Source organism: Rattus norvegicus, chromosome 1 (assembly GCF_021556685.1).
Source record: "Rattus norvegicus strain SHRSP/BbbUtx chromosome 1, alternate assembly SHRSP_T2T, whole genome shotgun sequence".
In the NCBI taxonomy this organism is placed as follows: domain Eukaryota; kingdom Metazoa; phylum Chordata; class Mammalia; order Rodentia; family Muridae; genus Rattus; species Rattus norvegicus.
Genome location: NC_141534.1, coordinates 41,033,499 through 41,177,677, shown reverse-complemented (window position 1 = coordinate 41,177,677; position 144,179 = coordinate 41,033,499). Strand labels below are relative to the sequence as shown.

At 40.4% G+C, this 144,179-nt stretch overlaps 1 long non-coding RNA gene across 1 annotated transcript; it reads left to right on the top strand.

Annotated features, from left to right (window-relative positions):
* The first annotated feature begins 27,260 nt into the window (after nucleotides 1-27,260).
* Nucleotides 27,261-114,536, top strand: LOC148006922 (uncharacterized). The gene is made up of 7 exons (XR_015645049.1): nucleotides 27,261-27,368; nucleotides 38,894-39,185; nucleotides 69,014-69,192; nucleotides 107,264-107,397; nucleotides 107,692-107,778; nucleotides 109,700-109,765; nucleotides 113,925-114,536. It is a non-coding gene; the product is annotated as an uncharacterized LOC148006922 (long non-coding RNA).
* Nucleotides 114,537-144,179: the final 29,643 nt, after the last annotated feature.

The window sequence follows — 144,179 nt, the reverse complement described above, 5'->3', positions numbered from 1 at the left end:
ACTGGCCCTCCAGAGGCATGATTAAATAAGACATGTGAGTGTATGAGTATGTGAAGGGGTTGCTGCTTGGTATATAGGGGCGGTGCTAATTAGGAGACACCACTAATTTTCTGTGCTTATTCATGATATTTTTACAAAGAGAAGTTTCCTTCAAAATTTTCATTTAGCTCATTTTGACTTTGACCTTAGAAATTACATCTTCTTTTTATCTGTCCTTTGCTGTACAGAAAGTGTAAAACAGCTCATTTTAGACATCACTTAAAAAGCATATTGAAAATAAATGCTCATTAGAGTTTGGTATCTCTGTGTTCATTTTAACTAGCTCTAATTACCTCCAAATAGACAGATATTAAAGAAAGGAAATGAGTATTATAAAGTGTCAACCAGTGCTTTCTAAAGGCTCAGCACTCTTCCTCTGTGGTGTCCTTTGTAATTACTAGCATTCAGAGAATTTGTTTAAAGTAGATGATGGAACTTGAAGCACAAACTCATTTAAAAACTCCATTAACTTCACATTTTTGTGGATTTTCTTCTAAAACAAATATCACTTCACATACATATTTTCCCTGCACTCCACCTTTCCTACAAAGAACTGTTGAAGATTCTTCAATGTTTATTCAGTTTTGAAAATGCTACAGTTAGAAAATCACCTTCTATTCTCCTACTGAAGGTGATGGAGAGCCCTTACACCTGTAGAACAGCTGTCCATATACTATGTGCTCACTTGTTGATGGTCCTGAGTATTTGGCTGTACTTGGAAAACTTAAATGTCCCCTCAAATACTGTGTTCTGTTTCAAATTGAACCTCAGCCTAGGGTTATCAGTTGAGATACTAAAAGTTTATTGATAAAAATTAGCTGAAATCATTAAACAGTTAAAACAACAGCAAGTTCCATGAGGCCCTAAGGTCAAATTTAGCAACACACACCCGCGCACACAAACACACACACACACACACACACACACACACACACATTCAGTCATACATACACATGTCTACTTTCACAGCTTCTTAGATGGAGAAGAATCTCTAATGCCTTCACATTTTTCCAGGAAAGACCTCTGGAATCTGCAGCAGGACCTCCTGCCAGAGAACCTGCAGGGGACCTATCGCAGGTCATATCTGGTTTGAGATTTCTGTGAACAGACAATGAGAAAAATTCTAGTATATTCATCTTCTAGAAATGTTCAGCGTCTAATTCTGTTTAGGTAGGTTATAACATCTGGAGAAGACTCATGGTCTTGTCTGTACTATTGACCTATCATCCCCATGTATTCAATGAGACATGCTATAGCAGAATCCCCAATATTTTTCGTGACACTAAATCATGTTGATTTCTGTCCTGCCATCTTTCAAGTGCATCTCCTATCTTAGCTATATTGTATTTATTGGTTGACATCATTACGATGTACATGTGATCATGAGGGACAAATAAGAGTTTGCCTACTGTAGATCACCCTCCAGTTTTGTGTAAGAAGCTTGATGTGATATTGGTGCTACTACTTGCCTTACTCAGCCCACTTTCTGTTCACACTTGTGAATTTGGTTTCCAGTGACGGCCATGTAAGGCCTTGCTTGGAGACATCTTGTGCTTTGTTATACTTCAGTATCTGTTGAGTAAACTATGTATATTCCATTCTCATTTGTGTGTTAACTGAAAGACTGCCTTGACTTCCGTGAGTGTTGATGACACAAGTATGGACAAACCAGTAAAGTGAGAGTCTTTTCTGAAATCCAGCCTGTAAAGTATCTTCATGATTGTAAGTACATAGCAAATAACCTACATGCTAATGTCAAGTTGATGGATAAACCTACAGAAAAAGTGTAATGGAGATGATAAGAAAATGTCTGCCAACTTGAGAGAGGATGTTCCACTTTTGTACTCTGGAGAACCGAAGATGCAAGGGTACACAGAGGGAACTGAACTGGACACAATGATAAAAGTCGAGCAATGTTTTAAGAGCACAGTAGCAAGATTCTTCATAATTATTACACATATATCCACTTAATCCAACACATGGTGTTGCAAAGTAGATCAGAGCATTTGACTATGAGACAGTAGGAGGGAACACTTACTTGAGCTGGGACATACAGATATCTGCAGCAGGGAGGATATGTCTAAAGTGTGTTAATAGTATGAAACAAGTCATTTAGGAAATTAAAAAGACAACAAAGAAATGGTTCATTTTGTGTGGCCTTTTGTTTGCTTTGAAATAATTATCAGAGATTAAAAAGTTCACTGGGAAGTGAAAAGGAGTTTGACTTGACAGGATGAGTGGATGAACCACTGAGAGACAGCATTGACAATTGGCAGGGTTGAACTCATAAAGGCCCTATCAGCTCTAGAGATATAGTGGAAAAGGAGCAAACAGGTTGTGTGGTTTAAATGGTAACTCCCTCATAGGCTTACATATTTGAACATATAGACCACAACTACTGATTCTATACGGATGCTTGTGGAATTTCTAGGAGGTGGAGCATTGCTGGAAGTGGGTCACTAGGAAAGGGCCTTGAGGCTTTGTAATCAGGCTTAATTTTCATTTTTTGTTCTTGGATTCCTGAATATAGATACATTGTGACCAACTACTTCTTACTCTTGCTGCATTCTCTTCTATGCCTGCTGCCAGGCAGTTCCCAGTTTGATACATCATATCCTTCTGAAATAATGGACAAAATGAACTTTTTCTCCCCCAAGCTATTTGTTCAGTGTACTTTTATCACATTTATCATAAAGTATCTAGGAAAGGGACAAGGAGAAAGTGCTATGTAGGGAAGAGAAAGAAGTTGATGAGATGTAGAATTAAAGAACCAAAATAAAATTTTAGTAGATTTTGAACATGTCTTCATTTTTTCCCTTAATAGGCTACATGTTAGAGTGTATGACATTACAATTTCTCATGCCTTCATTGGGTACCGTAGTGGTTTGATTAAATCTTTCTTTCTGTGATGTTTAATCTCCAGTGCAAACTTAATGAGTTACAGATCATGGTGGTTGCACACCTTGGTTTGTGAGGGTATTTCAAGGAAGATTTGAGCAAGGAACATCCAACCTGAATTTTGAAAAGACAATTCCTGGACTGACATCTCATGTAAGTGAAAATGAGAAAGTGGGCTAAGGACCAGCATTCATCTCTCTGCTTCCTGACCGTGGATGCAGAGTAATAGCAGGATCATGTGTGGGCAACTGTGACAGACATCCCTGAGGAGATGTACTGAATCATCAAAATGTGAAACAAAACTTTCTTTAGTTGCTTCTGTTATGTGTTTTGTCACAAAAATTGGAAAAATTTACTGGTATCCTTAGTGTTCTCCCAAATTCAGAGTTGCTATATCTGATTCCGCTCTTTTATTATTTTATGTCTGTATCTTGAGCACCTGAAGTTCATTGCTACTCAGTTATTTAATTATAACCTCTTTGTTTCTAATATTTGCAAATATTTTCTTAATGATGCATGTCTTGCTGAATGCAAAATGCTACAAATATTTCTGGTCCTACATAAGTAATAGATCTTAAAATAATCATAAGAATTTTACAACAAGTCCCCTGGGTTATAATATTTCTGACATGGAGTGGCTTCATGTTTAGTTAACTGCTACATCCAGGAGATTAGGCAATAAAAGATATCCATAAACCATGGAAAGTCACACTGTATATTGAATGACATTTCAAGCATGGTCTTACAGACTTTGAGGAAAAATCATGAGCAGAATGCCCCAACACTGGATTTTGCTTTTAGTTACATAGTATATTTTCAGTCTGGGGCAAAGATTCCTAGCATTGTGATTTATAGGGCTATTTAAGTACTTAAATGACTTCATGAAATTCTTAGGCAAATAGATAGAATTAGAAAATGTCATCCTGAGTGAGGTAACCTAATCACAAAATAACACACATGGTATGCACTTACTGATAAGTGGATATTATCCCAAAAGCTCAGAATACCCAGGATATAATCCACAGAACACATGAAGCTCAAGATAAAGGAAGACCAAAGTGTGAATGCTTCTATCCTTCTTAGAAGGGGAAACAAAATACTCACAGGAGGAAATGAGAAGACAAAATGTGGATCAGAGACTGAAGGAAAGGCCATTCAGAGTCTGCCCCACTTGGGGATCCATCCCATATACAGTCACCAAAACCAGACACTATTGTGGATGGCAAGAAGTGCATGCTGACAGGAGCCTGCTATAGCTGTCTCTCTGAGAGGCTCTGATACAAATTAAGATGCTTGCAACTAATCATCAGACTGAGCACTGGGATACCTAGGGAGGAGTTGGAGAAAGGACTGAAGGAGCTCAGGGTGTTTGCAGCCCCATGAGAAGAACAAAAATATCAACTAAGCAGACATCCCAGAGCTCCCATGGACAAAACCACCAATCAAAGATTACCCATGGAGTGACTCCTGGCTCCAGCCACATCTGTAGCAAAGAATGGCCTTGTCAAGCATCAGTGGGAGTAGGTCTTCTGAAGGCTTGATGCCCCAGTATTGGGGGATGCCAGGGAGGGGAGGCAGGAGGGAGCAGATGGGTAGGTGGGGGGCACCCTAATTGAAGGAGGGGGATGGAGGATAAGATAGGGGTTCTTTGGAGGGAAAGAAGAAATTGAAATGTAAATAAAGAAAATATCCAACAAAAGAAAAGAAAAATAGAAAAAAAATCTCTCTTTAAGTGCTGGTGTGTGTGTGTGTATGCACATGTGTCTACCCAATTTATTGTGATATATAATGATATTAATAGAACAAAAGCAGAAGATCTAGTAGCAGTTTTGTGTGTAATTTTGAACATTATCATTTTAATTATCTATACATTTAGGACAAAAACACCCTTACATTTTGTTGGGTTTTTGAGTAAATGAAATTTAATAAAATATATAGTTCTAATCCTTAAGTAACAAAAATACTGCATATATTAATTATTCCTACTTATTTTGTAAAGGTCTTTTCTTGGGGATATGCAATAAGCACACACATACAGAAGAGAGAGGGAGAGAGAGTGAAATGAGAGAAGAGAGAAGAGAGGACTAGATGACTTATGAAAAAAGCTGTGTCAGACCAAAGTGACAACTGTATCAAAGTCCAACTTTGTGATGCAAGGAGTTTTTGGGGGGATCACAAACAAGGGTTTGACTGGAGAGTACTTTAGAGCATTGCTGACACAAAAGCAGCTGCCTTACCAAAACCACGTCAACATAGAAGGTGACTCACAAAAACAACACAAGTTGAATGAAACTCTACAAGTCCAAAGATTTATCTCCTGTCACTGCTTCTTGGTCAAGATTGCCTCCCTCTTAGCTTCACTAAAGCTTATGGGGTGGGGAGAGTATAGACTCAGTCAAGTTTCCACCTTTCAAGATTACTCAGTCAAGTTTCCACCTTTCAGGATATGTGATGTTTCTTCCCTCCTACAGTTCATGTTCATGTTTGGGGAATCTGACATCCTACAACATGAATGTGATCATTTCACAGGAATTGGAAATGGACTGGGAGATGGTTGGGTAAGGTTTTAACGTGAAAACATGAGGACTTGAGTTTGAATGCCCGAAACTTACGTAAATTCAGATGCTCTAATTTGTTTTCTGTTGCTATAATAAAACACTTACCAAAACCATGTTCATGAGGAACGTGTGGATTCCATCTCATACATCCAGGTTATAGTTCATCATCTAGGAAAGCATGGAAGGAACATAGCACGGGAAGGTGGAGGAATATGCTAAAGTGGCACATATAGATACGTGTTGATTTTATGAGGACACACATTACATATTTGTAGTTGATGGAAAAACTACATAATGAGCCAACAAAAAGAGAAAACCGAACAGTTTACCTTGGGAACACACATGAAAAATAAACAATAAAATTTTTGCCAACCAAATGCAAGAATATATCCAAGATATCACTCACTATGAACAGGTAGGCTTCATCCCAGAGATATAAGGATTGTTGAACATAAGAAAAACAGTAAAGTAATGCATTACGTAAAGAAAGCAAAAAAAAAAAAAATCTAAGGATCATTTCATTAGATAGTGAAAAGTCTTTTTTTTTTATTTTATTTTTTTCCATCTTTATTAACTTGAGTATTTCTTATTTACATTTCAATTGTTATTCCCCTGCCCGGTTTCCTGGCCAACATACCCCTAACCCCTCCCCTTCCCCTTCTCTATGGGTGTTCCCCTTCCCATCCTCCCCCCATTACAGCCCTGTCCCCAACAATCACATTCACTGGGGGTTCAGTCTTGGCAGGACCAAGGGCTTCCCCTTCCACTGGTGTTCTTACTAGGCTATTCATTGCTACCTATGCAGTTGAAGCCCAGGGTCAGTCCATGTATAGTCTTTGGGTAGTGGCTTAGTCCCTGGAAGCTCTGGTTGGTTGGCGTTGTTGTTCATATGGGGTCTCAGGCCCCTTCAAGCTCTTCCAGTTCTTTCTCTGATTCCTTCAATGGGGATCCTGTTCTCAGTTCAGTGGTTTGCTGCTGGCATTCGCCTATGTATTTGTGGTATTCTGGCTGTGTCTCTCAGGAGAGATCTACATCCGGTTCCTGTCGGCCTGCATTTCTTTGCTCCATCTATCTTGTCTAATTGTGTGGCTGTATATGTATGGGCCACATGTGGGGCAGGCTCTGAATGGGTGTTCCTTCTGACTCTGTTCTAAACTTTGCTTCCCTATTCCCTCCCAAGTGTATTCTTGTTCCCCTTTTGAAGAAGGAGTGAAGTATTCGCATTTTGGTCATCCTTCTTGAGTTTCATGTGTTCTGTGCATCTAGGGTAAATCAAGCATTTGGGCTAATAACCACTTATCATTGAGTGCATACCATGTTTGTTTTTCTGTGAGTGGGTTTGAAGAGTTAAATTTCAAAGAGTTCGTCACAAACAAAGTTCGGACATGCCTGAGGGAATTTGAGATAGGGCTCACCAGCTGGAACCGCCCCCTCCCCTTCCTTCACTCCCTGAGGATGGGTCATCCCCCTGCCGAGTGAGATGAATCATCCCACCCCACATTGCTGAGCCGCTAGATAGCACGTACTCTTTGCTGATGTAATCCCTCGCCAAAAGTAACTGTGCACCATTTGAATCAGCCAATCATGTGTAACCGCGAGAAATTCCCTGGCTTCCCCTATATAAACCCCTGCCTGAAGAGGCTCGTGGTCGTCGGCTCCTCTATCTCCTGGATGAGATTCGTGGCTTGTCGGCCCGAGACCTCGGTGTCGGCCCGAGATCTCGTTAATAAAGCTGCCTCTTGTTATTACATCAAATCGACTTCTCGAGTTTCCTGGGGCATGCCGCCATCCCGAGACTGGCGCGAGAGTCTCCCCAAGTTTTGGGGTTCTTTCATTTGTTCTTTCAGGTTACCTCACTCAGGATGATATTTTCCATTTCCATCCATTTGCCTATGAATTTCACAAAGTCATTGTTTTTGATAGCTGAGTAATATTCCATTGGGTAGATGTACCATATTTTCTGTATCCATTCCTCATGTGAAGGTCATCTGGGTTCTTTCCAGCTTCTGGCTATTATAAATAAGGATGCTATGAACATAGTGGAGCACATGTCTTTGTTATACGTTGGAGCATCTTTTGGGTATATGCCCAAGAGAGGTATAGCTGGGTCCTCAGGTAGTTCAATGTCTAATTTTCTGAGGAACCTCCAGACTGATTTCCAGAATGGTTGTACCAGTACACAATCCCACCAACAATGAAGGAGTGTTCCTCTTCCTCCACATCCTTGCCAGCATTTGCTGTCACCTGAGTTTTTGATCTTAGCCATTCTCACTGGTGTGAGGTGAAATCTCAGGGTTGTTTTGATTTGCATTTCCCTTATGACTGAAGATGTTGAACATTTCTTTAGGTGTTTCTCAGCCATTCGGCATTCCACAGCTGTGAATTCTTTGTTTAGCTCTGAACCCCATTTTTTAATAGGGTTATTTGTCTCTCTGCAGTCTAACTTCTTGAGTTCTTTGTATACTTTGGATATAAGCCCTCTATCAGTTGTAGGATTGGCAAAGATCTTTTCCCAATCTTTTGGTTTCCGTTTTGTCCTAACAACAGTGTCCTTTGCCTTACAGAAGCTTTGCAGTTTTATAAGATCCCCTTTTTCGATTCTTGATCTTAGAGCATAAGCCATTGGTGTTTTGTTCAGGAAATTTTTTCCAGTGCCCATGTGTTCCAGATGCCTCACCACTTTTTCTTCTATTAGTATGAGTGTATCTGGTTTGATGTGCAGGTCCTTGATCCACTTGGACTTAAGCTTTGTACAGGATGATTCCCATGGATCGATCTGCATTCTTCTACATGCTGACCTCCAGTTGAACCAGCACCAGTTGCTGAAAATGCTATCTTTTTTCCATTGGATGGTTTAGGCTCCTTTTTCAAAAATCAAGTGACCAGAGGTGTGTGGGTACATTTCTGTGTCTTCAATTCTCTTCCACTGGTCTATCTGTCTGTTTCTGTACCAATACCACTCAATTTTTATCCCTATTGCTTTGTAATACTGCTTGAGTTCAGTGATAGCGATTCCCCTAGTAGTCCTTTTATTGTTGAGGATAATTTTAGCTATCCTGGGTCTTTTGTTATTCCAGATGAATTTGCAAATCGTTCTGTCTAACTCTCTGAAGAAATGGATTGGTATTTTAATGGGGATTGCATTGAATCTGTAGATCGCTTTTGGTAAAATGGTCATTTTTAATATATTAATACTGCCAATCCATGAACATGGGAGATCTTTCCATCTTCTGAGATCTTCTTCAAATTCTTCCTTCAGAGGCTTGAAGTTCTTATCATACAGATCTTTCACTTGCTTGGTTAAAGTCACACCGAGGTATTTTATATTATTTGGGACTATTATGAAGGGTGTCGTTTCCCTAATTTCTTTCTAGACTTGTTTCTCTTTTGTGTAGAGGAAGGCTACTGATTTATTTGAGTTAAATTTATACCCAGCCAATTTGCTGAAGGTGTTTATCAGGTTTAGTAGTTCTCTGGTGGAGCTTTTGGGATCACTTAAATATACTATCATATCATCTGCAAATAGTGATATGTGAAAAGTCTTTAATAAATTCCACCACCCCTTCATGGTAAAAGTATTCACAAGATTAGTGGAAAAGGAACATACCTTGATTTACCTCAAGTCGATAGCTAACACCAAATAGAAATGCAAACTAATTCCAATAAAATAAGGATCAAGACATTCCACTCTGTTCATACTATTCAACATAGCACTTGAACTTTTCTCTATAATAATAAGACAGCCAAATGAGATCAAGGGGACACAAATTGGAAAGGAAGAATTGAAAGTATCATTATCTTTGGATGAAGTGAGAGTACATAAGTGACCCTAAAAATTATACTAGGCATCTCCAACAGTTGATAAACACTTTTAGCACAGTAGTTGCATACAAGATTAACTGTAAGTACTCAGTAGCCTTTCTATATAGAAATGACAAACAGACTGAGGAAGAAAATGAGGAAACAATCACTCTTCACATGAGCCTCAAGATGTAGATAATGTCTATCCAAGTCAATGAAAGATTTCTATGCTTATAAGCTTATAATCTTTGAAGGAAAAATTGAAGAAGATACCAGAAAATGGAAAGATCTCGATCCTCAGGGATTGGTAGGATTAACAGTAAAAATGGTCGTTTTTATCAAAAAAGTCTACCGACTGAATGCAATCCCCATCAGAATTCCAACACAATTCTTTACAGATATGACAATTCTCAACTTCAAAGAGAAAACCAAAATCCAAGAACCCAGGATATCTAGAACAATCCTGAATATGAAAAACAAAACAAAAAAGAACAACAACAAAAAGAACAACAAAAAAATGTTGGAGGTATTACTTTCACTGATTTTCAAGTCATACTATAAAGCTACAGTGATAAAACCCACAAGGTATTGGCATTAAAACAGATACAACAATAAACAGAATTGAATTGTAGGCCCAGACATAAACTCACGCCTAAGCCAGAAATTATCATCTGTAAAGAAAATCTTCAAAAAAATAGATTTTGTCAAACTTGGTGTCTCCAGGTAGAAGGATGAAAATGATGCCATATTTATTATCCTGCTCAAATCTCAAGTACAAGTAGATCAACGACCTTAACTTAAACCAGAAACACTGAACTTGATAGAGGAGAAATTAGAAAATAGTGTTTAACACTTTGGCATATGAGACAACATTCTGAACAGAACACCAATACTATATGGTATAAGATCATCAATTAAAAATATAGGGCTATTTCCAGGGTAGCCGGAGCTAGTTATACCCAGTCTTGAAAAAAAAATACAAATAAATAAATAAGTAAATGAGTAAATACCTCAAAACAGGTTTTGCATTTTACATCAGAGTAGAAACAAATGTATTCTTAATTACAAATAGAAATCTTAACTTGCAAGGACTTAATACAGGACAAACAAACTTATTCTGTAAGTATTTCACAGATTTAACATTGTAAAAACTGGAACTTAATCTTCACTACAAACAAAACCCTCAACCTGCAAGGTATATTTTTATTATTTTGTTTTCTCATAAACTTGTAATGTATACTGTTCCTGTTTTAGTCTCACAGGAAGAGAGAGGGTAATCAAACAGCATTATATTAATGTATAAAATTGTCAAAGAATAAGCTTATTAATAATAAGATGCTTTAAAACACATCTCCAAATGAAGAAAAAAATCATTAAAACAAAATATCAAGCAACAAATACTAAAGATGGTTTTATCCATTTTCTAACCACATGATTGTGATTGCTGGCAAGTTTGTATGCTTTGGACACACAGCACCTTTATGTAGTGAAACTGCTTTTCTTTATTGTCTTTAATATCTTCTCCTTCGTGCACTCAGACGTTTTCATGAAATAAACCAGGCTCACAGCACTTAACAAAATGTGGAACTGCACCACTAATGAATCCTGGCAGTCTTTTCTCATTATGTGCCTAATTTTCCTTAGAGAGCACAAACCTTCAGGTGGGGTCTTCTCATTATTAAATCATCTTCAATTGGCAGTGAAAGGAAATATGCTCCTTCTCTGTTGAGTTCAGAGAGTCTAGTCTTGCTAACAGATAGAGAAAAGATGAGCTCTTCACAGACCACACTATCTAAAATTACACTTGTCTTTATAGCCTGGTACTTGGAGTTTTTGCTTTGGTTTCTTTGAGGCTAAAACTCAAACCAAACAAAAGAGAGAGATTAGGGATGGCTCCCTGGTTTTCCTTCTGTTTCTGTTCATCTAAGGAACCCTACTATACTTATAGACATGGCTAGAGACTTGGCTTTTTTCTGAATATGTCAAGTTGGCAACGAATATAAATCAGATGAGTGTTCATGAATTCGCCTCCATCACCCTTTGCCATTCTCTTGTGTCAACCATGAAGTTTTTTTCTTCTTCTTCCCACAACACAAGCACATGAGTGACCATAGCATCCAAGGATATGCTTTGGAAAATTTAGGTTACCTCCTATTTCTACCAGAACTCTGTAAATATTTTAAATTCTCAGTCATCATTATTATTCAGGGCAATGGAGACATTCCTTACTCCATTAGGCCCATTGTGAGGTTGGGCTAAAATTAAAATGTTTTTTTTTTATTTTAAAGGAATTATTCTGATCTGATGTGTTGTGTGTTGAGCAAAGACAAAAGACATGGTTATTTATTTCTGACCTGTGTTGTCTAGTTATATGTTAGGTTAGCTAGGGTCCAGGAATCCACTAGTTGCTATGTTTTTTACCCTATGTATAATAGAATATATATAGAATATATACTAAAAACAAACTCATCACTTGTTTATTCAGCATAAATAAAATTCATTTTTCTAGTCAATTATTCCAGATCAGTGCTACCTCTGGACACAGTACCAGGAAGATCTAACCAATTAAAAAAATCCCTGATGTGTGTGTGTGTGTGTGTGTGTGTGTGTGTGTGTGTGTGTGTATGAAAGTTGAGTGAGATGTTAAAAGTTAAAAGATATATTGATGACATTTGCATTGTAGGGTGTGTTGTACAATATGAGTGTGGTGGAAGATGCTACATGCTACAAAACTTTTCTTAAAAATAATCCTCAAGGGGCTGGAGAGATGGCTCAGCGGTTAAGAGCACCCGACTGTTCTTCCAGAGGTCATGAGTTCAATTCCCAGCAACCACATGGTGGCTCACAACCATCTGTAAGGAGATCTGATGCCCTCTTCTGGTGTATCTGAAGACAGCTATAGTATATATAATAAATAAATTTATAAAAAAAAAATCCTCAAGCCTCTGAATTTTTTTTTTTTGCTTCTGCTTCTCTTCCTTGCAAGTGTTATGATTGAACCATTGTACTGATATGACTGGCTTTCCATAAGCTTTGGGAAGTCAAGCTCAGGTCCTCATGATTGAGCAGGTAACAATTTACACAGAGAGCTATCTCCCTGTCCCTAAATATCTATGCACTGAACAAGAATGTGCATCATAGAAGACAAACTGAAGGGTGACACTGATAATCTCAGAATGTGACTGTCACTTTTACTGAGACTAGGTTTTGATAGTCTAATAATGATTCCCTAAATTCTAATGAGAGTCAATAATAATGATAACAACAACCACAACAACAACAACAACAACAACAAAGAGCAATGTGTATCTGTCATATGTCAGTGTCTACAAAACCCCAGGTAACTATCCTCCAGTTACTCTATTTCATTGCTTGAAGTTCATGTTGATTGTATGCAAGAGTACATAAAGTCTAGGTGGAATGGAGAGACTGAATTATTATATTGTTAATTTTAGTTTGTAGGATAAAGAATAAACAAAACAAAAACAAAAACAAGCAGACCTGTGTGGTATTATTTAGATTAGGACTCACCTTACCTATGAACTCCATCATGCCATTAGTAATGACCTAGACTAAATACTTTAGGGAAAGTGACTGAACACCAGCACTCATCTCTCTCTGCTTCCTGACTGCAGAAGTCATCAAAATGTCAAGATGGCTCACATTCCTGCAGCTATGCCATTCTTATTATAATTAACTGTTTCCCCGGGAACTCTCAGCCTAAATAAACTCTTCTTTAAGTTATTTTTTGAACTTATTCACAAAAAAGTGACTAATACATTGGTTTTAAGTATATCTTAAACTACAAAACTTTTGTTCATATTTTACTGAAAAATAAAACAACTTTCTGTGTCATGACTTACTTAAGGGGTGAGGAATTTAACTATATCCTGAAGTGAAATATCTTGTGGTTCACATGGATATATGATGCTAAGAGGAATATGTGATGCCTTAAAAAAATCCCAATTGTTACAAAAGTGATTGCAACTGTTATCAAGTGAGTAAGGAATAAATACATTCCTCAAAGTCCAACATTGCAAAGGATAACTCTCTACATCAAAGAATTTTCTAGATAAAAATCAGTTTATGATGCTATGAAATTCTTTTAAGTCCTATGGGCAATACAAATTTGAAGTATCTTTGACTGTTTCTGGCAATTGAGAATCAAGAAAGTCATAGATTAATACAGCAGCATGTGAATTTGTCAAGTCCTAAGCAATTAATCTTCACTATGTGTGAGGCCTTGATTAACCCATTCTTGGGGTGAAACAGCTATACTGGCTCATTATTGCTAGGCATGTATACCTGACAAAGCAGTATTAGTGTACAGCTTTGCTTTTTAATTCCATATACTTATGGTCAACCACAGCCTAAAACTATTGAGTAAAAACTTTCAGATATAAACAACTGATACATGGTTTATCAGTTAAATACAGTCCTTCTTTGCCTTTTTTTTTTTTGCAATGAAGAAAAATATCAATTGATCAATCAATCAATTAATCAATAGGACACCTTGTCCAAAAGATAGTTGGAAGAAGAAAGGATTTATGTGTGACACTTCTATGTCAAAATCAGGGCAGGAACTCAAGCAATGAGTATGAATTAATGCTTCTTGTTGGTTGTCTGAAATTCCACATTTAGCTAACTTTTGTATACATTTCAGGCCTACACGTCCAGGGAATGGTACCAATGACAGTGGGCTGGGCCTTTCTGTATCAGTTAACCATTAAGATTATTTTCCAGAGGTCTGTCTGATCTGATCAATCCCTAAAGTAAAACTGCCTACTTCTGTGACTCTAGACTGTGTAAAGTTTATAGTTAAAGCTAAGTAAAGCATAATCCTATAAGCAGTATTTTAATAAAATTTGATACCATCCCATGCTCATTTTTTGAAATGTATATTTTTCCAACATTCCTATTTACAGAAATCAACTATGGGATTTTGGAGCCCATCTCCCACCCGTAATAGAGAAATAGTCTACAGTATCTTCTTTTCAAAGAGCAAAAAATCGTTAACAGTGTCTTCTATTGTGATATGGCTTCTATAAATTGAGGGGATGGACATGCTTCATGAAGCTCCCACACCCACACTAGAGATGAGGTAGAAACTGCAAGCTGGGCCTGTAGTTGTTCTCAAATACTGGGCTGTATCCTTTCTCAATTGCTGTATCCAAGTGTATGTAAGACAAAGCCTCCAGAATCATTGGAGGGTCACAATCACACAACTGTTTCTGCCTAGTGAAGAAAATATTCAAGAGAATTCAGCCTGTCTATGGACTGCAATAACACGCCTCAAATGCATGAAAATAAGATGGAAAGAATGAGCCGTTTGGAAATTCATTTGTCAAACACTGCATACTATTATTCTTCTCTAGTATCCAGTTTGTACCATATTTCTCACCAACGAGGACTAGAGATTATTCACATAATAGCCAATGTCTATGCTTCGGAATAAGTTGTTTTCAGTTTCTTTGATTTAGGCACAGGAATGTAGGATACTCAAAGCAAATGACAAGCAAACAAAGACCACTGAGAGACTTGCAGGAAAGTGTTTCTGCATTCTTTAAACAAGGCTTTGGAAGAAATGCCTTTTAATGCCCTATTGAGTATTTATAAAATTATATGTGAAGTCGTGATGCTCTGCAGCAATTTTGAAACTAATAGAACAATATGAGAGCAAGCAGAACTATTAGTGAAGTGCAGAGAGAAGTCAGGAAATATATTTACTGTGACTTAATGAAACTTGGATACTTCAAATATGATGTTATTTATTATCCAACATTAAAAATTAATTTTCCAGGTTGTAGAGATGTCTAAGTGGGTCATAACCCTTGCTATGCAAACATGATGACCTGAACTCAGATCTAAACTCACAATTTATTTTTAAGTCCCTGGGATTCTTTCCAAGAACAAGAGGTTACATTTCACTAGAAAAAAAATTCCACAGTCCATTGTGTTCTCTTATCTCAATATGCATTCTTTTGAAGAATGCTGACCCATAAAGAAGTTTGGAAATTTATCAAGAAATGAACCTCCAAGGTTATCATAATGATTTGGTCATTTTATTTTATTTATTTATTTATTTTTTATTAACTTGAGTATTTCTTATATACATTTCGAGTGTTATTCCCTTTCCCGGTATCCGGGCAAACATCCCCCTCCCCCCTTCCTTATGGGTGTTCCCCTCCCAACCCTCCCCCCATTGCCGCCCTCCCTCCAACAGTCTAGTTCACTGGGGGTTCAGTCTTAGCAGGACCCAGGGCTTCCCCTTCCACTGGTGCTCTTACTAGGATATTCATTGCTAACTATGAGGTCAGAGACCAGGGTCAGTCCATGTATAGTCTTTAGGTAGTGGCTTAGTCCCTGGAAGCTCTGGTTGCTTGGCATTGTTGTACATATGGGGTCTCGAGCCCCTTCAAGCTCTTCCAGTTCTTTCTCTGATTCCTTCAACGGGGGTCCTATTCTCAGTTCAGTGGTTTGCTGCTGGCATACGCCTCTGTATTTGCTGTATTCTGGCTGTGTCTCTCAGGAGCGATCTACATCCGGCTCCTGTCGGTCTGCACTTCTTTGCTTCATCCATCTTGTCTAATTGGGTGGCTGTATATGTATGGGCCACATGTGGGGCAGGCTCTGAATGGGTGTTCCTTCAGTCTCTGTTTTAATCTTTGCCTCTCTCTTCCCTGCCAAGGGTATTCTTGTTCCCCTTTTAAAGAAGGAGTGAAGCATTCACATTTTGATCATCCGTCTTGAGTTTCATTTGTTCTAGGCATCTAGGGTAATTCAAGCATTTGGGCTAATAGCCACTTATCAATGAGTGCATACCATGTATGTCTTTCTGTGATTGGGTTAGCTCACTCAGGATGATGTTTTCCAGTTCCAACCATTTGCCTACGAATTTCATAAAGTGGTTGTTTTTGATAGCTGAGTAATATTCCATTGTGTAGATGTACCACATTTTCTGTATCCATTCCTCTGTTGAAGGGCATCTGGGTTCTTTCCAGCTTCTGGCTATTATAAATAAGGCTGCAATGAACATAGTGGAGCACGTGTCTTTTTTATATGTTGGGGCATCTTTTGGGTATATGCCCAAGAGAGGTATAGCTGGATCCTCAGGCAGTTCAATGTCCAATTTTCTGAGGATCCTCCAGACTGATTTCCAGAATGGTGGTACCAGTTTGCAATGATTTGGTCATTTTAAACTGGCAGCCACAATAATCTTTCTGTCAGATTTCACATGCATCTTTCAAAGGATTTTTGCATTTGTATTGCCTGTTTTCTTAACCATTTCCTAACTGTTATGGGCATTATGAAGTACCAGAACAGGCATTGAGTCATAGTACTGTCTGTATCTAGCATAACATTCTAGAAGATGATGGACATCTTAAAAATTATTGCTCAATTAAAATACAAATTGAAACATTTCATATTTTACATTATGCTTTAGATATAGCCCTTTGAACTGGATAATATGAGAGGTTAAAAATGCAATAATTTACCCACCATTTGTTGTACTTCAATGTTTCTTTTGTACTTTTTGTTGTACTGATTCTTCCCTAGGGTACTTTAATCTTCACATATGTATTTACCTTCCCAGGTTTGTGACACTGCCTCTCCTCTCTTCATTGTTCTTTAATCTCCTAAGCCAAACATTTCATTATTATGACAAATGTTCTAGGAACTGAAAATTAATTTTGATTGACAGGATGGGCTATTTTTTTTTTTTTGGTTCTTTTTTTCGGAGCTGGGGACCGAGCCCAGGGCCTTGCGCTTGCTAGGCAAGCGCTCTACCACTGAGCCAAATCACCAACCCCAAAAAGACACATTTTATTTTATTTTTTTATTAACATGAGTATTTCTTATATACATTTCGAGTGTTATTCCCTTTCCCGGTTTCTGGGCAAACAAATCCCTCCCCCCTTCCCTTTCTTACCGGTGTTCCCCTCCCCATTCTCCCCCCATTGCCACCCTCCCCCCAACAATCTAGTTCACTGGGGGTTCAGTCTTAGCAGGACCCAGGGCTTCCCCTTCCACTGGTGCTCTTACTAGAATATTCATTGCTATTTATTTTATTTTTAATTCAACATTTAGATCAGCTCTATCATGCCTAAATCACTCTTGAAACAATCCCATCCTTATCAAAGCTTTGATAACTTCTGAAATACCCTTCAGTGACGATCCTGATTAATACATATACATATATGTGCGACTGTCACTTTCTTCTGTGTGTGTGTGTGTGTGTTTGTGTTTTATTCATGTGTATGCCTCCGTGTACAAAGTTCATGTATATATGTATGACAAGTTTGGAGATGACAATCAAGCACAGCACATCTTATTTTCATTATCTATCTATCTATCTATCTATCTATCTATCTATCTATCTATCATCTATCTATTTATCTTTTGAGAATGGTTTTAGAGTTTCCAGACTCAGCTAGACCATAAGTCCAGCAAATTTTAGGGGTATATTTGTCTCTGCTCCCTTTGCACCCATGCATACTGCTAAGGTTACAGACATGCATAATCTGGGTCTTCATAGATGCTCAGTACCAAAAGCCAAGGCATCATGTTTTGATTCTGCCCAATGAACCATGTGTCCAGTCCTGCCTACTACTGTCTCAACATAAATAATTGTTGAACACAGCTCTTTACACTATAAGTCAAATCATTTACAATGAGTCGGACTACTTCTAGAACCTTTCTTGGGCTGCTATTGTTCAGTACATGGAAGAATTGGAGGACTGATAAAATATTTAAAATGCCATTAATAATATAACTCTCTAACAATCTATAGACAAAATGAGAGCAATCTCCCATTTCCCCTAGATACCTGTGTTCTACCCTCCCCATGTATAGAGGGGACGTTAATTTAGGAGAGGGAAAGATGAATGAAGAATATTAAAGATGATTGAAAAAACATAGAAAATATTTATATTTTCTTTGACAGGCCACCCCACCCCACATAAACATTTTAAATTAATTATTTACTTTAGCTAGCCTGTCCAAAAGATACATAATCCCGGTATTTTATTTACAAATAGTAAGACTAGATTTGTCAGGTTTTCTCACTATTCTAAATTGCAAACCAATCTATTTCCCTTGTTACATGCTTCTCTTGGTTACATGCTCATGTCCATTCCCTCTCATGGTGTGCTTCTTCTTTCTTCTCCTTCCATGGTCTCCCGTGAGACCCCTTACTCAATTATCAAATCCCCCTTTTTCTCTCTACTGCCCAGTCATAGGATCTAACCTTTCATTAACCTTTAAATTGGAGAGCAGTGTTTACATAACAAAATTGGTGTACATAAGAATTCACTTGTCTTGGGGAAACCAGAGATACAGAATTTAGCACTGGGAATACATAGTAACCAAAGTAACACCAGACTAACACTGAACACACACACACACATACACACACACACACACACACACACACACAGACACACACACACAGACACACACACACACACAGAGAGAGAGAGAGAGAGAGAGAGAGAGAGAGAGAGAGAGAGAGAATAATTTAAAGGAATAATTATTGCAAATAATTTAAAAGAAACTATGTCTCATGGTGATAATGCTTCACCAAGTGCTATAGACTAAATGTAAAATGCCAGTACGAGGCACAGGATATCCTTCAGTCATTGGTCAGGAAGTTTGAGAGACTCTTTATAGTATAGGATATTGTCATTACCTTTTATTGCTTCCCAGTAAATAAAGATAAGAACTTATTGTTGAAGACACTATGTATTTGGAACACAAGACTTAAGGAATTGAGTGAGAATTGACCTGGAAAAGACTCCCTGAACATTACCTCTCACAATATCTGATGCAATGTAAGCCACAAATGGAGAAAAGCAAGAAATAATCTTACCCAGCATGAATTGAACCAATGGCCAGAAGAGACAGATATCTTCAAAGGCCCAACAGTGGCATTTATATCCTAGAAAAAATTATCTTCATGGATTTTGTCCCAGTCCATGCAAAGTGCCTGATACTATATGTTTAGGCAATGATGTGTGGTTGTGGGTAGCATGGTCATTAGATGAGAACCTACTATAGCCACATTTCTAAATCAGCACAATGTCCAACTCTATTCTGTATGCAAACCCTTATAGCCACAGAAAATTGTAGATCTATTTGCGACAAATAAAGAAAATTAAAAAGTCTAAAACATATGTAAACTAAAAGAACAGCTGACACTGGAGTACTCAACCACCATTGACATACCTGCAACAGAAACTCTATACTTCAGGCTCAGGGAACATCAAAGAAGACGGCATGGAAAAATTGTAAGATCCAAGGACAAGGATATCTGTGATGAGAAAATCTCTTTCATGTGTGACAGGGAGGTAATGAAGCATTAACAATAAGATCATTTAAACAATACCTGTATTATGACAATATCTGCTGATATAAAAACATGATTGGATAAATCTCATTAACTCTTGGTAAACTGTTTTTGTGTATCTATATATAAAAGTATGGTTGTCTTTTACCTCACTAGCTTCAGCACTGTAGTGCCCCAAGATATCTGCTAGATATTTCGGCGGAAACACATGCCAATTCTTCGGCGGTGGCTCAGTGTCTCCAGCCACTTTCCTACACTCAAACTGTCACATAAAAGAAAACACAACACAATAACCTTTGTCCCGATTGATAAGATATAATTGCCCACCTAAACATACAAAGCCCAATACACATCCATCCCTTAAGGACATTAATAACAACCTGTATATACACAGAGCGGAATCTTAACATCAGCCTCCATTGTTGTTCTTTGGCTCCTCTCCCTGTCCATCCTGTCTCTTCCTCCTTTCCGTTCCAGTCTCCTCTTCTTCCTTCATACTTCTCTCCTGCCCATCCTTCCGTCTCATCCAATGCCAGGCCTCCTTGTATCCTGTACCTGCTCCTCACCTGTATTTTACAAATTCAATGGGGAGAAGTTTCTGGTGAAGTCACCTGAGTCCTGATTATGTGACTAGGTAGCTATCCTTGAGGCAGTGAAATTAGCATTAAAATACAGATAACTCCAAGGCAAACCACAAAAATAAATAGCTCTATTCAATTAATTGATAGCAAGAGAGGGAGAATCTGTTTTCTCTTGGTATAAGACTCAAGATACATAAGCTAATTCAAAGTGTTTAGGTCTAAACACATAATCACATAACCACAAAAGCAGCACTAATGGAATTCAGCAAGTTTTATGTATTCATATGTATGAGTGTCTGTGGGTCTTTGTTCTCTCTCACACTGTGTGTGTGTGTGTGTGTGTGTGTGTGTGTGTGTGTGTGTGTGTGTGTGTGTGTGTGTGTGGTCTGTGTTCCACCCTGCCATAGGGGTACTCATCAAGTCAGCTGGAGAGGCATTTAGTGGTGACCTTGACTGCCTTTATCTGCAGTCTGGTGCTGAATTCAGGGAAGTGACACACATGGCACAGAGCAGGAAAGAAAGAAGTATAAGATGGGGATAGGGTGCAAAGCTGAGGTTCCCCTACTTCTAAGCCTGTAGTTGCCACTGGATAACCACACAGAAGTGTGTGTATGTGGGAGTGGGCATTCACAAGCTATATTGAAGCCAGGATAATTGGGGGCTCTTGGGCTGAGGACAACTTCTATCTTAGGTCTGCTGAAATGGGAGCTCCGGCTTAGCTCATTGGTGATTTTAAGTAGTTTGGTGTCAGTTGTCAGTAAGCACAGGGAGGATTTCTATGGGAATCATAGACTATAGATCTTTAGGACAAGGCCTTCTCTATGCTGTCCACAGTGGTTCTTGATGAAAGAGATAGTCTATGTTTATCCATACAATTTATTGACTGTCTATCATGGAAAAATGGATGCATAGCAACTTGTCAGGGTGGCCCAAAGATTAAATACGTTTTGCGATGTGAAATGTTCAGGAAAAGTAGCTTATACAGTAGACATTCAGGGTCTCTAGGTTCCTCATTAGGATTGAGAACCTTGTTTTCAACTATGTGACCATTGTAGAGAATATGGCACGTGTTCCAGGCCAAGAATCTGGCAGGGAGCAGAAAGGAACCTACAGTCTCACATATGTAACCAAGTTTCTGGAGTCTCAGACCCACTCTACCTTACCAAGTTGCCTACAATGGTCAACTGATCAATGTGTGTATCAGGGTATAGGGGTGTGTACGTGTGTATGTATGTATGTATGTATGTGTAACAATAATAACTGAAAAATAAGCCATGAATTTGAGAAGGGGTCATGATAGAGGTTGAAAGTCAAAAAAATATAGTTATTTATGTAGTGGTTCTTATTTTTCAAAGGGAATCTCATGCATCACAGGATAACCTTGTACTCAGAGGGTAGCTTTAATTATTGATCACTATGGTTCTATCTAAGTGTTGGGATTATAGGTGAAAACTATACTCCTGATTTATATGATCTGGGGTACAATCTAACTCTTTATGCAAGTGAGGTAAACATCAAAAGAGCAATCATTCCAGCCTTATTCACTTAGTTTGACTGAAAGTATCATGTAGATCCATATGTAAGACAAATTTTTATTTCCTTGAGGGATATTTACCTCGCTTAAATTTCTGTAAATATCATTTGAGTACAATCATTTTTATACTACAAACTGAGTGACAGATTTTACTAAATGCATTCACTCTTCCCTAGGAACTGTAGATGTATATTGGGTGAGTAATATAGGAAAAAACTTCGTGTACTTGTCTTCATTTTGAAACTGTCTCCTTTGCCATCTTAAAATATGGGTAGACCCCTGTTTACCTACATGTATAGACATGTTAAACATTTAAGGAGTTGTTTTAATTGTTCTTTTCTATTTTTTCTACTTTTATTTGAATATATTTTATTTGTCCATAACTCCCCTATGCCATCCTCACTCTCCCTTCTTCTATGAAGGTGTTCCTGCACACATCCACCCATCGCTTCTTGCTTCCCTGTCCTGACAGTCCCTTACACTGGGGAGTCAAGCCTTGGCAGGACCATGGGCTTCTCCACCCATTGATGCCAAACAATGCCATCCTTTGCTACATATGCAACTGAAGCCATGGCTCTCTCCTCGAGGAGGCTTCGGATGGCAGTTTAGTCCCTGGGAGATCTGGTTGGTTGATATTGTTGTTCTTATGAGGTTACAAACCCATTCAACTCTTCCAATCCTTTCTCTAAGTCCTACAATGGGGGTCCCTTTCTAAGTTCAATGGTTGGATGAGAGCATTTGCCTCTGTATGTGTCATGCTCTGGCAGAGACTTTTAGGAGATAGCTATATCATGCTATTGTCAACATGCACTTCTTGCCATTAGCAATATTTTCTGGGTTTGAAGACTGTATGTGAATGGGCTGTATCCTCAGACAGGGCAGTCTTTGGATGCACTTTCTTTTAGTCTCTGCTCCACCTTTTTCTCTGTATTTTCTCCTATTACTATTTTTGTCCCACCTTCTAATAAGGACTAAAGCACCCACAATTTGGTCATCCTTCTTCTTGAGCTTTAAGTCTTCTGTGGATTGTACTTAGGTAATCTGAGCTTTTGAGGTAATATCCACTTCGGAGTGGGTGCATACCATTTGTGTTTTTCTGTGATTGGGTTACCTCACTGAGAATGATATTTTCTAGTTCAAACCATTTGCCTATGAATTTCAAGAAGTCATGGATTTTTAAAGCTGAGTAGTACTCCATTGTGTAATTAAACCACACATCTGGATTCTTTCCACCTTATATTATAAATAAGGCATCTATCAATGTGGTGAAACATGTTACCATGTTTTATATTGGAGCATCTTTTGGGTATATGCCCAGTAGTGGAATAGCTGGTTCCTCAGGTTGTACTATGTCCAATTTTCTGAGAAGCCTCCAGACATTTCCAGAATGATTGCACCAACTTGCGGTCACAGCCAAAATAGAGGAATGTTCCTCTTTCTCTATACCCACGTCATCATCAGTTGTCACCTGAGTTTTTTTATCTTAATCATTCTTACTGGTGTGAGGTAGAATCTCAGGGTAGTTGTGATTTGCATTTCTCTGATGACTAAGGATTTTGAAGATTTATTTAGGTGCTTCTCAGATATTCTATATTCCTCAGTTCAGAAGTTTTTTTTAGCTCTGTACATGATTTTTTAATAAGGATATTTGATTCTCTGCAGTCTAACTTCATGAGTTCTCTGTATATATTGGATATAAGCCCTTCATTGGATGTAGGATTGGTAAAGATCTTTTCCCAATCTGTTTGTTGCTATTTTATCTTAATTAGAGTGTCCTTTGCCTTACACAAGTTTTGCAAATTTATGAAGTCTCATTTGTCAATTCATGATCTTAGAGCATAAGCCATTGGTGTTCTGTTTAGGAAATTTTCCCCAGAACCCATGTATTTGAAGCTCTTCCCCACTCTATCTTCCATTACTTGGAGTATATCTGGTTTTATGTGGAGGTCCTTGATCTACTTGAACTTAAGCTTTGTACAGGGAAATAAGGGTTGATGGATTTACATTTTTCTACATGCTGTCCACCAGTTGAACCAACACCATCTGTTGAAAATCCTACCTTTTTTCTAGTTTGATTTTAGCAACGTTGTCAAAGATCAAGTGAACATAGGTGTGTAGGTTCATATTTTGTTCTTCAATTCTATTCCATTTGTCTACCGTCCTATCTTTGTACCAGTGCCAAACAGGTTTTGTCACTATTGGTATGTAATATACCCTGTTTGCTAGGATGGTGATTTCCCCACAAGTTCTTTTATCCTTGAGTAAGGTTTTAACTATCCCCTTTTGTTTGTTTGTTTGTTTGTTTTTCTTCCAAATATATTTGCAAATTGCTCTTTCAAACTGTATGAAGAATTGTAATTTTGGTGGGGACTGCATTGAATCTGTAGATTGCTTTTGGAATGAAGGCCATTCTTACAATAGTAATCTAGCCAATTCATGTTCATGGGAGATCTTTCCATCTTCTGAGATCTTCTTCAATTTTTCTTCAGAGACTTGAAATTCTTGTCATACAGATTTTTCACTTACTTGATTAGAGTCTCACCAAGGTATTTTATATTATCTGTGACTCTTGTAAACAGTGTCCTTTCTTTCTCATCCTGTATATCTTTGGAGTAGAGGAAGCCTACTGATTTGTTTGAGTTCATTTATACCCAGCCACTTTGCTGAAGTTATTTTTCAGGCTTAGTTGTTTTCTTCTAGAAGTATTGGAGTCACTTAAATATACTAATATATCTTCTTCAAATAGTGATATTTTGTCTTCTTCTTTTCCAATTTGTATCCCTTTGACATCCTTTTGTTGCCTAATTACTCTGGCTAGGACTTCTAGTACTATATTGAATAGACAGAGAGTGGACAGACTTGTCTACTCAGTGATCTTAGTTGGATTGCTTCAAGTTTCTCTCCATTTAATTTAATGTTGGCTACTGGTTTGCTGAATATTGCTGTTAGTATGTTTAGATATGGGTCTTGCATTCCTCATCTTTCCTAAACTTTTAACATGAAGTAGTGTTTAACTTCTCAAATGAGTGCTCAGCATCCAATGAGATGATCATGTAGTTTTTTTTTAATTGAGTTTGTTTATATATTGGATTACAATGATAGATTTCCGTATATGGAATCATCCCTTCATCCCTGGGATAAAACATACTTGATCATGATGAAGGATCTTTTCGATGTATTCTTGGATTCATTTTGCAAAAATTTTTTGAGTATTTTTGCATCGATATTCACACAGGAAAATGGTCTGATTTCTGTTCTTTATTGAGTCTTTGTGAGGTTTAGGTATAAGTGTAACTGTGACTTCAGAAAATGAATTATGTAGTGTTCCTTCTGTTTCTATATTGGGGAATAGTTTGGGGAGTATTGGTATAAGGTCTCTATGAAGGTCTGATTGAATTCTGCACTAAATCCATCTGGCCTTGGGCACTTCTCAGTTGGGAGACTTTTAATAACTGCTTCTATACTTTTGGTGCTTTCATCTGTCTAGAAAATCATCTATTTCATTCGGATTAACCAAATTTACTGAGTATAGGCATTTGTAGATCTGATGTTTTTTTGAATTTCCTCAGTTTTTGTTGTTATGTTACCTTTTCATTTTTGATTTTGTTATTTTGGCTACTTCTTCTGTACCCGCTGGTTAATCTGGTTAGTCTGGTTAGTCTGGGTTTATATATCTTGTTGATTTTAAAAAAGAACCAGTTCCTTATTTTGTTGATTCTTGGTATAGTTATTTTTGTTTCTATTTGGTTGATTACAGCCCTGAGTTTGATTATTTCCTGCTATCTAATACTGTTCAGTGTATTTGTTTCTATTTCTTCTAGAAATTATAGGTGTGTATTGTTGTTGTTTTGTCTTGTTTTTTATTTGTTTGTTTCTTTGTTTTTTTGTTATTGAAGACCAGCTTTAGCCTGTGGTGATCTGTTAAAATGCATGGGGTTATTTTTAATCTTGTATATGTCAAGGCCTGTTTATTGACAGATTATATGGTCAATTCAGGAGAAGTTACCTTGTGATGCTGAGAAGAAGATATATATAGATAGAGATAGAGATAGAGATATTGAGATATAGATATAGATATCTTTGTTTTAGGATGAAATGTTCTATAGATATTTGTTTGGTTTATAACTTCTGTTACTATAACTTCTGTTACTGTCTCTGTGTCTCTGTTTAGTTTCTGTTTCCATGATCTGTCTACTGATGAGAGTGTATATATAGAGAGACAGACAGTCTATATATATATATATATATATATATATATATATATATATATATATATTAGAGACAGAGAGAGACAGAGAGAGATAGAGAGAGGCAGAGACAGACAGAGACACAGAGACATAGAGACAGAGAGACAGAGAAAGACAGAGACAGAGAGTTTGATAATGGAAAAAAACCAGTTACTTATGCTTTTGTTGCTAAAGAAACATAGTAGCAGGAACAGATGGTTATAGGAGTGATGGTAGTAGTAATGTTGAAGCTGGAGGCTTAAGATAGCCTGTTGTCTGCATCCTGATACACTATCATGCCATGTAATAAATTCCAAAAATAAGATGAAATAGGTCACTATATCGTCATCAGTGGCTACTTCAAACTATTGGATCAAAATGACTGTGGTAACTCTACTTAGTGATATATTTATTTTTGTTCTCAAGCTGATGATTAACCACAAAGTCTCCCCTTTGTATTAGCGAAAACAATCAAACAAAAATGCTATTGAAAAAGTTTAAATCACAAAGCCTCTAGCTCTCGGCCTTTCTCTGTTTTTTAGACATGCCCCCACACATGTGCCATCTTCCTCCCTGGAAAGAGAATTGATAAAGCAGGCTGCAGCCCTGCAGTCTTCCTTTGCCTTTGAAAGACCCCCGAAGGGAGCCCCCCACTCAAGTCTCGGGAAAGACGCGCACCCAGTAGGACACAGACACCGACCTGCTGTAATCACACGAGGAAGATTTATTGTAAGCGAGATGAAACGAGAGCTCAGGCCAGCATGCTGGGGTCGAGACTCATACGCCACACAGGGAGTAGAGGAGTTCGACCCCGACCTGAATTTTCACAGAGCTTATAAAGGAAAAAACCACAAACCAGGGGGGATCAGGAGGGAGGGAGGAGGGAAATTCCAAAACCATAGACTGCCCATACAGTTAGGTCATATGCTAGTCATGTGTAACACTAGGCAACACACCCAGGACTTTGTGACATTGTGATTAGGGGTAGTGACATTTTACAGGGCCATTGGACCATTGTGGCCGGAGGCTATGGGTCATTGTGGCTGTTCCAGGAAACTTTTCATGCAAGAATGTTCCGGGAACCATTGTACAGCAAGGGAGGGGTGAAAAGTTCATGTTCTCACAGACCCTACTTCTTCTTTTTGGGTAGCTAGGCGGCTTATTATTAATTTTTAATCCTTCACCTTTCAGCATGAAGTGCCCTAGTTCTTACAGAAGTGTAAGATCAAGATTAGGCCAAGCACCAGCTTCCTTCCTCAGGTCAAGGCTAGGTCAAGTTCCATTCTCCATCCACAGTTCTTGGGAGGAGCAGGGACATTTTTGAAAGTCTACAGAATGTACTGACGGACAGTCACTTGACCCTCTTTTCCCAGATAGAGCTCAAAGGTATGTCATATCAGTTTAAACTGTAAACTTGCTGATGTAACCTGTACCTCTTAAAGTATAAAATCTGTTTGCTATAGCCATTCAGGGTCACCTTCCAGTCACTAGCCAGGAAAGGCTGATGGAAGGTGGATCCTGATCTCTTGTATTTGCCTAGAACTTCATTCATATGCCTGACTTAGGGGGTGGGGTCTTCAGGTAGTTAAACTCACTTTGAGGCTTACAAGCAAGCCAGCTCAGTCAGTCAACAGGTTCTCCAGGGCAGGAGTGAGGATTGAAAAAAAAAAAAAAGACAGACAAAACTATAACACGACTCCTGCCAGTTCTGAGGCTGAAGCAGATGTTTCATTTTCCAATCTGCTTTTATACCACTCTAATTACAAGCAGAATGATAAGATCTGTCCTGATTTGAGGAAGAAGTAAGGTGATAATCAAAATCCTGTAACCACCTTTCTGGGGGCTGGTCAGGAAGACCAAGACATAAGGACTGGCACACAAGCTGCAGCTGAGCTTGCTCTGAGTTTTGCATTAACTCAAATGTAAATGTTCTTTATCAAGGCCCATTTCCCGATCCAAGCTCAAAGCCAGATTCCTGCCCTGGGCTTCTTTCTTTTGTCCTGATGATATCAAATTCCCACCATGTGTCTAGAACCAAGTAAATGGCCTCAAAAGGCTCTCTACATACCTTGCACCTCTGAGAAAGGAAAAGAAAACTTTGAATTCCAACATTAATCTTATGAAGGTCTTATAACTTCTGGCATTTGGAGGAGCCTACCCTACCCCTGAAAGTCTATACAAATAAGAATTTCCCATTGTTCTATTGATCCAAAAGTTCCAGTTTCCTTCATGATTCCATTGTACTGTCCATTGTACTTTAGTGTGCTAATGCTTCAGAGCCTCAGCATGTTTGCCTGAGACCTGACCCTGCAGCACCCTAATATTGATGATTCGCTAATATTGATGATTCATGATGGTTGTCTCTTGCTGTAAACCTATAACTGTCATAGATAACACTGGACTAGAAGGAAATTTTTTTTTGTCAGCTTCTTCTCTGTGGACCTACTATTATGTTAAGTAACTAATAAAACCATTGTCATTGGTTTATGCATAATTGTTCTCAGTGACCTATGGTAGTAGAAAATTATTATGATTGTGGTAGATTCTGGGAAAGAGGCTTTGTTCTCTTCTAGAATTTCACATTTATTTAAAAATACATGCAGTACTATCAGCTAATGAAGGTACTGGCCACAATACCAACTGGTGAAAGCCTATTTAATGTTTACACAATGATCATCTATTAATATTCTTAGTAGACGTCTTCCATAAAAGGTATTCCATAAAATCCCCAAGGCTGCCATGAGAATAAAAGATGCACCTTAACTGCATTTGAGACTGCTAGCTTTGGAGAGCCCTCATCAAAGATCAGGGATTCTGCATAACCAAAGAATAATTTAGTGACTAATGCAGAACACTTGACATAGATTATCATTTTGTAAGGTTAGCCATCAAATCATGAATAATGTCCAGATTTCCTCTTGGACAAGTTATGTCCCAATCACTTAGGAATGTAAGCTCAGTAGGTGTGCCAAGGCACCCTCCGTTTGATCCAGGTAAAGTTAGGGCAGAATCTCATCTCATTTAAATCACTTTGCAACTTCCAATTAAGGTGAATAGCTAGCAAGTTGGCTGGTGTGAAAAGGGGGAATTTTTATTTCATTATGTTTTCATTTTTCCCCATGTTTTGTGGCATTTGGACATAAGAATAAAGGAGATGTTTACTAAAGCAGCATAATATTGACTGAGCAGCTGCCAAGGAACCATAGCTTGTAATAACTTGTTTGAGATTGAGTCATTACCTCTGGTCATGTTGCAGAGTACAAATCATCTAATAACTAGTGTTCCCAACAGATTAGTTGTCTAGCAGTCAATGTGTGGAAAAAGAAACTCCACTCAATTTCAGATATTGAAAATACTGTTTTTACTCATCCATAAAACATGTGTTTCTCAACAGTATACCAGAGTTATCCTTTTCATATTGTAAGAAAAATATCCTGAAGAATTGCTATTGACTCTTAAATCAATATAGCTGCCAACATGAAAGAGTGCAACAATAATAGGACAGGGAAAGAAAGAGAAGAGGGTGATGGTAGTTTGAGGAAGGAAAGATGAAGAATTGACACAGAGTAAGAAAGTCTGTGAAAGTAAGAAAGAAAGTAAGGAGATGTTTCTAGAACTCTGTCCAACAAAAGTGTATTTATATCAATGCTTATATAAAATAAAAGAGTATTATACAGTAGAATCATGGGTGTAGCTGGAGAGATCACTCAGTGATTAAGAGCACATGCTACATTCTGATGTGAGTTGCATTCTTAACAACTACCTCTGGCACCATGCAAACATCTAGAACTCCAGCTGAAGTATCCTTCTTTGGTATCCATAAACACTGCATTCATGTGTGCACTGACCCATATGCAGACAAGCATTAAATATTAATAAAACAAACTTTAAAAGAATTATGAACATGATGCAGAAGAGTAATAATGGATACTGTTTACCCAGTTTTTCATCGGTTTTACATTCTATATATAACACTTCATACAGACACACACACACATATATACATACACACATTCACACACATACACATATACATACACACATATATATATATATATGTCTATATCTATATCTATGTCTATATCTATATCTATATATATGCTCACAATATTAGGGAAAACTCTCACTGTGGTAGAGAAGGCATTGTATCATGATCATGCAGCAGCTGTTCACATTATGTCAATACTCAGAAAGCAAAAAGTGAATATTATTTCTATGAGTCCCAAAGGGACACTCTCTGCAACAAGAATCTACCTTGAAAAGGTTCCAAAACCTTCAAACCAGCACTACCATCTGAGAGTCAAAGACCCAAACGTATGAGCATTTAGGGGACCATTAATACTCAAATGATAAAGTCAAGCATTATTAATAGAAAGCAAGAACATTTTCATTTTATTGAGAAGGATTACAAATTTATCTGTATCTAGACAAATGAAACTAAACCAGGCAAAAAACAATGTATTGCAAGCCCAAGTCAGGCCTTTCTATCTTAATATGGTTCTTAAAAAGAGCAATTCTAAGCAAAAACACACTGAATTTACAAATCCTTACAGTCTATAGTGAGGAAAAAAAATAGAGAAAAATAATCAAGCTGCAACTTTGGCTTTGACACAAAATAGATATTGTATCATTCTCGGTTGCTTAGGTACTGATTCTGGGTACTGACTACCAAAGTAGGAAATGGCTTAAGAACTATAGAAATTGAATTCATCAGACTAATTAACAAATAAATGCTACAATTTTATTAAATCAGAGTGGCTAACTTTGAAATTGACCAAGGCTGAAATTGGCCAGATAAATATTTCTTAAATAACAAGTACTTACTTAAAGTTTTTCTTTTGTTTGATTTATACCCTTGATTAAGCATAGCTCATATGGACCATGAAAACTCTCAGTAGTAAAGAATGTCATTATATTCCTGATCCTTCTGCCTCCATGTGCCTAGAAATAGAACAGCATCCATGTCCTTCCAAGCTTGGTTAAGGTGATGCTAGAGAGGGAACTCTGGCTTCACAGATACTATGGAAAGAGTCTATCTACTGAATATATACAGAGCCCAATAGAGTTCTTAGGGGTTTTTTTTGTTTGTTTGTTTATGTGTTTGATTGATTGATTTTTGTTTTGTTTTGATATTTTCACAAAAATCATCTACACATTCTGCTAGTGATCTTTGTGGTTTAGATCCTGACATTAAATATGGACTTGAGCAGAAGACCTTAAATATGGACTTGAGCAGAAGCCATGTCCTTTGATGATGGGCATCAGGAGCCCATACTTCCTTCACAGAACTTAGCTTCCACTGAAAAAGGCATCCTTTGAAGAGCTGTGTGTTCGAATAGTCAAACCTTCCTCCTGCTGCACACTCAATCTTCACCTGGCAGGTCCCTCTTCTGCCCAACTACAATGATCCTCCTCCTGCCTACAGAATCCACACCTACCAAAGAAATGTAGGACACTTAGATCCATAAGCACATGACCTTGGTTTCCTTGTATTCCCAATTGTACTGAGAAACAGAAATTGAAGGATATGTATTTATTTATTCTTTAGCAAGCCTGTCAGTGTGCACCTCAGAATTTATAGAAAGTTATAAAATAATGGCAAGGATATTTTTAAGCTTTAGTAGTGAGTCAGGCTAACTGTTTATATATGTACATACATGCATATATATATATGTTTATTATATTTTATATTATATATGTTATGTGATAATGGTATATATATATATATATGTACTGCATCCTGAATCCTGCCTACTACACAGTACATACTACATGATACATACTACATACTATACGATAAATACTATATGATATATAATATTGTATATATGTGTGTCAGTGTGTCTGTGTGTCAGTGTGTCTGTGTGTCTGTGTGTCTGTGTGTGTGTTCTGCCTTCTTTTCTCTCCATGGCAACCTGCATACATATGTTCACATTCACATTTAGGCACATATATGTACACATATTTGAAAATAGCATGATTTATTTTATACCATCTTAGAAATATTGAAAAAGAAATGCAATCTCAGTTTAAATTACATCTGAATCTCAGAGAAACAACATGAAACAAGTATAGAGCTATTCATGAACTAAACACTTGCTACTTATAAACTTCATGACTACTCTGATGAATGACCATTGATGTGCTCCTAAATTTATCCTAGATTTAGTATTCTTGTTGGTAACTAAGTATTCTGTGTTGAAAACTAAGACAATATATACATAGATTTTAATAGCTATGTTGCTTAGATGGAATGTGGTAGGAGAGTATGTGTAGCCTTGATATTGGAGTAGAAAACTGGAGTGTGGAAAATAATACTGAAATATTTAGGTTCTTTGGTTCCAAACAAATAATTAGATCAGCAACACATAAAAATTGATTAAAATTAGAGACTGTGTGTTAAGAAGAGAAAAGGACTCTCAAGAAGAGAAATGGCCAGAGGTGCTGGGAAAGTTTAGAAGCTATAAAACTGTTCAGGCAGGAGGATAGAAAGCATCTAGGGGTCATTTACATAGCACTGGCATTCTTCCCATTAGAGGTTTGGGATTTTCTCATGCAAATTTTGCCAGGTTTGGAGGACTCTCCAATCCTCAGTCACTAGCAACTTTCACATGTTAATCAGATGCTTCTGGTTTCCAGGCCTACTTTTCAGACTTAGCTTGGGTTGAGAATGCACTAGTTCGGGGTTGGGGATTTAGCTCAGCTGTAGAGCACTTGCCTAGCAAGCGCAAGGCCCTGGGTTCTGTCCCCAGCTCCGGAAAAAAAGAAAAAGAAAAAAAAAAGAATGCACTAGTTCTTGAGTCCATCTCCCAGCTACACTGGTCACTACTGGTACTATGGTAGCAGTAATAGATAACTACTCTAGCAGTAACTGCTTCTATGACACGAAGGGTCAGTAATAATTCACTGAAATTGGAGCAGATCAATTTACCATCATTTAGTTTGAAATTTCAACGTGCCTTAATGGCAACTGCAAATAGCCATTTGCAAAAAGACTTGGTTAATTTAGATGGGTTTCAACCAGTTAGACTACACAGAAAAACCTAAAGATAAATTAGCATATTTATCTAAAGTAACATAACACAAAGAATCTGTTAATAGCTATCATTTGGTCAAGATTATATCTTAGTGCACAGAACAAAAGCAAATGTAGAGTATGACTTTAAAAAGATAGGATGAACAAACATGAACAACGGTTAATCAGATCAAAGCTCTAATGAGAAAAACAAAACAAAATAAGGAACCTGCAAGATGAACTAGCAAATAGTGGTTGTTGCTGTGAAAGAATGATGTTGTAAGATGTGGACAACAAACACATAAACAAACTGACAAACCAAAAATCCCCACATAACTGATTTAACAAGAAGAGTGAGCGGACTTGTTAACTCTCTCTAGAAATATAAAAGATTTCACCTGCAGCAAACTCCCTCTTGCATTCATATAACCACCTGTTCATTTGAATTGTAAATCAATCCTAGTTCTTCATTTCTTCTATGTCTTTTTCATCCTGAGAAATGGTTTGGAACAGATTAGGTGTGTTGGTGTGAAAGACAAATGTCCCCTGTTGGCTCACACATCTGAACATTTGTTCCCCAGCTGGTGGTGATGTTTGGGAGGTTATGAAACCTTTAAGAGGTGGAGACTTGTTAATAGGACTGGGGGTCTCATTTCACTTCCAGTTTGCCTTTTTGTAGTTTATGAACTCTTAGCATACTGGTCCAGGTACTTGGGGTCATACCTCTACCAACATTATAGACACCCTGTCTGAAAACATAATTTGAAATGAACTCCACCATGATTAGTTTTAGTAATGGTGCTTTATCCTAATACTAAAAAGTAACTAAGATATGATAATTACATAGACCATAGATGACATATAGAGATAGACAGATAATGAATACACATATGGGTAAATGTGTGGATTAAAGATGAGGGAAACAAATATTAATAGATTTATGAATGATTAATGACCAGTCATCTTTATTCTTAAAGACCAAAGGCTCCTGCAAATTAAATTTCCTTCAACAGGAATGCTGAGCCACCATTAATTTGTATAAACCATGTTAAGATGTGTCTAATCGGGGTTGGGGATCTAGCTCAGTGGTAGAGGACTTGCCTAGCAAGTGCAAGGCCCTGGGTTCGGTCCCCAGCTCCGAAAAAAAGAAAAAAGAAAAAGAAAAAAAAAAGATGTGTCTAATCGGTAATCAGTTGTTCCTTTGAAAATGTTATTTTTCATGTCTAAAATCTTCCAACTATGTATCAGAGCAGCGTGTCTCTAAGTTTGTTAATATTTCATTTGTGGTTCATTTTTATTTTAGTTTATAAATAGAATTATAAGTGTGTTTTTATTTAAATAGTAGACCTTTGAAATTTTTATTTTCCATTCTATTCTTCAAAACATTTTCCTTATTTTTGTTTTGTTTTTAATTAACAAGTATTTGTAAATACATCTGAAAAACATCTAGAATTTTCTGGCCATTGAAGTTGCTTAAATTATATATTTTGTACTATGACTTTCTTAGGATTTATTGGTACAGTAAGTTTTTAAAGGTATTTCATATTTTCAATAAAATGAGTAAAAATGCATAAATCTCTTACAAGATGCTAAGCTTTAACATTAATGAGATTTCTCACATAGTGTTTCATCCATCTTTGAATGTATCTGACTATCATAAGACTGTATCAAGGAATTACCCAAGCGTCTGCCTAGAGGTCCCAATTGTAAAGCTTCACATACTGTTGGTATTCTAAGCTCCAATCCCCCTTTCCCCCACCCCCAGCTACCTGGGAACCGCTAAGTATGTTTTAGCCCACACTTCCTGGCAACAGCCATCTGTACCTGACAGTGTTAAAGGGCTGCTTGCCCTCTCTTACCCTCTCTTACTTCTCTCTTACTCTGTATTCTTCGATGCTCTTTCCCCTACCACCCATGTGTCCATGGCCAGCCAGCTTTCCACTCTTCTACTCTTCTCTCATTAAACCTCTCCATGTAAAACCATGGTGACTGGATGTGTTCTGTCTGGGCACGGGCAAAGATTTAAAACCTAACATTGGTGCCGAAACCTAGGATCGAACCAGGAAACTTTACATTGGTGCTGTGATTCAGATGCCCTGTGTGAGGATTTTGATCTCCCCCTGCCCACATAGCCTGGTGTCCCTGCCACCCCACCGCTGACCACAGGGTGGAGGATAGGCCTTTCCCACTGCATGCCTCTGCTGCCCAGAGCAACCCTCAGCCCATGGGCCTAAGGCACGGAGCCTTGGTGGAGATGGAAGGAACTGTGTGCTCCCACAGCATCCTCGCAGTGCCCGCAGTCCACACTGGGACAGGGATGCAGTTGCGGTTGCTCCTCAACATGGGCTGTGCTGTGCGTTTGCGCTGACTGTGGAGGAGATGAATGCACATGCAGGCCACTTCTGTGCTCATGACCCGAGACTGCCACTGTGCGTCCTGCTGTTGGGGCCTGCCATTACATCTGCTGCTGCTTCCAAGTGCGTCATAGGGATTCGAATGCAGCTGCTGCCACAACATCTACATCATAGGACCACCTCCTACTGGCTGCTGTGGACCTCAGGACTTCCACCACTTCAGCAGGCCTCCCCATCTCTATGATGTCCTGCTTACAGCTGCCCACCAAGGAGAAAGGCCTCTTCAAGCACGTGCTAATGAGCAGTACCTACTCAATCTCTGTGTGTTTTCTTTTCCTCAGAGCTTGACTTTCTATGGTGTACACATGGTTTCAGGGGAGTGTTCTTGAACTTTTGAACCTGTGCTGCCTCTGGGAATGAACTTTTTATTAACTCTCATTCTAGGACCTTTTCCCTTAAGCGAGACTCTCTCTTCTCTCTCTCTCTCTCTCTCTCTCTCTCTCTCTCTCTCTCTCTCTCTCTCTCTGTCTTTCTCTCTCCCTCTCTCTCTCTGAGACAATTTAATGCCAGGGTGGGCCTGGATAGACTGTTCTCTGTCTCAGGAGCACCAGCTCTAAATATAGCCAGAGAACTGGTCAGGGCAATTAATCCCTAGTCACAACCACTGGTCTTTAGGTCTTTGCTGCCTGTCCCCATTTCCTGGGATGTTTTGGTCTAATTTACACTAAGCAAACAACAATAATTCTGTCTGTCCTCATCCCCAGGCCTCCCCCTCCTCCCTTCCTCATTGTTTTAGCTCCTAGTTTGTGTCCATGAAAAAGCAGGCCTGACCCCATTCCTCAGGAAACCTGTCTGTGAGACCTGCTTTCCCACTCACATGCGAACCGTAAGACCCTCATAAAATCTAACTCTCTCTGTGAGCACCAGTGTCCTGGCTGCGCAGGGCTTCACCCATGTGCTCAAGCCTCTTTTTTGCTCTGGAGATCTTTAAAAATGTTCATGTTGTTGACTCATGCTGTTATCTGTTTTGTAAACTTATAAGCTACAGGAAGCCCACTCAGGACTACCTCTCAAGGACCAAATAGACTCCACCCTGACAAATAAATCTGCCTAAAGTTCCCACTTACTACCTATTTTAAAGGGTGGGATTCCTCCGGGTTTCAAATGTACACCTAAGGGAAAAACTTTTCTTTTCTCCTAAACATGTTTAAACTTATTCTCTGCCTATAATAAATATATAGGTGTGTTCCAGCATCTTGCAAGTCCAGGAACTTACTACACCCAGGACAGCTCCAGAGAAGCAACCACCAGATGTTCCAATTTCCTCTCACAGACACATATGCTTCTATTGGACCTGTTCCTTCTGACCTATCCTCCAACAATTCGACAGACCCTGGGCAACAAGAAAATAGCTAACTCTAAGACTGGACAAACATCCCCCCTCATAAATGGCACCAACCTGTCATTCTGCCTTTTTCTCCAGTTCCTGGGCTTTTGAAAACCCTATAGGGAAGTGGATACTCCCTTTCATAACACCCTCTCTAGTCATCTTTCTGGTGTTTCTATTCACTCCCTGCCTCGCTAATCTTGTCTCTGCATTCCTTCAATGACCGATAAAAAAAATTCTCTTCAATTTATTAAATAGTTCCTGTTACAGGATTACCAGCCACTGTCTACTACGGAGCCTAATGCAAACATTTACCAAGTGGGCCCTGATAGTGAAAGTCAGCTGTACCCTGACATTGACAACGCCCCAAGAGAGTAGGAAGTAGCCTAAGAGACAGGGCACCCCATCCCCCTTTCACCATCAGCTTCTCCCTCCCTTTTTTTTCTCCTTCTTTTTATAATAATAAAAAGGGAGATATATTGTTATCAGGAATTGCCTTTAACTCTAACAGAGATAATGTTTGGTCACTGTTGCCATGGCAACAGCCATACATTTCCAGAAGATCTTTTGGGTCATTTCTCAACTCCACCTGGAAGTAGTTATGTCATATTCCAAATAAAAGGAAGACTTCTTCTACCCTCCTCCTCTCTTTTCTCTTCTTTCTCTCAACCCTTCCCCTGTCTTGTTCTCCCATTCAATCTCTACACATGGAACCATGTTGGTTTGGTGTGCTCTATCCCGATGGGTGCAGGCCGATATTTAACAACAATGATATTAATAGCAACACACACAACTCCAACGATTTTGTTGGCTATATATTTTGTTTAACCTATGTTACATATTTTGAGACAAAGTCCCTTATAATCCAGGATGGCCTCAAGTTCACTATGTAGTCAAGAATGACTTTGTACTTGTGATTCTTCTTTCTCAATATCCTGAGTATTGGAGGTAAAATTTAAAGCAAGCATTAACGACTGGGCCTGTTGTTGCATGTCTTTAATAGTACTACTCACAAGGCAGAATCAGACAGATTTGCTTAATTTTTAGACTGGCCAGGTTCTAGGCAGTCAGACCTACACAGGTAAACCTGTCTTTAAAACAGTAAAAAGCATACTTCTGAAGCTTCGGTACTGGTGGTAGTTCATGGAGCTAAAATTGTTGTTTCTGTGCAAAGAACTGGGTTATACCCATAGCAATGCAGAAAGAGACATAAAAGAAATGCAAATGAGATATAACGATATTTCTCAGTGGGTAAAGAGACTTCCACAAGTCTATTATCTAAATTCAAATCCCTGAACACAAAGTGTAAGAAAATAACCAGCTTTCAAAAAGTATCTTCTGACCTTTCCATTCAAGCGTGATCTATGTACTTCTACACACGTGTACATGCACACTGGTGTAAGGACCCACCCCCACACTAATTAGTAAATAAAAGCAAGAAAAAAACATAGGCATTTACAAACATAGATAACAAATTTTTGTGTGTGAAAAATAGTTCTGTCCCTGGCCACACTGATTTATGTGTGTAGGCATGGAACTCCAATGCTCTAAATAAAGCTAAAACCATTTATGGAACCTACAATGCTCAGATTTATTGGAGTATAGTGGGATAGAAACATTGCCAAATTGTTCAAGATGATGAAATATAAAGGTTCCCAAGCAAGAAGATGAAGTTGAGGTAGCTAGTGCGGTTTCCGTTTAGGGGCGGTGGGAGGCTGTGCATGCAGGCATAGTAATCTAATTAAGGACACGGCGCCCAAGGTGTGCAGTGGTGGAGAAAGATGAGCGGGTTCGAGAGCGGCCGCACCTGTGGGTCGCAGTGCACTTGAGGACTGTCGCCAAAGTTGAGTTTGTTACCCTGGAATGGGTGTCAACCTGCAAAGAGGATGGAGTCTTCTTGACTCGAGTAGAACTCGGACCGTAGGTGCGTTCGACTGGTGGTTGCCCTTGGGACTTGAGCGACCACTGTTTTGCCCTTTTAAAAACGTTTATGTGGGGCGGGATTCACGTGCCACCTCATGCATGTGAAGAGCAGAGAACAACCAGGTTTTTTTTATCCCACCTTCTGTCAGGTCCTAAAACTCAAGTCCTCAGGTTTGACTGCAGAGTGCCCTTACCTGCTGAACTGTCTCACCGCCCTGTGGTCTTATTGTAGGTGGGCACCAATGGCATCATCTCCACCCAGGACTTACCTGTTGTTGATGATTTTCCTACTGACTTCCTAGCCATCGCCCCATTCCTGGCTGACATCCACTCGGGTCACAGCAGTGGCTGAATCCTGTATGGAGGACACCTCCTGGGCTGTGCTGAGTCTGGCTGCTTGCTATCTGTGCACAGGCTTCCTACTGACCGGGTCCAGCTTCTCCCCTACCCACTTCTTCCTGGCCACCTGGGAGCAAGTGGGCTCTTAGGAGGAGGACAGTCTTGGGGCTTCGTGGTCTGGAGAGGTAAGTGAGGGGTACTCTGCAGCTGAGTAAACAGAAGGGTTGGGCTTGAACCGGAAACTAAGGCATTGGCTAGGAGATATTCCCTTGATTCCCCTCCTCAACACTAAGAAAATCGATTAGTAAAATGAGATACTAAGGTGCAGATACCCAAGACCCTGAGGGAACTTAAGGCACTTTACAGGTTTTTTTCTTTTTTCTGGAATCACCTATAAGTACACAAATATTTCTAATAATATATTCATCGAAAAAATTAAAGATTTGGGAAATTTAAAAAGGAACACATTTTTTTTTTGTATGAGCTGGGTGTGGTGTCACTCGCCTTCAATCCCAGCAGAGTCAGAGAGGCAAACAGATCTCTGTGAGTTCTAGGCGAGCCTGGTCTACAAAGTGAGTTCCAGGACAGAATACAGAGAAACCCTGTCTGGAGAAACCAAAAATAACATGTAGGTTCCTGTGTACATTTCTAGCTATTTCTTTAGCATATTGTTGCCGTTGACAACAGTGGGTCCACAGTGCCCATATTACTGTTTCACTTGCTTGTTCTGCTGTATAGTATGCTCTGGTCAATGTATTTCTGTAACATTTATTACAACCATATAAAATCTCACCCTTCCTAGTGGTCATTAAGGTTGCTCCCATGACGTTTTTACTATAATCAATACTATAAAATGCTTTATAAGGTTTTGTTTTGTTTTTTTTTTTTTTCTTTTTTTCGGAGCTGGGTACTGAACCCAGGGCCTTGCGCTTGCGCTTGCTAGGCAAGCGCTCTACCACTGAGCTAAATCCCCAACACCATAAGGGTTTTTTTTTAATCGTGTGTGTGTGTGTGTGTGTGTGTGTGTGTGTGTGTGTGTGTGTGTGTGTTTGTCTTTCTCTGTGTCTGCTTGTGTTGGTAGGGCCAGAAGAGGGCTTGGGCCCCCTGAAGCTGGAGTTGTTACATACAGGCAGTTGTGAACTGCTTGACTGAGAATGGATACAGAGATTTGAGTAGCATGCTGAAAGGACTACAAGGTGCTCCTAACTGCTGAGCCACCTCTTCAAAGCTAACACTTTTTAATGTGTCAAAACACTGCACAGCCTTAGCTGACATCACAGGAAGGTGAGCAAGCATGCCATGAACTTCTTAGTAAGTTCCTTGTAGCTTTCTCCACATTGCCTTTGTAACCTTTTACATACTTCTGTCTGCAGGAGCCTGCTTTGCAGTCTCCCTGGAGAAAACACCAACTCTGCTCTGGCTTTGGTCTTGGCAACATGTGAAACGGGTGTGGGTGGGTGAGGGTAAATGGCCTCATTCCTGGTGTAGGTAGAGACAGAGTCCTCTTGTGAAATTCCACCTGGGTGTAAAATGCCATAGATCTGGAACAAATCTGTGCTTGCTTTAACTCCCCTAGAGCCTCTGAGCTACAGAAGTGATGTCTTTCCTAAGAGCTTGCCCATTGTTCCTGTCACTGACAGTGACTGTGTTTGTTCTGTGAACTTAAAGGAAGAGACATGTTTTCCTAAAGCCTGCACCAGCAGAGATGGAGAAATAAACATTGTTTGAAGCTACAGTTTTTTATTTGACAGGTTAACATCCAGTTTTGTTTACTGACTAGCCTTGTAATGCATTGGGTTTGACATCTCAATTACAGTTCAACAGAATACCTTCAACTCAAACACTGCCTCCTTGGGGCAGGCCAGCCAGCTAGAGGGCTAGAGAAGACAGTCCCCACTGTTAAGTTTCATTCTCTCAGTCATTCATTCATACATTCTTTTTGAAAGGTTTATCGAATATCATGTATAACAAGCTTATAGTTGAAAAAAATAAACTTTTCTAATACAAGCAACTAGGTCGCCAATTCTAATATTTCTATTTTCTTACGGTCTTTTTTTTTTTAAATTTTTCATTTATGAGTGAGAGTGTGGGTGTGCATGCACATGTGTGCATATGCATGTGTGAACCAGAGGTCAATTTTAAATGTCTTTGCTTGGGAGCCATCTTGTCTTTCTACTCAGGGTCTCTCTGGGACCTGGGGCTCCCCAATTAGGCTAGGCTGGCTGGCCAGTGAGCCCTAGGGATCTGCTTGTTTTTCTCTCCAGAGCAGGGATTACAAGTGTGCTGCCACGACCTGCTTTTCATCTGGGTGCTGCCATTCAAATCAGGACTTCATGCACGCACAGCAAGCACTTCATAGGGTGTGCTGCCTTCCCAGCTTCTCCTGTAATGTTAAAAAACTTTATGTCACAGGGTTAGGGTTAGGAGTAAGGGGTTAGGGTTAAGGTTATATATGCAGAGAGTCATATATATCATATATAATCTCTATCTAAACATAGTCGATATTTGTTAATTCAGAAACTATTTTTACACATTTTCCTTGTATCGGCACTGAAATAGACATAGACTCTAAGCGGAATGCTCTTACTCTGAAAGGCCTCTCTTACATTTAGTAGGAACACCATTAATAACCTTTTGTTGTGGTAATATGGTAGACTCTCCAGCTAGAGCTTCCTCCTAACCCATGCTGATTCAGGGATTACATTTGGGTAGGTTTCAGTGAGCAAGCAATTTCTCCAGGATAGAAGGCAGAGCATGCATCAGCCTGTGTGCTGAAGGTTAATGTACTAGGGGCATGGCAGGCACAGTGTCTTTCAGAAGAGCAGGGTGTTGGGATCTGATGCAGGAGCACTCAAGGGTAGAGACGTTGTCCCCTCTGAGGACTGCAATTGGTTCCTGGAAGTAGGCAGCCTTGAACGTTTTGAAGTTGGGGGAGTCTGACATTTATGTTGTTCCTTTTGTTTTGCCTTTGATCCCCCCCTCCCGCCATGCATTTCAGGTTGGCCTCAAACCTCATAATGGAGGATGATCTTGAATCTCTGATCCTTTGACCTGACTGACCTGTGCTGAGATAGTGGGTGTGCAGCATTACAACCTACCCATTTGATGGGAACTGAACCCAGAGTGCAGGCTGAGCCACAGTCTTTCTGGTGAACTTAGTAAGGGTCGAAGGGCAAACTACTTAGACAACTGTTAAATAGTCTGTTTGTTCACACCATCAGACTTCTCTTTAAAATTTTAAAATTGTGTTTATGCACATGGGACATATGCCTACACACCGTTGCATGCAGTGCCCGTGGAATACCCTGGACCGGATTACCTACAGTTGTGAGCTGTCATGTGAGTGCTGGGAAATGAACATAGGTCTTCTGGAGGAAGAGCCAATGATCTATCTCAACCAGGGAGCCATCCCTCTGCCCCCCTCTCCTTACCTTCTTGCAGGACCGTTTTATACTGTCTTCTCAACACAGTCCCACAGGATAAGTACAGTAATTACTGTTTATATCACAGAAGAGAAAATAATTTCCAAATCTGCCTTAAGTGAGGCAAAGTCACCTTAGAAGACATACTTTTCCCCTTTCTTACACTTTTCATGCAAGACCCACTTTCTGTACACGAATCATATAAGTAGTTACAGTAACAATAGTTGCGCTTTTTCTGAAGACATCTAATAAATAAGGTTAGCGTTTTAGTGTTCATTGCGGCTTTGGTGCTAGGATAGTTCTTGGAGCCATATTCAAAGGAAGTGTGAACTGGAGTGAAGTTTCTGTGAAGGATGCTTCTGATGATAACCTCACTTTGAAATTACTGCTCTGCTGCTCCCAAGGAAAATTCAGCTGAATTAGCTAGCCTCTTGTAACAGAAAAAACAAACAAATAAAAAAAATTTAGAGCAGGAAGCATTTGCACTGAGGCTCTGGGGTCTTGAGGCTGCAGTGGGTGCCAAGTGTTTTAGTGTTTATTTGACATGAAGGTTACAGCCCCACCCAGAGAGATGAGTTTACTACTTAGGATTCTCATTTCATTAGCAATATTTCATTAGAAACGGTCTTTGACAGTTTCCTTTTGGTATCCGTGCATGCTGTACCTGTGTCTGTGTGTGTGCCTGCGCATGTGTGCGCATGTGTGCGCACGTGCAGGCACACACAGGCATTCATGCATGGCTCACATTTGTGTGGAGATGCATGTGTGTGCAGACCAGAGAAGAACTTTGAGTGTAATTCCTTAGGCACTCTCCACCTTTTAAAAATTATTTATTTGTTCTGCATACATGTGCATGCTTTGACACTGTGGTGTAGTCACAGCACAACTTCAGAGTCAGCTCTCTGCTAATCCTCCTTCATGGGGTCTGGGAATTGAACTCTGGTTTATCAGGCTTCTGAGATAAGCGCCTTTAACCTGCTGAGCACTCTATCCAGCTCCCTTTCAAATCATTTTCAGGCACACCTCCCTCTGACCCAGTACTCAGCAGCTAATCTAGGATTGATTGCTGGGTGACAAGGCTCTCAGAGCTGCCTTCCTTCCTGTGGGACTACAGATCTGGGACTGACAGACACCATGACTGTTTTTGTTCAGTGTGTATTCTAGGGATCAAGCTCAGGTCCTCATGCTTGAATAGCAACTCCTCACACTGAACCACTGAACCATTTTCCCAGCTCTTCCTTCAATTTTGCAGTTCTGGGACTTGAACACAAGTCCTCATGAAGGTTAGCTAAGTAAGTCCTTCATGAATGAGCAACACCCATAGGCACAGTAATTCTTTCATTACACCTTCCAGGTACTTGTGTAGTCAGGCACAAGGCAGAAAACACTTGCAGCAGTGGTCTTGGAAGACACAAGCCCTCAGTCTTCCTTTTCTAAGCTGTAGATTGACATGGTAGTGCTGACTTTTTAGGGTTGTCATGAGAATTAACCAAGCCAATGTGTTGTTCCTGCCATGTAACGATCTTGTGGTAGAACTCCTTTATGTAAGGACTTGTTTTTTTATTTCATTTTATTCTCTGTGTGTGTGTGCATGTATGTGTATGTATATGTTTATGTGCTACATGTGAATATGTATGTCTATGTATTGTGTGTATGTAAATAATCTATGTTTATGCTGTATATGAAATTGTGTGTCTGCATGTTCATGATGTGTATGTATGTCTGCATTTGTGCATTATGTGTGTGTGATTTGTGTGTCTGTGTATGGTTTATGTGTATGATGTGTGTGTGTGCATGATGTGCGTGCTTCTGTGTGTCTGTATGGTGTGTTTATATGCATATGGTGTGTGCAGGTTGTGTGTGAGTGTGAGGTGTTTATACGGTATGTGCATACTACATAGAGGCCACTTGTGTGTGCATGATATATATGTGGTGTGTGTGTATGGTATGGGTGTAGGACATGTATGGTATGTGGTTTTGTATGATTTATGTGTGCACATGCAGAGATTGGGAGGAGATCCTCCCGGTACTAGTTCTCTCCTTTTACATGGGTTCCTGGAACTGAACTCGGATTTCAAGGCAAGGGATTTATTTACCTTTTGAGCCTTCTCTGGCCCTCTCTATAAGTACTTTTTAAATGGAGGGTTTACAAATTACTGTTTTGCGTTTTTTCCCCTTTATTTTTCTTATCTTTTTGTAGGGGAATTTGGTGGGGAAAATTCTGTGGCTCTCTTGTCTTTTAACTTTTCCAAACATCCATATTGTTCTTCAGATATTGCCATAGGCTGAATGGGCTTCAGGACTTGTTCCATTCGATGAGGTTTTGAGCACAGGATGTGTTTTCAATTACTCCTGTGGAAGGCTCTTCTGAATACTTTGAAGGCCCTGGGATTGAACTCTTACTTTGATAGATTTTTTTTTTTTAATTTTTGAGGTAGATTTTGGCACACACCAATCTCCTTTGCCTGGAAGATTCTCTGATCTCTACATAGCTTTCTTTTGGTTCCTTTTTTTGTTTGTTTGTTTGTTTATTTTATTTATTTATTTTTTATTAATTTGAGTATTTCTTATTTACATTTCGAGTATTATTCCCTTTCCCAGTTTACGGGCCAATATCCCCCTAACCTCTCCCCCTCCCCTTCTTTATGGGTGTTCCACTCACCATCCTACCCCCATTGCCGCCCTCCCCCCAACAATCACGTTCACTGGGGGTTCAGTCTTAGCAGGACCCAGGGCTTCCCCTTACACTGGTGATCTTACTAGGATTTCATTGCTACCTATGAGGTCAGAGTCCAGGGTCAGTCCATGTATAGTGTTTAGGTAGTGGCTTCGTCCCTGGAAGCTCTGGTTGCTTGGCATTTTTGTTCATATGAAGTCTCGAGCCCCTTCAAGCTCTTCCAGTTCTTTCTCTGATTCCTTCAACAGGCATCCTGTTCTCAGTTCAGTGGTTTGCTGCTGGCATTCGCCTTTGTATTTGCTGTATTCTGGCTGTGTTTCTCAGGAGAGATCTACATCCGGCTCCTGTCTGCCTGCACTTCTTTGCTTCATCCATCTTGTCTAATTGGGTGGCTGTATATGTATGGGCCACATGTGGGGCAGGCTCTACATAGTTTTCTTACATCTGGTATAGTAATATTAATATTAGGCACTGGAAATGACATCAGAGGAATAATATCTTTACAGTGTGAAATGTTTCTGCTCTCTTCATTCCCTCCAGGATGTTCACATTGGGTATGACAGAGTGTTCTACCTGGCATGCAAGAATGGCATGGTGCAACTGCACTGAAAAAAATTGAACAAATAAAGTGTTTGTTCATTTAGTTAATCTGAGATTTCTTAAACTGTCTCTTCACAGAGCATAGAGGTAATGGCCGGAAGATCTGAGTAATGATGGGTACCGTATTTTTTTGCTTTGTTTTTTGTTGTTTTTTTTTTCTTTGTGTTGTTGTTGTTGTTGTTGTTGTTGTTGTTGTTGTTGTCGTTGTTGCTCTGTGTGTTTTTGGTGTCAGGGGAAGGTTGTGTGTTCTCACTGGGGAGGAGGGTGTTATCTAGAATTGAAGTAGATAGTATGTCGAAGGTTTTTGTTGTTGAGGAATTTCAATTGGGTTGGAAGGACGACAGGAATGGGAACTGAGTATGAGTGGTATGAGAGCTTTCCTTAGTCTGGGCTGCATCCTGGGAGAAGGATGGGAGCATGGAGGTTGCTTCAGAAAAGGATGGAAACATTGTATCTGTGGTCAGGAAGCAGAGAAAGATGGGTGTTGTTTCTAAGCTTCCTTTTTTAATTATATGCAATGCAAGCCTGAGCCCAGGGAATGGTGGTGTCTATATTTAGGGTGGGTCTTCCCTCCTTAATTAATCTAATCAAGATACTTTATCAGACATGCCTGGTGACTATTTCCTGGATGGTTGTAGATACTGTCAGATTGACAGCTAATAGTATGCATCACAGCTGGTCCCTGCACGCTTTAACATGGAATGGTGGGTGTTGAGTTGGTGCAGAGGTGATAGTTGTTGATCAAGAACTTTGGATTTAGCTGGAGTTTTTAATTTATGGAGCTAGAGTCCACAGAAAGTATATGTGTGTAATTTACTACATGTCAGTAAAGACAGAGAAGATAGAGAATAACTAGATATATGAAAATGGGTTGAACAAAACTGCTTAGGTGTCCTTGAAGACTACATATGAAGGAGGATACACTATGCCATCGTGAAAGCATTAGGCATTCTCTTGACTCTGCAGTACCGGGGTGAATTTGGAACACCCCAAGCACATCAGTGTCCCCATGGAAATGGGGAAAAAATAACATACAATGTGGTGGTTGGTGTTCACACCAAACATCAGAGGCCAGAATCAGTGGCCTTACACCTCCAGAGAATGTGTCCTTAAGGAAGACTGAGCATTGAACTTTGTCCCCCAGGAAGGAATCACCTCATTTCTTATTTTGTTATCATTTTGGTAAGGCTGGATAGACAAATCCCTTGTTGTAAAGATGACATTCTGCTGGTTGATGTTTTACCCTTGTTGGATGGTATGTTTGAGAAGCCTTCTGGTTTTCTGTCTGAACAGGAAACTGGAGACCTTGCAGCTGGGCAACTCTGACCTGATCCTCTTTGCACTGCTCCCCACCCTGTGGCGAGCTCCTCTCCTAGCTGGCACTCTCTCTTTCTCTTTGGGGAAGTTGGGAGGCCATGACTCTTGTACAGGTTTTGGCAGTGCAGCTGAGGGGTTACCTTCAGAACCTGTGTGGAGGACTCTTGGAAAACTTGTATCTGGAAATGTGAGGGCCTTTCCCTTTGGAAAAGAGTCACACAGAAGGTATCACTAAGGAGGGGCTCTTCAGGGCCTATGAAGTGGCCTCTTAGCGATTCTGTGTGGAAGTCTGTAGCCCTGACAAGGGATACATGTGTGGCAGATTTCAAGCAGGTCAACTCTTCCGGAATGTACTTTGGGATCATAAAGTGTATTAAAAGGAAGTTTTTGTTGTTTTCTCCTCCGTTATTTGCCTGTTTTAGTGGAGATGAGGAAATGAAAAACTTGCCATCTGAAGTGAGTGCTTCGCCGAAAGGTGACACAGAAATGACATAGAACAAGTAAGGCACTGCATGTGCACATCTCCAGGTTAAAAGTCAGGCTCTCCCATCACAGCCTCCTCACTTCTTCCCAGACCTCCTCCCCACTGCCTTCTGATCTCCACATGTAGACAGCCCTTATCATAGGGAATTTCTCTAAATTTAGAACCTTGTTTCTCCCTTATCTTGTGATATTGATTGTGGCCATCGTATCAGGAGCCTCCACAGTTGGTTATTTAAGGATGGGATTATTAGTTTGGCTTTTCATCTCCTACTTGAACTTTCTTATGACTGAAATAAAGCTTTGGCAGCCTCTGGCCCTACCCTGATTGATGATGGATGACGCATGTTCTGCGTGTACCTGAGTTGGAAACTTAGAGGTTTTGACCTTTCTGGGGAGGATCAATTCCCGCTGATGACATAATTGAGGACTACAGCTGCAATAAATATAGAATGTGGGGACTGAATTCATGAACTTTTTTTTTAAAAACAAGGAAGGTAAGCAGACTCTTCCATTTAGAGAATAGAGAGGAGCTACAGAGTTTTTTTTCTTGAAACCACATTAATATCTGCATTTGTTTGTCTTATTACCCAAACCTCAAAGCTGTACTTTAGCATTATGTGTCAGAAAGGTAAAAGTGACATTTGAGATGTTCTAGAACAAGACAAAAAAGAACAGAAGGACAGATTCATTCCTTGTATTCAGTTTTGAGGTTCTTGCTGTGTCAGTTTGTCTTGTTTAGCAAAATGAAGAGGTAATGATACCAAAAGTGATTTCTTTTCCTTCTTGTCATCCACGTTCTTTATAAAGCGAGTATTTGTAAGAGAAATGTCTCCCCAGTTCCCTATTAAATTATAAAACATATATGATCTAGTGAGAGAAGCCAACTACAGCGTCTAAGACAGTGGAGCATCCCTTAACTAATTCTTTGGTGGAAGAAGGTGGTAATGGCAGAAAAGGTCCCTTTGAAACTCAGTAAACGAAATATCATGGAGTAATTCCACAGTCACCCTGGTGTTAATTCAGACTCCAACTCTCATCTAGGTCTGCTTTGGCTCCCACAGTGTTTATCTTCATTCACTGGCTGCCACTGTGATGCTACCCCACCCCCACTCTGATGTCCTGGACACTCTCCTTTTTCTGTGGCCTCTGCCACCATGCCTGTCCGCAGTCACTCTCCTAAAATTCCACTCCTGGCTGTTTTCCTCTCCTATAATTCAGGCTCTTGGGGCATAGTTTTTTGGCTCTGTCCTGACTGCAGCATGAAACATAATGTGGTTTAGCGGGTACCCAACCCCAATGAATTAATATTCAGATGGTTTAGTGAGTGGAGGCCAAAGCCAAACCAGACAACCAACAGGAGCCAAATACATACTGGAAAACCAACAAAGTGGGTGCTGAAGGATGGAAGGGGTTCCACAGGGAATCACAGTCCTCGACCCCCAGGAGGCAGTGCTTGCTGGTTAGGATTTTCTTGGTGCAGGGAAATGTGAACACAGCATCAAAGCACTTAGTAGGAGTGGGGACCCTTAAACACTGTGTGGAGGGCTTAGTGGAGCTGAGCCAGGGAAGGGAGATTGGGTCAGAGCAGGTGTCCTGGAATGGCTTGTTTGGTAGAGTTCAGGTGACTGTCTATTGCAGGGTATGAGCTGTTGGGTCTGGCTGGCTTCAACCATTAATCATTCCCGACCTTAAGCAAGCCCCTGGGTCTCTTTCTTCATCTGAAATGTGACAAGATAACTCGTGTTGTAAAGAGATTGAAGAGGAAAGGGAGTTTGGCTGTGAGATCAGTAATCATGCCTTTTGATCAGCTGCTTCCTGACTGAGTGTTGCCTGCAGTAGGCAATGGGTGGATGCATAGATGGATGGATGCATGTCTTGCTGGATGCATGGATGTTGGATGCATGGATGGATGGATGGATGCATAGCTGGCTGGCTGGATGCATGCTGGCTGGCTGCATAGATGGATGGATGCATGCATGCATAGATGGATGGATGCATGGCTTGCTGGATGCCTGCTAGATGAATGCATAAATGGATGGATGCGTGGATGTTGGATGCATGGATGGATACATGGATGCATAGATGGATGGATGCATGGATGGTTGGATGCATGGATGGATGGATGCATAGATGAATGGATGCATGGGTAGGTGCATGCATGGATGCTAATATGATATATGGATGTGAAAGCCGTTGAGACACAAAATAAAAACTGAGGGTATAGGAATGAGTAAGTCAATTTTGTTCCTTGTCCAGAACTCTCAAAAGAGTTTGGACTGGAGAAGCTTACAACCTTAACACTTTTAAATACAGTGTTTTAAAGTTATTTGTTGAGAATTTCATACATTGATACAGTATATTTCAGTATATCCACTTCACCCCCTATATTTGTTCTGAGAATCCCTTGAATACAGTGAAGCCTACTCATGGGTGAGGGGCCACCACTGCAGCATGGTCCACTCACTACGGACCACACCCCTAAAGAAAACCCTCCCCTAGCAGTTCTCAACTGTCAGAATCTTCTCAGCTGCAGGCAGGGGCTTCAGTGCCCTACCACATCCGTGCTGGAATCTTGAGTGGTTTGCTCTTCTGCTGGACACCAACTGCACTGAGTTTGGGAGTTCAACGACCATATCATGAGCACATGTCATTGTTTTGACCCAATTCCTTCCGACCTTTGGCTCTTAAACTCTTTCCACCTCTTTTCTTTCCAATATTCCCTGAGCGTTGAGGGAACTTGATATGGTGGGAGCATCTGTGGCTGAACTCTCCACAGAGAGTTCGGACTAGTTATGAATGTGTATTAACTACCATCCACTGTATGAAGATCCTCCCCCAATGACCACCGAGAGCTGTGTTAATCTATGATCTTGTAACTGGTATAGTTTGATACTATATATCCATTTAAGAAAATAGTGGTTATGGTTCACTCCCCGGGTTTATGAGCCTCTCTGCCATGGTTTGTTGACCAGATTTACAACGCCAGGCAAAAGTTTCCTCTTGCAGTGCAGACCTTCAATCCACCCAGAAAGTGATTGGTGATCCTCACAACATTCCTGCCATTCATGGCACACCCATGAGGACATCCTGCCAGGGCTTTTGTTATATAGCCCTGAGTAGTCCCAGTGGAGTGAGAATAGTCTGCATCGCATCTTTTAGCATCATAAAGGGAGGCTAGCAGGGGTGGAAGCTTCCTGCTAAGTACTGTGCAGGCAGGTCTGTGTGATTTCTTCAAGTTCATTGACCTACTTGTGTGGTGTCATCTGCTATAGGATCTTACCATCACATTCTGATGGGTAGCCCTGAGCAATGAGAATTGACAACTCTGGTATCATCTCTATGACATCCTCGACCAACAACTTGAGAGCGAGGTGTCCTACATCTGACTCTGGCCTTTTTGAGAACTTGTAGCCAATGGAAGGAGAATTACCCACCTTATATGTCAATTCCCTTTAAACGTTCATTGTAAGTTGGCAAGTAGCTTTTCATATGGCTTTTGTACTTTAATGTTCATGGATGTTTTACCTACTTGTATGTCTGTGTGAGGCTGTCAGAAGTCCTGGAACTGAAGTTACAAGCAGGGGTGAGTTACCATGGGTGAGTAGGTGCTGAGAATTGAACCCAGGACCTCTGGAAGAGCAGCCTGTGCCCTTAACTGTCCATCTCTCTGGCCCTTCATATGGCTTTTTCAAATATCCTTAGTGTTAGTTAGTTCTTCTTCATCCTCTTCCCTGCAATCCTAAAGATTTTAAACCAGTGTTTCATTTATGCATTATTTAACTATTGTTCTAAATTGGTAGAAAAGATTTTAAAAAATAACATATGGTTTACAAAATTATATTTGTAATATGAAGAGGGGATTCTAAAGGAGATTATGTTCAAAACCAACATGGGGAAATCCTAAAAAGGATCTGGCCTCTGCCCCTTTGTTGGAATACCTTACCTGTGTTCTGATTTTCTTCTTTTGTTTATTTCTTTGTTTAAGGGTGTCTCCAATTCCTTTTTGTCCACAGCTGAACACTCTCCAGGCCATTCTGGCATCCGATGAATGTGATTCCTATGTCCTCTTTCTCTATCCTGCCAATGGTCTTCAGTTTTTGGTACTCACCCCAAAGAATCCTACAGTGTCCAGCTGCAGCTTCCTGCAAAGGTGGCTTCTGCCAAGGGGAAGCAGATGACCTGAAGAGAAAAGCCCTGTATTTCAGCCTGACTAACAGTGAGCAGTCGGTGAAGAATCTCTACCCGTGAGTAATGTGGAGTGTGTGACTGTGCTATGCACTGGAAGGACATTTAGGAGGGACACTATCTCTAGTGGCCAGAAACCATTTGATAATAACCTTTGGTGGCTTCTAAGAAAGGCGCTGGTTCAAAACCAAGAGCTAGAGACACCGCAGGAACCTGAAGGAAACAGACCAGATAAACAGTTCTCTGCACCCAAATCCAGTGGGAGGGAGAGCTAAACCTTTAGAGAGGCAGACACGCCTGGGAAACCAGAAGAGACTGCACTCTGCACACACATCTCGGAAGCCAGAGGAAAACACCAAACGCCATCTGGAACCCTGGTGCACTGAAGCTCCCGGAAACGGCAGCACAGATCTTCCTGGTTGCTGCCGCCGCAGAGAGCTCCTGGGCAGCACCCCGAGAGCGAACTTGAGCCTCGGGACCACAGATAAGACCAATGTTTCTGCTGCAAGTGACCTGCCTGGTGAACTCAAGACACAGGCCCACAGGAACAGCTGAAGACCTGTAGAGAGGAAAAACTACACGCCCGAAAGCAGAACACTCTGTCCCCATAACTGGCTGAAAGAAAACAGGAAAACAGGTCTACAGCACTCCTGACACACAGGCTTATAGGGCAGTCTACCCACCATCAGAAATAGCAGAACAAAGTAACACTAGAGATAATCTGATGGCGAGAGGCAAGCGCAGGAACACAGGCAACAGAAACCAAGACTACATGGCATCATCGGAGCCCAATTCTCCCATCAAAACAAACATGGAATATCCAAACACACCAGAAAAACAAGATCTAGTTTCAAAATCATATTTGATCATGATGCTGGAGGACTTCAAGAAAGACATGAAGAACTCCCTTAGAGAAACACAGGAAAACATTAATAAACAAGTAGAAGCCTACAGAGAGGAATCGCAAAAATCCCTGAAAGAATTCCAGGAAAACATAAATAAACAAGTAGAAGGCCATAGAGAGGAGACACAAAAATCCCTGAAAGAATTCCAGGAAAACACAACCAAGCAGTTGAAGGAATTAAAAATGGAAATAGAAACAATCAAGAAAGAACACATGTAAACAACCCTGGATATAGAAAACCAAAGGAAGAGACAAGGAGCTGTAGATACGAGCTTCACCAACAGAGTACAAGAGATGGAAGAGAGAATCTCAGGAGCAGAAGATTCCATAGAAATCATTAACTTAACTGTCAAAGATAATGTAAAGCGGAAAAAACTACTGGTCCAAAACATACAGGAAATCCAGGACTCAATGAGAAGATCAAACCTAAGGATAATAGGTATAGAAGAGAGTGAAGACTCCCAGCTCAAAGGACCAGTAAATATCTTCAACAAAATCATAGAAGAAAACTTCCCTAACCTAAAAAAAGAGATACCCATAGGCATACAAGAAGCCTACAGAACTCCAAATAGATTGGACCAGAAAAGAAACACCTCCCGTCACATAATAGTCAAAACACCAAACACACAAAATAAAGAAAGAATATTAAAAGCAGTAAGGGAAAAAGGTCAAGTAACATATAAAGGCAGACCTATCAGAATCACACCAGACTTTTCGCCAGAAACTATGAAGGCCAGAAGATCCTGGACTGATGTCATACAGACCCTAAGAGAACACAAATGCCAGCCCAGGTTACTGTATCCTGCAAAACTCTCAATTAACATAGATGGAGAAACCAAGATATTCCATGACAAAACCAAATTTACACAATATCTTTCTACAAATCCAGCACTACAAAGGATAATAAATGGTAAAGCCCAACATAAGGAGGCAAGCTATACCCTAGAAGAAGCAAGAAACTAATCTAGATGCCTAGAACAAATGAAACTCAAGACGGATGGTCAAAATGTGAATGCTTCACTCCTTCTTTAAAAGGGGAACAAGAATACCCTTGGCAGGGAAGAGAGGGGCAAAGATTAAAACAGAGACTGAAGGAACACCTTCAGAGCGTGCCCCACATGTGGCCCATACATATACAGCCACCCAATTAGACAAGATGGATGAAGCAAAGAAGTGCAGACCGACAGGAGCCGGATGTAGATCGCTCCTGAGAGACACAGCCAGAATACAGCAAATACAGAGGCGAATGCCAGCAGCAAACCACTGAACTGAGAACAGGACCCCCGTTGAAGGAATCAGAGAAAGACCTGAAGAGCTTGAAGGGGCTCGAGGCCCCATATGTACAACAATGCCAAGCAACCAGAGCTTCCAGGGACTAAGCCACTACCTAAAGAGTATACATGGACTGACCCTGGACTCTGACCTCATAGGTAGCAAAGAAATCCTAGTAAGAGCACCAGTGGAAGGGGAAGCCCTGGGTCCTGCTAAGACTGAACCCCCAGTGAACTAGACTGTTGGGGGGAGGGCGGCAATGGGGGGAGGGTTGGGAGGGGAACACCCATCAGGAAGGGGAGGGGAGAGGGGGATGTTTGCCCGGAAACCGGGAAAGGGAATAACACTTGAAATGTATATAAGAAATACTCAAGTTAATTAAAAAAAAAAAAAGAAAAAGAAAACAAAAAAAAAAACTCTACCTTTACCAAAAATATAAATGTTGACAAAATCAATGTCCATAGTAACTTTTATATTATACCAGAGTTTTTTCCAAATGAACAGTAAATGATATATGTCAGTGGCTAAAAAATAACCATTTGAAAAAAAAAAAAGAGTGCCTCGTTTTACCTTGAGGCCCTTGATCCTTTTGGACTTTTGTTTTATGTGGGAATATGAATATGGATTTATTTACATTCTTCTACATGTAGACATCTAATTTGACCAACACCATTTGTCAAAACACACTCCTTCTTTAAATGTATGGTTTTGACTTCTTTGTCAAAAATCAAGTGTCTGTATGTTTCTGGGTTTATTTCTCGGTATTCAACTCAATTCAATTGATTTACCTGCCTGTTTCTATACCAATACAATGCAGTTCTAAATACTGTTGCTTTATAGTATAATTTTAGGTCAGAGATTGTGACACCACCCTGTTCAGAATCATTTTGGTTATCCCGTATGATTTTTTTCTTCCATATGAAATTGCAGAGTAAGGAGAGAGAGAGGAGTGTGAGATGACTGGGGGGCAGGGGACTGTATCAGACATGGGGAAAGACAGGAGTGAGATCAAGAGGGCCAGCAGAATAAATGGAAATATTCTACCAGGGTCCCAGGTGCATGTGGGGGGGACTCTAGGAAGACCCAACCCAAGAAGAGGGAAGTTCACAGGAGTAAACAAATGTGACCTTAGCCAAAATGACCAACAGTAGAGATATGGACCCTGAGGAGACCATCTCCAGTAGACAGGCGGTAGGATGTCATACAGGATAAGGCTAAGGCAGGTATAGGATAGAATGAGGCCTCTCATTGGACAAGAAAGAAAGATGGGTGGGAGAAAAGTTTGAGGGAGGAGGAGACTGGAAAGGAAACGACCGGAGACTGGAGGATGGTAGAGTAGCCATGGGAGAACATGGAGACTGACATTAAGATAACACTCTGTGTATTTACAGGTTGTTATGAATATTCTTAAGGGATGGATGTATATAGGGCTTTGTATGTTTAGGTGGGCAATTATATCATATTAATTGGATCAGTGGTAATTGTGTTATGTGTTCTTTCTTGTGGTGAATTAAGTTTTAAGAGTATGTGGCAGCTGGAACACAAAGCCGTCACAGAGTTGGGATGTGTGTTTCTTGCAAGATATCTACCAGATATATTTGGGCACTATGGTGCCGATTCTAGTAGGGATAAAATACAGCCCCCCTTTTTAAATAATTTTACAACAACAGCAGATAGGATCCCCAGTGCCAGAATGGGGACCCAAGCTCACCTACAAAACTACTGACACAAATTTGGTCCTGACTAATAGAAATGTGGGGACAAAGATGGAGCAGAGACTGAAGGAATGGCTGACCATTGACTGGTTCATTCTGAGGCCCATTCCATGACCAGCCACCAACCTCTCACACTGTTAATGATGATACAATGTATTTACAGGCAGGAGTCTAGCCTAGAGGCCTAAAAGAGAGTCTACCCAGGCAACTAACTGAGACAGATGCAAATACCCGTAGACAAACATTGGCCAAAGGTCTAGGAGACCTATGGAAGTTAGGTGAAGAAATGTAGGCTCTCGAGGAAATGGCAACGCTTCAGGAATACCAAGAGTCTCAACTGACCTTGACCACGGGGATCTCCCAAAGACCCAGTCACCAACCTGAGTGCATGCATGGGCTTGTCTGGAGCTCCTGGAAAATAGGACACAAAGGGCTGTCACACCTGGCCTTAATGGGAGAAGATAAGTTTAATCCTTTAGAGACTCGATGCAGGAGGGTAGGAGGAATAACTGGGGTGCCTTCTCGAGGGAAAGAGGAGGTCAGATTGGGCAAGAATCTAGGTGAAGGTGGACTAGGAAGGTGGCATGTTTGGGAGGTAAATAAATCAATAAATTAATAAAAAATAAATACCACGTAAAACGGTGAAATGCATTCGGAACTGTTTAAACACAATTTCATTGTTGCGTATTCAGATTGATTAGTATGCGTTATTTTGGCTAAGAAAAACTATTTAAAGTGGACATTTATGCATTTGCATTTTAATGCATCTACCTAAATTCTCTGAGCAATACTGATGTAGTTAAATATAGACAATAGATTGCCTCCTAGACATATATTTTGACCCACAAGTATATGAACATACCTATGTTCTCTCACTTATTAAAGCCCTAGGGCATTTGTGCATGAGACAGAACAAAAAATAATATCAATATTTGACTATTAAGTTCAGGGGGATATACTTCTGGTCTCTACCTCAGATATTCATTGTACAATAACGAACCTTTGCATAATAATATGATGTAGATTTAGGTCTTTCACCTTTCTCTTCTATACTTTCCTTTTCTCAATTTCTTCTTTATTTCTTTTTATTTATTTTTTACAGGGCTAATTGAGAAACTACCCATGATAAATGTTGATACAAACACAGTTCTCAGGTCAAGGGATGAGATCATTTAATTTATGTGTAATATGAATGGCTGTACTCACATGGATTCAGCCTAACTTGAGTCTAGATTCCAAAGTGGAAATTCATACATGAACTTTTTAGAGATAGAAAAAAACAGTCATAAGTCAAAGCATTTTTAATATCTTGATAGAAATATCTGTAGGCTACTTACAGTAAATTGGGGGAAATTCTAGGTTTTAGATATTATCTGATAATAATCAACTTCAGTGTTGATAAAAACTAATGGTATCTTAACTTAATTACTTCCAGTTTTAGCATAATATTTGAAAATATTTGATGGTTTAAGTGAGAATTATTTCTTGGATATTTGAAAACATGGTCTGCATTTGGTGTGGTTGTTTCAGGCAGTGGTATGACCTCGTGAAAGATGTCATTAGGGGTAGGCTTGAGAATTCATAGCTTTCCCTCACATCCAGTTCATTTTCTGTTTGGTATTGGTTGTCAAAGAGTGGAAGATATGATCTCTCAGCATCCTAGTCTCTACTGAGCTTTCCTTTTGCTACCATGCTTCCCACCTGACATGAAGGATTCATATTTTCAAGCAATAAGTGAAAATAAACTATTTTTGAGTCAAATTTTTGTCATATTTTATTGGAGAATAGAAATTTAACTAATAGATTGGTACACAGATTGTTGTTTTTCTCTGAAGAATCTGTCCATGTTGTTTCAAGAACAGTGTGGAAGAATTTGGACTTTGAGGTAAAAAAGTGGTGGAATATTGTAAACAGAAGACATTGAGATTTTCTAATGAGAGACTGGGTGACTAAGAGAAATGTGTACAGTAGAGACCTAGATCAAGAGGTTTCAGAGGGGAACATATTAGTAACTGAAATATGCCTCTGATACTTTGATAAATAACCTGGCTGTCTTTTCTTCCCTGAGAATTTCCCAGTGGCCAAATCTGAAAGTCTTACCAATTATGTTTGGTGGAGGAATTTTCAAGACTGCATAACATTTAATCTGTTCAATACATCTTACTGATTTCTCTTATGCATGTCCCTAATGACAAAAGCAAGTGAGGCAGAAACAAATACAACGTATATAGTTTGGAGAATAAAAAAAAATTATTATAGCTGAGGTATGTGGTGAAAGAGACTATAATTGTTGAGGAGTTTAGTACCATTAAGCATGGAATCAATGAGAAGGGTACATTCAAGAGAAGACATCACCCACTAAATCTTCCAACTTGTAAAAATAAAAGGCCTAAAAATTTCTTTTTGCTACAAGGAAACCACAACATACAAAAGCTGATGCAAAAATGATTCAAGGGTTCTAGATTTATCCCACCATGGCAATCAAACTTGGCTTTCATATTACAGGTATGACACACTGACCATAAAGACATGAAAGATCAAGGAATTATTGGGTCATACATTTTTTTCTCCATGGTTTCAGAGAGCCACTAAGCTGAGGGAAAATAAAGTAGAGTTTTAGTCAATATGAGAAGACTGCTTGGAGATTCCAGCAGGTTCTGAGAAGGAATACAGGTATCTGAGAAGATGAAGCCTTCAGTGTGTTGGAGATAGCAAACCATGAGATAGCTAGCAAGGTATTATCCTTGCTAATTGGAAATGAGAGTAGACAGGACAAGAAAAATAGCAATGTGTTTCAAATAGGAAATCTAGAAGTCTAAAGCCATGAACTTTGACACTGGACACTAATTTGTCATAGGATTTGTTACCTTTCCTTCTGGGTTTTAATCTTGTTTTGGTCCAGGATTTCCTTATAATATCTTCATCCTCCCTTTTGGAGTGGGAAGATGTACTTTAGCTTTTGTAAGTTGAAAGTATTTAATTTTTTATGGTGGCTATAATTAAGAAATTACTTTGTCTCAAATGAGATTGGACTTACTTTTGGAATTTTAATATGTGTTGAGATAAAAACAATGCAAAACAAAAGGAAGAGGGATATTGAAGTTATATGGCCACAAGCCTAGGGCAGTCAGACAGCAAGATGTAATAGTTTAAGTGAGAAATGGCCCTAGTAGATTTAGGTATTTGAACTTATAATCCACACCATTTTGGCGCACTATTTGGGGAGGTGGTAAAACTTACATGGAAATATTATGTCACCACTAGTAGGTTTTAAAAGTTCATATCCTCACTCCTTTTGGGATTCTGTCTCTGCTTCATGTTTGCAGTTGAATCTGTCAACTCTCAGCTTCCAGTAATTGCTGTATGTTTCTTTTTTTTTTTTTATTAACTTGAGTATTTCTTATATACATTTCAAGTGTTATTCCCTTTCCCGGTTTCCGGGCAAACATCCCCCTCCCCCCTCCCCTTCCTTATGGGTGTTCCCCTCCCAACCCTCCCCCATTGCCGCCCTCCCCCCATAGTCTAGTTCACTGGGGGTTCAGACTTAGCAGGACCCAGGGCTTCCCCTTCCACTGGTGCTCTTACTAGGATATTCATTGCTACCTATGGGGTCCGAGTCCAGGGTCAGTCCATGTATAGTCTTTAGGTAGTGGCTTAGTCCCTGGAAGCTCTGGTTGCTTGACATTGTTGTACTTTTGGGGTCTCGAGCCCCTTCAAGCTCTTCCAGTTCTTTCTCTGATTCCTTCAACGGGGGACTTATTCTCAGTTCAGTGGTTTGCTGCTGGCATTCGCCTCTGTATTTGCTGTATTCTGGCTGTGTCTCTCAGGAGCGATCTACATCGGGCTCCTGTCGGTCTGCACTTCTTTGCTTCATCCATCTTGTCTAATTGGGTGGCTGTATATGTATGGGCCACATGTGGGGCAGGCTCTGAATGGGTGTTCCTTCAGTCTCTGTTTTAATCTTTGCCTCTCCCTTCCCTGCCAAGGGTATTCTTTTTCCTCATTTAAAGAAGGAGTGAAGCATTCACATTTTGATCATCTGTCTTGAGTTTCGTTTGTTCTAGGCATCTAGGGTAATTCAAGCATTTGGGCTAAAAGCCACTTATCAATGAGTGCATACCATGTATGTCTTTCTGTGATTGGGTTAGCTCACTCAGGATGATATTTTCCAGTTCCAACCATTTGTCTACGAATTTCATAAACTCGTTGTTTTTGATAGCTGAGTAATATTCCATTGTGTAGATGTACCACATTTTCTGTATCCATTCCTCTGTTGAAGGGCATCTGGGTTCTTTCCAGTTTCTGGCTATTATAAATAAGGCTGCGATGAACATAGTGGAGCACGTGTCTCTTTTATATGTTGAAGCATCTTTTGGGTATATGCCCAAGAGAGGTATAGCTGGATCCTCAGGCAGTTCAATGTCCAATTTTCTGAGGAACCTCCAGACTGATTTCCAGAATGGTTTTACCAGTCTGCAATCCCACCAACAATGGAGGAGTGTTCCTCTTTCTCCACATCCTCGCCTTGCTGTATGTTTCTATGCATGATGCCCTCTTGTCCTTCTGAAACTCTTAATGTTGCTGTGATATGCCTGCTAGTCATTGATGCAGAAAAATAACTTGACCCAGAGCAGAGTCATGCTGGCCACATACACTGTTATGTTCTGGATGTTATGAGGTTTCTTAATCTTAAGAAAATTATTGCCCAACTAGAAGTGTTACTTAGGACCCATGAAAGTAAAGATGAATATGAACTGCTATGCCTAAAATAGCTTGAGTCAGGGACAACCACCGGGCAGTGCTTCATGTACCCATGTATGAGCTCATTGTGTTTTTCTTTATCTGTTTTTTTTTGTTTGTTTGTCTGTTTGTTTCCAGTTTTAGCCTGTATAAACTGACGCTGACAAATATTTGTGGACTTGGCTTCTAGCTATCAAGTCTGAATCTGCTTCCTTGATGGATCAGTCTCAGGGTGTTTGTTCAATAAAATAACTCTGACTGAGATCAATGTACTTGTGGTTTGTGGGGTGAGTCTTGAAACCCAACAGAAACCATAAACCAAATAAACACTTTTTTCCATAAGGTGCTTTTCTTCATGATGTTTTATCATGGCAACAAAAAATAATGAATACAAAATTAAATATCTTATATTTTTAGACTTTTAATTAGATTGGTTACTGAATAAAGATAAGTCTTTACTAAAAGGCAAGGTGTTTAGGACTTAGGAGATTAGTGAAGATTCTGGACAGGGAGGCTATAATGCAATCAAGTATCCTTGGGCAGGAAGTTAATTATATTGTATAACTCTAACTTGAGGCAGATGATCCACTAAATCATTGTACTGAGCACAGGGTCTCCAATGGAAGAGTTAGAGAATGGACTTTAGGACCCAAAGGGGTTTGAAATCCATAGCAAGAACAACAATGTCAACTAACCATACCCCCATTCCCCGAAGCTCCCAGGGACTAAACCTCTAATCAAAGAGTACACGTGGAGGGACCCAAGGCTCTAGCTACATATGTACTAGAGGATGGCCTTGTCAGACATCAATGGGAGGAGAAGCCTTTGGTCCTGGGAAGGCTCCTTGCTCCTATGTAAGGAAATGGCAGGGTGGAGAGGCTGGAGGTTCTGGGTGGGTGGGGAGGGAAGCACACTCATAGAATCAGGGGCAGGGTGGATGGGATTGGGGATTTCCAAAGGTAAAACCAGGAAAGGGGATAGCATTTGAAATGTAAATAAAGTATCTAAAAGAAAAAGGAATTCTCTAACTTGGAGCTGAGCTGCTTTGAGAGGTAATAGATAAAATATGAGGCTATGAGATTCTCTTTGGCTGAGAGTAGCAGAGAAGCTGCAGAGATAAGGCAAATACTTTGAAATTGATCAAATTGTGATCATAAATTTTAATGAGAAGAGTTTTTGAAATAATTCGTTATTTCTTAAATTTAAATTTTCTTCTCATTAGTTGGATTTTATAGCCACAAAATATGAGAAGCTGTTTCTAATTTTAGAAATGATTGGTCTTTAATTGTTGTTAATTTTGGGATAATTCAATAATTTTTTGTTCACTAAAATGAGTATTTAAAACACAGAACAAGAAGAGATATTATGAGAACAATAGAAAATTTTGATTATTTTCAACACAGGAAATTTAATCGATTGAAAATATTCAGGAGGGTTTACATTGTCATTAAACAGCTGATTCGTCATACAAAATCACAGACACTGACTAGCTACTAAGAGGATGAAAGATAGCCTAAAATCATTTGGCTCTGAGACTTTGATATTCCAACTCTTCACAATCATGAAGTTCTAAGGAGCCAGTGAACCTTCTAGAGTCAATCATATAAGGTGTAAGTTTCTTTCATTTCTGATAACTCATATCCACACAAAATTACTCAAAATAACTTAAAATAAATTTGTAGAGAAAGAAACATAGAAAACTAATAACAGCAAGCCCCTGATATTTCTACTTTAGAGTTTCTAGCATAAAATGTGTTTAGTTTCCCAATTCTATTAAAGAATCAAGAGTCACTATGGTAATTTGAATATGAATTGCTCCCTTAAGTTTATGTATTTGAATTGTTAATCACCAGGTATAGGTACTACTTAAAAGGATTAAGGAAATAAGAAATAGAATCTTGTTGGAGGAAGTAGATCACTGGGGGTAGGCTTGGAAGTTTCAAAAGTCTATGGCAAGTCCAGGATCTTTTTCTCTTTCTGCTATCCTTTGATGAGGATGTAGCTCTCAGCTATTTCTCTGTGGGGTAGTGCAGATCTGCACATCTCCATTACCAAACCTGCCATCCTGCTGCTGTGTTCCTGCACGTGATGATATTGGGATCACCTCTGAAAATGTAAGCAAGCCCACAGATAACCCTTTTCTTTTGAGAGAGATGCCTTGGTCACAGTTTTTCTTCACAGCAATAACACTGATGAAGACATGGACAAGGCCAGATGATGGTGCACAAAGTATTTGTTATTTTAGAGCTCAGAAAACAGTGCCTCAAAGTATGGTGCTTGGACATGCTGAACAGTAGAAATGAATAAATTCATCTTTGTAGCAAGGTCTACAAAGCCCCCACTGCCACTACCACCATCACCACACACACACACACACACACACACAAGGTCTACAAAGCCCCCACTGCCACTACCACCATCACCACACACACACACACACACACACACACACACACACACACACACACACACACACAGAGTTTCTGGTTTTTTCTTCCCAAAAGATAGGAAGGATTTCTCTGAGGCTTCTCTATCTGCAGGAAGGATAACTTTCAGTAAAGATCAAAATGCCTGCCTCACTGGAATGCAGATGACATTCATCTATAACTATTTTCTGTCCCTTGGGTTTACTCATCCTTTCTAAAGTCTGTAGCTGTATAAGTGACTGCACTGATCTCTTGCTAGTCTATTCTTCACAGAGTAGTTTTTTCTCCATGTTTACTTCAAACTCTAGAGCCATAGATCTTACACATATATATTCTACAAAATACTGAAGTAACTTTTACCCAAGTATGGTGGATTTCTTGGCCCCAATGTCTCCCTGTAACTACTTCTCAGGTGATGCTTAATTGTGCAAACCATGTCAAACTGTAGTGTCCTTTGAGTCTGTTATAGTACTCCCTTGATCTATCAGACTATTGAGAAAATGTACCCCAGGATGCTACAGTTTCCTATAGAATCTTTTCTGGAAGGAGGAAAGTGTGCATCACTATGGTTATATACATAGCAAGGAACAGGTCGAACATAGAAAGAATCACAACTTGTCAGATCATGTTACTGGAGAGACTGCAACTGAGACTAGTAATGTAAAGGACTAGACACTTTTGTGGGACAGTACAGCTATGCTTAAACTATACTCTTTATTTAAACCTCAACTTCACTTTATACCTCTGAAGATGGACTGAGATGCTGACTGGACCTATTTGTTCCTCTTCCCAATGTGACAGCTCTCCTTCAACAGCAGTCTTTTTTTTCTGTACTCACAAGGGAAAGACCTCATTTTAGACACAATAAAATCCAAACAATCAGAATTCAGTTAGAACAGAGAGGGAAGAAAAATGACGCATATAGACAAAGAGAGTTTCAAAGTTCTATTTGCCTCTACCCTGTCATGCTCAGTGCTTATATTCTTCTCTTCAACATTCTCTTAACTTTGGTTCACCCATGTTTAACCTTTCTTTCTTTTAAAATATTTTATTAGATATATATTTTAAATTACATTTCAAATGTTATTCCCATTCCTGCTTTCCTGTCCATTAGCCCCCATTCTCTCCCCTTCCCCTCCCCCATATGGGTATTCCCCCTATACCTCCCCATTACAGCCCCACATATTCCCCTGATGTGGGGGTCCAACATTGGCAGGACAAAGGGTTTCCCTTTCTGTTGGTGCTCCAACAAGGCTATTGTCTGCTATATATGAAGTTGGAACCCTGGGTCAGTCCATGTATAGTCTTTTGGTCATTGTTTAGTACCTAGAAGCTCTGGTTGGTTGACACTGTTGTTTTTATGGGGTTGCAAGCTGCTTCAACTCTTTCAAACCTTCCTCTAATTCCTGCCAAGGAGGTCCTGTTCTCAATTCGGTGGTTTGCTGCTAGCATTGACCTATGTACATATTGGACATGTTCTGGATGTATCTCTCAGGAGAGATCTATATCCAGTCCATTTCAGCATGCATTTTTTAGCTTCATCAATCTTATCTAGTTTATGCTTCATGTGGTGCAGTCTCTTAACTTTGATTCCATATCTCCTCCTATGGATATATATTTTCCACTTTCAAGAAGGAATGGGCGCATCCACATTTTGGTCATCCTTCTTCTTGAACTTCCTGTGGTCTGTGGATCGCATCTTGGGTAATTTGAGGTTTTAGGCTAATGTCCACTTATCAATGAGTGCATATCAAGTATATTTTCTGTGATTAAGTTACCTCACTCAGGATGATATTTTCTACTTCATTCCATTTGCCTATGAATTTCATGAAGTCATTGTTTTTGATAGCTGAGTAGTACTCCATTGTGTAGATGTACCATATTTTGTGCATCCATTCCTAAGTTGAAGGGTATCTGGGTTCTTTCCAACTTCTGGCTATTATAAAGAAGGCTGCTATGAACAAAGTGGAGCATGTTTTCTTTGTAACTTGGAGCATGATTTGGGTATAGGCCAAGAGAGGTTTAGCTGGGTCCTTGGGTACTGGAATGTCCAATTTTATGAGGAATCTCCAGACTGATTTCCAGAGTGGTCATACAAGTTTGCAATCCCACCAAAAGTGGAGGATTGTTCCTCTTTCTCCACATCCTTGCCAGCATCTGCTATCACCTGAGGTTTCTTTTTTTTTAATTAACTTGAGTATTTCTTATATACATTTTGAGTGTTATTCCCTTTCCCGGTTTCCGGGCAAACATCGCCCTAACCCCTCCCCGTCCCCTTCCTTATTGGTGTTCCCCTCCCCATCCTCCCCCCATTGCCGCCCTCCCCCCAACAATCTAGATCACTGGGGGTTCAGTCTTAGCAGGACCCAGGGCTTCCCCTTCCACTGGTGCTCTTACTAAGATATTCATTGCTACCTGTGAGGTCAGAGTCCAGGGTCAGTCCATGTATAGTCTTTAGGTAGTGGCTTAGTCCCTGGAAGCTCTGGTTGCTTCGCATTGTTGTACATATGGGGTCTCGAGCCCCTTCAAGCTCTTCCAGTTCTTTCTCTGATTCCTTCAACAGGGGTCCTATTCTCAGTTCAGTGGTTTGTTGCTGGCATTCGCCTCTGTATTTGCTGTATTCTGGCTGTGTCTCTCAGGAGCGATCTACATCTGGCTCCTGTCGGCCTGCACTTCTTTGCTTCATCCATCTTGTCTAATTGGGTGGCTGTATATGTATGGGCCACATGTGGGGCAGGCTCTGAATGGGTGTTCCTTCAGTCTCTGTTTTAATCTTTGCCTCTCTATTCCCTGCCAAGGGTATTCTTGTTCCCCTTTTAAAGAAGGAGTGAAGCATTCACATTTTGATCATCTGTCTTGAGTTTCATTTGTTCTAGGCATCTAGGGTAATTCAAGCATTTGGGCTAAAAGCCACTTATCAATGAGTGCATACCATGTGTGTTTTTCTGTGATTGGGTTACCTCACTCAGGATGATATTTTCCAGTTCCAACCATTTGCCTACGAATTTCATAAAGTCATTGTTTTTGATAGCTGAGTAATATTCCATTGTGTAGATGTACCACATTTTCTGTATCCATTCCTCTGTTGAAGGGCATCTGGGTTCTTTCCAGCTTCTGGCTATTATGAATAAGGCTGTGATGAACATAGTGGAGCACGTGTCTTTTTTATATGTTGGGGCATCTTTTGGGTATATGCCCAAGAGAGGTATAGCTGGATCCTCAGGCAGTTCAATGTGCAATTTTCTGAGGAACCTCCAGACTGATTTCCAGAATGGTTGTAGCAGTCTGCAATCCCACCAACAATGGAGGAGTGTTCCTCTTTCTCCGCATCCTCGCCAGCATCTGTTGTCACCTGAGTTTTTGATCTTAGCCATTCTCACTGGTGTGAGGTGAAATCTCAGGGTTGTTTTGATTTGCATTTCCCTTATGACTAAAGATGTTGAACATTTCTTTAGGTGTTTCTCAGCCATTTGGCATTCCTCAGCTGTGAATTCTTTGTTTAGCTCCGAACCCCATTTTATAATAGGGTTATTTGTCTCCCTGCAGTCTAACTTCTTGAGTTCTTTGTATATTTTGGATATAAGGCCTCTATCTTTTGTAGGATTGGTAAAGATCTTTTCCCAATCTGTTGATTGCCGTTTTGTCCTAACCACAATGTCCTTTGCCTTACAGAAGCTTTGCAATTTTATGAGATCCCATTTGAAATTCTTGATCTTAGAGTATAAGCCATTGGTGTTTTGTTCAGGAAATTTTTTCCAGTGCCCATGTGTTTCAGATGCTGCCCCAGTTTTTCTTCTATTAGTTTGAGTGTATCTGGTTTGATGTGGAGGTCCTTGATCCACTTGGACTTAAGCTTTGTACAGGGTGATAAGCATGGATCAATCTGCATTCTTCTACATGTTGACTTCCAGTTGTACCAGCACCACTTGGTGAAAATGCTATCTTTTTTCCATTTGATGGTTTTGGCTCCTTTGTCAAAAATCAAGTGCCCATAGATGTGTGGGTTCATTTCTGGATCTTCAATTCTGTTCCATTTGTCTATCTGTCTGTTTCTGTACCAATACCATGCAGTTTTTATCACTTTTGCTCTGTAATACTGCTTGAGTTCAGGGATAGTGATTCCCCCTGAAGTCCTTTTATTGTTGAGGATAGTTTTAGCTATCCTGGGTTTTTTGTTATTCCAGATGAATTTGCAAATTGTTCTGTCTAACTCTTTGAAGAATTGGATTGGTATTTTGATGGGGATTGCATTGAATCTGTAGATCGCTTTTGGTAAAATGGCCATTTTTACTATATTAATCCTGCCAATCCATGAGCATGGGAGATCTTTCCATCTTCTGAGGTCTTCTTCAATTTCTTTCTTCAGAGTCTTGAAGTTCTTATTGTACAAATCTTTTACTTGCTTGGTTAAAGTCACACCGAGGTACTTTATATTATTTGGGTCTATTATGAAGGGTGTCGTTTCCCTAATTTCTTTCTCGGCTTGTTTCTCTTTTGTGTAGAGGAAGGCTACTGATTTATTTGAGTTAATTTTATACCCAGCCACTTTGCTGAAGTTGTTTATCAGCTTTAGTAGTTCTCTGGTGGAACTTTTGGGATCACTTAAATATACTATCATATCATCTGCAAATAGTGATATTTTGACTTCTTCTTTTCCGATCTGTATCCCATTGACCTCGTTTTGTTGTCTGATTGCTCTGGCTAGAACTTCAAGAACTATATTGAATAAGTAGGGAGAGAGTGGGCAGCCTTGTCTAGTCCCTGATATTAGTGGGATTGCTTCAAGTTTCTCTCCATTTAGTTTAATGTTAGCAACTGGTTTGCTGTATATGGCTTTTACTATGTTTAGGTATGGGCCTTGAATTCCAAATCTTTCCAGGACTTTTATCATGAAGGGGTGTTGAATTTTGTCAAATGCTTTCTCAGCGTCTAATGAAATGATCATGTGGTTTTGTTCTTTCAGTTTGTTTATATAATGGATCACGTTGATGGTTTTCCGTACATTAAACCATCCCTGCATGCCTGGGATGAAGCCCACTTGATTATGGTGGACGATTGTTTTGATGTGCTCTTGGATTCGGTTTGCCAGAATTTTATTGAGTATTTTTGCATCAATATTCATAAGGGAAATTGGTCTGAAGTTCTCTTTCTTTGTTGTGTCTTTGTGTGGTTTAGGAATAAGACTAATTGTGTCTTCATAGAAGGAATTCGGTAGTGCTCCATCTGTTTCAAATTTGTGGAATAGTTTGGATAATATTGGTATGAGGTCTTCTATGAAGTTCTGATAGAATTCTGCACTAAACCCGTCTGGACCTGGGCTCTTTTTGGTTGGGAGACCTTTAATGACTGCTTCTATTTACTTAGGAGTTATGGGGTTGTTTAACTGGTTTATCTGTTCCTGATTTAACTTCGGTACCTGGTATCTGTCTAGGAAATTGTCCATTTCCTGAAGATTTTCAAGTTTTGTTGAATATAGGCTTTTATAGTAAGATCTGATGATTTTTTGAATTTCCTCTGAATCTGTAGTTATGTCTCCCTTTTCATTTCTGATTTTGTTAATTTGGACACACTCTCTGTGTCCTCTCGTTAGTCTGGCTAAGGGTTTATCTATCTTGTTGATTTTCTCAAAGAACCAACTTTTGGTTCTGTTGATTCTTTCTATGGTCCTTTTTGTTTCTACTTGGTTGATTTCAGCTCTGAGTTTGATTATTTCCTGCCTTCTACTCCTCCTGGGTGTATTTGCTTCTTTTTGTTCTAGAGCTTTTAGGTGTGCTGTCAAGCTGCTGACATATGCTCTCCCCTGTTTCTTTCTGCAGGCACTCAGAGGTATGAGTTTTCCTCTTAGCACAGCTTTTATTGTGTCCCATAAGTTTGAGTATGTTGTACCTTCATTTTCATTAAATTCTAAAAAGTCTTTAATTTCTTTCTTTATTTCTTCTTTGACCAGGTTATCATTGAGTCGAGCATTGTTCAATTTCCACGTATATGTGGGCGTTCTTCCCTTATTGTTATTGAAGACCAACTTTAGGCCGTGGTGGTCTGATAGCACGAATGGGATTATTTCTATCTTTTTGTACCTGTCGAGGCCCGTTTTTTGACCAATTATATGGTCAATTTTGGAAAAAGTACCATGAGGAGCTGAGAAGAAGGTATATCCTTTTGCTTTAGGATAGAATGTTCTATAAATATCTGTTAAGTCCATTTGGCTCATGACTTCTCTTAGTCTGTCTATGTCTCTGTTTAATTTCTGTTTCCATGATCTGTCACATCAGTGGCCGGATCCTGTATGGAGGACACCTTCTGGGCTGTGCTGAGTCTGGCTGCTTGCTACCTGTGCACAGGCTTCCTGCTGACCAGGTCCAGCTTCCCCCCTACCCACTTCTTCCTGGCCACCTGGGAGCAAGTGGGCCCCTAGGAGGAGGACAGTCTTGCGGCTGCATGGTCTGAAGAGGTAAGTGAGGGGTACTCTGCATCTGAATAAACAGAAGGGTTGGGCTTGAACCAGAAACTAAGGCATTGGCTAGGAGACATTCCCTTGATTCTGCTCCTCAACACTAAGAAAATTGCTTAGTAAAATGAGGGACTAAGGTGCAGATACCCAAGACCCTGAGGGAACTTAAGGCACTTTACAGGTTTTTTTTTTCTTTTTTCTGGAATCACCTATAAGTACACAAATATTTCTAATGATATATTCATCGAAAAAATTAAAAATTTGGGAAATTTAAAAAGGAACACCTTTTTTTTTTTTTTTTTTTTTGTATGAGCTGGGTGTGGTGTCACTCGCCTTCAATCCCAGCAGAGTCAGAGAGGCAAACAGATCTCTGTGAGTTCTAGGCAAGCCAGAAGTGAGTTCCAGGACAGAATACAAAGAAACCCTGTCTGGAGAAACCAAAAATAACATGTAGGTTCCTGTGTACATTTCTAGCTATTTCTTTAGCATATTGTTGCCATTGACAACAGTGGGTCCACAGTGCCCATATTACTGTTTCAATTGCTTGTTCTGCTGTATAGTATGCTCTTGTCAATGTATTTCTGTAACATTTATTACAACCGTATAAAATCTCACCCTTCCTAGTGGTCATTAAGGTTGCACCCGTGACGTTTTTACTATAATCAATACTATAAAATGCTTTATAATGTTTTGTTTTGTTTTGTTTTTTCTTTTTTTCGGAGCTGGGTACCGAACCCAGGGCCTTGCACTTGCCAGGCAAGCGCTCTACCACTGAGCTAAATCCCCAACACCATAAGGGTTTTTTTAATCGTGTGTGTGTGTGTGTGTGTGTGTGTGTGTGTGTATGTGTGCGCGTGTGTGTGTTTGTCTTTCTCTGTGTCTGCTTGTGTTGGTAGGGCCAGAAGAGGGCTTGGGCCCCCTGAAGCTGGAGTTGTTACATACAGGCAGTTGTGAACTGCTTGACTGAGAATGGATACAGAGATTTGAGCTAGCATGCTGAAAGGACTACACTGTGCTCCTAACTGCTGAGCCACCTCTTCAAAGCCAACACTTTTAAAGTGTCAAAACACTGCACAGCCTTAGCTGACATCACAGGAAAGTGAGCAAGCATGCCATGAACTTCTTAGTAAGTTCCTTGTAGCTTTCTCCACATTGCCTTTTTAACAGTTTACATACTTCTGTCTTCAGGAGCCTGCTTTGCAGTCTCCCTGGAGAAAACACCAACTCTGCTCTGGCTTTGGTCTTGGCAACATGTGAAGCGGGCGTGGGTGGGTGAGGGTAAATGGCCTCATTCCTGGTGTAGGTAGAGACAGAGTCCTCTTGTGAAATTCCACCTGGGTGTAAAATGCCATAGATCTGGAGCAAATCTGTGCTTGCTTTAACTCCCCTAGAGCCTCTGAGCTACAGAAGTGATGTCTTCCCTAAGAGCTTGCCCATTGTTCCTGTCACTGACAGTGGCTGTGTTTGTTCTGTGAACTTAAAGGAAGAGACATGTTTTCCTAAAGCCTGCACCAGCAGAGATGGAGAAATAAACATTGTTTGAAGCTACAGTTTCTTACTTGACAGGTTAACATCCAGTTTTGTCTACTGACTAGCCTTGTAATGCATTGGGTTTGACATCTCAATTACAGTTCAACAGAATACCTTCAACTCAAACACTGCCTCCTTGGGGCAGGCCAGCCAGCTAGAGGGCTAGAGAGGACAGTCCCCACTGTTAAGTTTCATTCGCTCAGTCATTCATTTATACATTCTTTTTAAAACGTTTATCTAATATCATGTATAACAAGCTTATAGTTGAAAAAAATAAACTTTTCTAATACAAGCAACTAGGTCGCCAATTCTAATATTTCTATTTTCTTACGGTCTTTTTTTTTTAATTTTTCATTTGTGAGTGAGAGTGTGGGTGTGCATGCACATGTGTGCATATGCATGTGTGAACCAGAGGTCAATTTTAAATGTCTTTGCTTGGGAGCCATCTTGTCTTTCTACTCAGGGTCTTTCTGGGACCTGGGTCTCCCCAGTTAGTCTAGGCTTGTTGACAAGTGAGCCCTAGGGATCTGCTTGTTTTTCTCTCCAGAGCAGGGATTACAAGTGTGCTGCCACGACCTGCTTTTCACCTGGGTGCTGCCATTCAAATCAGGACTTCATACACACACAGCAAGCACTTCATAGGGTGTGTTGCCTTCCCAACTTCTCCTGTAATGTTAAAAAACTTTATGTCACAGGGTTAGGGTTAGGAGCTAGGGGTTAGGTTTAGGAGTAAGGGGTTAGGGTTAGGGTTATATATGCAGAGAGTCATATATATCATATATAATCTCTATCTAAACATAGTCGATATTTGTTAATTCAGAAACTATTTTTACACATTTTCCTTATATCGGCACTGAAATAGACATAGACTCTAAGCGGAATGCTCTTACTCTGAAAGGCCTCTCTTACATTTAATAGGAACACCATTGATAACCTTTTGTTGTGGTAATATGGTAGACTCTCCAGCTAGAGCTTCCTCCTAACCCATCCTGATTCAGGGATTCCATTTAGATAGGTTTCAGTGAGTAAGCAATTTCTCCAGGATAGAAGGCAGAGCATGTACCAGCCTGTGTGCTGGAGGTTAATGTACTAGGGGCATGGCAGGCACAGTGTCTTTCAGAAGAGCAGGGTGTTGGGATCTGATGCAGGAGCACTCAAGGGTAGATTCGTCGCTCTGAGGACTGCAATTGGTTCCTGGAAGTAGGCAGCCTTGAACATTTTGAAGTTGGGGGAGTCTGACGTTTATGTTGTTCCTTTTGTTTTGCTTTTGATCCCCCCCCTCCCGCCATGCATTTCAGGTTGGTCTCAAACCTCATAATTGAGGATGATCCCGAATCTCTGATCCTTTGACCTGACTGACCTGTGCTGAGATAGTGGGTGTGCAGTATCACAACCTACCCATTTGATGGGAACTGAACCCAGAGTGCAGACTGAGCCACAGTCTTTCTGGTGAACTTAGTTAGTAAGGGTCGAAGGGCAAACTACTTAGACAACTGTTAAAGAGTCTGTTTGTTCACACCATCAGACTTCTCTTTAAATTTTTAAAATTGTGTTTATGCACATGGGACATATTCCTACGCATGTACTGCCCGTGGAATATCCTGGACCGGATTACCTACAGTTGTGAGCTGTCATGTGAGTGTTGGGAAATGAACATAGGTCTTCTGGAGGAAGAGCCAATGATCTATCTCAACCAGGGAGCCATCCCTCTGCCTCCCTCTCCTTAACATCTTGCAGGACTGTTTTATACTGTCTTCTCAACACAGTCCCACAGGATAAGTACAGTAATTACTGTTTATATCACAGAAGAGAAAATAATTTCCAAATCTGCCTTAAGTGAGGCAGAGTCACCTTAGAAGACATACTTTTCCCCTTTCTTACACTTTTCATGCAAGACCCACTTTCTGTACACGAATCATATAAGGAGTTACAGTAACAATAGTTGCGCTTTTTCTGAAGACATCTAATAAATAAGGTTAGCCTTTTAGTGTTCATTGTGGCTTTGGTGCTAGGACAGTTCTTGGAGCCATATTCAAAGGAAGTGTGAACTGGAGTGAAGTTGCTGTGAAGAATGCTTCTGATGATAACCTCACTTTGAAATTACTGTTCTGCTGCTCCCAAGGAAAATTCAGCTGAATTAGCTAGCCTCTTGTAACAGAAAAACAAACAAATAAAAAAAATTAGAGCAGGAAGCATTTGCACTGAGGCTCCGGGGTCTTGAGGCTGTGGTGGGTCCCAAGTGTTTTAGTGTTTATTTGACATGAAGGTTACAGCCCCAGAGAGATGAGTTTACTACTTAGGATTCTCATTTCATTAGCAATATTTCATTAGAAATGGTCTTTGACAGTTTCCTTTTGGTGTCCGTGCATGCTGTACCTGTGACTGTGTGTGTGCCTGTGCGCACGTGAAGGCACACACAGACATTCATGCATGGCTCACATTTGTGTGGAGATGCATGTGTGTGCAGACCAGAGAAGAACTTTGAGTGTAATTCCTTAGGCACTCTCCACCTTTTAAAAATTATTTATTTGTTCTGCATACATGTGCATGCTTTGACACTGTGGTAGTCACAGCACAACTTCAGAGTCAGCTCTCTGCTAATCCTCCTTCATGGGGTCTGGGAATTGAACTCTGGTTTATCAGGCTTCTGAGGTAAGCGCCTTTAACCTGCTGAGCACTCTATCCAGCTCCCTTTCAAATCATTTTCAGGCACACCTCCCCCTGACCCAGTACTCAGCAGCTAATCTAGGATTGATTGCTGGGTGACAAGGCTCTCAGAGCTGCCTTCCTTCCTGTGGGACTACAGATCTGGGACTGACAGACACCATGACTGTTTTTGTTCAGTGTGTATTCTAGGGATCAAACTCAGGTCCTCATGCTTGAATAGCAACTCCTCACACTGAACCACTGAACCATTTTCTCAGCTCTTCCTTCAATTTTGCAGTTCTGGGACTTGAACACAAGTCCTCATGAAGTAAGTAAGTCCTTCATGAATGAGCAACACCCATAGGCACAGTAATTCTTTCATTACACCTTCCAGGTACTTGTGTAGTCAGGCACAAGGAAGAAAACACTTGCAGCAGTGGTCTTGGAAGACACAGCCATCAGTTTTCATTTTCTAAGCTGTAGATTGACATGGTAGTGCTGACTTTTTAGGGTTGTCATGAGAATTAACCAAGCCAATGTGTTGTTCCTGCCATGTAACAATCTTGTGGTAGAACTCCTTTATGTAAGGACTTGTTTTTTTATTTCACTTTATTCTCTCTGTGTGTGTGCATGTATGTGTATGTATATGTTTATGTGCTACATGTGAATATGTATGTCTATGTATTGTGTGTATGTAAATAATCTATGTTTATGCTGTATATGAAATTGTGTGTCTGCATGTTCATGATGTGTATGTATGTCTGCATTTGTGCATTATGTGTGTGTTTGTGTATGTGTGTGTGATTTGTGTGTCTCTGTATGGTTTATGTGTATGATGTGTGTATGTGCATGATGTGTGTGCTTCTGTGTGTCTGTATGGTGTGTTTATATGCATATGGTGTGTGCGGGTTGTGTGTGAGTGTGAGGTGTTTATACGGTATGTGCATACTGCATTGAGGCCACTTGTGTGTGCATGATATATATGTGGTGTGTGTGTATGGTATGGGTGTAGGACATGTATGGTATGTGGTTTTTGTATGATTTATGTGTGCACATGCAGAGATTGGGAGGAGATCCTCCCGGTACTAGTTCTCTCCTTTTACATGGGTTCCTGGAACTGAACTCGGATTTCAAGGCAAGGGATTTATTTACCTTTTGAGCCTTCTCTGGCCCTCTCTATAAGTACTTTTTAAATGGAGGGTTTACAAATTACTGTTTTGCGTTTTTTCCCCTTTATTTTTCTTATCTTTTTGTAGGGGAATTTGGTGGGGAAAATTCTGTGGCTCTCTTGTCTTTTAACTTTTCCAAACATCCATATTGTTCTTCAGATATTGCCATAGGCTGAATGGGCTTCAGGACTTGTTCCATTCGATGAGGTTTTGAGCACAGGATGTGTTTTCAATTACTCCTGTGGAAGGCTCTTCTGAATACTTTGAAGGCCCTGGGATTAAACTCTTGCTTTGATAGATTTTTTTTTTTTAATTTTTGAGGTAGATTTTGACACACACCAATCTCCTTTACCTGGAAGATTCTGTGATGTCTACATAGTTTTCTATTTCTTTCTTTCTTTTTTTTATTTTATTTTATTTATTTTTTTATTAACTTGAGTATTTCTTATTTACATTTCGAGTGTTATTCCCTTTCCCAGTTTACGGGCCAACATCCTCCTAACCTCTCCCCCTCCCCTTCTTTATGGGTGTTCCACTCACCATCCTCCCCCCATTGCCGCCCTCCCCCCAACAATCACATTCACTGGGGGTTCAGTCTTAGCAGGACCGAGGGCTTCCCCTTACACTGGTGATCTTACTAGGATATTCACTGCTACCTATGAGGTCAGAGTCCAGGGTCAGTCCATGTATAGTCTTTAGGTAGTGGCTTAGTCCCTGGAAGCTCTGGTTGCTTGGCATTTTTGTTCATATGGGGTCTCGAGCCCCTTCAAGCTCTTCCAGTTCTTTCTCTGATTCCTTCAACGGGCATCCTGTTTTCAGTTCAGTGCTTTGCTGCTGGCATTCGCCTTTGTATTTGCTGTATTCTGGCTGTGTCTCTCAGAAGAGATCTACATCCGGCTCCTGTCTGCCTGCACTTCTTTGCTTCATCCATCTTGTCTAATTGGGTGGCTGTATATGTATGGGCCACATGTGGGGCAGGCTCTACATAGTTTTCTTACATCTGGTATAGTAATGTTAATATTAGGCACTGGAAATGACATCAGAGGAATAATATCTTTACAGTGTGAAATGTTTCTGCTCTCTTCATTCCCTCCAGGATGGTCACATTGGGTATGACAGAGTGTTCTACCTGGCATGCAAGAATGGCATGGTGCAACTGCATTGAAAAAAATGAATAAAGTGTTTGTTCATTTAGTTAATCTGAGATTTCTTAAACTGTCACTTCATAGAACAAAGGGGTTATGACCGGAAGATCTGAGTAATGATGGGTACCGTTTTTTTTTTTTTGTTTTGTTTTTTGTTTTTTTGTTTGTGTTGTTGTTGTTGTTGTTTCTTTGTTGCTCTGTGTGTTTTTGGTGTCAGGGGAAGGCTGTTGTGTTCTCACTGGGGAGGAGGGTGTTATCTAGAATTGAAGTAGATAGTATGTTGAAGGTTTTTGTTGATGAGGAATTTCATTTGGGTTGGAAGGACCACAGGAATGAGAACTGAGTATGAGTGGTAGGAGAGCTTTCCTTAGTCTGGGCTGCATCCTGGGAGAAGGATGGGAGCATGGAGGTTGCTTCAGAAAAGGATGGAAACATTGTATCTGTAGTCAGGAAGCAGAGAAAGATGGGTGTTGTTTCTAAGCTTCCTTTTTTCTTTGTATGCAATGCAAGCCTGAGCCCAGGGAATGGTGATGTCTATATTTAGGGTGGGTCTTCCCTTCTTAATTAATCTAATCAAGATACTTTATCAGAGACATGCCTGGTGACTATTTTCTGGATGGTTGTAGATACCGTCAGATTGACAGCTAATAGTATGCATCACAGCTGGTCCCTGCACGCTTTAACATGGAATGGTGGGTGTTGAGTTGGTGCAGAGGTGACAGTTGTTGATCAAGAACTTTGGATTTAGCTGGACTTTTTAATTTATGGAGCTAGAGCCCACAGAAAGTGTATGTGTGTAATTTACCACATGTCAGTGAAGACAGAGAGGATAGAGAATAACTAGATATATGAAAATGGGTTGAACAAAACTGCTTAGGTGTCCTTGAAGACTACATATGAAGGAGGATACACTACGCCATCGTGAAAGCATTAGGCATACTCTTGACTCTGCAGTACCGGGGTGAATTTGGAACATCCCAAGCACATCAGTGTCCCCATGGAAATGGGGAAAAAAATAACATACAATGTGGTGGTTGGTGTTCACACCAAACATCAGAGGCCAGAATCAGTGGCCTTACACCTCCAGAGAATGTGTCCTTAAGGAAGACTGAGCATTGAACTTTGTCCCCCAGGAAGGAATTACCTCATTTCTTATTTTGTTATCATTTTGGTAAGGCTGGATAGACAAATCCCTTGTTGTAAAGATGACATTCTGCTGGTTGATGTTTTACCCTTGTTGGATGGTATGTTTGAGAAGCCTTCTGGTTTTCTGTCTGAACAGGAAACTGGAGACCTTGCAGCTGGGCAACTCTGACCTGATCCTCTTTGCACTGCTCCCCACCCTGTGGCGAGCTCCTCTCCTAGCTGGCACTCTCTCTTTCTCTTTGGGGAAGTTGGGAGGCCATGACTCTTGTACAGATTTTGGCAGTGCAGCTGAGGGGTTACCTTCAGAACCTGTGTGGAGGACACTTGGAAAACTTGAATCTGGGAATGTGAGGGAAAAGAGTTTTGGAAAAGAGTCAGACAGAAGGTGTCTCTATAGAGGGGCTCTTCAGGGCCTATGATGTGGCCTCTTAGCGATTCTGTGTGGAAGTCTGTAGCCCTGACAAGTGGTTCATGTGTGGCAGATTTCAAGCAGGTCAACTCTTCCGGAATGTACTTTGGGATCATAAAGTGTATTAAAAGGAAGTTTTTGTTGTTTTCTCCTCCGTTATTTGCCTGTTTTAGTGGAGATGAGGAAATGAAAAACTTGCCATCTGAAGTGAGTGCTTCGCCGAAAGGTGACACAGAAATGACATAGAACAAGTAAGGCACTGCATGTGCACATCTCCAGGTTAAAAACTCTCCCATCACAGCCTCCTCACTTCTTCCCAGACCTCCTCCCCACTGATTTCTGATCTCCACATGTAGACAGCCCTTATCATAGGGAATTTCTCTAAATTTAGAACCTTGTTTCTCCCTTATCTTGTGATATTGATTGTGGCCATCGTATCAGGAGCCTCCACAGTTGGTTATTTAAGGATGGGATTATTAGTTCGGCTTTTCATCTCCTACTTGAACTTTCTTGTGACTGAAATAAAGCTTTGGCAGCCTCTGGCCCTACCCTGACTGATGATGGATGACGCATGTTCTGCGTGTACCTGAGTTGGAAACTTAGAGGTTTTGACCTTTCTGGGGAGGATCAATTCCCGCTGATGACATAATTGAGGACTACAGCTGCAACAAATGTAGAATGTGGGGACTGAATTCATGAACTTTTTTTTAAAAACAAGGAAGGTAAGCAGACTCTTCCATTTAGAGAATACAGAGGAGCTACAGAGTTTTTTTTTTCTTGAAACCACATTAATATCTGCATTTGTTTGTCTTATTACCCAAACCTCAAAGCTGTACTTTAGCATTATGTGTCAGAAAGGTAAAAGTGACATTTGAGATGTTCTAGAACAAGACAGAAAAGAACAGAAGGACACATTCATTCCTTGTATTCAGTTTTGAGGTTCTTGGTGTGTCAGTTTGTCTTGTTTAGCAAAATGAAGAGGTAATGATACCAATAAGTGATTTCTTTTCCTTCTTGTCATCCACCTTCTTTATAAAGCGAGTATTTGTAAGAGAAATGTCTCCCTAGTTCCCTATTAAATTATAAAACATATATGATCTAGTGAGAGAAGCCAACTACAGCGTCTAAGACAGTGGAGCATCCCTTAACTAATTCTTTGGTGGAAGAAGGTGGTAATGGCAGAAAAGGTCCCTTTGAAACTCAGTAAACAAAATATCATGGAGTAATTCTACAGTCACCCTGGTGTTAATTCAGACTCCAACTCTCATCTAGGTCTGCTTTGGCTCCCACAGTGTTTATCTTCATTCACTGGCTGCCACTGTGATGCTACCCGACCCCCACTCTGATGTCCTGGACACTCTCCTTTTTCTGTGGCCTCTGCCACCATGCCTGTCCCCAGTCACTCTCCCAAAATTCCACTCCTCCTGTTTTCCTCTCCTATAATTCAGGCTCTTGGGGCATAGTTTTTTGGCTCTGTCCTGACTGCAGCATGAAACATAATGTGGTTTAGCGGGTACCCAACCCCAATGAATTAATATTCAGATGGTTTAGTGAGTGGAGGCCAAAGCCAAACCAGACAACCAACAGGAGCCAAATATATACTGGAAAACCAACAAAGTGGGTGCTGAAGGATGGAAGGGTTTCCACAGGGAATCACAGTCCTCGACCCCCAGGAGGCAGTGCTTGCTGGTTAGGATTTTCTTGCTGCAGGGAAATATGAACACAGCATCAAAGCACTTAGTAGGAGTGGGGACCCTTAAACACTGTGTGGAGGGCTTAGTGGAGCTGAGCCAGGGAAGGGAGATTGGGTCAGAGCAGGTGTCCTGGCATGGCTTGTTTGGTAGAGTTCAGGTGACTGTCTATTGCAGGGTATGAGCTGTTGGTTCTGGCTGGCTTCCACCATTAATCATTGCCCGACCTTAAGCAAGCCCCTGGGTCTCTTTCTTCATCTGCAATGTGACAAGATAACTCGTGTTGTAAAGAGATTGTAGAGGAAAGGGTGTTTGGCTGTGAGATCAGTAAGGATGCCTTTTGATCAGCTGCTTCCTGACTGAGTGTTGCCTGCAGTAGGCAATGGGTAGATACATAGATGGATGGATGCATGTCATGCTGGATGCATGGATGTTGGATGCATGGATGGATGGATGGATGCATAGCTGGCTGGCTGTATGCATGCTGGCTGGATGCATAGATGGATGGATGGATGCATAGATGGATGGATGCATTGCTTGCTGGGTGCCTGCTAGATAGATGCATAAATGGATGGATGCATGGATGGTTGAATGCACAGATGGATGGATGCATAGATGGATGGATGCATGGGTGGGTGCATGCATGGATGCTAATATGATATATTGATGTGAAAGCTGTTGAGACACAAAATAAACACTGAGGGTACAGGAATGAGCAAGTCAATTTTGTTCCTTGTCCAGAACTCTCAAAAGAGTTTGGACTGGAGAAGCTTACAACCTTAACACTTTTAAATACAGTGTTTTAATGTTATTTGTTGAGAATTTCATACATTGATACAGTATATTTCAGTATATCCACTTCACCCCCTATATTTGTTCTAAGAATCCCTTGAATACAGTGAAGCCTACTCATGGGTGAGGGGCCACCACTGCAGCATGGTCCACTCACTAGGGACCACACCCCTAAAGAAAACCCTCCCCTAGCAGTTCTCAACTGTCAGAATCTTCTCAGCTGCAGGCAGGGGCTTCAGTGCCCTACCACATCCGTGCTGGAATCTTGAGTGGTTTGCTCTTCTGCTGGACACCAACTGCACTGAGTTTGGGAGTTCAACGACCATATCATGAGCACATGTCATTGTTTTGACCCAATTCCTTCCGACCTTTGGCTCTTAAACTCTTTCCACCTCTTTTCTTTCCAATATTCCCTGAGCGTTGAGGGAACTTGATATGGTGGGAGCATCTGTGGCTGAGCTCTCCACAGAGAGTTCGGACTAGTTATGAATGTGTATTAACTACCATCCACTGTATGAAGATCCTCCCCCAATGACCACCGAGAGCTGTGTTAATCTATGAGCTTGTAACTGATATAGTTTGATATTATATATCCATTTAAGAAAATAGTAGTTATGGTTCACTCCCCGGGTTTATTAGCCTCTCCACCATGGTTTCTTGACCAGATTTACAATGTCAGGCAAAAGTTTCCTCTTGTAGTGCAGACCTTCAATCCACCCAGAAAGTGATTGGTGATCCTCACAACATTCCTGCCATTCATGGCACACCCATGAGGACATCCTGCCAGGGCTTTTGTTATATAGCCCTGAGTAGTCCCAGTAGAGTCAGAATAGTCTGCATCGCATCTTCTAGCATCATAAAGGGTAGATAGCAGGGGTGGAAGCTTCCTGCTAAGTACTGTGCAGGCAGGTCTGTGTGATTTCTTCAAGTTCTTTGACCTACTTGTGTGGTGTCATCAGCTATAGGATCTTACCATCACATTCTGATGGGTAGCCCTGAGCAATGAGAATTGACAACTCTGGTATCATCACTGTGACATCCTCGACAAACAACTTGAGAGTGAGGTGTCCTACATCTGGCTCTGGCCTTTTTGAGAACTTGTAGCCAATGGAAGGAGAATTTCCCACCTTATAAGTCAATTCCCTTTAAACGTTCATTGTAAGTTGGCAAGTAGCTTTTCATATGGCTTTTGTACTTTAATGTTCATGGATGTTTTACCTACTTGTATGTCTGTGTGAGGCTGTCAGAAGTCCTGGAACTGAAGTTACAAGTGGGGTGAGTTACCATGGGTGAGTAGGTGCTGAGAATTGAACCCAGGACCTCTGGAAGAGCAGCCTGTGCCCTTAACTGTCCATCTCTCTGGCCCTTCATATGGCTTTTTCAAATATCCTTAGTGTTAGTTAGTTGTTCTTCATCCTCTTCTCTGCAATCCTAAAGATTTTAAACCAGTGTTTCATTTATGCATTATTTAACTATTGTTCTAAATTGGTAGAAAAGATTTAAAAAAATAACACATGGTTTACAAAATTATATTTGTAATTTGAAGATGGGATTCTAAAGGAGATTATGTTCAAAACCAACATGGGGAAATCCTAAAAAGGATCTGGCCTCTGCCCCCTTGTTGGAATACCTTACCTGTGTTCTGATTTTCTTCTTTTGTTTATTTCTTTGTTTAAGGGTGTCTGCAATTCCTTTTTGTCCACAGCTGAACACTCTCCAGGTCGTTCTGGCATCTACGAATGTGATTCCTATGCCCTCTTTCTCTATTCTGCCAATGGTCTTCAGTTTTTGGAACTCCCCCCAAAGAATCCTACAGTGTCCAGCTGCAGCTTCCTGCTAAGGTGTACTTCTGCCAAGGGGAAGCAGATGACCTGAAGAGAAAAGCCCTGTATTTTAGCCTGACCAACAGTGAGCATCGGTGAAGAATCTCTACCAGAGAGTAATGTGGAGTGTGTGACTGTGCTATGCACTGGAAGGACATTTAGGAGGGACACTATCTCTAGTGGCCAGAAACCATTTGATAATAAGTGGCTTTGGTGGCTTCTAAGAAAGGCGCTGGTTCAAAACCAAGAGCTAAGCTGGACCTCTGGAGCTTCAGGCTCTCCAAGATGTAAAAGATTTTTTCTTTTTCCTGCACTATCTGTCAGGCATAGAAACCAGAACCAGCAGTGATTATATGTTTTTGCAGAACTACTGGGGCTTGCTGTGAAAAACATTGTTCTTGGGGCTACACAAAAATATCCAGTCATAACTAACTGCCTCAGTGGAAGCTTTTCAGGTTAATGATTTCTGGAGAGGAGGCATCATGATTCAGTCTTTCAAACAGGTATTGTTAAGGATTAAATTATGAGTACTATAATGGGGGAGAGGTAGATGAGGCTTTTAGTCGTCTCAGGTTTCTCCTGGCATCATCACCTGAAATCATGCTGATTGGTTTACCCACAGCGTTGCCAGAGACAAATCCATTTCTTAGTCTCCCCAGTGGGTTATTCTGCTAGTGCTCCAGTAGGCTATTCTGCAGGTGTCTGTCCAGTTGGTGCTCCTATGAGACTATTGACTTCAGGTGGGTCTTTTGTCTTTGTATTCTGCAATACCAGCTTAGCCCATAGGAGTTACTTTGTGGCTTCCCATAGTTGCTTCTCAGTCAAACTAAAACTAGATCGTGGGCAGATAGAGTGACAGAGCAAAAATTTGCTGATCACTTTATCTGCAGAGCATTGTGATAAAACACTTGCAGATATTATCTTCATTAAAACTCTCTCAACTTATATGCGGTAAGTATAACTACCTTCCCAGTTTTACAAATAGTCTTCCCGAAATTATGAAAGGTGCTTATGTCAGAGTTAAATGGCCGAGCCATAGTCAATACAGCTCTGAAGTATGGATACAAGGGTGATCTCTTATGCAGAGTAGATAGGGTGTTTCTTACTTGGATTTCATGTTACCTGGTTGTTTGTATTTTGGTTCATTTTAACAGTCACTCAGGGTTAAAGCTCATTCTGCCACTCTCCCGCAATTTTGATATTTCTGGAAAGCATCAAAGGAGACAGTGAAGAACCGAAGTGAACGGATGACAGTGTTTGTGTGTGTTTGTGTGTGTGTGTGTGTGTGTGTGTGTGTATGTGTGTGTGTGTGTGCACGCGCGTGCATGCATGCACATGCATATGTGTGAGCACACGTATGAAGGCCTTTATGGCTCTAGTAGGGAAACACAACTTTCTCCTCACATGCTTTTGGCACACACACACAGGCACAGACATACGGGCACACACATGCACATGCACAGCAGCTTCTTATGGCTATGCAGGTACCAATTCTCATTCTAATACTCTGTGATTCTTGGTCCTTCCCAGATGCTGTTGTTGTCCAGATGATCTGTCTTTAAAAATCATAGTATTTCAAGCACTCAGCCCTATTTCCAAGGGCTCTACATACAAGTGTCCCCTCCTGTTCTGTGATCCGTACAGGGTCTTGGTCTCCATCTCACACGCTGTGTAGTCTAGACTCTAGAACAGACTTAGCAATTGGCCTCTATCCTTTCTCCTCTAACCCCTTACCCTCTAGCTTAAAGACTCTCTCTCCCCAGGTTGTACCTAGAGCCCCTTGGAAGGAGGGCTGAGTGCTTGAAATACTACGATTTTTAAGACACAGGCGTGTGCCAGACAGGAGCAGCATGAGACATGACCAGAGTGATTGACAGATTTGGTGTGCCTCACGCTTAATAAAATGAGACAAACTACAGACAATGGAATAACATAAAATGCAAGTCAGAATTATCCTACCACTACTCTGAGTGACAACTCTGCTACCTCCCCTTTCATCATGGGCTTTGCCTCCCATTCAGTGTTTCCATACTTAACACTGTCTCCTAGGCTTCTTTCCTCCAGATTCTGTCAGTATCGTTGTCTTAAGAGTTGAAACATTGCATCACACATGCCCAGCATTGAGGACAACATTTGTAAACAAAGTAGCTCAGGATCATGGTCCTAGCTCCCTCTGGATGCTTTGCTGTACCCCTTCAAGGAGAAGAACATTTTCCTAGTCCTGGAATTTCTTCCTCCAACAGAGGTCATACATTATTCATGTTTGCAGGCCTCTTCTGAAACATATGCATATTCAGATAGAGAAGAGAGTAGTTCCCGGGAAAGGATTAGTCACAGGCAGGCCAGCATGGTTGTTCTGTTTTGTGATACAGTTTTTCTTTCTAGGAGACAAATTCTATCTGTGAGCATTCAAAATGACCTCAGTGTGGAGGGTAAATTAACTGTTTAGATTCCCACCAGTCACTGTGGCAAACGCCAGGATATTGATTTATGTCTCATTAGAAGGCATTTATTTAGCTCCACGCTTGCATGGTTTGTATTTTCCTACTCTTTGAAGCTTTGAAGCTTTGAAGCTGTCCACTTCCAAACTCAAGAGGTTTCCCAGCTGCAATACCCCTGCTGTGGGATGGGCTGGGGCTCCAGGGTCTCTTCTTACTGATTGGTTTCAGTTTTTAAAATTACATTACTGTGTGGGAGTTGGGTGTTGGAGGCAGCTGGTGGGGAGGTGTCTGGGTCGGAATTCAGTTTGTCAGAGTTTGTGCTCTCCCACTACCACGTGGATTCTGGGTACAGCTTTCAGCTTTTGTAGATAAGTGGCTTTCCCTGCTGAGTCATTTTATCAGCCTGGAGTTTTGTCTTCTGTGTTATGTTTTATTTGCAACCCTAATTTCTATAAGCACCAACTGAGGGCAAGAGTTGAAGCTCTGCTGGCAGAACACTTGCCTTGCGGACACAAAGCCCAGAATTTTGACCTTGGTACCACACAAACAGGGTTTAGTATCACAGCTGGTATCCCAGTGTTTGGGAGGTGCAGGCAGGAGGAATAGAAGCTCAAGGTTATCCTCAGCTACATGCAACTGTGTCTCAAAAAAATGAAAAGAAACCTTAGCAATTGAATATAGCAAATCACAGAAGGGACAAACACTGACCTGACTTGGGGAGGAGAGGGTTTATTTGGTTTACTGTCCTGGGTCACACAGTGCATTAGGGGAGCCAAGGCAGGAACTAAAGCAAGACAGGAACCTAGAAGGAGGCAGGAACTGGAGCAGAAGCCATGGAGGAACATTATTATTGGCTTGGTTCCTCTGTGTTACTCAGCCTGATTTCTTACACAACCAGAGATGGTACCCTAGGGTGGTATCACCCATAGTGAACTGCTCTTCCTCCCACCAATCATTAACCAAGAAAACGCCCCTCCCCCCAGACTTGCCTTCAGGCCTGTGTGATTGAGGCAGTCTCTTCTCAGGTCTGCATCAGGGTGACAAAATCCAGCCAGTACAGCAGAGTATCATGAATACACTTGGGTAGAGGTAGTGGCTAATGGACAGTGCACAGAATGAGAGAGAGAAAGAGAACTTAAGAAAACCTCAACTCTCTTCATTATGGCAGTAGAGACCTAGACTAGAATGATGAATACTTGGCCCAGTGAACAAAGATCTCGTTATATGATTCAGTGGATCTTAATACTTCTTTTTAGCCATTCCCTCTTACTCTTGATTGTTGACTTTTGAGGAAATTATATGGTCTGGGAGAATTTGAGCTTTGGTATTTCATGCAAACACAGGATTGATATCATTGGCTAGGTCCCGCTTTCCAGAGTCTTTTTTTTTTCTCCATCTTTATTAAATTGGTTATTTTTTATTTACATTTCAACTGTTATTCCCTTTCCTGGTTTCCAGGCCAACATCCCCCTAACATCTTTCCCCTCCCATTCTATATGGGTGTTCCCCTCCCCATCCTCCCCAATTACCACCCTCCCCCCAACAATCAATCACGTTCACTGGAGGTTCAGTCTTGGCAGGATGAAGGCATTCCCCTTCCACTGGTGCCCTTACTAGGCTACTCATTGTTACCTATTCAGTTGGAGCCCAGGGTCAGTTTTTGGGTAGTGACTTAGTCACCTGACTCTGGTTGATTGGCATTTTTGTTCATATGGGGTCTCAAGCCCCTTCAAGCTCTTTCAGTCCTTTCTCTGATTCCTTCAATGGGGAGGTCCCGTTCTCGGTTCAGTGGTTTGCTGCTGGCATTCACCTATGTATTTGCCATATTCTGGCTGAGTCTCTCAGGAGAGATCTACATCCAGTTCCTGTCAGCCTGCACTTCTTTGTTTCATCCATCTTATCTAGTTCGGTGGGTGTATATATATGGGCCACATGTGGGGCAGGCTCTGAATGGGCGTTCCTTCAGCCTTCCAGAGCCTTCCTAACCCAGGCTTTCTCTTAGGGTTAGGAGTCATCTTCACAGCAAGCGCACCATTGACACTGAGATAGTAGGTGACTGAGCTGGCAAGAGTAGTGCCACATCCCAGCAGAAGATCTTGAGTTTCAGGATAGCTGGGACTATCTGGTGAGACTCCTCTGAGAAAAGAGATTCTTGGGAACTAAGAGGGGTTCATGGTCTACTCTACAGAGAAAATGAAGATCTGTTCCCAAATACTGAGCCTCATTTTGACTAATACATTTGTATCTCACCCACGTTGAACTTTTGCTCAAAAATTGCTTTAGACTTGGTCATTAAAAAGTACTGATAGATCTATCATCCTCTGTCATTAATACATTAGTCCATGTGAATCACAGTACACAGAGATGTTTGGAAGACAAAGTTTCTTGTTAGCATGAAATTCTTGCCCTGGCTTTGTCAACTTATGGCTGCATGATCTGAAGATTAGCTAACCTCTCAAAACCAACTTTTTCCTCACTAAGATCTAGCACAGCTACCACCCCTATCTTGCAGAGCCCAGTGAAGACTGATAAGCACTGGTATAGGCACGGCTTGTAGAAATCAGTACTATTTAAGTGTTTTAGGAATTGTAAGCTTAAGTAAGCTTGAGTCCGATTTAAGTTTTCATTCACGTAGAGAAAGCATAAAATATTCTTGCATTCCATGTTTGCTCTCAAGACAGCCAGGTTTTAACAGAATATTTGATTTGGGCTTCTGGAGCAGACATATAACCTGATGACTTAGTGTTCTATACACAATGCCAGACAAAAGGCAGCTCATAACAAAGTTCCTGTATGGTATTTATCTCAGTTACTTAGAAGCTTTGCTTCTATTTGACATAGCAGGCAAAGTTTGACTTTGATCGTTAAAGTCTTTTGAATTCTAAATAAATTCTGAAAGAGGATGAAGGGACTGGTTATAATCCCCTCTTTCCTCTGTTCTTAGACTAAGGAACCTGGGGATTCCTGGGGTGTGGGCTTTTCACATCAGCAGCAGGCTGGCCCTGGACAATGTCTGTCCAGCTATGGTCAGAGGTGACCATTCCACAGTCTGCTCCTCAGTGCTGGAGCACTCCTTCAACCATGCTGCAGCCCTGGAGATCTGTACTGAGGACAGTTTCAATTATTACAATGATAATGGAGAGGATGTAGACTACCCACCAATTGAACCAGGGGAGGCCCTGGAAGGCCACAGCAGAATGGATGTATTGATGTGTCTTTCAAATCGAAGGCTAATCTGAGCTGTGTGGATGTTGGCACCATGTCTCCAGATTCTGATCACGCTTCTCCTTTGCCACACCCAGCTCCTGGTAACTGGCCATCCTATCTGGAAACAGAATCGGCTTCTTTGGTCCGTCAAATCAAACAGGGGCCACCTGTGGGAGAGGTAGAGGCCTTGGATTTCAAGGACCCAGTATTGCTTTTGGATCCAATGGGCACCAGAACCCCAGCTCCTCCACAGGCAGATGCATCTTTTTTAACTCCAGGCAGGAAAGACTTAGGAACAGAAACACCCAGTTCTATCCAGTGCCTTCAGAGCCAGATGTTCCCGTCGCTCCTTTGGAAGGAGAAATCCTTCCTAATTACCCCGAGTCTAGTCACATGCCACCCCTGAGTGGAGGGAGGTATGTGGTAGGACTGGAGGACCACGTGAGTTCTAAAGCTCAAGGCAAGTGCATTCAAAAACTGGGCATTTGAGGTTTTGTTTAAAGAAAATATAGCAGAGTTGACAAACTAGACATGGTCATTCCCCTGGGCCCATCTCTGTACCAGGCAGGCTGGGACAGGCTGTGGCAGGCTAGGGAAGGCTAGGGCAGGCTGGGGCAGGCTAGGGCAGGCTAGGGCAGGCTAGCGCTTGCTGGGGCAGGCTGGGACAGGCTGAGACAGAAAGATTGTCTAGGTTCAAGAGTGGCCTGGGCCATATAGAGAATTCTAGGCCAGCCTGGATTATATAGCCAGCTCTCCTCCCAAGTGTAATGAAAAATTTTGGTTTGCAAGTTCAGGGAGGTGAGCCATGTTGAGGCTTCATAGGCATGGCAGGATGGAGGGTACAGCCATTTAGCTTTGACTGTGGTAGTTAGCTGTGCAGGCTTAGGCAAACATGCTGAAGAGCCTTAGGGAGAGAACATGGTATAGACACCTGTGTCTGCTATTAGTTCTGGTTCTTGTCCCCACAGCTGTGGCCTTCACCTCCCCTGAACCACCTTATCCTGGTTCTGTGACTCACTAGCACTAAAGGTAGCAGGAAGAAGGCAGGGGAATGCCCAGAGGGAACAGCTTTTCATCCACCCTGATGGACTGGGAAACTGGACCTAGATTCATCCTCCCCCACACCTATCTCAATGATCTCTGCCAGGAGGAAGTGGTCACACCTCTCTCCACAGCATTTCAACTTCACAGTTTTTCTGTCAGTGTTTTGACAAAAACGTTAACCTAGCAAACAGGACCTTCTGGTGCTGCTGGGACATTTTCTGCAGGTTCAGGAGTTGTTTGTAGAAATAGTTCAGGAGGGAAGAAAACACTGCGTTTAACAGAGTATAGAGTAATAGTTAGGGTAGGAGCGTTGTTGTCAAATTTGAATTTTGACCATGCTAAGGCAACTTATTTCACCCCCGAGTCTCTGATTTTCATTTATAAACATATTGCCAGGATTTGTTGTTAGTATATATTATGTTTTGAGTGCCTGCATTAGTCGGTTCCTTAGAAGACAATTACGGCCATCGTTACTAATCTTTTTTTTTTTTTTTTATTAACTTGAGTATTTCTTATATACATTTCGAGTGTTATTCCCTTTCCCGGTATCCGGGCAAACATCCCCCTCCCCCCTCCCCTTCCTTATGGGTGTTCCCCTCCCAACCCTCCCCCCATTGCCGCCCTCTCCCCACCAGTCTAGTTCACTGGGGGTTCAGTCTTAGCAGGACCCAGGGCTTCCCCTTCCACTGGTGCTCTTACCAGGATATGCATTGCTTCCTACGAGGTCAGAGTCCAGAGTCATTCCATGTATAGTCTTTGGGTAGTGGCTTAGTCCCTGGAAGCTCTGGTTGCTTGGCATTGTTGTACATATGGGGTCTCGAGCCCCTTCAAGTTCTTCCAGTTCTTTCTCTGATTCCTTCAACGGGGGTCCTATTCTCAGTTCAGTGGTTTGCTGCTGGCATTCGCCTCTGTATTTGCTGTATTCTGGCTGTGTCTCTCAGGAGCGATCTACATCTGGCTCCTGTCGGTCTGCACTTCTTTGCTTCATCCATCTTGTCTAATTGGGTGGCTATATATGTATGGGCCACATGTGGGGCAGACTCTGAATGGGTGTTCCTTCAGTCTCTGTTTTAAACTTTGCCTCTCCCTTCCCTGCCAAGGGTATTCTTGTTCCCCTTTTAAAGAAGGAGTGAAGCATTAACATTTTGATCATCCGTCTTGAGTTTCATTTGTTCTAGGCATCTAGGGTAATTCAAGCATTTGGGCTAATAGCCACTTATCAATGAGTGCATACCATGTATGTCTTTCTGTGATTGGGTTAGCTCACACAGGATGATGTTTTCCAGTTCCAACCATTTGCCTACGAATTTCATAAACTCGTTGTTTTTGATAGCTGAGTAATATTCCATTGTGTAGATGTACCACATTTTCTGTATCCATTCCTCTGTTGAAGGGCATCTGGGTTCTTTCCAGCTTCTGGTTATTATAAAGGCTGCGATGAACATAGTGGAGCACGTGTCTTTTTTATATGTTGGGGCATCTTTTGGGTATATGCCCAAGAGAGGTATAACTGGAGCCTCAGCCAGTTCAATGTCCAACTTTCTGAGGATTCTCCAGACTGATTTCCAGAATGGTTGTACCAGTTTGCAATCCCACCAACAATGGAGGAGTGTTCCTCTTTCTCCACATCCTCGCCAGCATCTGTTGTCACCTGAGTTTTTGATCTTAGCCATTCTCACTGGTGTGAGGTGAAATCTCAGGGTTGTTTTGATTTGCATTTCCCTTATGACTAAAGATGTTAAACATTTCTTTAGGTGTTTCTCAGCCATTCGGCATTCCTCAGCTGTGAATTCTTTGTTTAGCTCTGAACCCCATTTTTTAATAGGGTTATTTGTTTCCCTGCGGTCTAACTTCTTGAGTTCTTTGTATATTTTGGATATAAGGCCTCTATCTGTTGTAGGATTGGTAAAGATCTTTTCCCAATCTGTTGGTTGCCGTTTTGTCCTAACCACAGTGTCCTTTGCCTTACAGAAGCTTTGCAGTTTTATGAGATCCCATTTGTCGATTCTTGATCTTAGAGCGTAAGCCATTGGTGTTTTGTTTAGGAAATTTTTTCCAGTGCCCATGTGTTCCAGATGCTTCCCTAGTTTTTCTTCTATTAGTTTGAGTGTGTCTGGTTTGATGTGGAGGTCCTTGATCCACTTGGACTTAAGCTTTGTACAGGGTGATAAGCATGGATCGATCTGCATTTTTCTACATGTTGACCTCAAGTTGAACCAGCACCATTTGCTGAAAATGCTATCTTTTTTCCATTTGATGGTTTTGGCTCCTTTGTCAAAAATCAAGTGACCATAGGTGTGTGGGTTCATTTCTGGGTCTTCAATTCTATTCCATTGGTCTATCTGTCTGTCTCTGTACCAATACCATGCAGTTTTTATCACTATTGCTCTGTAATATTGCTTGAGTTCAGGGATAGTGATTCCCCCTGAAGTCCTTTTATTGTTGAGGATAGCTTTAGCTATCCTGGATTTTTTGTTATTCCAGATGAATTTGCAAATTGTTCTGTCTAACTCTTTGAAGAATTGGATTGGTATTTTGATGGGGATGGCATTGAATCTGTAGATCGCTTTTGGTAAAATGGCCATTTTTACTATATTAATCCTGCCAATCCATGAGCATGGGAGATCTTTCCATCTTCTGAGGTCTTCTTCAATTTCCTTCTTCAGTGTCTTGAAGTTCTTATTGTACAGATCTTTTACTTGCTTTGTTAAAGTCACACCGAGGTACTTTATATTATTTGGGTCTATTATGAAGGGTGTCGTTTCCCTAATTTCTTTCTCGGCTTGTTTCTCTTTTGTGTAGAGGAAGGCTACTGATTTATTTGAGTTAATTTTATACCCAGCCACTTTGCTGAAGTTGTTTATCAGCTTTAGTAGTTCTCTGGTGGAACTTTTGGGATCACTTATATATACTATCATATCATCTGCAAACAGTGATATTTTGACTTCTTCTTTTCCGATCTGTATCCCCTTGACCTCCTTTTGTTGTCTGATTGCTCTGGCTAGAACTTCAAGAACTATATTGAATAAGTAGGGAGAGAGTGGGAAGCCTTGTCTAGTCCCTGATATTAGTGGGATTGCTTCAAGTTTCTCTCCATTTAGTTTAATGTTAGCAACTGGTTTGCTGTATATGGCTTTTACTATGTTCAGGTATGTTCCTTGAATTCCTATTCTTTCCAGGACTTTTATCATGAAGGGGTGTTGAATTTTGTCAAATGCTTTCTCAGCATCTAATGAAATGATCATGTGGTTTTGTTCTTTCAGTTTGTTTATATAATGGACCACGTTGATGGTTTTCCGTATATTAAACCATCCCTGCATGCCTGGGATGAAGCCTACTTGGTCATGGTGGATGATTGTTTTGTTGTGCTCTTGGATTCGGTTTGCCAGAATTTTGTTGAGTATTTTTGCGTCGATATTCATAAGGGAAATTGGTCTGAAGTTCTCTTTCTTTGTTGTGTCTTTGTGTGGTTTAGGTATAAGAGTAATTGTGGCTTCGTAGAAGGTATTCGGTAGTGATCCATCTGTTTCAATTTTGTGGAATAGTTTGGATAATATTGGTATGAGGTCTTGTATGAAGGTTTTATAGAATTCTGCACTAAACCCGTCTGGACCTGGGCTCTTTTTGGTTGGGAGACCTTTAATGACTGCTTCTATTTCCTTAGGAGTTATGGGGTTGTTTAACTGGTTTATCTGTTCCTGATTTAACTTCGGTACCTGGTATCTGTCTAGGAAATTGTCCATTTCCTGTAGATTTTCAAGTTTTGTTGAATATAGGTTTCTATAGTAAGATCTGATGATTTTTTGAATTTCCTCTGAATCTGTAGTTATGTCTCCCTTTTCATTTCTGATTTTGTTAATTTGGACACTCTCTCTGTGTCCTCTCGTTAGTCTGGCTAAGGGTTTATCTATCTTGTTGATTTTCTCAAAGAACCAACTTTTGGTTCTGTTGATTCTTTCTATGGTCCTTTTTGTTTCTACTTGGTTGATTTCAGCTCTGAGTTTGATTATTTCCTGCCTTCTACTCCTCCTGGGTGTATTTGCTTCTTTTTGCTCTAGAGCTTTTAGGTGTGCTGTCAAGCTGCTGACATATGCTCTTTCCTGTTTCTTTCTGCAGGCACTCAGCGCTATGAGTTTTCCTCTTAGCACAGCTTTCATTGTGTCCCATAAGTTTGAGTATGTTGTACCTTCATTTTCATTAAATTCTAAAAAGTTTTTAATTTCTTTCTTTATTTCTTCCTTGACCAGGTTATCATTGAGTAGAGCATTGTTCAATTTCCAAGTATATGTGGGCATTCTTCCTTGATTGTTATTGAAGACCAGTTTTAGGCCGTGGTGGTCCGATAGCACGCATGGGATTATTTCTATCTTTCTGTACCTGTTGAGGCCCGTTTTTTGACCAATTATATGGTCAAGTTTGGAGAAAGTACCTTGAGGAGCTGAGAAGAAGGTATATCCTTTTGCTTTAGGATAGAATGTTCTATAAATATCCGTTAAGTCCATTTGGCTCATGACTTCTCTTAGTCTGTCTACATCTCTGTTTAATTTCTGTTTCCATGATCTGTCCATTGATGAGAGTGGGGTGTTGAAATCTCCCACTATTATTGTGTGAGGTGCAATGTGTGTTTTGAGCTTTAGTAAGGTTTCTTTTACATATGTAGGTGCCCTTGTATTTGGGGCATAGATATTTAGGATTGAGAGTTCATCTTGGTGGATTTTTCCTTTGATGAATATGAAGTGTCCTTCCTTATCTTTTTTGATGACTTTTAGTTGAAAATTGATTTTATTTGATATTAGAATGGCTACTTCAGCTTGCTTCTTCTGACCATTTGCTTGGAAAATTGTTTTCCAGCCTTTCACTCTGAGGTAATGTCTGTCTTTGTCTCTGAGGTGTGTTTCCTGTAGGCAGCAGAATGCAGGGTCCTCGTTGCGTATCCAGTTTGTTAATCTATGTCTTTTTATTGGGGAGTTAAGGCCATTGATGTTGAGAGATATTAAGGAATAGTGATTATTGCTTCCTGTTATATTCATATTTGGATGTGAGGTTATGTTTGTGTGCTTTCATTCTCTTTGTTTTGTTGCCAAGACGATTAGTTTCTTGCTTCTTCTAGGGTATACCTTGCCTCCTTATGTTGGGCTTTACCATTTATTATCCTTTGTAGTGCTGGATTTGTAGAAAGATATTGTGTAAATTTGGTTTTGTCATGGAATATCTTGGTTTCTCCATCTATGTTAATTGAGAGTTTTGCAGGATACAGTAACCTGGGCTGGCATTTGTGTTCTCTTAGGGTCTGTATGACATCAGTCCAGGATCTTCTGGCCTTCATAGTTTCTGGTGAAAAGTCTGGTGTGGTTCTGATAGGTCTGCCTTTATATGTTACTTGACCTTTTTCCCTTACTGCTTTTAATATTCTTTCTTTATTTTGTGCGTTTGGTGTTTTGACTATTATGTGACGGGAGGTGTTTCTTTTCTGGTCCAATCTATTTGGAGTTCTGTAGGCTTCTTGTATGCCTATGGGTATCTCTTTTTTTAGGTTAGGGAAGTTTTCTTCTATGATTTTGTTGAAGATATTACTGGTCCTTTGAGCTGTGAGTCTTCACTCTCTTCTATACCTATTATCCTTAGGTTTGATCTTCTCATTGAGTCCTGGATTTCCTGTATGTTTTGGACCAGTAGCTTTTTCCGCTTTACATTATCTTTGACAGTTGAGTCAATGATTTCTACGGAATCTTCTGCTCCTGAGATTCTCTCTTCCATCTCTTGTATTCTGTTCGTGATGCTTGTATCTACGGCTCCTTGTCTCTTCCTTTGGTTTTCTATATCCAGGGCTGTTTCCATGTGTTCTTTCTTGATTGCTTCTATTTCCATTTTTAATTCCTTCAACTGTTTGATTGTGTTTTCCTCGAATTCTTTCAGGGATTTTTGCAATTCCTCTCTGTAGGCTTCTACTTGTTCTCTAAGGGAGTTCTTCACGTCTTTCTTGAAGTCTTCCAGCATCATGATCAAATATGATTTTGAAACTAGATCTTGCTTTTCTGGTGTGTTTGGGTATTCCATGTTTGTTTTGGTGGGAGAATTGGGCTCCGATGATGCCATGTAGTCTTGGTTTCTGTTGCTTGGGTTCCTGCGCTTGCCTCTCGCCATCAGATTATCTCTAGTGTTACTTAGTTCTGCTATTTCTGACAGTGGCTAGACTGTCCTATAAGCCTGTGTGTCAGGAGTGCTGTAGACCTGTTTTCCTCTCTTTCAGTCAGTTATGGGGACAGAGTGTTCTGCTTTCGGGCGTGTAGTTTTTCCTCTCTGCAGGTCTTCAGCTGTTCCTGTGGGCCTGTGTCTTGAGTTCACCAGGCGGGTGCTGCCCAAGGGCTCTCTGTGGAGGCAGCAACCAGGAAGACCTGTGCCGCCCCTTCCAGGAGCTTCAGTGCACCAGGGTTCCAGGTGGCCTTTGGTGTTTTCCTCTGGCGTCCGAGATGTATGTACATAGAGCAGTCTCTTCTGGTTTCCCAGGCTTGTCTGCCTCTCTGAAGGTTCAGCTCTCCCTCCCACGGGATTTGGGTGCAGAGAACTTCTGTTTCCCTCAGGTTCCGGTGGTGTCTCAGACGGGGGTCCTGCCGCTCCTGGGCCCTCCCCCACGGGAGCCCAGAGCCCTTATACAGTTTCCTCTTGGGCCAGGGATGTGGGCAGGGGTGGGCAGTGTTGGTGGTCTCTTCCGCTCTGCAGCCTCAGGAGTGCCCACCTGACCAGGCGGTGAGGTCTCTTTCCCACGGGTTCTGGGAGCAGAGAGCTGCTGCGGGCCGGGATCTGCGGGCATGGGACCTCCGGCAAACACAGGACGTGCCCGGTCCTAGATGAACTCTGCCTCTGTATGTCCCAATCTCACCAGGCAGCTCTCTTGCAGCAGACAAGTTGGTCTTACCTGTGGTCCCGAGGCTCAAGTTTGCTCGCGGGGTGCTGCCCAAGGGCTCTCTGGGGCAGCAGCAACCAGGAAGCGTTACTAAACTTTAGAGGATTTAAAGCATATCAAACTGGAGGAAGGGGGCGGGGAGAGTGAACAGCTGGGCTGGAAAACAGAGAAACTGAAAACAGAAAGTCTCTTTAAAAAGCTTTTCCCTCCTGGCTACTTTTCTCCTTGATTAAGTTTGATGAGCATTTGGTTTTGTAAAGCCAAACGCGTGGATTTCTTTTAAACGTTCTAGAACTTTCAAATTCTTCTAACAATCTCCAAAAATATTCAGTGTGAATTCTTTCTATCTAAAGAGATTCAAAGGCACAAATCAAAAGTTTCCTCAAAGGGGTTTTGTGTTACAGATGTATCTGAATGGCCTTTTGTTGGGGGTTGTATTTTCCTGGCCCAGGAAGAGCATACAGTTATTGGAAAGTAGGTCTATGTACAGTTGTCTGAAACCTGAGGAGCGGGCTATGGCCCAGCACAAAACTGTAAACTGATCTAAAACCTTCAGCGAGTTTTCTTTTGCAACTCGGTCATGGTTCTTGAAGGGTGAACTTTGTAGATGACAATGTGTCACAGTGTCAAAGGTTGTGCATGGCTGTTTAAGAGCTCAGAAAGGCCTGAAATGGAACCAGTCACTGGGAACTGAGGGTATCAGCATAACCCAGGAGGGACATGATCTGTGGCATTTAATCAGCTGCCAAATGTAGTCAATGCTGACATCTGAATGCTAGAATGTTTATGAAAAAGACATTCAGGGGGAGATTGTTCAACTGGAAGCTTTTAAGTCTTAGAGGAGAAAAATTCTTTTAAATTTTATTTAAAAAAATATCTATGTGTGTTCATGTGTACAAGTTCATGTGTGGGAAAGCCTAGCACTTAAGAAAGAAGGTTTGGTGAGGTGTGTGAAGCATAGAAACATGTAATTGTTATTATTTATGTTGAGAGGAAATACTGGTGTCCCGGAGGTTTATCTGGCAGCTGTGGGCTTACTCTGGGCAGCTGTTGACATGGAGCTGAGACCTTCTAGTACCAGCTTGTCGGCGCCAGCACCGACCTGGTACCGAGAATCGGGCGAAAGCCTACGGGATGAAAGAAACACACATACACACACACAGGTTATCGTGTCAAGCCAGGAGAGGAAGAGAGGAAGAGAGAGAGAGAGAGAGAGAGAGAGAGAGAGAGAGAGAGAGAGAGAGAGGAAGCTGGGAAGGAAGAGTGAGAGTGAGAGGAATAGTGAGAGTGAGAGGAATAGTGAGAGTGAGAGGAATAGTGAGAGTCTCCTGTAGCTTTATTCACCACTTATATACCCAAGTCTCCAGGTAGAAAATAACTGGGAAGCACAGTGGGAAACCCTGGCTCGTGACTACCTGGCTCGTGACTTCGGTAACAAAAGACCAACTACGAGACCTGAATTAATTAGGGAGAAATCCCAGAAGACCAGCCTAAATCTCAAGGATAAAGGCTGAGGAAGTAAAAGGCAGAAGTAAATTGACCACCACCCAGGTGTGGTCCAGGTGTGTCAGTTCCACATGCATCAGCTGGGCTCAGCAGAGGTCATGCAGTGGAGATATCGGGTGTTTACTACTTGGTCTTTTCTTCCTGTGCCGTAAATACATGGGAGAGGCCTCTGTCCAACAATCCCATGACTTCTTAACTGTGGCCATGCAGTTACAAAGCAGCCAGGCCCAAATCCAATATGGCACTACATCTCCCCCGTTATTCTTTTATAAAAAACCATTAGGTGGAAGTAGTGGTCTGAGAGAGATCAGACATGCCTCACAGAGTGCCCAGCTTGGCCATGGCGAGCCACTCTTGCAGTTAGGACTGCACCCCAATGGCTAGAAATGAACTTATGCTGTAACACACCGTTCTGGGCTATACGTGTGTTTATTGGGGGAGAAACTGGGCAGAGGAGCATTTGACCGGCCCGTACACTTAAACGGGGTGTAGCTAACTCTGTCTTAGGATCGACCTCTCAGACCCCAGCCTCTCTGTCATAGGACCACCTTGTCGCCCTCAAGGCTCCATGTCTAGATTGGTCAAGGGTCAGAGGAAGTTGCCCGTCGCTGAGAATAGCTACATCAGGTCATCTTCTCATTCCTCTTACTTGAGCCCAGGGGCGAAGGAGCAGGGGCCAGAAGGCATTAATTTAAGAGATTGTGGAAGTTGAGCCTCTCCCGATAAGTAGTGGGCACCTCATCTGGTTCTCCTCAGCTGTTACCACCAAGGGCCGTAGTCAAGCCGCTCCTATAATAAAATTTAGAATTCCCAATTGTTAGCAACTACTCCAGAAAGTTCACCCACTGTGCTTGCCTAACAATAGATTGGGGGAGGGTAACTCCAGACACTGCAGACACAATGGCTGCAGCAGTAATGGCTGCCACAATAGCAGCGAAAATGCCTAGGTCTTTCCCAGGACAGTTCAGGATCAGTCATTCTTCTCTGGACCAACCAGCAGGCAATGGAACCATGTCTGAGATCTGCAGAACCAGGGCAGAGTTCCCCAGTCCACAGCAGCTTCCAGCAAGCAGCAGTGCACAGAGGGTCGGAGGGCAGGCCGAGATGGGACAGGACACAATGACTGCAGCAATGCCAGAATTTCTGTGATGACAAAAGATGAGGGGGAATCCTCCGTCTTCCTCTAAGGGCACAGGAATGACTCCAGGAACCAGAACCACGAGAGCTGAATTGAATCTTCATGCTCCCAGGATCAGCATGGCTCAGACTCTCAGGCAGCTGGCACACTCCTGTAGCATTCTGTAGAAAAAACACAAACATTCCCTCTTCCCCATATAAAATACCTGGACAGGATCATGCCAATATGTGGGTCTTTCTATTTCACCTAGGCAGAAGTATGCCTAGTTGTAGGGTGCCATAAACCTTGGCATCCAAATTTTAAAATTGAAATAAAAGGAGCATTATTAGCATTCAGGGATAGTTCCCCCTTTTATTTATTTAAATTGTTAAAATATTATTTATTAAGATAAGTCCTCGAGGATTAAATTGAGGACACTGAGCACTTGTATTTATAAATTGACTTGTATACCAAATTATTGTTTCCAGCATTATTGTTTTGATGATATAAAGAATGAGACTTTTTGACTAATTGTTTCTATGTAAGGCCTATAATCTGCCTGGTATTATTGTCCTCCCTTGCTAAGGGGTCCAGGCAATACAGTTTGAGTTTTTAAATGGCCTATAAAGGAACAGTACTTAGTGCTCTTAACCACTAAGCCATCTCTCCAGCCCCTCACCAGCTTTATTTACCTAAACATAAGCATTAATTAGAAATGTCAAATCCTGTAAACAAGGTCCAGATTTAGCCTTATTTAGAAATCCCTGAGTTGGCAGGGTGAGGCTGGGCGTTGAAAGTAAGCAAATGGAGCTTCCTCTTTTCGTGAGGGTGTGTTATCAACTCCATTACCATTTTCAAAGAGCTGGGTCTATGGTTTTTAACATTTAAAAACAGTGGCTACAGCACGTAATTTAATAGTCTGTATTGAAGCAGGGGAAACTCAAGAGAATAAACAAGTGATCCAATCATACATGTAGCCTTTTCATTAGATGAACCACCTATAAATACACTAAGTGCATTTTCTATGGGTTGTATGCACAAATATACAGGAAATACAAAAGCATGCAAAGAGTAAAATTATCAATTTTGTCTGAAAAATTTGTATATGTAATAGGCCAAATATCAGTATTTTGTAGTAACCAATTAACTGTTGTTTGGAATAAGATATGTTTTACCAGGTTTCTATTTAAAATACTTTTATGACTCCAGTCCACAACTCTGTACTAACACAGCTGAAGCTTTATCTCCAATGTGCATAACAAAGACCTAAGTCCTCTGGTAGGGTGAGGTACTTAGCCAATTAACATATCCTTAGAAGCTTAAAATTAGCTTCAAATATTCTTTTCTGGAGTAGTGTAACAGCTACTCCCCAAATATTAAAGCTCATTTTGAGAGCAAAGGTTTGTAGTAAAAATTTCCATATACATTGAAAGATTTAAGGTTCTAACTTCTTACATCGAAGAAGCAACAAAATTACATAATATAAGGCTATTAGCCATTCTTAATGATATCACTCTATGGGCTCTCTAAAATTATAAGCAGGCTCACGAAATGAAAACTCAAAATCAATCCTCTAAATCTATCTTGAAATGGCAGTTGGAGTAAGTAAACTGGCTGTAATACTCTCACAAGTTCTAAAACCTCATCAATCCTTCGTAAATCTTGTAACAATCTCTACCTGTTTGATTTTTTTCTCAATTATAAATAAGTTTGAGTTACTCAATGTAACACTGGCAATCCTTAATCACAATCCTTACGTTCTCCTTGTAACACCAGAGCACAACCACAAGGTCACCTGAGTTCTGAGTAGTGACTAGGCAGCTGTCCTTGGGGCAGTGGAATTAGCATTAAAATACAGATAACTTCAGGGCAAACCACAACTTTGGAAAGCAAAACTTAACCTCTAACAAACTAGTCTCCAAAATCCAGTCTCCAAAACACCGGAGTCTATCCTTCATGCTACTAAGTTTGACTGCCAATTCCTACATATGAACGCACAATGGTGCGGTCTCTAATACCTCAACAAAGAGACATTGCCCTAAATTCTTTTAGAAGCCTGGTTTCTAGAATAAGAGTTCCATAAAAATATTATCTCAATTTAGACCTGTTTCCCTAGGTTGGCTCATGCCACATGTTGTCTAGAATGACTTCATCCAAATAACAGTTTTAAGCCAACTTTCTGTTACCAATATTATACTTTTTTAACCATATCCAATAACCTAAAAGCCAATAGTCCATAACCAAGGCATATAGAGCATATTTATACATTTAAAACCAATCAGAAACAAAATTGAAGTGGCTACACCTATCTTTAGACCAAGCACCGTTTTTACTTTTCTAGCTATGATTTTAAGAGAAGCACCTTGTCACCTGTTGAGTCAAATAATAAGTCAGGGATTTTTCTAAGAGAAACAGCCATCCGCTCCCTTAACATAGAAGCTGAGGAGCTGCTGGCTCCTTTAAAATTGGCTAGTGTAAACATTTAGCCAGCCCCCTGGGGAGCTTGCCCAGCAGATTTAGGCTTCTAGCTACAGATGTAGGCTCCAAAAGCCAATTGAAACTTTTTATTTATTTGTACCTTTTTTGAAAGGAGTTAAAACTACATCAATGGGTGAATCAACCGGCATTTAAAATTTTAACCTTTTCTTTTAAACATGAAACACAAAACATTTAAACAACGAGAAACAAAAACCACAGACATAAACTGACAGACATGGACAGCTTGGTGCACCAAGGACAGACAATAGACATAAAGGGAAAAAACTAGATGGTGTCCCACCGAAGGGACCCACATATCCTACCTATGGAACCCAGAACCAGAAATAAGCATTTCTCCAATAGGAGCCAGCAGAGAGGCAGGACGTCTCCTGCTTTCCCTCTGTTCCTAGGAGAGCTCTGAAAAGGTTTTTCTTTCTCCAAAGCAACCGCGGAGAGTCCGGGAGGACTGTTTTTCCCCAACCCGTTCTCTCTCATGTCTAGGGTATAAACTATCTCTAGTCAGGGTCCAAAGACTAAAATATAACTCTAACAGAACACATATGCAAAAACACTTTACCGTTACCTTGTCCCTTTTTTATGACAAGTTTTACTCAGGCTAGCCCAAATCATCCAGGCCTTTCCTGACCCATCTTACGTCCAATCCGTCCCTTCTCCTCCTATGCCGGCCGGGCTCCAGGGACGTCCCGTAGGTGGTACCCCCTTTCTTCTCCGATCTCGGTGGGACCTCCATTTGTCGGCGCCAGCACCGACCTGGTACCGAGAATCGGGCGAAAGCCTACGGGATGAAAGAAACACACATACACACACACAGGTTATCGTGTCAAGCCAGGAGAGGAAGAGAGGAAGAGAGAGAGAGAGAGAGAGAGAGAGAGAGAGAGAGAGAGAGAGAGGAAGCTGGGAAGGAAGAGTGAGAGTGAGAGGAATAGTGAGAGTGAGAGGAATAGTGAGAGTGAGAGGAATAGTGAGAGTCTCCTGTAGCTTTATTCACCACTTATATACCCAAGTCTCCAGGTAGAAAATAACTGGGAAGCACAGTGGGAAACCCTGGCTCGTGACTACCTGGCTCGTGACTTCGGTAACAAAAGACCAACTACGAGACCTGAATTAATTAGGGAGAAATCCCAGAAGACCAGCCTAAATCTCAAGGATAAAGGCTGAGGAAGTAAAAGGCAGAAGTAAATTGACCACCACCCAGGTGTGGTCCAGGTGTGTCAGTTCCACATGCATCAGCTGGGCTCAGCAGAGGTCATGCAGTGGAGATATCGGTTGTTTACTACTTGGTCTTTTCTTCCTGTGCCGTAAATACATGGGAGAGGCCTCTGTCCAACAATCCCATGACTTCTTAACTGTGGCCATGCAGTTACAAAGCAGCCAGGCCCAAATCCAATATGGCACTACACCAGCTCAAGGTAGGAAATCCGCGGCTTCTGGTAGTGGATGGACTTGAGTTCCCCCACAGCTCTGTTGTGTAGTTTGAAGACAGATGCGTTTGAACCTTATTTTCTGAATAGAGAGCACCCTTCCCAATAAATTTTAACTTCCCCTTGAAGCATATAGGATTGGGTTTGCTGAGTCAGAGTGGGGCAACCTGAGGCCAAAGGAGAAGTCTTCAACGAAGATATTCAGATGTTTTCTTGAAATTCTCTTAAGTTTTTGAAGATCTCGGGACAGTTTGTGTTTGTGGGTCACATCTATAAATACTTCTCATCTGAGAACTTAGAACTAAAAATTGATATTAATCTGAGGAAAATAAAAAGCCATATGCATTGACTTATGTGGTGGGTTTTTATGAGAAATAACTGTGCTTATAAGGTAAAAAGATAATTTAGAGTAATGAATGACATTATTTTATAGTTTTCTGTAATGTCTGGCTTCAATAGAATGCATCTGGATTCTTGTGTGTGTGTGTGTGTGTGTGTGTGTGTGTGTGTGTGCGCGCGTGTGCATGTCTGTGTCTGTGTGGGCCTCTGTGTGTGTGTCTGTGTGTGTGTGCATGTCTCTGTGTGTGCATGTGTGTGTGTATGTTTGTGTGTCTGTTTTTGTATGTGTGTGTGCATGTCTGTGTGTGTATCTCTGTGTGTTTGTGTGTGTATATGTGTGTGTGTGTGTGTGTGTGTGTGTGTGTGTGTGTGTATGTTACTGTGAGACAGACCTAGGAATCACTATGTAGACCACACTTTACTAGACAGAGCAGACTGGCCTCAAATTCACAGAGATCTGTCTACCTTCCTCTACCTCCCCACCCCTGTGCTGGGACTACAGATGTGTGTTACCACTCCACCTGGATTTTTAATATCTGCATCTGGACTGAGCAGTTATAAGTTCCTTAGGTTCAGTACAACATGCAGAGAAAATCCAGACTCATGCAGATGTGTAGGAGGAAAGGGGAAAGAACTCAATGTGCTTTTTTTCTTTAGTATTTTCTTGTTTATTTATTTACTCCCTTTTTGTCCAAATTGCTGCCAGTTTCCCTGCTCCCTTACACAGTCTCTCCCTCTATCTCTCCCCTTCTCCTCAGAGAGGGTGGAGCCCCAGGGTATCCGCCCCCACTCCCCACCCCCCACACCTAGCTGGCACATCTAGCCTCTTTGGGGCTGGATTCATCCTCTTCCACTGAGGCTAATAAGGTAGCCCAGCCAGGGAAACAGGATTCACAGGCAGGCAACAGCTTTAGGGACAGCCCCTGCTTCACTTGTTTGGGGACCCACATGAACGAGCTGCATATCTGCTACATATGTGTGGGGACCTAGGGCCAGATGTGCATGCTCCCTGGTTGGCGGTTCAGACCCTGAGAGCTCCAAGGTGTCCATGGTTCTTTGGACTCCATGTCCTTTTCTGGTCCTTCAGTCCTTCCTCCAGCTCTTCCATTGGACTCTCCTATTCTTTGAATGGATCATTCACAGTGTCCTAGTGCTGTGCACTGGTCACTTGGAAACACTGATACCCCAATCAATGCACAATGTACTATATTACAGAATCACAACTATCTATTGAACAAAGCGTTCAGTAAGTCATACGGGGTGGCACCACCCGTAATCCCAGCACTGTAGAGGCAAACTTTTGGGGAGAATACCAAAAGTTTGAGGATAATCCTGTTCTGTGTTGCAAGTTCCAGGGTACTCAGGGTTACAACGGCAAGAGCTCTCGTCCAAAAACAAATAAACAAATAAATGATGAGTAAAACAATGATTTAAAAATCCGTCTAGATATTGAAAACTTCTCATATCACAGCCACCAGCAAGTTTTCAGAAAACTCTGTCTTAAATTCCAAGTTTCGTTACTGGCAGCAGACATGATCAGGGAGCCTGCAGGGATAGTTCAGTGGCGCAAAGCACTAGTGCCTGTGTGGCAGCATTCCTCTTGGAGGCTTTGCGGGGGAGTGATTTCTCTCCTTTTGCCATCTACATTCTTTGGCTTATGACTACTTTGTTCATCTTCAAAACCATGAATGTGCCAGTGTTTCCTTTTTCAGTTTGTCTATTTTTCCGTATCTGTAGCCCAGGCTGATTTGAAACTTGTTATATAATTCAGACTGCCCTCCAAGTCCTCCGCCTCCTGAGTCTGCCTGTCAGATTCTGGGATCATAAGTGGGCACCACCACACTTGGTTCTCGTGGATCTTCTGTGCATACAGTCCTGCCACCTACAGACCGTTTTCAATATCCTTTCCTCATTCTTGCTAGGACTGCTGGTACTGCATTGATTAGAATTGGTAGATTGGACACGGTTGTCTTGTTCCTCAGGTTAGAAGGAAATCTTTCAGTGTTTCCCCCTTGACTATGTGCCCTGGTCCCTCATCCTGTGTGGTCCTCATTCCATTGGGTGACATGGCTTTCATCTTAGTTACTTTTCTAGTTCCTGTAAGAAAACGCCAGGGTGGAAGCCGCTTAAGGGAGAGTTATTTTTGCCCAGTTTGAGCGATGATGGCGTACACTCAGCTCACTCCATCACCTGTGTGCAGGCTAGGATCTCAGATGGAAGAACCATGTCATCTGCCGTATGTGCTTCTTTTCAACACAGTTTACCGAGTCAAGATGATCTCCTACCATATTGCTGGAGGCCTGTCTCTCAGGAGGTTCTAGATCTCATTGAGTTGACAACTCCTGCTAACCACTCTAGCTTCTATGGCTGATATGTGGAGGACTGTCATCAAAAAGATGTTAAATTTTGTCAATTTCTCTTTCTATACCTACTGACATGATCACATGATTTTTATGCTTCATACTTTTAATGTTTAATGATTTAATTTATGTTGAGCAATCCTGTGTCCTGGGCATGAATCCAGTTTTGATTATAGGGTGCAATCTTTTAAATGTGCTGTTCATTCTCTTTGCGAATGTAATGTTTCCTTGATTTTTGCCTCTATTCATATAGTTTTGCTTGTTTTTGGCATTCTTGTCTGGCTTTGCGTGAGGGTCATGCTGTTCTCATGAAGTGAATTTGGAATTATTTCCTCCTCTTCAGATCTGCAAGGATTTGAGAAGGATTAGCTTTAACTTTTCTTTGAATTCATTTTTATAGCCTTCTCTTACCTGGATATTTCTTTGTTGGGATGTTGTTAATTATTCTAATTATCATTCATCCAGTTATATTTTGATTTTCATAATCAACTTAATAGTTTGTGTGCTTCTAGAACTCTATCCATTTCCTCTAGCATGTCTGATTTTTTGAAATACATTTTCCATTGTAGTTTCCCTTGTACCTATTTAGTATTAGTTGCAATGCCTCCTCACCCATTTTAATTTTGAGTCATGAGAACAAGTTGAATCTTGTTTTCTTTTGTCAAAAAGCCAACTCCAGATTTCCTTTCTTTCCTCTCCTCCCCCTTGCTTTTCCCTGTTTGTTCTGAGGAAAAACCTAGGACCTCTAAGTAAATGCATGCTTGCTTCTGAGCTACCCCACCAGCCCACAAGAACCTTAGCTCCATTAAAACTTCCTGATGGTTTTCTTGTCTAGAATCCTTTGTCTTCCCTCCTTTCTACACATCCTATTCCTGTGCCACTTCTTCCTCTTCCTCCCTCTTTTGAGACTGAATCTTACAATCTTGGCAAGCAGTCCTAGCTAGATCTCAAATGCCAGGTCCTCCCACCTCAGCTTCCTGGATCGTGGCCATGTACCAGGTGGCCTGCTCTTTCCAGCTTCGTAACAACTTTTCCTCTTATGGGCCTTATGTTGTCGAATATCTGAACTCTTTACTAAGCATTCAATTCTGAAACACTTCCTTCTGAAAATTTAATGGTTTAATATTTAAGCAAATGGAACCTATCCATTTGCAGTTAGTTTTATATAAAATGAAACCCATTGCTTTTTGTTTTGGAAGTTTAATTATTCCAGCACCCTTTGCTGAAAAGATTTCTTGCTCCCTTGAGTTGCTTTGCATATGTATAAAAAAAATCACTTGAGCAGATCTGAGGTCTTTTGAGCTCTTCATTCTGTTCTCTTGCCTGTATCTATCTACCTGCCACATCTTTGATAAATGTTGACTATGAAATATTAGGTAGAGTGATTCATCCCACTTTATTCTTTTTAAGGTTTAAAAAAGACAATCTCAGGTTCTGCCTTCCCCAAAAAGTTTAGATCAAATTTGACTCTTTCTGGAAAGAAACAATCAGTGGGACTTCTATAGGCTTTCATTGAACATAGAGAGTGTGGGAGCTGATGTTGCCAATCTGGTGTGTGTCTTTATTTGGATCTTCTTGGTTTTATACCTTTAGGTTTACTCTACGTTTATAGTAATTTCCCTCACCTCTGCTTTAAATACTTTGCTTTCTGAGACTCTGCTGAAATGAGTTCAATAGCATCGACATGTAATAGTGATGACAAGGCAGCGTCCAATCCATCACTCACAAAATGCCACAGTAGATCTCCTTTACTCTTAACCTGGGCCCCATGTGACCCCACTGAAGTGGATAGTAAACCTTACATGTCACCTTCCAGTGACGTATTCCCAACAATTGACCTGTAGGGTCATATCACGTTTGACTACAACACCCATTTATTTGTTGTTCTGTGATGGTGCAAGTGAGTTGTTTGGAAATCCTTGTTGTTTTTTCTTTTCATTTCTTCCCACCCCCTTTTTTTGTTGTTGTTTCTTTAATGGAGGGTTTTTCTTGGCTGTCCAGGAACTCATTCTGTGGACCAGGCTGTTTTCAAGTTTAGAGATCCTTTTGCCTCTGTTCTGGAGTACTGTGATTAAAAGAGTGCATCGCCATAGATCACATGAAACTCAAGAAGGATGACCAAAATGCGGATGCTCCACTCCTTCTTTAAAAGGGGAACAAAAGTACCCTTAGCAGGGGATAGGGAGGCAAAGTTTAGAGCAGAGTCTGAAGGAACAGCCATTCAGAGCCTACCCCATATGTGGCCCCCAACAAGATAAGGAGGATGAAGCAAAGAAGTGTAGGCTGACAGAAACCGGATATATTTTTTCCAAAATGTTTTCTGCTGAGTGTTTAGAAACTAGCTTTTTAGATCTTTGATCCACTTTTAGTTGATTTTAATGTACGGTATAGCATGATCATCAAATTTTCTTCTTTAACCACTTTCAGTTTGTAAAGGAGTTCTCTGTACATCACATAAATGCTAGCTTATAAAACAATTCTCTGGACACTACAGACAACACCAGCTCATTCATCTCTGGGCATCATAATCTGCTGTTCAGTTCTTGCACTAACAGTAGAGTAAACCATAGCTCAAAGGTCTCGGGGATCGTCTAGAATTCCCTACTCCATGTGTGCAGCAGATCTGGGCTCATGTTCTAGCTCTGGTCAAGTAGTGAGATGTGGGTCTCTCGGTCCCCAACCTATGAAGAATGGTTAGAATCTCCCTCACTTAAACCTGTTCTATCTCTTTGCCATCTTTCTCTGGGTAGTCATGAGTTTATATAGGAGCTTTAATAAGTACTAACGATTGTCTATTCACAGTGTGACTTCCTTAAACTATGATGTAGGTATACATTTTATTATTATTTATTTTTTATTGCTGTTTTCCCTCCTACTTTCAGAGAGATGGGACCACATCACCACTACTACAGAGAGAAGGCCAGGAACAACTAGAGCACCATCAAATCCTATGGGTAAGACAAGCTCTCAGAGGAAAAAAGGAAGGAAGGATTTTCCACATCAGCTACCTGTTTCAGTGAGTATCCTCGTTTGTGTTTCTACAGTGATAATTAAACACCACGATCAAAACCAACATGGAAAAGAAAGGGTTTATTTTATTTGGCTTATGACCACCAGCGTAGGGATGGTACCTTCCACGGTGTACCGTGTCCTTCCCCACTGATCGATCACTGAGAAAATGCCTAACAGCCTGAGCTTATGGAGGCCTTTTCTTAAACACGGTTCCCTCCTTGCAGATGGCTCTAGCTCATGCCGACATAAAAACTACCCAGTACAGCAGTGATTATCTCTTTTGTTCTGTGGTCCCCAGAACTTCATGGGTTTGACTTGGAAGACAACTTGGATGACTGGAGTGATCTAGATGGCCCCAAAAAGCCAAGTACAGGAGAAGGAGGAGGTAAGTTCTCGATGATCGACATCGCAGGCCAGTGCTATAGCTCCTGGTATGGTTTGTCTTATACCTGCAATGGCGTTCTGAGAGGTCCAGAGTACTGTAGATCTGGGCCAGATCTGGGCCATGTCGAACTGTAGGAGAACCCCACAATGGTAGTACTGATATATTTTGGTCTTGGGATTCTCCGAATTATCGGGAATCTCAATAACTATTGTCTGTGTGTGTCATATACATCTCTGTTTATCATCTATATATTTAATTTTTTTAAAAAATCAGTATTGTTCGTATAAAATGATAATACTAAACCAATACATATTAACATAAATAGCACATTGTATGAGTCTGTGTGTCGAGAGAAAACCAACTTGTCAGAGAGTGGCATTATTTTTTACTTCTTAGAAATTTCTAGAATGTCAATCTTTCTAGGAGATACCTGGATTCGCATATTGAGATATGCAACTTGACATCTGTCCTCTGACCTACACACACACACACACACACACACACACACACACACACACACACACACACACTTAAATACAATTAAATTTAAAAGGGTTTAAAATAGATATATAAATGAATAATACCTTTTAAATAGTGTTTAGTAACCTTTCCTCACTTAGTTCTCCTTTCATTACTTTTCTGGTTGCCCTGAACAAGGACCTAGCAAGCGAAGAGAAGAGGAAGGATTCTTTCAGCTTATCATTTTATAAGTGATGAGGCCCCGATATGACTCTGCTGCTCGCTTTGTATCCACACACAGGAAGTGCAGAAACAGAGACAGGAAGTGGGCTAGTAAAACCCAGATGTCAACTTTCAGTGATGTATTTCCAAAAGCAGGCCTCAAAAGTCCCAGCACATGAGCCTATAGGGAAATTTCACGTTTGAACTACAACACCCATTCAATGGACTTGTGCCCATTTGTAGTTTTCTAGCATTGCAGGTTAGTCTTTTAGAAAACCTCGTTCTCTTATGGTTTATAAAACGTCAGTGTAATGCTGCATGCTATAATAAAAAAATCTAACTTGCTGCTAACACCACCCATACCACTGGAAAAGAACCATGGTAGCTTATAAAGGCTTTGCCCGAAATCTTGTTGACAAGCACCATCAGTGGCTGTCCTGGACTGATGGATTCATTTCATTCAGTTGTAAGAAATGCTTCCCAAGTCATCCAGTTGGTACGACATTCATTCTGCCTGGCAAAAGGGGTCTCATGACACAAAGCAGACAAAGCCAAGTAAGAGAAGGAACAGTGACGCCAGGGGCTTAGCAAATCACCCCCCTGTCCACTGGAATACAGCGGGACGGCTTTAAGCACACTTTGCACACAGAGAATAGGACATTCAGGAAGATGTGTACTTAATTACTGAACTATGATTAATAATGATTCTGCTTCTCGTATTAGTCATCTGTGATTGTGTCGCAGATTGTGAGAAAGTTGAGACTTATTTTTGCAGAAAGGCATTAATCTCCTTGGTTCAGTTAAGAAGCAGAGTCTTCTATAGAGTCAGACCTCAGAGAGCTGCCATCCACGCAGGGGGATGGTGTCTCATCTGAACTTAATTATAGGATTGTATTTCTTCTCTCTGTGGTCGCACAAACGCTCAAGATGATTGGACGTTCTACAGAACATATACATCGGCAGTGAGCTGTCTGAGGGGCTGGTTGAAATTTTGCCTACCCCCTTTCTTCCTTGTTCATTCACCTCAACCTCCTTCCCTTCCTCCTCCTTCTCCCCCTCCCCATCGATCCTTAGTATGAGCACAAGGTGTGGTTCTGAGACCTAACATCTGCTGTGCCACTGAACCACACTCTCAGTTCCATGAAGAACACTCACATGTCATGGACAACTTTAACTAATCCAAATGTTTGCTGCTGAGATTTTTTTCTTTTGGCCACTGAAATGTGTGGTTTTTCTGTAGGTTGGTCAGACAAGGATCTCGAAGATATCTTGGGAGACGGGGAATACAAACCTGACAAGAATAAAGGTAGGAATGTTGCTTTGTCTGGCAACACATAGATTCTCCTTAAAATGCTAACCATCCAGCTGCCAGGTAAACATGTCACTCTCAGCCTCTGGCAAATCAGGCTTCGACATGTGCACTTGTCATGTGCAGTGGGCTCTCACTCTTGCGGGTGGGGGCTCATTTGTGAGCCATCCTGGGATGCTACCCATTTGCTCTGTTGCTCTTTAAGCCTGAGCTGGTGTCCCCACTACCTAGGTGCACCTCGTAAGCCAGTTTTCCATGCAGTGCAAGGGTTTAAACTTAACATGGCACACATTTTAAAGAAGCCCCTAGCAAATCAGATGTTCACAAAATTCCTTTGGATTTCATTTCCCCTTCCCAGGAAGATTCACACTTCCCTCCTATTGGATCCCAGGAAGTGGAAACGTTCCTTGGGGTGTATCCTATGAGCAAAGAAACTATTTTCAATTAAAAAGACAAAAAGTTGGGGGAGGGGAAGGGGAGGGACTGGGGCCTGATGGACAGGAAGGCAGGAAGGGGAATAACATCTGAAATATAAGTAAACAAATATATCTAATAAACAATTAAAAAAGAAAAATTAATACAAAAAGCAATTTATAAAAAAATTATCCAATGAAAAATTAAAAAAAAAAAAAGAAAGACAAAAAGTCCCACATCGTTCCTTGCTGGGTCTCAGCCCCGAGTCCTGTTTATCAGCTGATAGAATCCATTCTTACCTTAAAGATCATGGGAGCTTTGCTACTTTGCAACAGAATTTCAAGGTAGCCATCCCTGAGGTTTAACTGTGTTTAAATGTGTAGGAAAATTAAACCACAGGATCAGACTGTCTAGAATTTTCAATCCAGTCTGACACACAAAACAAAACACAAAACAAAAACAACCAACTGAAAAATAAAAGCCCTTAATATTAAAAAAATAATGTAGCACCGGTCAGAGTTTTAAAACGGTTCAGGAAAACTCCTACAGAATCTTCATCCAGCCTCGGCCAAGGAGCCTCCATTGTAGAACTATAGAGATGGTTGTTCTAAATTGGAAGTTGTTATCTGTGAAATAAAGTCACCTATTGAAGTTGTTATCTGTGAAATAAAGTCACCTATTGACATTTTGGAAATTATGTTAGATCTCATTTTGTGTGTGTGTGTGTGTGTGTCTGTGTGTGTCTCTGTATGTCTATGTCTCTGTGTGTGTGCCTATGTGTATGTGTGTCTATGTCTGTGTGTGTGCCTATGTGTGTGTGTGTATGTCTGTGTGTCTGTGTGAGTGTGTGCCTCTGTGTGTATCTATGTGCATGTGTGCCTGTGTGTGTGTGTGTGTGTGTGTGTGTGTGTGTGTGTGTGAAATTTTGTCACATGTGTAGATTTCAATAGCACTTAACACAACCAGGGAGACATCATAAAATCTCTTCTGCATGCTGCCCCCAGAACAGTCATGTCCTTCCCTAGCCTCATGTTTGCAGTTTCCACAGCTGTTTGTGACTGAAACCTTTCTTGACACATCTGTCAGATGGGATCTTAAGCTTGGATGGGGTGAGATGTCTGAGGCTTGTGTGGTGAAGTACGTTCCTGTTGGAACCCATAGGTGTCACATGCCACAGTTGTGACCTTTCAAATAATCACTTTTGACAAGATGTTGGAATGTTGTGACGTTTGAAACGCTTTGTTTATTATTCAATGTTATGATGGACAAATTGTAGAGGGTCCAGAGAATTCAAGCTTTGAGTCCATCAAGACCCCTCTTTCCAAGTCCAGGCTGAAGTTGAGCATTTGCTTCATTCTTGCAAGCGCTGTGCCTTGCATATGGGAATGGTGTTCTGTTGCTTAAAATGGCCTGCAGTCATGTTTGTCCCCAGAAACACCTTTCCAGATGGTGTCATCTCGAGGAAAAAGTTGTAAAAGCCTCTAAGTTAAACTTCCAGGGGTCAGGAGGACACGGAGCATTTAAAGGGTGACAATTGGTATTTCCAGATGGGGAGAGAAAGGCAGGGGTTACCTCTGTAAGCGTGCACAGGAATGAAAGCCTGAGTGACAGGCAGGGGGCTTCTCTTCATTAAATGTACTTGTTTTAGCAAGGAAGAGGTGTCCGGAAATTGTTTAATTGGGCTCCCGTTGGAGCTCATCTTGTAAAGAATAATTAATTGTTGGCTACGGTTACTCCCTCTGTCACCCATCACTGTAAGTGTCGGAAAAGAAGATCAAAGGGCGACACGGGAACACGGGTGACATTCACAGACACCGTCCCTTCCACCAAAAACCAAGCTCATGATGGGGAGCGAAGGGGAAGCATCACATAATTTCCATACATTATAAACTCAATTAGCGAACTTCGGCGACTTGAGTCTTTACGATGTAGCTTCAGTCGTTCTGGCATGGATTTGTCAAATAATATGTTATCCATTGTGTATTTTTTTCCTCAAGACAACATTGTTGACACACTGCGAGTGTGTACCTGAGTCCTCCAGCATTTCTTGAAGTGAGTGGCTTGCAAACCCTCCGTTCTTTCTCCTCCTTTGACCTTTCAGGACTCACGCTGTTGCCATTTTTTGCAAATGGCCTTGTTTTTTTCGTAGTATAGATGAGAGAAGGTCCAAAGAGGTTTCTTTGGAGTTGTTTCCACAATATTTCTGGCTTTAACGTGGGGAAATACTGTTCCATGGTGAGGAGACACATCGGACACCCACAGTCACTCCAACAGATCAGGGAGTGCAGCATGAACATAGGGAAGTTGTTGAGCTGCTCTTCATGTATAACATTGGGTGTTTTAATGTAGATAACAACGCATTACCTACAGAGTACTCTCAGTTTTGTGGTAGGAAATGGATGAACATGGCTGTGAGAGATTTTGCAACTGCAGGAATACTATATTCCCTGGTCATTAGCCCAGATGGTACATTTTGGAGTAATTTTTCTGTTTGATCTTATTTAGCAATTATAAGGTTTTTTATGCAGCAATATTTTCCTCTATTACTTTTTTTAAGTAATTAAAAGTTTTTTACAGCAATATTTTCCCCCTTTTTATTACTTTTTTTCTGTTCTTATTACTTTTTTTCTCAGCAGGGTTTGGTTTTACAGCTCCAGCTTGCCTGGATGTCACAAGCTTTCTGACCTAGCTCTCTAGGTTAAAGGGTGGCGCCACCTGGCTTAGCTTCATTTATCGAATTAAAAACACCATACCTCTCTTGCTATTTTTTGAGACAATTAGAGCACTTTTTAAAAATATTTAAAAGCCCTTGCTGTTTCTTGGTGGAAGCCTGGGACCCTCACAATGTCCCCAGCAGTTGTCGACATAATCACTCCACCATCCCATGATTCTCTGTGTCCTTGACAACCAGATGTGTCAGGTACTAGATGGGAGCCACAACCTAGGTGACCATCAGAGAGGGGCAGACTCCCGCCTCATGTCCCTGCCTCTCCCAGGAAGTGGCTCCACAGGACTCGAGGCTGAAGTGTGTGTGTGTGTGTGTGTGTGTGTGTGTGTGTGTGTGCATTGTCGTCTTTGTTTCTGAGCTGCTGAAAGTCTGACACTTCTGTTAACAGCAGAGCTTACTCATAATTTCTTAACCCATTGTCTTTCCCTATAAGAATAATAGATAGTTAATAATTAATAGTAATATTAATAAAGGAAAGATGTTTATTTACCTCCAAGTTCTGGGAGCAGGGTGACCAAGATGGGTGGCTATATCTGTTGAAGGACTCACGTTGCACCCTAACATGGCAGAAAAACAAAAGGGCAAATGGGCACAGACCCATAAGGCAACACAGCCTGCTCTTGTGGCACCGAACAGAAACATCACGGTTTTTACTGCAAGTTTCCGTGGGGACAAGATTTATTCAAACCACTGAGCACAACTTCCTCACTGAAGTAATTCCTCTTTTTCTATGGGGTCCATCCAAGTAAAGGTGGTTGCTATAGCGACAAGGTCCCTGTAACCTCAATTGGGCAAGCATCATAGTTTTGTAATCTTTACAAATTCAATCAGAACAGGGGATTTGTCTTGGTCACAGTTTCATGTCTTTGAATATATGTGTTTTTAGAAAGTCGGTATACATCGTGATCTCATGTTCATGCCCTTGACCAAGTTTCTCCTCATCGTTCTATAATAATTCATATCACCGAGCCCTTTTCCATATATTACCAAACATTTTACTTTGCTATTTTTCAGTGGATGGACTGCCAGACCGAAGGCTTCATGAAAGAACTGTGCTGCTGTGAACGTCAGTATATGGGCATATAGAAGATTTCACACAGGCATAGTTTTTAACTGTCTTGAGTACTTGTGGGCATTGGCATCCGCTCAGCATCTGCTAGAGCCTCTGTGCTGGGTCCAGACATGGCTCCGTTTAACTTGTGGGTGCCCCTTTAATACCCGAACAATATATTATATATTGTTTCTTTACTAATCTCACTGCACTTGCCCAAAATTCTCCTCCTGAGACTTAACCAGGGAACAGAGTCTCTGCTGGGCTTTTCTGAGACTTCCTTTGCCGGTGCAATGAATCTGAGTCTTCACCTTAGCCTCAGGCAGACTCTTCAGACAGGGGCAAAAAGCAGCCACATTCTTCACCAAAACACCACAAAAACAATCTCCAGGCCACACACTGAAATTATTCTCCCTGAAGCCTCCTGTGCCAGGTCTATGCAGTTAAAATCACTCACAGCCACAAAGTCTTCCTGCCAGGATAGCTCATTGGGCCCCACTCAAACCATTTCGTGGCTTTCCAAATCCAAAGTCCCAAAATTCACGTTCTTCCAAATAAAAGTATGGTGAGGCCTATCAGTAATACCCAGGCCTTGGTATCAACTTCTGACTTACTTAGGGTTTTACTGCTGCGGACAGACAGCATGACCGAGGCAGCTCTCACAGGGACAACATGTGACTGGGGCTGGTTTACAGGGTCAGAAGTTCATTCCGTCATCATCATGGCAGGAGCAGGGCAGTGTCCAGGCAGGATGGTGCAGGAGGAGGTGAGAGTTCTCCATCCTCATCTGAAGGCTGCTAGCAGAGCACTGAGAGACAACCCACACCCACAGGGCTATGCCCACCCCAGCAGGGCCAAACCCTCTCCAGCAGGGCCAAACCCACTCCAGCCAGGGTCACACCCACTCCAGCCAGGGACACACCCACTCCAGCAGGGCCACAACCACACCCACTTATTTCTGGCTCTTATTTCCTTTAAGTACGATATCTGGGACCTTTTGGTGGGACACCATCTAGCTCCTTCCCTCTATATCTATTGTCTGTCCTTGGTGCTCCAAGCTGTCCATGTATGTCAGTTTATGGCTGGGTTTTGCTTCTAGTTGCTTGAATGTTTTGTGTTTCATGTTTAAAAGAAAAACATGGTTAAATCTTTAAATGCTGGTTGATTCCTCCCTTGATTTAGTTTTAAGTCCTTTCAAGAAAGGAACAAATAAATAAAAAGCAGTTTAAATTGACCTTTGGAGACCTGCATCATATATAACTGGTTATCTCTGGTGTCACAGTCATGCTTGTCTCTGACTGGATCTGGCATCAATGGAGGAATGTAGCTAGGAGCCTAGGTCTGTCCACTGGGGAAGCTCCCCAGGGGGCTGGCTAAATGTTTACACTAGCTGATCTTAAAGGTGCCAGCAGCTTCAAACCTTCTATGGTAATGGAGCTGTTAGCTGTCTCAGAGAAATCTTTGACTGTGATTATTGGATTCAACAGGTAACAAGGTGCTTCTTTTAAAATGACAGCTAGAGAAAGTAAAAATGGTGTTTGATCTAAATACTAAAGATATGTGTTGTCACTTCATTTTTTCTGTTTGGTTTTAAATGTATAATGCGCTCTACATGTCTTGGCTATAGGTGACTGGCTTTTAAGTTACTGGGTATGGTTAAAAATTTGTAACATTGGTAACAGAAAGTTGGCTTAAAACTGGAGTCATTCTAGACAACACGTGGCATGAGCCAACATAGGGAAACAGGTCTAGATTGGGATCATATTTTAATATAACTCTTATCATGGAAACCAGACTTATAAAAGAATTTAGGACAATGTCTCTTTGGTGAGGTATTAGAGCCTGCACCATTGCTCGTTCATATGCAAGACTTGGCAGTCATACTTTATAGCTCGAGGAATGGACTTGGAGTTTTGGAGAGACTGGATTTTAGAGAATAGATTGTTTGTTGGAGGGTGAGTTCTGCTTTCCAAAGTTATGGCTGTGCTCTTGTGTTACAAGGGAAACTTAAAGATTGTGGTTAATGATTGCCAGTGTTACATTGACTACTGTTTACAGTTCGATCACAGAGAGACACAGGATTCTAACTCACACATATTTGTGATTAAGGAAAAATCAAACAGGTGGAGATTTTTACAAAGGGTTGATGAGACTATGGAACTTATAAGAACACTACAGCCTGGTTGCTTACTCCAACTGCTATTTCAAGAAATACATATAGAATTATTATAGGTTTTAGAGATTGTTTTTATGCTGTTTCTTTGCACTCTGGGGTTGTTATGAAATATTGCATTATTGTGTTTTCTTGGGTGTTGTTTGCCTTGACCATACATTTGTATGACTTTTTGAAAGAAAAGTGTATCCACTCTTATTTATTTTGATGAATTGTTCTTTGGCTGACTTTTGTCTGTGGTCCCTTTGCATGCAGTTCCCTCAGTGGCCAGCAGACGCCACTAGATACCCTCTTACAGATGATGGTTAAGCACACTATAGGTCCTCTGAGTGAGCAGCAGATTTTGCATTGGGTTCTGTTGTTTATGACCTGGAGTTTGCCTCTTCCCTATGTTTATCTCTGGTGTTAACTGTCATTCATGTCTCTGACTGGATCCAGCCTGACTGGAGGAATGTAGAGCTCTGTGAGCTGGGTGACAGCTGGTCTCCTGGGAGTCAGGTAGTACTGTCTCTGGTTAGAGCAGGCCTCCAGGGTCACTGGAGTACAAACCCACGGGCCTCAGAGAATTTTGAGAGAGTCTGTCCTATTATTTTCTATCTTCCCTTCACATTTCCTACATCTTAAATAGAGTACAGAGTTGACAACTATGAATTATATTTCCTAGGTGTCTCTCAAACCAAGAGTTTGCATGTGACTAAGTTCTAGCCAGAAACATGAACAGACTCCATAGGCAAAATGTCTGCCATTTTCTTCTTTATGTTTACCCTCCCTAGTACTGAGGATCAAATTCCTATATTCTCAAAGATAGTTGCTTTATTCAATATCAAGAATGTATGTGTAAACTGTCAACATCTGGTGTTGGGAATTGTCTTATTTTGTCCCCAAAAAGCGTCACTTCTAGACCTGAGTGCCCCTGAGAGCTTCAACTGATAATAAAGAGTTGCCATAGCCAATGGCTGAGCAGAAAGATAGAAAGACAGGTCAAGGGTTTAGGAGAGAGGAGAGGATGAAGAGAGTCACCATGATCCAGAGTTAGAAGGATCAGATTTAAGAGCTACGGGAGAGAAAGCAGCCTAAGATGTAGGTAGAAGGGAATAGGACCCTATTGGAGGAGTGGGGTGTTTCCCAGAAGGTAAAAGGGCAGCAAAGATAAAACATAGATTTAAAAGGTAGTAAACCTGGGATGCTGGGTGGAAGGGTGAAGTATGGTAGCTGTCAGAAGAATTAGAAATGTGTCTTTCATTCTCGAAACCAGAGAACACTTCGGCAGATCCCATGACTGTACTAAGGAGCCAAAGTTGTTTAATTAATTCACTGCTATAGTCTGGTACATTGAGGTCCCAAGTGAGGGTCGCATTAACCTGGACACGAGTTACACAGCCCAGTCAGCCAATGCACAGTTTATTCAGTTTCAACTTCTTTTAAAGGCAAAGCAGGATAAAAGTTTCCCACCGTTTCTAGTTCTCACCAGCTGCTATTTCTCTAGCAATAGCACATACTGGATCAAAGTGACCCAAACCTCCTTGCAGAATCTGTCAGCAGTCCAACTCTTAGACGTGTTAGAGGTGCTGCTGTCTAATTAAGCTATAAACAAAGTTACTTTCTCATGAGAAAATGACATGAAGTCCACGTCCTCAGGTTCGCAGCTTATTTGGGAGACAGAGCACCAGGATCCTCTGCTTGAGGAAGTTGCTTCCTCTGTATCTCAGTGTGCTGAGAGTGGCCGAACCATCCTAGGGTGCCCTGCAGCTGGCAAGCTAGGAGAAGTCGCCTCATGACATTTCTCTAAATTAAAGAAAAATAGTGTCAACCCTAATCCCTAGAGAATGGCTAAGCAGGCAGAGGGACCTGTGGCCCTGAATAGCCAGAGAAATGCTGCCCTCTGTGGATTGGCTGCCTACCTTTGGGCTATCACAGGCAAGGGAAAACTCTCAATATTTGCACCGGATCCAGTCTTTTCCAATAGTTTGGCCTGTGCCCTAATTAACTTAAAAACACTTAATAATTTTAGTATTAATAATTTATTCCACATTTCAGCTACATAATTCAGACTGTGCCTAAAATGGGAAAAATGAAATTAAGTAAATTCTTAGTAATCTCAGATGTAAGAATCAGGGACTTTAGAGAATTATACAGCCTTTGTTGTATAACTAAACCTTCAAGAAGTTCCTCTTAAACCTTGAGTGTAACCAAGCAAGACTGAGCCAGAAAACAACATTCTGGTTCACTTTTATACTAGACTCAAGGACAATCATATAGAATACACACATCAATCACAGACATTTTCTTTTGTCCTCTCCTGCTTACATGGAAAGCAATGGAGCCAGAAACTCAGATGATAAACTTCAGTCCAAACACAAGAAGCCAATTAAAATAACAACAACAATAAAGAAACCTGGTTTGATGGCACACACTTTTGCTGGGGGGACAGAGACTCCATATCCTCCCTAGCCAGTCAGCCGGGCTGACCTGTCTTATTCCTAGTCAAATGAAAACTCCCATTTTATAAAAACTGGTGGATGGCACCTGAAGAGTAAACCCCAAGGTTGTCCTCTGGCCTGCACACATGCAAGCTCACATATGCAGAGCCACAGGACCAAACTAGCCTGTAAAAGGTTTATCATGAGCCAGGAAGATAGCTCAATGGGTAAAGGTTCTTGTGTGGCCAAGCCTGACATAATCAGTTCAATACCTGGGACCTACTCAGAAACCTGACTCCTACCAGATGGCCCTGACCTCCATGCTTCGAGGTTTGGTCTGTTGCTCTGTATTGTAATGGTAACTGCAGGCGTCCACGGCCTGATTGTCCCAGAGACAAGAGAGTCCACATGTAGACCCAAGTGATACTATGTAAACTTGTGTCCCCAAATTATTTCTGATAGATGAATAAGGATTCCAACAGTCAACAGCTGGGCACAGGGAGGGTTTAGCATCCCAGGACTTGAGGCATCCAAGAAGAACCATGAGGAATAAAGAAGGTGAAGGGAGGAGGAAGCCACCATGGGTCAGGTGGGTTGGCTAATTGGAGTTAAGAGCAGCCCAGATGAAACACAGCAAATTATATAGTGGGATTATTAGCTGGGAAACAGACATAACAGCCAGAGGATCCATATCTTCCCAGCTCCTGTGCTGATTAAGGCTTAATGTAAATATAAAGCTTGTGGGTGTCTTTTATCTGGGAACTAAGTGGTCAGAGGCAGGGGAGAAAACCTGGGTTGGGATTAAATAATTTCTACAACATCTACACTCACAACTCCTGCCCCTCTACACACACACACACACACACACACACACACACACACACACACACACACAAAATAAATGTAATTTTAAAAAGGGGGATAAGGAACTTGTCATCAACCATGGGGATCCAAGTTCTATCACTAAAACCCATGTGGTAGGAGGATGACCTCCTCACTCATTGTCCTCTGACCTCCATATATGCACACTAACACATATAGGCATATGCACACAGAATACGATAATGTATCAATTAACAGATTAATAAAGTAATTAAAGGTTTTTGAAATCATCTGTTCTTGGCCCCTGCTCACTTCTTTCTTTGGTTTACACAGCTTGCTTCCCCACATCTGCCTCTCCTTCTCACATGCCTTTCATGCTTGCATGTGTGTTTCTCCTCTCTTAGTGTCCATGTTTAACTCTATATTCACTGGTTTATAAACTACAGATCTGGTGGCTAGACACATGGTTTCCTGGTTAAAAGAACTTGCTGTGCGATCATAAGGCTTGGAGTCCAAATCCCATCATCCTGCAATCACCAGCCATTACATCTGCCAGGAATCAAACAACATCCTCTTGGGCAGAAATAATGAAATACTGCCAGTAATTTGGAGGAACACACACTTACAAATATATGGCAAAATTGCAAAAGTTGTCCTTTTAAAATGTAGCTCACAAAAGTGTTAGGACCTGGGTTATGAATCAAAGGGAAGTAAAAATTCTTGTTCCTTTTATACCATGTGAGCCAATCAAGTACTGTTAGCTCTACAAACCTGTTCCTTTGTCCTTACGCCAAATTTAAATAGTGCTTTGGGATATTAAATGGAAAACCACTTAGCAAAGAGTCCTGGAGCATAGTCCATACTATGGAATTCACCAATTATTATTAAGTTTTGGAACAAATGTTAAAAAACAAGGAGGGTTTCATGTTCACTTTTAAGTGTCAGGCTCAAGGCTTACAATCCTATGACATAAGGTTGAGACTGATATATAAAAGGAATTACAAAATATCATTTGCCAAGGAAAAATGCTAAGTAAAAATACGCTTCAACTTGAGAACCAAAATACAACATGTAGGAAAGCTCCTTGTACAAAATGGTAGAAAACATCACACTAAAGATAATAAGACACCTCTCCTTCCTGAACACTACAAGAAACAGAATTCCCTGAGATCTTCTAGGGTTTTCCTGTCTGGATAAAGGAAGCCCCAGTAAGTTCTCTCGTCACCACAATCGTATTACTAGTAGAACATCAAAGCAAAACCTAGGAAAGGCTTTCCCATTCTCAGCAATTCATTTTTATTTCATTCTAGACTTACCGATAAACTACTTCGAAAGGCAAACAAATTTTGGTAGGCAGCAAAATTTCACTCAAAAAAAAAATAAAAATGAATTCTATTTTATCTTTTGACAACAATGAAAAGTGTCAGAGAACAAGAAATGGTAGCACACCTTTAATCCCAGCACTCTGGAGACAGAGGTAGGTGGGCAGATCACTTGACTTTGAAACCAGGCTGATCTATAGGCTACTCAGGAAAAGTTTGTGCATCACGGAAAAATCCAGCCTCCAAGAAAAGGAGAGAGAGAGAGAGAGAGAGAGAGAGAGAGAGAGAGAGAGAGAGGAAGAACCGATTTAATTAAAAAGTTTGGATTATCTGTTTATATGTTTCTTTGTTCGGGGACTGGAGTGCAGAGGGTTTTCTAGCAAAATAAAGCAAGCAGAATTTACTTATGAAGCCTGCAGGCTCATTTCCCACAGCAGTAATATCCACCCCACTGCTAAACTCTGCAGAGCATTGATGGAGTGGGTATGAAACTTCTCTAGTTTTCTTTCAAGCTGTAAACTGCAGGCCAGTAGCATCCTCAATGCTGCCTCCCAAAGTGGCATCTTCATCTTATACCATCTCATCCCATGTGGTTGGGGGAATGAGAAGGATATGCAGGCTCTGATGCTGTTTCCCCTGTGTTTACTTTCCAAATGCTTTTATATCCTTGCTGTTCTCATGTTCCCCTTATAACAAGAGCCTCTGTGGCACTATTTCTATGTAATTGTCTCTAGCTTGTCACTACATGAGTACATGGTGCCCAGACTCTGCTGACTTTAATAGATACCAGAGAAAATTTGAGATCCACACCCCAACCCCCTCTGCCTTTATCTTGCTAGTCTCCACCCAGCTCAGTAGTGCATCGTGAGAGGATTCTCACAGAGGTGTGTGGATAGTCTAGTTTCTGATGAACAAGCTCTGTCTCATCACTTCCTCAATGACAAATCCTCAAACCCTAGGATATGCATCCTAGTAATGTGAGACAGCCAGTATGAAGCCCCTGACTTTTGCTTAGGGCAAACATTTAAGCAGGGCATACCCTGATCTCAGGTTCAGGGAAGTTTGTCTGCCTGACAGGTGGCTTTGGGTCTCCGTGAGTAATCCCTACTTAAAGGCGGACTTGTCACAAGAAAGAGTCCAGAGCTGAGTCTTACATTCTAAGAACTTCATATCTTATCAATTACACTTCTGGGCTGCGTGCTTTCAGTCGTCACATATTCAAGTCACCAGTTTTGCTTGTTTATTTGTTTGTTTGTTTCCAGTATTGGACAGAGAGAGGTAGCAGTTCTATTGTGTTCTGTGTTTCAGACATATGACTGGATGTTTGACTTTCTGTCTCTACTTCTCCAGGTAGACCATCAGGCTGGATTAGTAAATTGGAATCCTCATTTTGTAGTTCAAAAGTGACTTCTTCCCACTTCTAATTGTAGCATCAGCATCTCAGTACAAGTTTAGTTTATACATAGTCTAGGATTTCTTAACAGAAAATATATTGATACCCTCAGCTTTAGAACTGAGACATAAAGCTTTGCTAATTTTCAGTTCCTGTTCTTGAGGCCATTGTATTTGGGGAACATCATGTGATTAGTAATTGCACGTCAACTTGGTCAGGAATGGGATGCCCAGGAGCTGACTAAATAGTATGTCTTACAGTATCTTGAAGAGTGTTCTAAAGAGCTTAGCATCCACACTGGTGGACTAAAGGATATAACTCCTCCTCTGTGTGTGTGTGTGTGTGTGTGTGTGTGTGTGTGTGTGTGTGTGTGTGTGTGTGTATGTGTGACATCTGGCCAGTTGCTGGCTGAATAGAAAGAGGAATATAGGTGAAGGTTGATTCCTAGCTTGATTTGGGGGATTGATCTGTCAGTGACATTTTTAATTCTCAGGCTGTCAGGCTGACTAGATCTCCACTGTGAGCTCTACAGTTTTGAGATTTCTTACAAACATAACACTGACTTTACAAGTAGACACACATAGAGAGCCACATGTAAGTCAAGGGCTGGAATGCAGACTGAGGAAACTGTTCCTAGGCAGTTTTGTAGCTTGAGTGTGAAATACACTATTGAAAAAAACATTGTGCATCATATGACTGTGTATAGAGAACACACATGCAGAGAGAGACATATATAATTGCTTCTATTTCTCTTATTTCTTTGAAGAACTCTGAATAATACTTAGTACTTGAAATCTAAAATTCATAGTTTTCTTTATGGATCTGTAAGTCAGAGGCTTTGGAAGGCAAGTTACTTGCTGTAGGTCATTCTTCAAAGGGAGGCGAAGATAAACATGAAGGGAAGGTGAACGTCATGGAGTAAGTTAACACCGGACTTGTATAGTTACATTGGCAGGGCTCGTGTCTTTCAAAGCACTCAATCTTTACTTCCTGATTTCTACACATGTCTAAATGTTTTCAAAGGGAGTTCTAAGAACTCCATCTGTGCCTGGTAGTAAACTAGACAAGGCTCAGACCATTCACTGTAGCAAACAGAAGTCACTGAAACCTGGAGATTAGATATAAAGGATGTGCACTGTCATCCACACAGTCCACAGAGTCCTGTGAAGTTTCTATGTTGCTGGTTATTGGATGTTTGCTATCCTCCAGCACCATCAGTCACTATCCTTGGTTCTTGTTTTGAGCCTGAACCTCATTGAGGACCTGCTAGAAAGGCAGTCTGAGTAGATCTCTGGTCATAGAAGATAACAAGAAAGATGAGACCCATGAAGGTAACCTAGAACTCATGAAGGACTGAAGCCTTTGAGGATACACTGGATGTGCACATGTCTTACCGTCTCCAGCCTTAGTAGCACCAGTATCCTGCAGAGGAGCTCAATGGTCTGAAAATGTACATGACTTGAGACTTGAAGAACCATTGGTGGAGACCGAGGAGTTCCATGTGCAGATGATGTCCTATGCAGCAGGATGAGCCAGCAGGTCAGGGGGAGTGTGGGATGCCACCAGCATGCCCAGAGACTTGCATTTTGTTTTTAGAGTGGGGACACAATGATGATGCTTCTCTGCTGCTTTTCAGATGACAGGCAACATGACACTTGCTCAATCGCAAGCGAGTGCTTGTCACAAGGATTCTGGATGGTGTTTTCTTCTGGAAGATACAAGGAAACTGAACCATTCAGCTCCTCCAAGGCTTCAGGCATCTGCATGGAAGGCACAGCAAGAGGAGAGACAGTGTCAGTGCATCCACTGCTCCACCACAGTCTGATTTCTCATTAGGAAAATGAAAGGGCTCCCAGGAATTCGGAGACCTGCAAAGAAGGAGGTTGAAACAGCTTTCAAATGACTCAAAGCGTTTTTAAAAAAATCTATTGAGTGAGTTCTCATGTGAAGTTCATAGAACACTCACTTCCTAGTTTGAAAATTGGTATTTGAGGAGCAAATTAAACATCCAAACTTCGTAAAATCTTCCTAAAAATATATCTTAAGGAAACCAAATAGGTCCAAATGATGACTGTTTTACTGTATAGAAGACTCTTAATTAAGAATATGGAAAGCAAAAAAGAATCAGAAAAGCCCACATTCTGTAATTCCTATTAAATTTAGCAATTGAGTTACTATGTTGAATTCTAATTAAAATGTTTAGCTGTTGGGACCTAAGAAAGTCACTTAGGACCAAAAGTAACCCTGCAGAGATTGCTTTCTTGTAGCTATGGGGAAAGAGGGGCTAAGGGTTCAGTGAAAGCTCAGACTGGACCAACAAGCTCATCAGGTAAAGGAACTTGCTACCAAGCTTGGTGACTTGAGTGTGACCTCTGGAATCAGGTCCAAAGGACAGAACTCCTCCCAAAAGTTATCCACTGATGCCACACAGTGCACGGTGGAATTCATGTGCACAAGTGCACACACACACACACACACACACACACACACACACACACACAACGAGAGGGGGGCGTGAATAAACATAATATATTTTGCAAAGGCTCAAATGTCACAGTGCCTAAGAATGAATCTTAGCATCCAGTCAGTGTTGCAGAACAGAAGGCAGAAGCAGGCCAAGTCTTCAGCAAGCTAGCATGTTTCTAACAATGTGGGTCCTGTGGCAAAACAAGGTTTGGAACCAGGGTGTGTCCAAACAAATGGACCATAAAAGGATTTTTTGAGGACTTGATGCAGACATTTGCACTTGGACCAGAATTATTGTTAATGTTGGCATTCATTCTACACTCCACTGAGCCAAGCTCCCTGGGCAAGCCATCCCCAATAGGACTTGGAAGTGCCATTTCCACATCTAGCTACTAGGATAAAGAGTCCCACCTCTAAATCCCCTGCCTGTGAGTTCAGAGCATTCCAGGGGTATCTGAAAAGATATTCCCAGTAAAGGCCCAATACCTCTGAGACATTCTCATGCTCTTCCTACCCCAGCTTTAGTCTCCTTGATGGTGACCTGGGCCCTTGAAAACAAAAGAAGTAAAAAGTTCTTAAGAAGCTGTGGCTTTTTGTTTAGCTTCTGGTTCTTAGAGGCTTTGATGAGAAGCTGAATTATAGGAAAAAATATTTTACACATTAATTTGGGATCATAGAATTCACATCCAACAAACTGGCGAGACTGGACTCAGAGCTGGAGAGGGGAGACCCAGATGGAACTTGAGAACTGTCCAAAGCTACATCCCATTTCCCTTTGCAACTGCAAGAGCAGGAGAGACCGATTTCTGAGTTGTGCTGATTTGTCCTATACTAGGCTTGGTAATGAGAAAGCACAGTGCCTCCCTTTGTAGCCTCAAACTCCAGGCTCTCCTATCTCAGTTCCCCATGCATCAGGAGGGCACGTATGCGCTGCCACAGCGCTAGCAGGAACAGGAAGATTTCTGTGTTCTGTTATCTTCTTCATGGGCTGAGGCTGAGCCTGGAGTCTCCATGTCAGTAGCATCCTTCAAGGCTGTTCCTCTGCAGGTCTGAAACCTTTTTTTTTAAATACAAACCAAGTTTATTTAGCCTTTTAAGTAGTGTTCATATAGCACTACAGCTAGGTAAACAATGGGAATTAGTATACGTTATCTCAAAAGCCAGAGTCTTGTTATCGTTGTTGTTGTTTTTTAATGGGTTGTGAAAAAGATGGAGCCTATTCTAACAGGATAAATATTTTTAATCATTTCACTTTGAGTTAATGAAGGCTCACAAATGAGCAACAGTCCTCATTGAGGAAAACAGAAAGCTATTGTCGACAAGGGACAGCTCACACACACAAGCAAAAAGAACTGTGTAAAAATAACTAACTGTTCCCATATTAAACCTTGACCACTGGTGAGATGCCTGGGGAGGTTCAGTGTCAGAATATTCAAGCACTTGGGCACCCTCTAGAGGAACATTTTGGAAACCTTCAAAACTTCATTTGGAGAGGGTCACTGTCAGAATATTCAAGCACTTGGGCACCCTCTAGAGGAACAACTTGAAAACCTTCAAAAGTTCATTTGGAAATAAGAAAAATCTGATTTTACCTAAGCTATGAAATTTTAAGCTCAGAAGTACCACTTGGACATTTTTATTTGGAAACCTCTCCAGAATGTGTCTTGCTCTATAGCACCCATGAAATGGGCGCAGCCACTGTCTTTGCTACTGTTCCAGTCCTTTCTGTACAGCAACACAGGGACAATCATCTCCAGTTTCTGAACTGCAGTAAACTGTAAGCACTGCTACATTGTGGGGCAGGTAGCTTTCCTCCAGTTCTTAGGGATAGCATTCTTAACATTTGAATGCCTGTAGCATCGCTCATCTTTGTCCCTTCTTCCTCCCTCCTTCCTGTCCTTCTACTTGTCTGTGCTAGACAAGGTTCTGCCATTAGATTGTCACCCCATATCTGAGTTTCTTTTCATAGGATTAAGTCACCAAATCATATAAAGTCACATCCCCTGAGATGACAGATTGTTTCCATGTCACTTCCTTATGGCTGTTCTTTTGAGAAAGGCTCTCAATGCACAGCCCAGACTTAACACAACCTAGAGACCCTCCTGCCTCTGACTCCCAGACCACATCACTTTCATCTGAAAGGAGATTAAAAGCTCAAGTTTCAACTTTTGTCCCCAGTCCTGGGAGCTTTCTCTCTTGAAGATGCTCTGATAATTTAGTGGGCCAGCGTTGATTTGAATCAGTTTGACTTTGGGTTGATAAAATTTTCACTGAGTTCATGGACTTCATTTCTTCTCTTTGAGTCTCTGAGAACCTGGTTCTTATATTGTTCTTCAGGGCCCAAGAGGCCAGAGATTAGAAGTACACCAAAGGTGAAGATTCTAGTAAGAAACCTTGTCCCATAAACTCAGGCCTTAAAGAGAACGCTAAGGATGACTTAGAAGTAAAGGCAATGTATTTTTACACTCTGTTCATGGGGAGAATAAAAATCAGTAAGATAGACAGAAAGAGGACACTAAAGAAAACAGAGACCTGCCCATGAGACCTTACAGGTATCTGTTGGTTGGGGTTCTCTGTGAGCTTGTAGCCCCAACATCATCTCACCTGGATGTTCTACTAACATCATGCCTGGTTGAGTTTACAGTTGTTTAAGATCAGACATAGTACCAGTGTCGTAGTCAATGTTCTATTGCTATGAAGAGACACCGTGACCATGACAACTCTTACAGAGGAAAATTTTTAATTGGGACTGGCTTAACATTTTTAGGGGTCTAGTCTATTATTGTCATGGGGGCGTGGGAAGACAGGAAGCCATGGTACTAGAGAGATAGCTGAGACTTCTACATTCCAATCAGCAGGTAGCAGGAAGGGAGCAAAGACATTGGGCCTAGCTTGACTATTGTTAGATTCTCTTTTTGATTACCAAGAAACAAATAGATTTAGGTCTATGGAGATTTCCAGGCAAATGTGGTGGTTAGGCCCTGTAATTCTACCAACCTGGAGACAGAGAATAAGACAAGGTGAAGACCAACTTCAGCCCAGAGTGAGACCCTGTTTCAAAAAAAAACCCACAAAGAAAAACAAAAAAAGAAGAGCCTGAAGAAATGTACCACACCTTGATTACATAACCTTCTGGATACCCTGAGAGATTACTTTGGTCAGTCTAGTTGGACAATAAATCTTAACAGTGAACAGCACTGATCAATCAATAGGCCTTGACTATATATAATGAGAAAGGGTGTGGAGCATAAGTATTCATTGCTCTGCGTTCTCAGAGAGGATAATATGTAGACAGCTGCTCAACCTGCCATGGTGGACTGTGGCCTCCAATTGTTGGCCAACATACACCACTTCATTAAGTTGATTCTCGGGCATGTGATTTAGTAATGGGGAAGGAACTCATGTGGTAGACATCTACAAATCCGTGTGAACAGGCAGGCATGTTAAAAATAGGGAAAGGGTCCAGAGGAAGCTTCATAAACAAGAAAATCTCCAAATTGCAGTCTTTATGTATACTGTATGTACAACACCAACATTAACATGTAAAACATATCCAGATTTCAAGGAGAGACATTCTAGTCATGGTGGCACATGTGTGTAATTCTGACACTGGGAAGATGAAGCAGGAGGTTCTCTGTGAGTTTGGGTCAGCCAGGACTACATAAGCTGGGAAGTGGAGTGGAGATCTATGATTGCAAGGAGTGTTGTAGTCTAGAAGCCAGGAGAGGCAATTTGAAGAGGGTAGGTTTACTTCACTGCTATAGCAACTAGGACTCTGCTTCATTGATTCTAGTCTTAGGGAAGAAGAAAAATAAGATCCTGCATATAGGTTCCACTTTTGAGCCAAGATTCTGGATCCATGGCAGTTTGGGAATCTTTTAGGGAACTACGATCTCAACCAATGATCTCAGCCTCCCTAATCCTGTAACACTAATATATTTTCTCATGGCTTTGTGACTCTTAACCATTACTTCATTTTGCTTCTCTTCATAATTCAAATTTTGCTCCTGATTTGATTATAAAGAAAAATGGATGGAATATCTGATATGGAAAATATATGTGACCCCATTTTGATTATAACCCACAAGTTGAGAATCACTGGTCTAAACTGCTAATTTTAAACAAAAATGTTTTTCAAGTACTTTCTACAATGTACATTGACCATTACTATTTTTGTTTTATTTTCAATAAAAAAAGGATTTTATTATTAACATCGATGGAAGCTTACTAACCTTGGATTTTTATGAAAATTGGCTTAGCATCCCAGATGGAACTCTGGCTGGAAAAATTAATGGCATTCAAAGGTAATGATACAGTAAACACTTGGGGAACTGCACCAATATAGAAGCAATGCTTTTGTAAGGTACATAGGCTTGTGTTTACAGGATTATAAACTGGAATGATGTTCTATCCCAAGAGGTTTCCTTAGGTCAGACATGTATTGTCACTTTTTAAACATTCCCATTTCTCAAGCTAGCATGTTGAACCATGTCTGTAATCTTACCTGGGAGCCTTCTCCTTTATAAATGTCATGATTTAGAAGACAGTCTATGTAACACCGCGTGTTCAGGTCAGTTTAAAGTATTGGTTTAGTTCCTGTGTGAGACAACTTAAAAGAAGTAAGTGTGTACAATACCTGTGGGTTACTTGCATCCTAGAATTGTTACCATGGTATTGTGAATAGTTCACATGGTCAATATGTGTCATTGATTAGAACAGGAATCTCTTACTGAATTCTTCTTTCTCAACTATAACTACCTAGAGAAGTCTAGATCAGGTATAGCTTTCACTTTTTTGAATCATTTTTCTGTGTGATACATAGAATAATTTCATACTTAACCAGAGCTTTGACCTCCCATTGCAACCCAGGAGCCCTGCATCTCTGGCTTGCTGTAGCAAAGCTTTTATAATTGCATTTTGTAGGGTCACAAGTGTGCTTTCGGCTCCTTATGTTCTAGAGTGTCACAAGAGTGTTACATGGATTCATACTACATTAGATATTAAATGTGTCTCCACTCCATTATGGTTGGAAAGATGGTTTGCTGTTTAATAACACTGGATGTTTTCATACACAGAACACACATGGTTTTCAAAAATCTTCATTCATTCTAATACCAGGGCATTGAGTAGAGTCCAGAGTGGGATTTTGCTCCTTATGTTCTAGATTGTTATAAGGGTGTGTCGTCGATTCATAATACATTAGATATTAAATGTGTCCCCATGGTGGCAAGAAAGATGGTTTGCTGTTTGATAACACTGGATGTTTTCACACACAGAATATACATGGTTTGCAACAATATTCATTCATTCTGTTACCAGGGATCCTGACATGTTCCTCTGGCTTCTGTAGGTAGCAGTCAGACATCTAGTACACTGAAATTCATAAATAATTTGAAAAATGTTTTTTCCATGATTCTGTACAGAAAAGTGATTTGCAGAAAATATTTTATGTAATACTCTAGCTATATATTCTGACTTCTTTTGAATTCTGACTATACTGTGAGTTGGTCTACAAAACATTTACCCTATTTGTTCTTTGTAGTTAGATTTCTAACTTTCATTATTTTCAAGATGGTCTGACCTAAAATTCTCCTTTTTCTTTGTTTAGCTTTTGCAACAGATGCCAGAACCAAACTTTATACTATTAAAACATCTCATATGTGTATTAGTAATAATAAAAAATTCTTCCATGAATAATTTAGACAGTTACAGGTTATCTCTGCGCATAGCTCCACATGTACTGTGGGGTCAGACTTCGAGAGATTCATTATTTGGGAGTGACGTCTTAAGAAAGGTAAGAGGATCTGAAATTTGCCTTTGGGAACAAAAGTCTAATTATTATTCAGTAATTGGGAATACTTTACAAAGATGATTTCTCTAACAGGAAACCCTAGGATTGTATGCTTATGGAGTGGAGTAGAATATGTATTGATCTATTTCAGGAAGATTTGGGAAGGGAGATTTTAATGTAGTTTAAAGTAAGTTAATCATTTCTTTCTACTGTTCTTTCCTTCTTTCTTCTTAGATATTGATTTAGATATTGATGTTTTACCCAACAATAATCTGTACATATAATGGTAATCCAAGAAGACTAGAGTGAAATTTTAAAAGATCTGGATTACCTAGGTTTTGTTTGTTTTTTCCATTGTAGCCCTATTTTTGGAGTATAGAATAGTTGTGTTTCAGTGTGGTGAGACCATGATATTACTAAATATTCACATCATGTGAATTGCTGGTCATATTAAAGCACATTGCATATATATATATGTGTGTGTGTGTGCATAAATATATATGTGTGTGTGTATGAATGTGTGTTTGCATGTGTACATATACGTGTAAGTGTACTTGTAAATGTATTTCTATATGTATATGTATATACATATGTAATGATGAATAATTGGTGTATATTATTTTGTATGCTTTCCATTATTTTAGCACTAACCTATTTCAGGTACAGTTTTATGATCCTCAAGTATACTGTAGCTGTTAATTTTATTATAAACACATATACATCAATATTCTTCACTCATTTATTTACTTTATATCCTGATTGCAGTCCCTTCCTCCAAGTCCCATCTTTACAACCTGTTTTTCCCTCCATTATTCTTTACCTCAATAGTGTAGACCTACCATTGACACCAACCCACTCTCACACATCAGTTCACAACAGGAATAAGTGAATCACCTTCCACTGAAGCCATACAAAGCAGCCCAGATAAAAGAAAGCAATCCAGTTGTAGACTACAGAGTCAGAGCCAGTCTGCATACTGGCTAGGGGACATATTTGTGTGTGCGTGAGTGTGTGTATGAGTGTGAGTTTGCATGTGTACATACAACTGGTAGGGGACATACCTGAAGATCAAGCTGCATATCTACTACATATATATAGGGGCCCTAGATCCTGCTGCTGGAGCATATGATGGGGGAGATCCTGCAGATTCAAAGCTGCAGGATCACAATGATTAAAGGCTACAGCAAGATACCAGGATATAGAGGGAGAGGCATCTCCAGGACGTTCCAGTATTGAGAGTATAGTAAAATACAGAGAGCTTAAACCAGACTTACTTCACTATACATTTGCAAGAAAATCTGTTTGGACAAGAGGGTATAATGTGTGACCACTTATGGCACAACACATCTCACACACTGTATTTTTAATTTTTTTTAAATTTAGTTTAATTTTTTTAAATTAAATTTAAATTTTTATTTAATTTTAACTTTTGAAATTTAGTGAGGGGGGATTGTTTCCAAGGGATATATGGAAGGATTGAAAAATGAAGTGAGAGTTACTTGGTAGCATGATTAGAAATTTCAGAGAATTAATAAAGGACACATATTTTGAAAAAGATAAAAGATAAAGAAAATGTAAATATGACAGAAAGCAAGGTACATGTTAACTAGTAGCTCTCAGGTATTAGGTCCACAGGAAAGAAGATATCATGATGTTACTCACAATGGAGGATGATAGCCCAAGGGATACCTTGAATAAGATTCTTGCTCAGGACTGTACTTGACTTTAACTAGAAACGTAGCTTGTTTAGTTAATTTCTAATTACCAAGGTACTGGAAACCTAAAATCCAAGACTATATCAAACTGCATGTTTACTCCAAATGAAACAATAAAATGTATTTTTCACTCTTAATAACTATTAAAGATTCTTCCTTTATGGACAGTTCTTTTCAAATATTCTTTTGTATGGTCAGGTATGAAAACAAAGAAGCAAAACTATCCTGTACAATCTGCATATAAAATAAGACTATCCTGTGCAGGACTGCTCAAAAATAAACTGAGGTGCATGCTGAGGAGAAACATATGTGATGAATAGAGTTTGCCTAACCTAAGTCATCATCTCAGAAGAAAAGTAACTTACCAGTGTTGTTCAATTTAGGAAGTGTCATAATTTTCTACAATTGCTGTGACAAAACACTGATGAAAAGCAACTAATGGAAGACAGGTTACACTCCACAATATACTTGCAGTTACCAGTTAAATACTGAGAAATGTCAGAGCCAAAAATAAAACAGGGAGGCAAGAACTGAAGCAGAAGCCTAGTAGGAGCACTGCCTCCTGCCTTGTATCTCATATCTTTCTTTTTCTGACTAATAACTCAAGGGTGGCACCATCCTGGAGATCTGGGCCCTACAAATTCCAAGGTTAATCAGGACAATATCCCTTAGGCTTCACTATACAATAGGTCCATCTGATGGAGGCATTTTCTCAATTAAGACTCCCTCTTCTCACCAACTTCTCTCAGTCGCATTTCTATTGCCTTAATAAAACATCAGGATTTAAAAGACCAACCAAAGAGTGCACATGGGGGAACCATGGTTCCAGTTGGATATGTACCAGAGGATTGTCTTATTTGGCATCACTAGGAGGGGAGATGCTTAGTCCTGAGGGGCTTGATGGCCTAGGGTAGGGGAATGCTAGGTTGTTGGGGCAGGAGTGTGTAGTCAAGTGAGAGAAAACTGCAATAGAGGCAGGGGAGGAGATATAGGATTTGTGGAAGGGGGATAACGTTTGAAATGTAAATGAATGAAATAAACAATAAAAAAATAAAACTACATGACCAGGGAAACTTATTGAAGTAGGTGGTTATTTGAGACCTACAAATGCTGAGCGAGTATAGCACTTCAGTGTCATGACAGAGGAGCACGACTGCATAAAAGAAGAAAAAAACAAACAGGAAGCTGAGACCTGATGGTTCTTATCTTGGGAAGCAAAACTGTAGCAGAGAAAGTACATTGAAAATGGGCACCTACCTTTTGTAACTACAAATTCTAAGCAGTGGCACTCTTCACCAGGCAGACCAAGGCACCAGAAAATTGTCAACGAGAGGGTATTGCGATGCCTGGAACTAGAGAGGCATCCCATTCAAAACATCACAATAAACAGCTACCCCCACCCACACACAAAAAAGTAACACACAGCAGTCATTAATTTGGTACACTCACAGTTTTTTGCAGCATATCAGTTCTGAAATGTTGCTTTGGTTAAGTAGTTCTTCTGTTCTTTGCAATATGCATGAAATTTTAACAAGTTGTATAAAGATGCAAAAGACTTAGAGTCTCCATTTCGAGACTTCATTGCATGGGTTCCTATCTGTAATTTTCCTCCTAGTATTTCTTTTCATTTTTAAATTTATTTTGTAAACTATGTGAAATGACAATCTTGCTTTTGCCTTGCGGTGTTACAGATGTCTCCTATACAAATTATGATTGACAACTATGATCAAATATTTGGAAATGATGATATGTTTAGTAAACACATTGACAAAAGGTCTGAAGACTTAAAGACATACAAAGAATCAATAAATTATTCTGGAAAATCTCCTATTATGACCAAAGCCATAGCTGGCTACAACTGGAAAACCAGTGATATTGATGAAAATTTTAATATTTCATATGCTGCACTGCAGGAAGAAGGTCCTACAGGTAAGACAAGATTTATTTATTCATCAATTGAATGGAGTCATTTGATCAAATCATTTCATGATGTCATTAATTTGTGTATATCAGAGAAGCTTTGGGACACAAAATGATTATTTGAGAGAGTGTGGGAAAAGTTTTTAAACATCATACACACACACACACACACACACACACACACACATATATGTACTCATATACTGAAATACATCTGGATACATCATTCAGGTATGTATGACACATTCTTTCTTTGAGTATCCGCCAATATTGTCTGCTATATTTTCCCCCCTTTCTTCCCATGGTCCTTAAGTTAGAGAATTTCTTGCATATGAAATTATTATTTTTGATAAGATCATTTAGAAACAATGATTTGATTTAAAAATTGATTAAATATTCTGCAATATAAAGCCCTGCATCTCTGTCAACATGCTTTGGTTTCCTAGCACAAAAATACTAATGTTTGTTTAATTTCCTATGAGAAACAATATTTGTCAAAATCTTATCATTGCTAAAAATATTTGCACAGGATCCACTACAAAACCTATGAGAGGTATGATAAAGAGGTTAAACTCACCTGATTATCAGGTGGTAGCACACAAATTCAAATACATTTTTAACTGAAGTAATTCTTTCTGTAGAGTTAAGATAATACACCCAAATATTACCCTTATCTTAAGTGATGTAAATCTATCATCTGAGAATATTTGTCTGATGATGACATTTTATGTTTCATTTAGGAGGACAAAACAGAACAACTACCACATATAAGTGGTAGTGGATGATTTAAGAAGGTCTAAGGTCATTGTATTTTAATGTTCCCTTCTACCTCCCATTTAATCATATTAGAAGAATTATTCCAAGATCCTATGTTAGTTTTATATTTCACCGTATTAGTTACAAATAGTTTCCACTCATTGTACTTATTTTATGCTGCATATTGGAGTAATTGCATACACTCCAATGTGCCTTGTTCATGGTCCTACACAGTGTTTGGAAAAATTTTCAATCTCTGCCTCTACAGCCCAGTTATAATACTAGTTTTCCCACCTCAGTTACCAATGTGTGGCCAGAAGCTAATGACACTGAATAATCCCTCAGAATTCTTCATAGAATTCCGTGCCATAGAAAGTTATAAATAAGATTCCATTAACAATAAAAATTAATCATCACACATGATGAACTTAGAGGTAGATCATGGTTTTAGAATATACAAAATGACCTGAAAAGATAATCTAGTGTCTAAAGCAATTGAGATTTAGACTTTGTGACATGAATTTGGTCATCAAAACATACATTAAAAAACAAACAAAGTAGGTATTGTAGCACAATCATCTCTAAACGAGTAGTTTATACCTGAATAAAGATGGCAGTCAGATACAGTAACAGAATCTTATTGGACAGATATTTCTGACGTATTGTTCAGTAATGATCAAAAGACACTCCCCCCCCCAAAAAAAAGAGACAGAGAGAAAGACCAATACTGGAGGCTCCTCATATGTTAATAAGCTCAAAGCTCTAATTAATCTCTAAATATATATCACCAGTGATGTGATCTGCATGTGTTTTACACACACACACACACACACGCATGCATGCATTACACACACTGAGAAATGCACAGAAGCATACAGCATATTTGTTATATCTCTCTTCATCACCTGAGGCCTCAACATGAAATATTGTTTATTCATGGTTTGTCTATCTCAAAAGTGTCTGTAATCCAAATTTGAGAAATGGAAATCTTACAGAAAACTCCAGTAAAGAAATTGATAATTTTCATATTTGCTGTTCTTGGTCTTTCCTGAACTCCCATTACTGTAAGTTTACAAGGTTTTCATTTATTACTAGTATTATTTTAAATTTTTATCAAAAATTGAATTATAGCACTGTAGCCTGACTTTCCTCCCTTAAGTCCATCACACTCACTGAACTTTCATACTCATTTCAATATTGTTTTATACGTGTTTATATATATGTATGTATGTATGTATGTATATATGTATGTAGGTATATATTTATCTTTACAAATATGAATATTACTTGAGTTCATTTTGTTCTGTTTGTGAATATGGTTTCCATGATATACAGTGTGTATTAGACAATCCATATGCAGGTCATTTCTGGAAAAATTAATATTCTGTCAGTCATAATTAGCTGCCTATAAATTTTGAGAAGCGAAATTTTGACCATTGCCTTAACACTGCATTGACGTTGCTATTATTGTGATTTTGCACCTATTTTTATGAGAGGCAATTTCAAAACAGACTTTCAAGTATGCTGGGTCTTACAGTGTTTTTAAGCCCTCTTCTACAATGGTCCCTGAGCTACAGTGCATTTAGCTCTAATGTACATGTATTCACTGGTGCTGGATTTTTCGTAATGCAATTATCTCTTCATTGTGTCCAAGTTTTTGTTTTCTGTAATGGTCTCCATTTTCTATACAAAGAGGCTTCTTTGGTGTAGGATGATGGCCCCAATTGTTGGTACATATAAGACTAATATTTAAATGCTGTAAGGAATGTCGCTAATTTATTAAATTAATGTCATCAATTTTAAAGTTTATGACCAAACTAGCTACATAAATCGGACTAGATTTCTACCTCCAGCCATGATTTCAATCCTGGTGAGAGAAATTCTACAAATTGTTAAAGTACTTCCTGTGGCTTTCCCCCAAAATATGGATGCGTCAGGTAGCACTTGGATTTCTCTCAAGGTTGGTGGCTTGATTGCCAGTTGCCAAATAAATCTTACAAGGCATCTCAGCAATCTACCTGGATATGTCTTAGAAGCCTCTAGGTTTAAGTCAAAGTTCTAAGGTAGATAAAACAGTAGGCAAGTTGACACGTTAGGGAAGCAATTGATAGTTGTACCCACCTGTAACACCTATAAAGTACGATGATAGCCACTATGGCAAGATAGCAGAATAGGTTCAATAAGTGACACTAACAGCTCAGTTCAAAACAACTGTTCTTTGATTAGACTTAAATGTATTTTCTTTACCATAGAATTGAACATGGTTCTGGGTCTTTCATTTGGTTTCTCAGAAAAAAATATTATTCCTAAGTATGCTTTTAAAGTTCAACATTTGGTATCTTGTTTATTTCTCTTTAGGATCATCCGTGCAGGTCCTTTGACTTGTCCAAGTCACACATTTTCACTCCTCTCTGACAAGATAAATTCATTTTCCTAAAGTAATATGATATAAATGTTATATAAATATACAATTCCTTCTTTTTGGTTACTTTAGTTTTCTTCTTTCCACATCTGCAAGTAGCCTTAATTGGCAATAGTCTAAAACATCAAAAGTTGAAATTTCTAGCAATAAGACTGCTTACCATATTGAGTTAATTGAAGAATATTTAACAGTGAGTGCCTTATGTCTGCAAGGATGATAATGATTCTATCACCTAGAATTTCCTTATAGTGTGTGCTGCCGCTCATCAAGTTATTTGTGAAATATTATGCTACCAATGGCTTCCTTTGCTGATCTTGGTCATACTCAATTTACTCTTGTTTCATACAGCATATGTAAACAAATAAGATAATATTAAAACTGCATATGACCAAGGGGACATATATTAGAAATGCAGAATTCAAAGAATGTCTTTTTGAAAATCATATGATAGTAAACATAAGTGAGCCTAAATATTCCAGAAGAATAATCAGATATCTTGTAAATTCTTTCAAAAGTAGCAACATACAAGATTAACTCACAAAGTGAGTACTCCTTCTTTGTAAAAATCACAAACTTACTGAAAAGTAAATCAATGAAAACCTGTCATTAACAGTAACTTTTAACTGTATTAAGTTTCTTGGGAAAATTCTATCCAAGAAATAAAAGGCTTTTGTGATTAAAAAAAACAAAGCCAAAAACAAAAGAAAAAAATGAAAAAGAAATTTAACCCAAAACAAAACAAAATGTCTTATAAATTGAACAGATATCAGATAATGGAAAGATTCCCACATGTTTATGAATCAGTTAGATTTAAACAGTAAAAATTCTAGACAATCCTGTAGTAACATTTTGATTTTATCCTTTGAAAGCTTGATAAAATTTATAACACTCTTGATGTTTTTAGGAGAAATAATATTGTAGAAGTGAATTTTTAAACTTCTTTCCTCCCAGTCTTCTGCCATGTTCCCTTGACCTCACCCATAAAGCCTCACCAACATCACTTCCTAAACATTAACTGAACAAGGCAACACCAATGAACATGGAAAACTAAATGGCACCTGAAACCTAGACAAAGAAATATAGGCAATTGCATCGTAAACACAAGTATGCGATTTTATCTAAAACAAGTGTATTTTGTGGATGCAGGAGAATGATGAAACCTGCTTTCTGACCCAAACTGATAGTCTGTATATTATTGGTGTGAAACAGTTAATGCTTAGAGTTATTAATGAGCAGTATTTATGTGTCTTTGTTATTTTTTTTGTTGACACATACTTTTCCCCCTCTTTTTCGAATGACTACAGGGTTATTTATCATTTCTGTCCTCTTGTGTATATGTACGTTATCTTCAGCCTGCTGTTTGCCTTTTGTAGACCAAGATTGATGATGAGAAATGACTTAGTGGTGCTTAAACTATGTAATGTTTCTCCTCTTCTGTTGATATGAATGATGCTTTTGCTCAGTAATAAAGTCTAGGCTAGTATCTGTATTCTTTGAAAACATGGAGAACGTTGATGCAGGCCCACTATATTTTAGAATATCCACTGAAAATTCAGATATTAGTCTAATGTAGTTAACGTTATCTGTGACTTTGTCTTTTTCATTCATAGCTTTTCGTATTTTTATTTCTATGTTCAGTTAGCCTTTGACTATTATGTGCCTACTTGATGTTTTCTATGCTTCTAGTACTTTAACACATATCTCTTTTTGATTTGGTGTGATAAATGCAAAGGATATACAAGGTTAAAGAGAGTTCAATTTTAAAAAATGATTTCCCTTCTTTCTTATATGCAGAGAAACAGAAAGGCTATATATATACATACCAAGCCACCAGTTTATTCTGATCCAACACCACCAAGAAAGAAATGCTTATTTGGCAAAAATCTTACAAGCATTTATGTCGACAGAAAGCTGCCTGCTCCAAAACTTGTGAGTATCATTTTGGCTTTCTATAGCACCTTTCTCCTCAGTAAGCTATTTAATCAAACTGAGAAATGTTCAGATAACCGATCTATGAGAGTAAGATCATTTTAAAACAGAAATAAGTTCTACTGTATTTTGAATAATGTAATTGAAAGAAAAAGAGAAGAAATACCATTCCCATGTTTTGCACTGACTGCATCAAAGATTCAAACCCACCAGTATGTTGGAGAAAATAATTCTATGCAAGTGCCCCACTAACTACCCAACTGTAAAGTCTTGCAGCTTCTTTATAACTCCACATATCTCTAGAATCTCCCTTAATATCATTGCCTCTGAAATTACTCAATACTTAAAAATATCTGTAGGCTTTTCCTTTAAATGATCAATGAATTAGATGAACACACTGGTTTTTTTATATATATATTGACATCATTTATCCTAGTGGACTATATTTAAATGCCATCTACTATGGCTTAATCTTTTTTAAATGAGTGATTAAACTTCTTTGGAAACATATCTTTAGTATCCAACATCTCTTTCAGCACTATAGCTGTGATAGGAATTTATGCTGTTTGTGAAGAAATTTATCCTGTCTGACACATGAGCATTACTGCCAATTTCTTAGGTATTTTAGAGAAGAATTTTCTGGTAACCTTGTTTGTATTCGTGTAATCAATTTAAAGTGGAGTAAACCCATGCATGGTAGTCATGTTTACAGAGTAAATTATGGAAGAATGATAGAAATATGCTTGGTTTTTTAAATGTGAAAGGATCTGTAGACATAGTTGAAATTAAGAAGTCACAGAATAAGAATATAAAAGTCTCAGAAATATGGTGAAAAAATATATCTTCCAAACACAAAAGTTAGGATTCATAATACAGGCCAGGACAAACAGTAAGTAAAATAGTGAGTTGATCTCTGGAAGGGAAATGTCCCAACATTTACTTAAGATGCCAGGTTTGAGAAAGATATTGATAGAAGGAAACACAAAGTAATAGAGGCCTATTCACCACAATGCTTTGGGAAACAGAAGTCCCAACAAAACCATGATGTTACAAATTGGGGAAAAATGGATTAGGGAAGAAAATGTATTTGGAAGCTAAAACAGAAAAAAAGTTCAATGACTACTTTATTCCTCTCAGTTATAGCTGTGCATCCAAAACTGTCCTTGCTCAGGTTCACAATAAAAGACATATTTGTGCTTCAGGTGTGGAGCTCTAATACTACATCCTTATCCCACACAGGATATGTTATCCATAATTGCAGGGAAAGGACGAGAATCAGATCACATATTCGAAATTCTACCTGAAAATTCACATTGGTGCCTCAGAGAGAGGCTTGACAGTGAACAACTCATTGAATGGATTAAAGAATTCATGCTTGTAATAGCATCTGTCTTGAAGGTAAGGAAGGTTTTCACGTCACCAACATTAAGCATCCCTCTAGAGATGCATATGTGCTTTCTGTCCTTAAGATTACATGAGGATGACTGTTTCTAAGAACTATGGACACGTGACCTCTTGATAAGAGGCATGGCAGGTAAAAGTCTGACAAACCCAAAGATTCATCGTAAAGACACAGGTGAAGAGCTTCTGTTCGAAATAAACATCCTCATATATAAGATGGGCTTTAGTTGGGCATTACAAATATTCCCACTGATTTCACTTCTGAACATACCCTGTGAATTAATAGCTGAACAAGTTATAATGGTGGTAAAAATATGCTTTATCAAATGAATGTATTAAATAATACTTACCAAAAAATATCCTTCAAAAATAACAGTTCAAATTGACAAGTCCAACACTCACCTACAATAGGCTATCGATGTTGAATATTATCTTCTGTCTTGTATATACAAGAAGTCGTTTTCCTTCTCTATCAAAAAATACTTTCACTTTTGCCAGATATTGCCATTCTAATTCCATGTCAAATATTAGAGTATTAGCCTAACCTACTTTTAACTTGTCTAACACACTAACATTCCTAACTTGCCAGGGAGCTGCAGTGACTCTAGAGCAAATATCATTGTTTTATTTTTACTTGGACCATGATCTGATTTCACCTTTCAGAAGTCTATGAAGCTATGGCCCAGACATAAGTAGTAAAAATAATGCTCTGGGATTAACTATGCTTACTAACATTAGGCAAAGGTACTGAATGATCCTTCCTTGGCCTTTGAGCTTGCCAAGTGTGTCTGATTCTCATTGCCAGAGACTAAAGACCTTACTGAAGTTAGCCATGTGTATTCAAAGCAATTTACAGGTACAAGGGCACCTGGGATTCTTCCACTTTTATGGCTTTCATTGTACAACATGAAAGTTCATTGATGTATTTCATGCAAGAGACAGTTTCTGTTCTTCAAACAATATGATGCTTACAACTAAATTTAAATAGTTGAATATTTACAAATTTTAAGAAAAAGATATGAAACTGTGAGACCTTCTCACATGGAAAATAAGTAAGCTTCACCAATATTCCTGCTGGGTCTGTGAGCAAGGTATACTTGTATACAACAGCTTTACGCTGTGTGAGCCTAAAGTACAGATTCAACAATTATACAGTCAGGATGAGTTAATTTTGTGTGCTGTCATTTTTTGATAGTTGCCTATTCCAAGAAGAGGACTTTGGTTTTGGTTTGATTGTTTTGGTGGATTTTTAAAACATCATCATCATCGTCATAGTTGTCGTCATCATTTTACATTTTTTTGTTTGTTCATTTTATGTCTTGTATACTGCCCCCTACCTATTCTCCCCTCACAGGGTCTCTCTCCTTCCCTGAGCTGAATTGGGACCCTTGGGTTGTCCTCCTACCCAGGCACATCAACTCTCTTCAGGTTTACCACATCTTCTCCCCCTAAGGCCAGGTAGGGACAGGTTTTCACAGTCAACAGCTTACAGATAGCCCCTGCTCCACATGTTGGTGGACCCACAAGGTGACTAAGCATTACATTTGCTAGAAATTGTGCTGTAGGTCATGCTGCAGCTTCTGCAGGATTTTTAGATGTTATTTCAGCCTTTGACAGATCCCAGTGGCTGCTTAGTAGATTCTGTAGCTCTTCCTGTGGAGTTCGTATCTCCTCCAGGTCATAGAATCTCTCCCCCATTTCTTCCATACAAGCCCTTGATTGATCCATAAGATCCAATTTTTGGCTGTGGCTCTACATAGCCTGTTTCAGTCAGCTGCTGGGTGGAGCCTCTCAGAGGGCAGTTATGATAGGTTCCTGTCTGGATATGCCACATAGCATCTGGCGGTTTTCAAGGCAGAGAGAGCTTTGGGCTGGGAAGTGGAGTGCAGATCTATGATTGCAAGTCATGGTGTGGACTAGAAGTCAGGAGAGGCAATTTGAACAGACCATAGGTTTGTTTCATTGCTATAGCAACTAAGACACTGCTTCATTGATTCTAGTCTTCGGGAAGAAAACACAAGGTCCTGCATATAGGTTCCACATTTGATCCAAGATTCTGGGGAGATAGAAGTTTGGGAGTCTTTTATGTAACATGCTTTCAACCAATGATTCTCAGCCATCCTAATACTGTAACACTAATATATTTCCTTATGGTTTGGTAATTATTAACCATTACATCATTTTGGTGCTTTCTCACAATTAAAATTTTGCTATTGGCAAGAATTATAAAGAAAAATGGAGAGAATATATGACATGGAAGATATATGATATGTGAATCCCTAATGGATTATGACTCCCAAGTTGAGAATCACTAGTCTAAACTGCTAATTTTAAACAAAAATGCTCTTCATATTCTTTCTAAAGTGTACATTGACCATTACTTTTTTATTTTCATTTAAAAAAAGGACTTCATTGCAAACATTGAAGGAAGTTTACTTACTTCTGACTTATATGAGAATTGACTTCGCATCCCAGATGAAGGAACTCTGGTTGGAAAAATCAATGCCATCCAAAGGTAATGATACAGAAAGCACTTGGGGAACTGTACCAATATAGAAGCAGTGTTTTTGTAAGGTACATACGCTTGTGTTTACAGTATTATAAGCTGGAGTGATGTCCCATGCCAAGAGGTTTCCTTAGCACAGACATGTATTGTCACTTTTTAAACATGTTCATTTCTCAAACTAGAGTGTTGAACCGTGTCTGTAACCCCACCTGGCTGTCTTCTCCTTTATAACTGTCACAGTTTAGAAGACAGCCTATGCAACACCTTGTGTGCAGGTCAGCGTAGAGTATTGGTTTAGTTCCTTTGTGAAACAAATTAAAAGAAGGAGGTGTGTATAATACCTGTGGATTATTTGCATCCTAGTATTATTACCATGTTACTGTGAATATACCACATGCTAAATAAATGTCATTGATTAGAACATGAAGCTATTGCTGAATACTTCTTTCTCAGATATAACTATCTCGAACAGTCTAGGTCAGGTATAGCTTTGACTTCTTTGAATCTTTTTTCTGTGCAATACTCCAGAGAATGATTTTGTGTGTAACAGGAGCATTGAGCTCCACATGCTACCCAGGCACCATGCATCTCTGTCTTGCTGTAGTGACGCTTTTATAATCACATTGTGTGAGGTCACTAGAGTGCTTTCTGCTCCTTATGTTCTAGAGTGTCACAAGAATGTTACATGGATTTATACTACATTAGATATTAAATGTGTCTCCACTCCATGGTGCTTGGGAAGATGGATTGATGTTTAATAACACTAGATGTTTTCATACACAGGATACAGGTGGTCTGCAACACTCTCATATATTCTAATACCAATATCCTGACACCTTCCTCTGGTTTCTGTAGGAAGCAGTCAAATATCTAATACATAGAAAATCATTCATACTTTTAAAATGTTCCCATGATTTTATACAGTAAAATGATTCACAGAAAATATTTTATGTAGTACTCTAGCTGTATTCTTTTGAATTCTGGTTATACTATGAGTTGGTCTACAAAACATTTGCCCTGTTTTCTTCATAGTTAGTTTTGTCACTAACATTATTTTTCAGATAGTATAAAATAAAATTATCCCTTTTCTTTGTTTAGACTTCTACTGAAAATTCCTCAGGCAAACTTTATCCTTCTAAAGCATCTCATTTGCATATTAGTCATAATAAGAGACTCATCCAC